Source organism: Macaca mulatta, chromosome 1 (assembly GCF_049350105.2).
Source record: "Macaca mulatta isolate MMU2019108-1 chromosome 1, T2T-MMU8v2.0, whole genome shotgun sequence".
Taxonomy (NCBI): Eukaryota; Metazoa; Chordata; class Mammalia; order Primates; family Cercopithecidae; genus Macaca; species Macaca mulatta.
In genome coordinates, this window is record NC_133406.1 from 19,203,517 (window position 1) to 19,347,695 (window position 144,179).

The window sequence follows — 144,179 nt, forward strand, 5'->3', positions numbered from 1 at the left end:
TGAGAACTCATGAGGTCAGCACTTTGCCAGTTTTTGCAACCTCCTAGGCCTCCTCTGCTGAGGCAGCTACCACCTCAGAGAAGGGTGCTTGGGAACCACATGGTCCACCTTGACTTTATTCCTTTGGACTATGGTGGCACCAGAGCCCACCTGTAAAGAACATAGCTCTGGAGCTTGACAAACATCAAATATGAAGTAGCTACATGACCTTGAACAAGTCTTTTAACCTCCCTAAACCTCCATTTCCTCCCCCTGTGAAATGCAGATATGAATATCTACTTTATGAGGACTCATTTGGTTCTCAGAAACAGACACTCACTTGGAGACGAATGTGGGTTACATGGGAAGTTCCTGGGGCCCAAAGCAGAGCTAGTGGGGGCCGTGGGGGAGAGAGACGGCCCCCAGACCCAGTGTCTGTAACTCTCGACACCTCCCCAAGCCCTTCTCTGTGTTCCAGCTTCCAGAGGTCTCCGTTTACCCTGCCACGATGCTCTGAGGCACACATGATAGGACCTGAGCTCTGAGTCTCTTGGGGCAAATGACCAAAGAAGAGGGTCTGGTTGGCCCCACTTGGGCGTACCCCGGTCCAATGGGCTCTGGCCACAAGCTAAGCATGACCTACACACAGGAAAAGTGGATGAGGGGCTGGCGGGGCAGTGCTCAGAGCATCTGGAACAGCACTTCAGAGGACTGTCAAATGCATTGATTGAAATAATATAAAGCACCAGGCAGGGTGCATGGCACTCAATGGGGTGGGGACGCGGGATTATCACTGGACCAGCCTTAGTACAGCTCTGGGTCTAGTCATGACAGAGGCAGTGAGTGTGTCATCAGCATGCATTATGCCATTTGGTGACATTTTTAAATTAAAAAAAATAGTCAACTTTATTTACATATAATTTATGTACAGTAAGCTGCATTCATTTTAAGCACACAATTTGGGCTGGGCACAGTGGCTCAGGCCTATAATCCCAGGACTCTGAGGCACCGTGTAGGAGGATTCTTGAGGCCATGAGTTCAAGACCAGCCTGGACAAATTGCAAGACCCTATCTCAAAAAAAAAAAAGTAAGCAAAATTGAAAAAAATAATAATAAAGTATACAGTTTGATGAGCTTTGATATCACTGTCCTGGCAAAGACACAGACTGTGCAGAATCACCCCAAAGAGTTCCCTCCTGATCCACACACTTTACCTCCCTCTCCTCTCCTAGCTCAGGCAACCACTAACCGGCTTCCTGTCACAACAATTTCATTTGAAATTTCTAGAATGTTCTACAAAGGGAACCACATCAGAGGTATTCCTGTGTCTGGCTTTCACTCAGGCTGATCATTTTGAGATTCACCCCTGTCGCTGTGTGTCAGAAGTCGGTTCCCCTTTCTTCAAAAGAGTAGCGTTGCCTGTACCGACGACCTCTCTTTGGCCCACCAATCCTGCCTGGTGAGTTCTCTTCACGTAAGGGATGAGGTCAGCACCGGGCAGATGACTGGCACAGCAGCCCTGCTTTGTCCGGCTGCCTGACACCCTCTGGGGAAGTCAGACGTGAAGCAGCTCTGCACGTGGCTCCTTGTTCCATGACAGCCACAGTAAGTGCTACCGGAGAAATGCAGGCCCAGAGGGAATGGGCGCCTGAGGGCCAGGGAGGGTAGCCTTGAGGGAGGAACATTTGTGCCAAGGTAGAAAAGAGGTGTTTCCTAGAGAAAGATGCCAGAAAAGCCCCTGGTGTGGAGAGGCACCCTGGTGAAGGCTCCGAGGCCAGGAGGGGATCCTGGGAGGGAGACAGGGGCTGGATGGTTCCGCTCGATCAGGTGTCTGGAATTATCCCAGCGACAGAAGAGTTTCAAGCAGATGAGTGGTGTGATTAGGTGAGCTGTTTACCGAGGCCCCCTGGCCTTGATCTGAAGAATGGACCTCGGAGCCAATGGTGAACGTGGGAGACGGAGGAGCTTTACCACAATCCAGGCCAGAGCCAGAGGTGGCATGAATCACCCTGACGACCTAAGGCAAAGATCGGGAGACTGCAGGCTACTGGGGACATAAAATGTACTTCAGTTTAGGGTCTTGGGGTCCCACAGCCAGGCATAGGAGAGACCTGGGTGCTGGGAGGAAGACTGTCCAGCGGTACTCCCTGAGCTCCACTTGCTGGATGCGGCCCTCCTAGCTTTCCAGTTGCTCTGTCTGGAAGCCCTGCTCAGATCCTGAACCCCCAGTTGGGTCTGGGGCGGGAGCTGGGTGTCATGCCCAGCTCTGCAACCCTCCTGAAGAGCAGCTCCTGCATCCCAGTCCCCTGGGCACCAGTGTGAGTCTTTCTGGGAATCCACAGGGCTCTGGACTCCTCTGAGGCTCTGGCCTCCCTGCGAAGGTGTCCAAAGAGGCTCAGTGTCCCTAAGGGCTTCCCCTCCACCCAGGCCCAAGGCTCCAGGCCCCTTGGAGAACCTTCAATCAGGTGGCCTCTCTCTCGGCCACAGGAGTCTCTTCCTGTCCTTAACATTTGTTAAAGCCCCTCTGTTCTCTCACTCCTGTTCTGTTGCTCCAGCCAGACCACTCCCCTCTGCTGACACTTGCCTGTGGGCCCGTCCTCCAGCTGCGCCACTGGGCACTGAGCCCCAGAACCTCTACAGCCTCATGGGGCCTGAAGGGGAGGGAAGACAGGGATCTCTCATTGCCACCTGCTTCACCCTCTGTAGGGTGGCCTGGCACCAGGCTTACCTGGACCATTGTTGATGGGTCTGCCTCACCCTGATGCCTGGCCCTGCTCTGTCCCACTGCCCTAGGACAGAGGACAAGGGCATCCTTTGTAGTCCCCGTGTCCCTCTAGCCCTTTGGTCACTGCTTCCTGCCCTCCTGCTCCTCTGCTGAGTCCTACTGTTCTTCCTTCTGGAGGATCCCAGATTCCAGTTCTAACTAAAAGCATACCCCATCAGACAACCATACCAGTGAAGATCACGAATCCTGGGTCACATAGAAATTTAACACTCTCCAGCCAGGTGCAGTGGCTCACTGCTGTGATCCCAGCACTTTGGGAGGCCAAAGCAGGAGTATCACTCGAGGCCACAAATTTGAGACCAGCCTGGGCAACATAGTGAGACCCCATCTCTACAAAAAATATTTTTAAAAATTAGCTGGTCGTGGTGGTGGGTACCTGTCATTCCAGCACTTTGGGAAGGTCACTTGAAGGCAAGAGTTTGAGACCAGCCTGGGCAGTAAAGCAAGACTCCATCTCTACAAAAAAGGTTTAAAAATGTAGCCAGGCATGCTGGCATGCACGTGTAGTCCCACCTACCGCAGAGGCTGAGCTGGGAGGATCACTTGAGCCCAAGAGCTTAATGCTGTGGTCACTATGATTGCGCCACTGCACTTCAGCCTGGGTGACAGAGCAAGACCTGTCTCAAAAAATAAAAAAGAAAGAAACTTACTCTGTATGGCAATGTTGGACGTGAATCATGTGTTAGTGAAAGACTGTATTCACACTTGGTTTCCTTTCGCCAGTAATTCTACATAATTCCCAGTTTCGTGATGTGCTTTCTATGGAATTTCACTTGAATGGCTTAAAATTATGTACTTAATTACCTACGGCTCCATTTGCCATGATTGATGATTCAGTCCTGCTAAGGTGACACCTGGCGACAGTCATTTGCGGTAAGCTGGCGGGGGCTAAGTGGGAAGGCCAATTCATCCCATTTGTTCACATCGTCTATCGAAGACGCAAAATGTTTTTTTAATGAAATATCTTAGACCAACACCTCAGGCCAAGGAAGCCACATTTCACCGGTGCTCAAGAGCTAAACAATCCCTGAGGTCCCTTGAAGCTGTCCCATACCACCATTCCACTGCAGCCATAAGTGGCTCTGTGTCCTCTAGGGGCAGTATTCCCAACAAATTGCCTTGGTTTTTTTGTTTTTTCTGCCAGCAAGATGCTTATGACTGTCTCCTTAATTATGTTTAATGCTTCTAGCTAAACTGACTTGTTTGAAGGGGAAGAGACTAATTAGCACACCAATGCAAATAGAACGAACATGAATAGATTCTGGGAGAAAGAGGGAAGTATTTTATTGTTTATCAAGACAGCAATGCAGACTCCTCATTGCACACATGAAAGTCTACTGACATTTGTACTTAATGTTTATAGAGTACCTAACCATGTACAAGAGCTTCCACACACATGACCTCATTATACCAAGAGTACTTCAATGATACGACTTTCATTCCTGTGCCAAGTCAAAGAGTTTCAAACAAAGTCAAGAGACCCTCTTGCTTCTACCTTTGACTCTAAGACAAGCTTGATTCAAACCTTGGCAAGCCTTTTCCACTTTGTGCCTGCAAAAACAAATAGTTGAATCTCCCTCCCCATTTCCCATGGGGCAAGAGGCTAGTGAAGCATGAGGAATTTACTGGATACTCCTTGGAGGAAGGGAATTAGGACCTAGCTTGTGGCCTCATTACCTTAGATCTCAAGCATGCTAGTAGGCCTGGAGTTGTATTATCAGACTTATGGTGGGGTTTCAGAACCTGAGACTTTTAAAATAGGAAAAGAATATCACTTTTCCCTGTTACCGTTCAGAAGTAACTAAAGCTGTTTTCCAGTGACTTCACTAAAAGTGCCACTACTGGGCTAAAAACAAGCAGAAAGTGTTTGACTCTGATGAAAAACCCTTTCCAAATTAATAAAATGCAACCAGGGGGTGTACCTAGAGTGGCGCATTCCAGGATGATCAAGCTGGAAAGAATCAAGAAGATCACCTTGCCCAATGCTCCCATTTTACAGATGAGCAAACTAAAGCCCAGAGACTTGAAATCACTCTCTGAGGTCCTCCGGCAAGTGTGACAGAGCCAGGGCTAGAATGTAGAACTCCTGACTCCCAGGCCTGGATTCTTTCCACCACCCGCACTTCTCAGATGGGACACCCATTCCCAGGAGGCACCTGATGGTGAACCCAGCCCACGCAGAGCCATGGGCCCCACGTGCAGCAACTTCTGGATCAACAATTCTACTTGATGTGTTTTAGGGTCATACTGTGCAAAACACACAGCAATCTCTCACTGAGGAGAATGAAAAACTCCGTACATTTTCCAGTGACACAAATTTCTACAAATGCATTTTGGCCACATGGTAGGTCACTGTATGCTGAACCCCCAGGTGCCAGGCTGGGGCAGAGATGTTTGGTTAGGACAACTTAGACGGAGAATTTGGAGAAGTGCTGCACTTTACCATTCAACATCAGAACACCACCACTGCCTCTCTAAGAAATGGAAGGCCATGGCTCATTGAACCTTCCTTTTTGTTCAAGAAGACTAGAAAGGTGGGCGAAGGAAGTCTCTCTTATCCCTTTTCTAAAGCATTCCTGCAACAGATTTGATGCTGCTTTGCACTGTCAAAGCAGCACTCAACAGGGCAAAGGGATGCTCTCAAAGGATACCCCTGCCATGAGGCTGCCGGAAAGAAACAGAGCAGTGACTCAACCCAAGCCTGCATGTCCTCATCCCATCCCTGTAGGAGGCCAAGGACGTTCCCCAACAGATTTGCCTTGGTCATTCTGCTGCTCCTGAACCCTGGGACCTGTAACAGAAACCCTTTTCTCCATCCCCACGTAGAATTCCTGAGGGGTACTGGAGGCGAAATAAGGGGAGGACCAAATAATTTAGCTTACTCTGAAAAAACTTTTAAGGGAAACTAGCATGTTCAATGCAAGGCAGTAAGGTTGTATGTTTTAAATTAAGTACCTTGGGACCGGACACGGTGGCTCATGTCTGTAATCCCAGCACTTTCGGAGGCCCAGGAGGGCAGATCGTCTGAGGTCAGGAGTTCGAGACCAGCTTGACCAACATGATGAAAACCCATCTCTACTAAAAATACAAAAATTAGCTGGGCATAGCGGTGGACACCTGTAATCTCAGCTACTCAGCAGGCTGAAGCAGGAGAATCACTTGAACCTGTGAGGCAGAGGTTGCAGTGAACCGAGATTGTGCCATTGCACTCCAGCCTGGGCGACACAGCAAGACTCTGTCTCAAAAAGAGGAAAAAAAAAAAAAAAAATTAAGCACCTTGGGAAACTGCACATTTGCCATCAGCCAGCATGAGGGTCCAAAGCTTCCTTTATGTCATATTCACGATGAGTTTGTTTATTTAAACAAACACCACAAGGCTCTGAATAACACAGTGGAAAAAAACTGTATGAGGAAAGAAAATATCCCCGTGAGCAGGAGAAAAATAACAGGGCAGAAAAAGGAGGGGTGACACCGGGCCGTTAAGCATTCACTGGCATTTGGCGACTGGCACAGAGAGAATGCACCGTGCAGGGAGCCTGGAGCCCTGGGGAAAGCTCCCGAAGCAGAGGTAGCCACAGTGCTTAGAATGTGGTCGCCTGGTATTTCTGTAGCATCTAGAACCTCTTTCCTTAGAAAAGCCTTCCTCTGTCTTCAAGTGGAGGCACATACTATGCAGTTTTAACTGTCTCTTGGAGACAAGGGGATTGTTGTGTTCCCTCTGCCTGGGGCAGCTTTCGCTGCCATAAACACACCGGGCCCCCACCCTCTCAGGTGTTTGCTCAGCAAGGCCTCCGGTCATCAATTCTTTAAAATCAATCCTCATTCCTGGCCCCTGGCATTCTTCTACCCACTCACCTGCCTTATTTTTCTCTCGAACACTAATCACTGTCTATTACTATATATTTAGTCGTTTATATTTTTAATGTCTTATCTTCCCCCATTAAGGCTTCTTGAGAGCAGAGATTGTGGTCTTTTTTGTTTACTGGATTTCCAAAGCCTGGAACAGAGCCTACCACATAGGCTGTATTTGAAAACTTTCATTTCTGATAGTGTCTTTCAGTACAAACACCTAAACCTGATGGGGGAGACATCGTAAACATTCTTTCGAACACCTGACCGAGATGACAGCAATAAGCACAATCCTGAGAGCATTAGAAATGAGGGTTTTTTCTGAGACTCTATGCTGATCCCTGGGGGCTGAGATCAGGTTCAGTAGATGATGGGGTGATGGGGGTTTAGAAGTAGCCAGGTTTCTGGTTAGGGTGGGAGATCACGTCAGAGATCCTTCGAGAAAGTCATCATTCGTGCAAGGTAACACATCCCCGTGGGTGAACTGGGGCACAGCCCCTGCAGAGGGAGACAGAGGGATTAACTGCCTGTTTTTGCCTTGGTTCTGAAATAGCAATCAATCAATCACTCACTCAATCACATACCTTCTGAAGCTTCCTAGCCACTCACCCACACTCATGCAGATGTGGAGTCTGAATTCCCACTCTATGGATGGCCTCAAAACTTCTAAAACAAATATCTACATAAAGTAATCCCAACTTGGTGCTTCCCCAGATCTTGGCAAAGGAAAGTGTCAATTCTCTTTGCAAAACACACCTCTAAGAAGTCCAAGGGACTTGAGCTCACAGTCAAAAGTCACTAAATACATGAGGAAGTAAGTCACCATGAGATATTCAGCAGAAGCTACAAACTACAAAATAAGTACTGCAAAAACAACAGGTATGGCAATCATCAGATACAGAAAAAATAAATCTATTACTGCATTTAAATAAATAACAGGAAATTTCAGAAAAATATCTAACTGAAGAACAAAAGACTATAAAATCACTAGGTAGATCCTAAAAGTACCAAACAAAACTTCTAAAAAGGAAAAATAAAATTGATATTAGGAACTCAATGAATGACTTAAATAGCATGTCAGACTCAAAGAGAAAATTGGTGAACTGGAAAGTAAATATTAAGAAACAGCACACAAAATGAGACAGACAGACAGAGAACATGAAAAAGAGGTATCAATGGAAACAAATGACCAAGAAGGAAGAACCAAAATATAGGTTTCTAGAATATCAGAGGAACATAGTAGAAACAGCAGAGAAAAGCCACACTTTGTAAAAATAATCACCAAAAAATTTCTAGAACTGATGAAAGACACCAATCCTTAGATTCAGCAACACCAAGGAAACTCAAGAACAATAAACAATAAGGAATGAACACTCAGTCTTCAAAACTATAAACCATGCCTGTGAAGCAGAATAACATGCATTGGTATCAATCCCTGTATAAGGGGAACAATGTGTACCTGTTGCTAATCCTAGGGGAACACTCAAAAGTCTTTGCATTTTCTGCTGAGATTCCTAGATATGGCAGGCTTCCAGGTCTGGCAGGAGGTTTTGCACTAGCCCGGCTATCAGAGTGAGTCTGGTAAGATGGAACTGCCACACAAGTCAAGCAAAGCAGATTGATAACTCACAGGTGAGAAGCAAAGATAAACAGAAGCCAAGGATCCATGGCAAACCAGTCCCTCGGGTGCAGGAAAGCTGCCCAGGGCAGATGGAGTCTTGTCTACACATGCCTCACTTCACATCCCAGCTGAGAGACCCTGAAAGCACCGGACTTTGGTTTTTATACCCCAGGGGCAACATGATTGGCTGAGCCCAAGCTTTGCAGGCCATCCTATTCTAGGAGTATGTCCTGGATGGATAAATCCCAGCCTGTTTCAGACGGTTCCTCCTTATCTCAGGCTGTTGCATTCTCAGTACCTTCTCTCTGAGAGTTGCAGGCAAGAGGGGAGAGAGCTGGCAGGAAACATTTGGAGACTTACCTCTGGCAATGCCTTCCCTCCACACCAAAGACACTAAAAGTCGACGGAAAGAAAAGCAGATTATCAACAAAAGGAATGACAATTTCATAAAATCAGATAAGAAAAGTTAATCATAAGGACAATTTGGGAGGCCACAGCAGGCAGATTGCTTGAGCCCAGAGGTTCAAGACCAGCCTAGACAACATGGCAAAACCCCATCTCTACAAAAATATACAAAAATTAGCCAGGCGCAGTGGCATGTGCCTATAGTCCCAGCTACTTGGGAGGCTGAGTTGGCAGAATTGCCTGAGCTTGGGAAGTTGAGGCTGCAGAGAGCCGTGACCATGCAGCTACACTGCAGCCTGGGCAACAGAGTGAGACCCTGTCTCAAAAAAAAAAAAAAAACTAATCATAAGGAAGTGAAATAATTTGCCTGAGATTAAATAACTAATGAGAGTGTGGTTTGAACCCCTCCTAGAGCCCATACATTTAGCCTTTGTATCACACCACCTCTTAACCCCAGAAAGGATGAAAATGAAATAACTGAAAGATATACCAGGTAATATTAAGCAAAAGAAAGCTGGCATCATGACATTTATATCAGACTTCAAGGAGAATAGCATTATCAGCAATGAAGAGATTAAAAATACAGATCACAAGAAGATTTAATGATTCCAAACATCTGGGCCTGGCGCGGTGGCTCAAACCCGTAATCCCAGTACTTTGGGAGGCCAAGGTGGGCAGATCACTTGACATCAGGAGTTCGAGACCAGCCTGGCTGAAATGGTGAAACCCCATCTCTACTAAAAGTTCAGAAATTAGCCAGGCAATGTGGCGGGTGCCTGTAATCCCAGCTACTGGGGAAGCTGAGGCAGGAGAATCATTTGAACCTGGGAGGCGGAAGCTACAGTGAGCCGAGATTGCACCATTGCACTCCAGCCTGGGTGACAGAGTGAGACTCTGTCTCGAAAATAATAATAATAACAATAATTCCAAACTTCTATGCCCTTTATAACATAACTTCAAAATACATAGAGTATCCCGTCTGTCCCTGGATCTAAGGGAGAGAAGAGTGCATAGAGTAAAAAATGGACAAAACTACAAAGAAAGGTTGACAAATACACTATCACAGTGAGATTCTTTAACATACCTCTCTCAGTAGACAGAAAATCAATAAGGGTATAGAACATTTGAACAAGCTTGATCTGTTGGAGACATGTGAAACATAGCACCCAACAACTCAAGAATACAAATGCTTTTCCATGTGTATATGGAACATTCATAAAAATAGATCACATACTAGAACAATAAAACACAAAGAACAAATTTCAAAGAATTATCATCCAAACCATGGTTTCTGACAACAGTGCAATTACCTTAGAAATCAATAATAATAATACATAGCTAAAAATGGTGGCTTGACCAGAGGGTGGGCAATTCAGATGAAGAATGTGCCAAGTTAAACTAAGAAAGTAGCACTAGGAATAGAAAAAAAAAAAAAAAAAAAAAAAAAAGAGGATGGATTCTATAGCTATCACTAATATTGGCAAAGAAGAAGTTGAGGATATTGCCAAGGATTATAGCTCAAACAACTGGAGATTGGCAGCAGAGCCACTAATCAAGAATTGGGGAAATCTAGGAAAGAAGAACGTGTGAGGGGAGAAGTAAAAGTGATACCAGCTTCTATAAGGAGCTGAAACAGGGTGAGGGCTAGAAAACAGGACGTTAGCCCTGCCTTCAGTGAAACTAATTTCATCAGTACATAAAGCCGTGGGTGCCAAATCCAGCTGGGACTTGTTTGAGGAGTGAACCGGAGGCAAGGAATGAGTCAGTAAGTATGGATCTCCCTTTTAAGAAAGTTAACAAGGAAATAATTTAATAAGGAATTGTATATGAATTTCTTCCTTTTCTTTTCTTTTTTTTTTTTTGAGACAGAGTCTCACTCTGTGGCCCAGACTGGAGTGCAGTGGCACAATCTCGGCTCACTGAAACCTCCGCCTCCCAGGCTCAAGTGATTCTCCTGCCTCAGCCTCCTGAGTAGCTGGGGTTACAGGCATGCGCCACCATGCCCGGCTAATTTATGTGTGTGTGTATACACACACACACACACACACACACACACACACATATAGATAGATTGATTTTTTTTTTTTTTTTTTTTTTAGTAGAGATGGGGTTTCACTGCGTTACCCAGGCTGGTCTCAAACTCCTGGGCTCAAGCAGTCTGCCCACCTTGGCCTCCCAAAGTGCCAGTATTACAAGCATAAGCCACCACACCCAGCCAGGAATTATATAAGAAATGTAATACAGAAAGAGGGATATGGAAGAGTCAGAATACTAAAGAAGGAAGGATTTATTGTGTTTTAAATTAAGTTTTAGAAAATAGATTTGGGGGTACAAGTGCAGCTTTGTTACATAGATATATTGTGTAGTGGTGAAGTCTGGGCTTTCACTCTAACCCTCATCCAACAGTGTACACTGTACTCATTAGGTCCTTTCTCATCCCTCACCCCCGCCACCCTCCCACCCTGCCAAGTCTCCCATGTATAGTATTCCATACTCTATATGCACGTGTACACATATCAATACACATTTAGCTCCCACTTACAAGTGAGAACATACAGTATTTGATTCTGTTTCTGAGTTATTTCACTTAAGATGATGGCCCCCAGTGCAATTTACTTTGCTGCAAAAGACATGATGTCATTCTTTTTTATGGCTGAATGCTATCCCATCACACACACACACACACACACTCATCCCATTTTCTTTATCCAGTCATCCATTGATGGACACTTGGGTTGATTCCATATTTTTGCTATTGTGAATAATGCTGCAATAAACATATAAGTGCAGGTATCTCTTTGATATAATGATTTCTTTTCCTTTGGGCAGATCCCCAGTAGTAGGATTCCTGGATTAAATGGTAGTTCTATTTTTAGTTCTTTGAAAAATCTCCGTACTATTTTCCATAGAGGTTGTACTGATTTACCTTCCCACCAGTAGTGCACAAGCATTCTCTTTTCTGTTTCCTCACCAGCGTCTGTTATTTTTTGACTTTGTCGTAATTGCCTCTGTTTGTGTTAAATGGGAAGACTTGAGAGAGTCAAAAGTAAAATGACTATGAACACAGCCACTAGAGGCTTCAGTGATCCCCTCCAACACCTGCCCTCCGTCATGACTGCATGCCACCTTGCTCACTGCCCTTTCATTCTTGTGGGGTTGTGGGGCTGGAGAGATGCTGCTGAGCCTGTTCCTGTCCTCTACCATCCCCAAATCCCATTTCCAGACCCCTCCCCTTCAACAGCTCCCTGCCCTTTCTAAATTCCAATGCTGGAGTCATGCCAACACCGATGACAGCAACCCCCAAGTTGAGTAAAAATTGAGAGAACTATAGTTCTCAGTTACAAGGAAAACAAAAGCCCGAGAGTAAGACGAGGTGTGGTGGGGTACCGGACAGAAGGAAGGTGGGCACATCGTATCCTTGGGAACACGCATTGCTCTTTCTGGTCCCAAATGATTGATCTTTCTAAAAACTACTGCGGGATGGAATGCGTTGCGGTGGGATGGAACAATAAAATTCTCATTTTAACATATGCAGGCAACTTGAAAATGGTATTGTATCGGAGCCAAGCATAGGCTTTCGCTAAAATTAAGGATGCATGTATTAGACTTCTTTTGTAGTAGCAGGATGTTAGGAACAAGCACAATGCCTTGGAGGATAATGAAACTACAGTGCACAGAAGAGGAACCTGAAATTGTTATAATTATCATGGTAATTGTTAGTCAACCTTCTAAAGCAGGAACACAATGGAGCCAAATTATGTTACCTTAAAGTGATGATCTGGTTCCTTTCCCATTTCTTTGTTTCCTTCACAAGTCCCCTATTCTGGTGTTCCCTCCCTCTCCCAGGCCGACTCAGACCTTCTCGGTGCCCCTCGTGGCCTTGTCTTTGTCAAGGCTTTCTCACAGACTATTTTAATATTTTTTCTTATTAAAATTTAATATACGTGCATTGTGCACATTTTATAAAATATGTTTATTGTAGAAAAGTAAAAGGAAGAAAATAACAATCATCTGTAATCCTGACCACCCAGAGATACCCACTGAGCATTAACATTTTCATGTATGTAATTCTCTTCTTTCTTATATGTGTACTCTCTCTATATGTATATGTATATGTCTATATATAAAACTTTATTAACGTAATAGCTGGCACCAGAATTGCTCTTCAGAAGATACCTGACTTTGGTTGGAAAGATGCTTAGATAAATATTTGCAGTAGATAAAAGTTGAGAGAGTCCCAAATTACCCCCACATCTGAGAGCCAATGGGGGAAGCTCCTGTAAATATCCCAGGGAAAGGAATTCATTGTTTGCAGAGGGGCGAGGGAGAGGGAAGGGAAAACAGAGAGGGGGAGGAGCGGAATGGCACAAAGCTATGCACTTCATTATGTGACTTCTTCGTGCCCTGCCCCTACACACACTCCTGCAATCCTCAGTAAAGTTTGTTGAGCTCAAGAAAGCCTGGTGTAAGTGACTTCCATGTTGTGGAAATAAAAGAAGGGGCTGAGTCCATATCATAAGCAGTGGTTGAGGCAGCCCTTGAGGAAGATGGAACCGCAGAAGCAAAGGAGATTAGAAAGATGTAAGACTCTGCACCAGCCTGCACCCTAGAAATGAGAGGAGATCTCAGAGATTAGGGCCTCATGGGAATTCCATTCAGTGTTCAGCAGAGAGAAAGGCCAGTTGCCAACTTCAAATTACACACACATGCACATGCTCGTACACACATATGCATATGCATGCAGAGATACACACATGCATGCAGAGATACGCACATGCATGCAGGGCCAGAAACCCTCTTTAAAAAAAAAAGGGGGACTATATTACTTATAAATGATATCATTTATAAATTGTGATTAGTCTTGCTTCACCTATGCACAAATACCCTGTGATCCAAGTATATACTTTGCCTGGCAGTGCTGAACTAGAAAAATAACCATGCAAGTTGCTGAAACCATGCAAAGCCATCATCTCAATAATCAATGGGAAAAATTATTACTGCCTGATGACTTTTAAAAACTCCCCTGCTGTCAGTTATAAATAGACAGGGAAATGAAAAGCTAGTAAAACGAATAGTTATTTAGTACCCTGTAATTTAAACATTAGAAACATTCAAAATTAAAGTGCTTTATTTCTTTGTAAAAAAAAAATACTAAGAGGTGTTTGAACAGTGGCTGCCTTCTTCTTATCATAAAACTTACAATACTGAATGATTCTCTTTTCTATGCCTTGGCAAAGCATCCTACTCCTTTATAAGTCTGGAACTGTTTCCGATATTTTATCCCCAGTGCTTTCAATGTCATGGAGTATCTCAGAGAGTTCCATTAACATCAAATTTTTTGTTGATGCCACTTTCTTGGTTTTTCTATTCTCTGGACTTTTAATATACAGTTTATATATGGTCGTTTCATGAGACCTTGGTCTCTCCTAACTTCGCTTTCTTGTTGTCATTTTCAAATCATCTAATCACGTTCAATTTCACTTCCAGCAGATGAAATTCACTTTGTTTGCTGTACTTTCATCTTTGATGTCCAATTCCTTCTTTTGATTATCTTTCTATTTTTTTTTTTAAGATGAAGTTTCACTCTTGTCGCCCAGGCTGGAGTGCAATGGCATGATCTCGGCTCACCGCAACCTCTGCCTCCCAGGTTCAAGTGATTCTCCCGCCTCAGCCTCCTGAGTAGCTGGGATTACAGGTGCCCGCCACCACGCCCAGCTAATTTTTGTATTTTTAGTAGAGATGGGGTTTCACCATGTTGGCCAGGCTGGTCTCGAACTCCTGACCTCAGGTGATCCACCTGCCTCAACCTCCCAAAGTGCTGGGATTACAGGCGTGAGCCACCTTGCCTGGCTGATTATCCATTTTTGTAAAATAACACATGAGTTGTCACTGGAAGACAAGGAGGTGACATGATCACACACTTTGCCATCTATGTAAAAACTGGAGTCCTGGATAACAGATGCAACAGACTTTGAAAGAAGTGGCATGGTTGTCCACTGATCATAATACGCATCTGTTATTTACTTAGGAAATAGTTGGAAAGAGCTACAATTACCCACCATTAATATATTATGGTAACTGAAAGCTGAACCATGTTTCTGAGGGACTGGTGTACACAGGAAGACAGCCGGTATATACTTGGATCACTAGTACAGTTTTAACTCAGCTGTAAAAACTGAAATTCTTGCATGCAAAACAAGGACTGTCTGCACAGTGTGTTTTCTATACTTAGGGTATAAGAAATAGAACTTAATTTGGAACTCTTTGTTCAAGTTCTCACTCAGGGTCTCTGTTTCCTGGAGTTAGTTTCTATTTTTTCCTCCGTATCCTTGCCATCTTCTCTCTTATTTGGGATCCCCTAGTCTCTTCATCCCCAATTCCCCCTTCCCTAAGTTTCTTGTCTTCTTCTTGGCCACCTGAGTATTAAAAGAAAAGCTTTGGATAAATTAAATTTAACAGAGTTTAATTGAGCAAAGAAGGTTTCACAAATCAGGTAGCCCCCTGAACCAGAGCAGATTCAGAGACTCCGGCTCTGCCACGTGGTGGGAGAGGATTTATGGACAGAAAGGAGAAAGCGACGTACAGAAAGCAAAAGTGAGGTACAGAAGCAGCCCGACTGGCTGCAGCTCAGTGTTTGCCTTATTTGAATACAGTTTGATCAGTTGGCTGCCTATGATTGGTTGAAGTGCAGCTTTTGTGATTGGCTGAGACTCGGTTACTGGTTCCAAGAGTAGGTTATGGTCTCTTTACACATCCAGTTGGGTTACCTATGTATGGAGAAACCTTTAGGCCGAACTTTAAATAGGTAAGGAGGCAGGTATCTCAAGCTAAACTGAATTTAACTTGAGAATAATATTAAGTTCTAGAGAATGTTTAGACTGTCGATGGTACTGCCGCTCACTGACAGCCTAAATGAGCTGGGTTTGTCCCCTGAAAGATAAAATAAGGGAAACCAGCTCCCTAAATTAAAGGCATAAATCATTGTCCAATCCCCAAACCAAGCCACCATGCAGTGTTGATAGATTTTTTCCAGGTATCATCACTGCGATTCTACTTGTAAAAGAACACATTGAGAAGACGCCATTCCTCACTCTGTCTGGGGGTGAGTATAGAGACGGCACCCAGAGGACCCTCAAGGAGAGAGAACTCCAGGAGAGCTCATGGAAATGGTAACACAGCAAAGGGAGAAAGAGAGGAAAGTCAAAGTCTGAGTTCCTCTCTAGGGGAAAGGAGGAGGTAAGGAGATGGATGGGATTCTTGAGGACCAGGAACTCTCTCTGTGCTGCAAACTCATTTTGTAATCACTGGAGCACCTAGTCTCTTGCATGGAGTGGCTCTTCCTCCAGTATTTGTTCCGCAGAGAAGACTCCTCATTTGGCCTTAACCAGTGATAGAAGCCTGGGTTATTCTTATTTCTTTAGAGGAGGGATGCTGCTCTGTCATTTTCTATAAAATGGAGAAAATTGCCCCCAACTGACCTAAGGTAACCAATTAACAATCTTTTTATTTATTTTATTTTATTTATTTATTTATTTATTTATTTATTTATTTATTTATTTATTTTGAGACGTTGTCTCGCTCTGTCGCCCAGGCCGGAGTGCAGCGGCGCGATCTCTGCAAGCTGCGCCTCCCGAGTTCACGCCATTCTCCTGCCTCAGTCTCCCGAGTAGCTGGACTACAGGCGCCCGCCACCACGCCCGGAATCTTAAGGGCCCTTGGGGAAAAAAATAAAAACAAGTCATTTGATTAATAGAACACAAAAGAAATAGGTGAGGAGAGGCAGCCAAATGCATCTCCCCGAAACCCAGTCAGCCTCACAAACTTTCCATATTCACTGGAACAATGGGGCTGGAGACAGAAGGTGTTTGTTTTGCTCTGATAACAGGCAACCGCAGCATTTGGTGCCTGCTTCAGGGAGCCACTGGAGCAGAGGCAGAAGCCTGAAGTAGCTGGGAGAAATTCAAGGAGACTTGAAGAGGAAAACAAAAGCTCCTCTGCATAAAATCCCAAAAGCAATCTGATTTAGGCTCGTTATAATTCTGTCTTCACCTGCTTCTAATGGTCTCCCTCTTGGGGAAAAAAGAAATCAGAGACAGCTGATGCCATGTAAATGAATTCTGTATGCAAAACAAATAGATAGGAGGCTTTGTACCGTTAACGTGAGATACCCACACCCAACGCACTCTTTGCATTTTGTTTAATAGAGCTACTCTCCAGACCCCTCATTAGCTGCCCTGAACAGGGAGGGAGAGGCCCAGCAAGGTGGTTCCAATAAAGCAATTTTTTTAGTTCCTGAGATCTGGGGCAGCTGGCAGAAAACTCAGTTTGCAACATAGACACAGCCCCTGAACTCCTCCTATTGTCTATGAGTTCACTCGTTTTTTCCTCCAATTAAAATAAAAAGAACGAACAGTCTGGTAAAGAATGTTACCAACTTATAAATTTGTTCATATGGGCTGGGCGGTGGCTCACCCCTGTAATCTCAACACTTTGGGAGACCAAGGCGGCTGGATCACCTGAGGTCAGGGGTTCGAGATCAGCCTGGACAACATGGTGGAACCCTGTCTCTACTAAAAATACAAAAAATTAAAATTAGCTGGGCATGGTGGCATGCACCTGTAGTCCCAATTACTGAAGAGGCTGAGGCAGGAGAATCTCTTCAACCTGGGAGACAGAGTGCAGTGAGCCGAGATCGCACCACTGCACTCCAGCCTGGGCGACAACAGTGAAACTCCGTCTCAAAATAAATAAATAAATAAATAAATAAATAAAAATAAATGAATTTGTTTATGTGAAAAAAATGCCAAGGAACAGAAATTAAAGCACACTTAAATGATTTTGGTTTTTGTGTTTTGTTTCTGTTTTTTGAGACAAAGTCTTGCTCTGTCACTCAGACTGGAAAGCAGTGGCATGATCACAGCTCACTACAGCCTCAACCTCCTGGGCTCAAATGATTCTCCCACCTCAGCCTCCTGAGTAGGTAGGACTACAGGCACATGCCACTATGCCCAACTAATTTTTTGTATTTTCGTAGCGATGGGGGCTTCACCATGTTTCCCAGGCTGATCTCGAACTTCTGGGTTCAAGTGATCCGCCCGCCTCAGCCTCCCAAAGTCCTGGGATTACAGAGGTGAGCCACCGTGCCTGGCTGCACACTGAAAAGTTTAATGGCTACAACTATATTTAAATTAGATGAAATACAATTGATTAGATTCTGGAAGATAATATATATGATTAATACATATACTAAGAGTATGAAAACATTTAGTGTTCCCATTTATTTAAGGCTGCAGTTCTCAAAGTGTGGTCTATAGATCACCAGCATGAATGGTGAAACTTAAAAATGCAGAATCCTTGGCTTTACCCCTGGATATACTAAAGCAGAATATGGGGGACAATCACTCAGGAATCTGCAATTTTTAACAACTCACTCACTAAATTTTGCCATGCTGGTCTAGGGATGACCTGTGAGAGCAACAGCAATTGGCCTGTCTAGGAACACTGTCAGGAAACCTACTTCTTGGCCCTGGACCTGTTCCATTACTGGACTTCTCTGCTTTTAGTAATGGCTTTCTTTACAGGGAGTTATAATGACAGCCTTGGGGCCTTGGATCTGCTTTCTAGATATTTACAGGTTAAATGTGCTTCAGTTAAGATGGTGAGCCTCACCCAATGCCTGGCGACGTCTGTGGCTTCTCATGGGGACAGAATAAACATGTGTCAGTGGGACTGGACAATTGTCCCCAAAGATCAAGACTCTGTTGCTCAACTTTGATTCTCAGGAGGGTCTTGTCCTGGTGGTAGGGTAACCAGCAGTCTCAGTCTTCCCAGGAATGAGGCACTTCTCAAGGCATAGGATTTTTGGGTTTAAAATTAGAAAAGTCTTCTTCAGCAAACCACCGACTGAGAATCCCATGTGGTGGTAATACTATACCCTCGCAAGAGAGACTAGGAACCCATTCCCTCATTCTATTTACTCTGTGCTGAGAAATATAATTCCCAAAGTGTATTGATAGTCAACTCAGTCTTTCTACCACAGAAAAGTCTGAAACCAAATTACCATGAAGTTTGATTTGTTAACAAAACTATTGAGAAAGAAGTGTTAGATTAACAGAGACTTCATTTCTGTGAGCAGTTTGCAAACCAGGGAGGTGCAGCCTCCAATACAACAGAGGTACACTCCACTGGAACAAAGAAAGGGGTTGTCCTTTATAGAAAAAGTTTTTTCCCAGGCTCCCACTCCAGTATGCTATGCAAATGAGGGATGCAAACTTGCTTAGTTCTTACTGGTTGATGTTAAGATTGACCAGAGGTTATAGATTATTAGTTGGGTCCAGGTGTTGGCAGCCACTGATTCGGGCAGCATAAACAGGAACAGACAGATACGAGAGTTCCAAAGTTATGGAGTGTGTAGTTTTTCCAAGAGTACAGGTTACATGTTTAACCTTCAGTCAGTAAATGGCTGCTTGGCTCCATTTGAATTTAGGCTCAGTTAATCATTCACGATCAATCTTGAAGAATTGGCTTTTTCAGAGTACACAGTTCCCCCTTTTGATCAAAACTTGTCAGCAGACAGCTCTGGTGATTGGTGATGGGTTATGTCCATCATGGTGCCAGAGTGGTCGGCTTCCTTCTCTGGGCCCATCTAGTCCCACACTGGGATCCTCGTGGCAGGGCAGTGGTTAATTGAGCAACTAGAGTCGTTTACCTACAAGAGGCACTCAGGTACCTGTTAAAATTGAATTAAAGTATCTTGGGTTAAGTTGGTTCATTTCTGGTGTTTCCGGATGGAGTGAGCTTAAAGTCTTAAGGTATTGGGTCAGCGTGATTCTGGTGGGAGTCTCTTGCAGACTTCTGTTAAAATAGGCAAGAATGACTTTAAAGAGGAGCCAAATGCTTAGTTCAAGTATGAGGAGGGTTATTAAGTAAGCATTGTAGGGGGGAACACAAAAGGGATTCTATACCAGAGAGAAGCTGTAGTAGATCCAGTCAAGGGCTTTCTGAAGGTGTCCCTTTCAGAGATTCGGCTAGTGTTAGGATCTTGGGTGTTTCTAATTCAACCTGACTGGCAGTATTTACCCAGGTGCAATGAGAAGTGTTGGTGACCACACAAACTGACCACGCAGACTATCTCCACCCAAGGAGATAGTGTGATGCAATGCAGTTGTCCAGGACCACATAAGCAAGGGAAAGTAGAGACATGTGTTGTGCCATGATGGCTTGAGTGGTGGGGTGGGCCATTCTCTTAACAGTGTGGGAAAGGTGTCTCAACATATATTTGTCCTAAGCATGGCTCAGTCAAAACCATTACCCCAGAATCCTTCCTAATCTAGCCCCTCTACTTGGGTTCACACCTCTGGGTAAACTGCATCCTTGGCAGTGTTCCCAACTGTCATCTTCATAGTCTGAGGGGTTGTCACCAGGGTGCTCATCGATTATTTATAGGACTCTTTTGACTCTGACCCTGGAATACAGACTTTATAGTCTCAGAGGTAGGGAGATAATGGTGATAGGAGAAAAACTCAACCCAGAAAGCAAATGCCTGCATTTTCCCAGGACCTGAGACAATGGTAGGCAAAATCTCAGCCAAGATACCTGCAGCCAAAAACACAGCCTGGAGGGAAACATAATTGTCCCAAGAGGTTCTAAAAATCAAGGAGCCGTTTACAGACAAAAAAGAGGTGTTTGACCAAACCAAGAGCTGGTCTTAGGTAGAGACAGAGAGGTACGATTTAACTGCAAGACCTGGGAAGTCATGGGGGGAACTCCATGGTTTCCTTCATGTAATCTTCAGAAGGGGAGTTCCACTAAACATTTCATTTTTACGGGATTCTGTGAGGTATGCAGAACGGAGGGGCAGTGAGTATTCATTGCAAGTGGAGGAAATGCCAGGCGGAGAAGCAAAGACTTGTATGGGATACCTCAGTGAGGAAAAAGCAGGGAGAACTTCAGGAGCACAGATGAGCATCCAATAGGTTACAGTCTGTGGGTCAAACAGGGGTGCTGAGCAGTTGGGCCGGTGAGTGAGGTTGGTAACTGAGACGATTAGAGGGTCATTGGTTCCTCCAAATGGTCTGGCTGGGGAAAGGTGGCATAACCAACATTCAGTTAGGTTGCCAGCAGAGGCAAAGGATTGGGATAGTTGTATTAAGGAATTATCTTTCCATGAGTAGGAAGAAATGGCACGGGTAGTAAAGAAAGGAGAAGGAAAAAGTACAACATTATGTAAAAGGTTTATGAGAAGTTCATGAGGCAAGAAGTCCCACAGTTTGCAGAAGCTAAAGGGCTAGGTCTGGTAACTCGGGAGAAAGTAGATTCCATCAGATGTTGTCTTCTTGTCCTGCTGGCTCTACTTTGATCAACTTAAGTTAGCTATCAGTGACAGGTTGGGAGGTTCACTTAGGAGGAGGATCAGAAGACTTTTTAAAATGATAAATAATAATCCATGACTCAATGCTTTGTAATTTAGCGGCACACGAGTCAGTTAAGAGTATCTGACAGAGGCCAGGCACGGTGGCTCACATCAGTAATCCCAGCACGCTGGGAGGCTGAGGTGGGCAGATCACTTGAGGTCAGGAGTTCCAGACCAGGCTGGCCAACATACTAAAACCTCATCTTTACTAAAAATACAATTAGCTAGGCATGATGGCAGGCACCTATAATCCTAGCTACTCGGGAGGCTGAGGCAAGAGAGTCGCTTGAACCTGGGAGATGGAGGTTGTAATGAGGTGAGATGGTGCCACTGCACTCCAGCCTGTGTGACAGAGCAAGACCCTCAAAAAAAAAAGAGTACCTGGTCCCTTCCAGAAAGGCTGGAGGGAATTCTTAAGCTGATGTCTTTTCCAATACACAAAGTCTCCAGGTCTGAAGTTACAAGGATGTTCTTCATCTCCTGGGAGCACACCGTTAAAGGAATATTTGACAAAGTTGATACTATGTTGTAGACATTAATGAGCTCCTTGCACTCATGTGGGAGGCCTCCTTTGATGAGTACTGGCTGGTGAAGTATTTTATCTAGGCACATAGGGTGGTTGCTAATAATTTCCAAAGGAGATAATTTATGTTTATCTGTAGAAGTGGAATAAAAGTTGAGGATGACTAAAGGAAGAGCGTTGGGACATGGCAGGTTAAAGACTGCACAGATTTTTCCCTATTGGATTTTTATTATTCCATTGGCTCATTCTACTGCTCGGGAGGGCTGGGGATGGTAAGCACGGAAATGTTGATAGACCACATTTTAGAAACACTGTTAATAATTTGCCCTGTAAAACAAGCTCCTCAGTCATTGTGAAGTTCTCGTGGGACTCCTCAGGTTAGTATAATTTTTTTTCTACTAGGGCCTTAGCTACTGCAGTGGCTGTGGTCTGATGACAGGGGAAAGCTTCAGGCCAATGTGAAAACATTCAAACCGTAGCCAACACATACTGGTACCCTTGTGAGGTAGGGAGTTGAACTGAATCTTGTTGCCATACCTTAAAGGGACATTTGGTAGTGAAAAGTGGTCCACAGGGGCATGTAATCATTTTCCAGGATTGTACCATGGATAGATTTTGCCCAGTTGAGTTAACTGTAATCCCAGCTACTCGAGAGGCTTTACTGGAATTTTTTTTGTATAAAGTCATCCATTATGGGTTGTCTGCCAGCCAGGGCCTCAGCATCTAGGGGATATTGTTTGACACTGGGGAGGGGTTTATTATGGTTAACCTGGATTTTAATTGGAGGTGCTGAATGGATATGACCACCATCAGTGTTGGATTGTGCCAAAGGCTCTCAGGTAGCTCTTGGAAGGCAAGGTGGGTAATGGTGAGGTTAAGTGAACAGATGAGTATTTGGGTAAGAGCTGCTTCTGTGGCAAAATCTCCTGGTGAAGATAGTTTAAGCATTATTTCCTCCTTTTGGGAGAATAAAACACGGGTCTGGCAGGCTTCTAAGAAATCCCTTCCCAGGAGGTGTATGAGAGCTGATGGGACAAGAAAAAGCAATGACTGATAGTGAGGGGTGCTAATTGAAATGGAAAATTGGTAGAGATTTAGGAGCTGCCATAGGTTGGTTGGCTACCTTGACCATTTGGATGAATTCAGAACTCTGGGGAGGGGCCATTGAAAGCATGTCAGGGTTAAGGACAAACAGAGTAGAACAGAGTAGCCCTAGTGTCAACCAGAACCCTGACTACTTTATCCTCAATTTTAATATCTACTCCTTCTTGTTGGTTACTTTTAAGTATGGGAAATATCCCCTGAATGTTCCCAAAGCAGGCCCAAGTAGCTTTATCAGCATTTACCTATAGCCATTATTTACATTTGGTGCAATCCTTCTTAAAATGTTTAGTGCGTACTAGAAAAAGAAGGGTTTTATATTTTGATTTTGAGGAATCAAAGGACATTTTGGGGGAATCCCTAATTGTTATAGCTGAAGGGCCGTTAACTTGGTAGTCTTTTCTTGACAATCTAAGGCTCAAGTGGCTGTAGAGTCTTTGTCCTTTTCTAAAGTTTTGGATACTTGATTGGCCAAACAGGCTATTTCATGGGATTGTTTTGCACCTCAATTAAAGTCATGCTGTTTTACCAGGGTATGGTAAAACATACTTCAGAAAGATTGGCCACCAAAAAAATGGAATTAAATAAATTGAGCATTTCATTATTTAAGTCTGTGATCTCTACATTTTGTTGGAAAGTTTGTTCAAATTTAACAAATAATCAAAGACAGGTTTGTCCTTTTTCTATGTACAGTGTAAGGTGCTATAAGGCTTTCCAGTATACTTAGTGGGAAAAAATTAGGAGAATGGCTTTTAGTAATTTGGCAGGCCATTTCTGTGCCTTTTAAAATCCTTGAACACAAGCCAGTTTAAAGTCCTCTAGGGGGTTATCCCATTCAGCACTAGCACCCATTCTCCAGTCAAAACATTTCCAACAAGTACATGGATGAGTTGATAAAATCCAGGTTTCCAACAGATGAGTTGGAAAATCCAGGTTAATAAGTTCTGATGATTAGACTGAAATGTTTGAATTCAAAAGAGTTGGTTTTAGCATTAGGGAGTCTCTTAGCAGGGCCAAAAATTCTGACTTAGCCCAATTGGTGTATGCATGCATTTTGTTGGTTTCCATTTCCCATTGTTGGGACCTTAAAGGAGGCTATCAAAGAAGGGCTGGAAAAGTCAGCTGTATTGGAGGAAGTGGGAATATCAAGGGAAGAGAAAAAGGGGAGTTCAGAAAGAGTACAAGAAGAAAGGAGGAGTGAAGAACAAAGTGGAGGTGGTGGAAAGTGTGGAAGGCAGGCAGGGTGGCAGGCAAGAGGATGCTAGTGGAAGAAGGGTCTTCCAGAGGTGTTTTAATGGCTTTGATTTTGATCTCATAGATACAAAGGTGAGAGGAAAAGGAACTTTACAGTGTGTTTTAGCAAGTTTAGTTTCAGTTTGGAGTACACTAGTCTCTTTTTCTAATTTGTTAATTTTATTTATTAATTTTTATTTAATTTTTGTTTATAATCTTTTTCTGGCCAGGCATGGTGGCTCAAGCCTGTAATCCCAGCACTTTGGGAGGCCAAGATGGGCGGATCACGAGGTCAGGAGATCGAGACCATCCTGGCTAACATGGTGAAACCCCATCTCTACTAAAAAAAATACAAAAACTAGCCAGGTGAGGTGGCGGGCGCCTGTAGTCCCAGCTACTCGGGAGGCTGAGGCAGGAGAATGGCGTAAACCCGGGAGGCGGAGCTTGCAGTGAGCTGAGATCTGGCCACTGCACTCCAGCCCGGGTGACAGAGCGAGACTCCGTCTCAAAAAAAATAAAAAAAAATAATCTTTTTCTAATTTATTAAATTTATTCTAACTTTTCTAATTTATTAAATGGATCTTAATTTGGAATTGTCTTATCTAAGAAAGGCAATAGTAGCCTCTCGATTTAATAGTACCAATTAAAGAAGGCCTCCCATTGTCTCTGGGAGGTTATGTGTTTTTGTTCCAATTGTGTGTGCAGATAGATACATTTTAAAATTTTGAAGGAGCCCCACTTTGGTCAGCAAAGTTTAAGACCATCTTGAGTGACTTTTGTCCAGAGGCTCAGCCAATTTGGTCCAACTTTCTGGACCATAATTTTTGCTTATGAAACCAGCTGGAGTGCCAGAGGTGGTTGATCATCAGAGGAAGACAGAACATGAGTTACTCATGGCACATACCTATTGAAGGCATCTCTTCTGGTGCAACTTAAGTGTGAGTGTCCTCACAAAACATTATGGGTTGGGTTTATAAACCAAATAAAAGGGTTCCCTCCCTAAAGTGAGATAAAGTCCCCAAGACCTCAACCAGAAGGCATGGGAGGTCTGGATTCAAGAGGACTTATCTGAGACCTCCTGGGGCCACCAGGAAGACAACTGAGTTCAAGGGGCTCTTACAGGTACCAATGCATGGATTCAGAATGGCATCGATAGGAGGATCAAGGATTGATTCAGATCCCTCTTCTGACACCAAGAAATGTTAACAAAACTACTGAGAAAGAAATATTAGGTTAAAAAAGACTTTATTTCCATGAGCAGCTTGCAAATTGGGGAGATGCAACCCTCTATACAAAACAAAGGTGCACTCTGTCAGAACAAAGACAGAGGTTGTCCTTTATTAAAAAAAAAAAAAAAAAAAAAAAAAAAAAGCTTCTTTCCAAGTTCCCACTCCAGTCTTCCAGTCTTCCATGCAAATGAAGGATGCAAGCTTGCCTAATTCTCGTTGGTTGATGTTAAAATCATCGCTAGACAGCCAGGCACACTGGCATATGCCTGTAGTTCCAGCTACTTTGGCGACTGAGGCAAGAGAATTGCTTGAGTCCAGGAGTTCAAATCCAGCCTGCATAACATAGTGAAACCCTGTCTCAATTTGTTTAAATAAATAAAAAAGATTGGCCATAGGTCACAGTCTATTGGTTAGGTCCAAGTGCTGGCAGTCATTGATTCAGGCAGCATAAACAGTAACAGACAGATATGAGAGTCTCAAAGTTATGTGAGCATGTGTTTTTTCCAGAATACAGAGTATGTGTCTGATCGCTAAACAGTAAATGGCACCTTGGCCTCCTTTTGAATTTAGGCCCAGTTAGATAGTCATGATACTTTTTGAAGGACTGACTCTTTCAGAGTTCATAGGTTGGAAAGAATAGAATCAGAGGAAAGCAGAGGAAGCAGGCTGATGGCAAGTGAGAAGCTAAGTGGCCTGATGCACCCTGTGTAGCTCCGACAACAACCAGTTCTCCAACACCAACTGGCTGCCCTACAATTCAGTTCAGTTCATTTCTGGCACTAACTCCCTGAAGTTAGTGCAGACCCCACAGATGAAGGTCTCAGTCCCACCAAGCTTTCACTTTTTATGCCTATAGAAAAACCCATGAACCACCCACACTTCTGCCCAATGGATTATAAAATTGAAAGTTCCTACAACCCCACTTCACATTTGATCATTTGTTAGAATGAAACGCTGAACTCAGGATTCTGTTTAAAAGAATACATCTCAGAAAGAGCCAAATGGAAGAGATGCACAAGGCACAAGGTGGATGACGGTAAGGGTGCAGAGTTTCCATACCCTCTCCTTGTGGAATCTGGGCATATACCACCTCCTAGCACATCTATGTGTTCACCAACACAGAGCTCTCTTAGCCTCATTGTTTCACTGTTTCTATCAAAGTTTTATTACATCAATTAAATCACAGGCCACAGGAATGAACGTAACCAATCACCTCCTCCCAAGAGGTCAGGGAGTGGAGCTGAAAGTTCCCACCCTCAAATCACATGATGAGTTCCCCTGGCCACCTGCCCTCACCCTGAAGCTGTCAAGGAGCCCACCAAGAGTCACCTTATTAGCATAAACTCATGCGTGGTCAAAGGGACTCATTATGAATAACAAAAGATACTCCTATCATTAGGGAAATTCTAAGGGTTTTAAGAGCTTTGTGTGAAGAACTATGGACAAAGACCAAACGTATTTTTTATTATACTACATACCTGCAACACTATAGGAAGAGATCTGCTAAGGTCATCCCCTGCTAACACCGCACTGAAGGAGCATTCACATTTATTGCTCTTTGACTCTTCTCTTACTCAGTTACCATATTGCACATTCTAATGTTGATGAGATTTAGTAAATCTCCACAATGGAAGCTTGGAAGCAAGGCTAATGTTGTACATCTCCAAAGAGCCTATAGCATGCTATAAACACAAAGATTGCTCCCTGTGGCACATGGAGACCCTCCAAATGGGAGACACCTTAGCCTCAGCAACAACACTCTTAGAATAGGGTAATTTTCTGCAGCTGGATGATGCCCTTCATATCCCCCTTCCCCTCAAATCCTATGAGTGTATGCTATTTAAAGCCAGCATCTCCCTAACCCCATGTTGACTTTCTGAAGACAAAAATTTTCCATATTGTAACATTTATAACAGAAAATTGGAAAACAAGCACAAGGTTAAAGAAGCAATAGTGAAATACCAAATAAAATATTTTCCAGCCACTTGATTTCATTTTTCATGACATGGGAAAGTGTTCATAATACACTAAGAGGTCATATGTGTACAAAAAAAGTTGCAAAGAAATGCATTAGGATGTTAACAGCTGTTATCTCTGGGGCAATGGAGTAAGAGTTTATTCTTGTTTTCTACTTTGTGCTCTACTTTTTTCCTACAATAATCATTCAACACTTTTTATAGCCAGAACAAAATGTAACATTATTTTCTTATGAAAAGCCAATACAAATAGAAATGTGTCTTATTTGTTCCTTGCATACGCCTGCTGACATGATTTTGTCTCTAGTGTATAAGCTTCTGGCTTCTTTCCTGAGCCCCTATCTTCGCTGTCTCAAGTGAATGCCCATTTCTGAGTCATGCTCCACCCACAGAACTGCCTCCGACCTCAGAGGGAGCATGACATTGTACTATATTCATTCCCATCCCCATCCCCAACCTCATCCATACTACCAACTGGCAAAACTTCCTCAGATTCTATTTCCACGAAATTCTGCCACACCAAGGAACACAGGAGGATATTAGACATTTAGGGAGTTAAATAGGTTGGTCAACAGAAATTCATTGCATTTTCATCATAGATTCAGAGTACTTATATGACTAGACCATCAAGTGTCATCAGAAGACAGCCCACCCACTGATAAGTAACATCTTAGTAGGATGAAAAGCAATAAAAAAAAAAAACATTTCCAAGAAGGCCTTATTTTCACAGGCAATTTTCCTTCTTAATCAATTCAAGAGCATGTTTGACAAGCACTTATCGAACATCTATCATGTGCCAGGCCCTGGGGGTGGAAAGAGATAATTCCATTCAATATAATGATATACATAGTAAGCAGCAAATAAATATGCATTGAATAAATACAAGAAATAAGAAAATACATTTACCCAAACCCATCCAACTATCCAGAGGGGGAAAAAGACTAAACTTTGCACCTCCTCATTATCTGATAACCTAAACCTTACACAAAATGTTCAAAGAATGGGATCCCATGGCTCCTGCTGCTGTGGTGTGATGACTCCACTCTGGCTCTCTGGCCAGGCCCACTTCTGTTTGGGGCATTTCTCTTTCCAGGCTTCCCTCTTCTAGCTAACTCTTACCCATGCACCAAATTTCAGAGGAAGACCCAATGCTTCTGAATCAAAGTGTCTTTTCACGGTCCTCATCAAGATCATGCATCTTGAGACAGTCTTTTAAATATTTGATGACAGTATGTTCTCCTGAGCCTTCACTGCTCTAAGTTAGTGGTTCTCAAATGAAGGTTGGGTGGGTACTTTGCCCACGCAAAGGACATTCAGTAATGTAGGAGGTACTTCAGGTTGTCACAACTATGGGAGAGCACGCTGCTGGCTTCGAGTGGTTAGAGCCCAGGAGTGTTGCTAAACATCCTAAAATGCACAGGACAGGGCTTTCATTGACAAAAAACAACACAGCCTCAAATGTCAACATGCCAGTTTCGAGACACCCTGTTCTAGGTAAAACATCCCAAGATGTTTTACAGTTGCATAGATGACATTGTTTGGTTCTCCCTTGCCATAGCCTATGAATTCACTCTACTTAATTAAAATTTTCTTAAAATTAGAAACCCAGAGCTGATATTGTCCCAGGGACAATGTAACAAGAATTGTGCATAAGGCCAATGGCTTGGGCACTAGAGTCAGGCCCAAGTTCATCCTGGGCTCTGTCTGTCAGTAGCTGTGGGACCTTGGGTAAGACACTTCATCTTTCCAAGCCTCAGTTTGCTTATCTTTAAAATAGTTATACATAGTGATAAAAGTATAAATAATACTCACATCTTTGAAGGTGTTGGGAAGATTAATGAAACAATCGATGTGATGCACTTAATCCAAGTGCATGCTCATTGCAAGAGCTCAGTACATGTTAGCCTGTAATAATAATGCTATAATTTTCTTTAAGTTTTTCAGATTTTCTTTTAAGGGTTAGTTGTTTCTAAAGCCAGCTATCTCGATGAAATTTTGAAGATCTACATTGAGATCATTTACCTAGGAAACTTAGTCCTTACCCATAAACCCAGGGGAAGAGGGGGAGCATGCATCAGAGCTAGCGAATATAGTAAGTACCAAATATGGGTATTTGTTAAAAACATACACATACACACAACACTAATGGAATTCTCTTTTTTGTTGTATTTTTAAATTTAAGCTGGAATTTCAATCAAATTTTTGTATGGAGTAACTTGCTTATAGTTAGAGTGCTTTTTGCCCAATCAGCTTGGGCCGAATGTCCACACCACAAATTGAAGTACTGCTCTGACCCCAGTGCCGCTGAGTGGAGAGCTTTGTCTGCAGCATCTTCTGCTCAGCGAGGCTTGTCTTGGAGGCATCTGCCTGGCAAGCACTGGAATGTTAAAGGTTTCAAGCCCATATCTGCGCCTCTCATGAAACACGTTTCTGTTCTTCTCTACTTATTCATTCAACAAATATTTCATTGAGTATCTATTATGCACCATGGATGGTCTATATCACACCTTCATTTCCTACCCTGCCAACTACTCAATGAGGTGAGTTACATCTGTAAAGCTTTTAGACCATCCACAGCACTACTGAATAGAAACGCATTTCTATTCAGAGAGAAGCCCAGAGAGAAGAGGTAAACAAGAAAAGATAAAGAATATCCTTTGCTACTGTCAGCCTAAATAACAAACAGAGAGAGCCTCTCTCAAAGAAAAGGATGTTTATTCAGGAACAGGGCATTGCAATGGGAACAAGTGTGCCATAGTAAACTGTGTATGTAGTCAGGGAGGTAAAGGGAGACAACGGTTTTTAAAGGAAAAAAGTGAGATTACAGAATTATTCTGAAATAATTATCCTTGGCTACAAAGATTAATAACAAGGGTGATACCATTTGAGGTTGACAAGCAGTTGCTTGGCAGATGTCCTTGCAGAAGTATTCTTTTGTGTAAGGCTGTGATGACCTTTGTACAAAGTTATGGTTTTGGCAAAATTTTTGTGACAGTTTTTGTTGTTAGTTATACAAGTGTGAGACTCCTCTCTTTATAGCCTTCCCTGGCTCTATTTGTCAGTATTTTTTTAAATATTAGTGACCCCATTTTGATTCTGACAACTTTCACACTACAATAACCCTTGAGATATATAAAGATATAGATTATATATAGATATAGTTTATATATATACACACAATAAATATATATACTGATTTACAGCTTACAAAACACTTTTACATCTATTATCTCGTTCAGTCTATTTCCTGGATTTCTCTTTTGGCCGCCTGGAGAGGGGAAGTCATTATTACTACGTTCATGATGACTCATAAGCAATAATAGTAACATCCACTCTGTTCATAAAGTCAGTAGCATTGTAGCTGAGCTAGGGAGGAAAATTTCAAGGGTGGGAATTGATGCAAACAAACTCCCAAATTGGGGCTTAGCCCGGGAGGGTTCTTGGCTTCACTCAGGAAAGAATTCAAGAGTGAGCTGACAGTGAAGAAAATGAATTTATTAGAGAAATAATATACAGCAAAATGACAGCTTCATAGAAAGAACAGGGCTATCCCACAGGCACAGTGGCCCAGAATGGCACTAATGGATTACTGGCTAGCTGTATTTATACCTACTCTTATTTGTATGCTAAATAAGGGGTGTGTTATTCACAAACTTTCTGGAAAATGGGCGGGGAGCTCTCGAAACCATGTAAGGTAACGTTCAGACCATTGTGACCGAATTGTTAACTGTCATGGTGCTGGTGGGAGTACTTCATGTAAATGTATTATAATTAGCATACAGTGAGCAATGAGGTCAGCTAGAAGTTGCTTTTGTCACCAGAAAAGGCAAGCCTGGCTGATAGAGGTGTGGTGCAATAAGAAGCATATTTGGGTTTTGTCCCTGGCTCCTGGCACAGAACTCCTAAAACCCTTGGAATTTCCTGAGGGTAGGAGCCCCTTTCACATCACATCTGAGTTTATGCTAGTGAGGGGACTTAGGAAGGGGTCCCTAGAAAGCCTCAGGATGGGGCTAGTCACCAGAAAGACCAGGTGATTAGAGAGTTGGAACTTTCAACCCTACCTTCTGACCTCTGGGAAGGCTGGTGGTAGAGTGGGGACTTGAGGGGAGGTTGAGCTCTACAAAAACTCTTGAACACCGAGGTTTGATGAACTTCCTGACTGGTGAAGCATCCATGTCAGGAGGGTGGTGCACCCCAATTCCACAACAGAAGCTCCTGTGTTTGGGACCCTTCTGAACCTCTCTTATAGACGTAATGTTGTAGAAGCCAGAGGAAAACTTCTCCTTTGCCTTCTGAAGGTTCACTGAAAAATCAACTGGGAAAAAGCAGATGAACAAGAGAAAAGGCATACATGATTTTATTTTAATGTGCATAGCACAGGACAATGATTGCCCAAGAACCTGGCGTGGTACAGAAGCTTGTATACCCTTTTTCATAGGGAGGAGGAGATAGGATAGGTAGACAATTCCTTTGCAGGGCAGTAAATCATTAGGGCTGGCAGGAGGCAAACCGCAGAGGAAGGTGGGGTGGAGCTGCACAGAGTCAAAGGTTGTCTGATTTTGCAGATAAAGTTCCCAGGTAATTTCTTCAAGTTGCACTCAGAAGAATAGATAAAAATTTGTCTGGGCATGGTGATAACTCCCAGTCTTCTCTTCTCCAGTGGTTGATAGTTCCTAGTTATTCAATGGAATACCAGGTTGACAAAATAATCTGTACAACAAACCCCCATGACACAAGTTTACCTCTATAACAAACTTGCACAGGTATCCCTGAACTTAAAAATAAAAGTTAAGTTAAAAAAGAGATTCCTAGGAAGGGAGTTTAAGACACTGTTTCTTTTAGAAAGAAGCTCTCTTGGTCAGATAAGGAAATTCGAAACAGAATCCCCTGCTTACGCCTGGAGGTGGAGATGGGAAACAAGACATGGTTAGAGGCACTTTGATTCTAGGGCAGCTTTTAAAACTGCTCAGCATGTCAAAGTGACAGTTTTGGGGGATATCGATTTCTGAGCCCCAACAATATCTTTTACAATAAATCTGTAAATGTAAGGAAAGTGTGTTAACTGAAAAATCACAGAATTGTAATTTTGGAAAGGAGACTTTATTTCCTATAAAGGGTACACCCTGCAACGTGGCCATCTGACAGGCTGGGAAGTGTAGCCTCCAGCAAAGACCAGAGACAGGCACTTCAAAGGAGGGAGAGGTAAGACAGGAATTTAAGCGAAACAGGTTGGTCAAACATATGTGTTCAGCAGGTTACAGGAGAAACCATGAATATTCATGAAGGTGGTCCTTATTTGCAGAGGAAGCTGTCAGGTAGTAGGCTTTAGAGAAAATAGGTTGTAAAATGTTTCTTATCAGATTTAAGGTCTGTGTTGATGTTAACGCTGGAGAGGTATAATGAGGCAAGTCCAATCCCCACTTCCCATCATGGCCTGAACCAGTCTTTCAGGTTAACATTTAAGAGTGCCCTGGCTGAGGAGGAAGTCCATTTAGATGGTTAGGGGGTCTTAGAATTTTATTTTTAGTGAACATGGGTTGTATGTTACATACCTGGTTGTTTAATATGCGTGTGTCAGGACACCCAGCTGGTGTTGGAGAATTGGGTCAGGGTGCAGAAAAAACCCACACATCTGGTATCAAAACTGCTCTGGGTGACAGTGTTCGGAAAGTGTGTGTTTTACCAGAGTGGGAAGAGGAGAGAAGGAACCGCTTCCAGCCACCACCTCTGCCTGTGCAACGGCTGATTATTAGGAAGCTAAGCTCCCTCTTTTAGGAGGAGTCTTGGGTGGAAGGGGGGATGGAAGGAGTGGAGAGGGATCTTCCTCACCACCTGCATCTTCTTTGTCCACTGATAGTCTTTCCATTTTGCTCCTTCCAATTCCTGCCCCACCCCTAAGAACCCACCATGCTGACAGTACACCTAACTAGGATCCTTCTCTGCAGTGGTGTTTGTTATCTCTTCCGAGACACTATTGGAATGTTCTGAAGAAATGGTATGTTAAGGAATGGGACAGCATGCTCAGAGAGTGGCCCTACAGAGGCAGAAACATAACGTGCACATGTGCAAAGCCTGGAGCATTTAGAAAGAGAAGGATCCAGAAATGGCTCAGAGGCCCCCAGCAAGGTCACCAGCAGGTGCTATCATTGCTGCTGCAAGATGCTAAGAAAATAGAGGGGTGTCAAGCGTATGGAGGGAGAGGGGGCTTTAAGGAACATTCTGGAAACACTTTGCTAATGTCTTCAGGCAGCTAACTTAATGAGGCAGAGCCCAGCCGGAACCTTGTCAGCTGAGCCTTTCAGAAGACCCCAGGACCCTGGAACCAACCCATGGGACAAGGCGGCAAATTCCAAGAGAGCTGGATTTATCATGTCATCATGCACACAAGCCATTACTCTAACTGGGACATGGCACTTTAAAAGCACTATTTCTTTGAGAATCACAAGGTGGTGGGGGAGGGCGGAACGTGAGAGTCATATGTAAGTTACGAAGGCGACCACCACTTACTGGGCTCTCACTATGTATCAGGCCTTGTGCCATCCTCACTAGAATCCTGAAACTGGTGCTATTAATGACCTTATTATACACAAGTGAAAACCGGGCTGAGAGAGAACAGGCAGGAATTCCTTGAAAGTTACGCCCTGGTGAGAGCAGATACAGAATTCAAACCTGTGAAAATAAGCAATTCAAAATCAAAGCTGTTGGAACTTTAAATTATTTTGAGTCTTAAAGGATGCAGTGATGGGACCTGAGTCACATCACAGGTAGCTATAACCCAGGCAGCTGTAGCTTTTGTTCCTCTGTCATAGATTAGTCCTTTGTCTACATTGGTTTGTAAAATATTATAATAGACCAAAAAGGTTCCAGAGAAGACCCCTTTCCTCTTCACTGTTGATTTTCATCATAGATCAATTATATGATATAATTGGGAAAGGAAAGTAAAGCAAGTTGTAACTAATTACTGTAACTCAAAAACCAACCTTCTATGGAAAATGTTTCAAGTCTGTTAAATTTATTTGTTTTCTGCCTACATAAGTGAGACCGTAGCTTTTCAGCTTCAGAGCATTGACCCATTCCTTTGGAATCTATGTTACCCAGTGGCTAGTCTATGTTTACCCAATGGCTTGCATTTGAATACTCTTTAGAACTAAATTCTGATCCTTTCAATTATTTTGGGTTTGACAAGTCCATGCTCATGGGATACTCAATCCAGTCCTGCAATCTCTTTCCACACACTGATTCCATGACTTAGCAGATTATTCTTAATGACCTGCACAGCTAGATACTGGATTCAGGCCTTTAGAAAGAAAACAAGAGCCTTTAAGGACAACCATGGGGGAAGGATCACATGGGAGAGGAACTAGCCCTGCTCTGGGGGAGGGCGAGCTTGCTGGAAGTGTCCCCCTCGCAGGCAGGTACCTTCTACTTCTTTATTTACCCGCTGTGTGTTGAATAGCCTAGACCCTAGGATGATCAGAGAATCTAGCCCAACTTTCTTCCCCGTCTTTAGATGAGGAAATAGCACAGGAATGGCTAATTTTTAGAAACCCTAGAAATAAAAGGCTGATTGGACCCTTGTTAAGTGACAAGTTTCACCTGAGGAACCTAGATACAATAGGTATCAGATGATAAAGTGAATTCTGAGTCCCAGTAGAAATTGCAAATTTGAAAAGTAAGGTAGTGAAAATCTGTTAGAGGACAGTGGTCCACACTCATAACCACATTTTGTCATTATAAAAAGGTAGAAAACGTTGTTTTTAGACATCCTCTCTCTCCTAAGGACAATGGCTTTGGCTGGTTTTTCTCAAGTTCTAAAGCATGGTAGGAAATTCAAAGGAACAACAGGGGGACTGAAATGTTGCATTTACACTTAGCGGGACAACGGGGCCTGGCGTCCACCTCCACCTGGGAGGTGCTGAGGGTGGAACCAGGTTGGCCAGTTGCAGAAAAATAAAGGGCGTTTGCTCCTCAGCTGGGAACAGCTGGCACCGTGCAAGTCTGAGGGGTGTCAAGCGCTGCAGACATGGGCCAGGACAGAGGAAGCAGTCACTGCAGGCCCAAGAGGACTGGTTGGCCCCCACAAAAGAGGTCTCCCACAGTGGAGAAGGCCAGAGAAAAACAGAGTTTGACAAGGGGAGTGCCAGACAGGAAAAACAAGCAAACAAACAAACAAAACATCTCTTACTTCCTTCATAGGAAAAAGTCAAACATTCCCCGTCAGGGCCTCTGAAGAAGCCAAGAAAACACCAAGGGAGAAAATGTCCATTGAAACACGTGCCTGCCTGAGTGTGAGGATATCCTACGACAGTCACTGTCGCTTAGACAGGTGAGACCTCTTGGCCCCCTCCCCACCCTGCCATGCAAAAAAGCCTCACAGCCCCTTTCTCACTCTAAGCTGCCAGGCTGTTGCAGGACCCAGGTGGAGGAGAGAGGGAGGAGCTACAACTTTGACTGAATTTGGAACCTTTCATTATTACAATTTCTGAATTGAGACTGTGTCTGTAGCTAAAAATGAGACAACATGACTTTTTAAAATCCAATAATTAGCAGAAAATTTATGGGACACTCCAAGTTTTTATCCAGGAGAAGACCTTCTACCATTGAATACATTTAAAAAGACAGTGGTATACAAAAGTAAAGATGTTTCCTGGCCGGGTGCGGTGGCTCATGCCTGTAATCCTGGCACTTTGGGAGGCCGAGGCGGATGGATCACCTGAGGTCAGGAGTTCGAGACCAGCCTGGCCAACATGGTGAAACTCCATCTAACACATGGGGAAACTATCTCTTATTCAGACTCTCTGGGAGGAAGGTGCTAGGTTATTCCCATACAACAGAGAGGGAAGCTGAGACCCCACAGGTGACCATCCAAAGAAGTCAGTCACATCTTCAGGAAGCAACTGTGGAGAAAGCAACCAAAACCAACTTGCTTTTCCACAAGACCCAGGTGGCAGCCATCAAATGCAGCACTAACCAGGGTAGGGAGGGATGGCTTGACCCAATACAGAGCAGTTCTGTGGGAGTTGGTGGATTCTGTGGCCACTGCGGGTCAGCCCAGTCCTCTGGTTATAGAGGAGAGCAAGCTGGGCCAACCCAACCCACCAGACTGATCCTTGAGTCCAGTCCAGCTTTCCCACAGGTCAGTAAACTAGACACTTCATGAGCCACTAAGGCCAGCCACGGTTCCTCCACACAGCCTGTGCCACTACATGGAGATCAGAGCAGACTCCAAGGTGTGGCCAGCTCACCGGACCCTGAGCCCAGGTGTCCAGCTCTTCAGCTCAGCAGAACAACGTTTTATTTTTATTTTTTAATTTAATTTTTTGTTTTGTTTGTAATTGACACATGATAATTGTACATGCTTATGAGGTACAGCGTGATGTTCCAATTCATGTCTACATTATAAAATGATCAGACCAGGGCAGTGAGTATGTCTGTCTCAACAGAGCAACTTTCCACAAAACTCTCTTCTCTCCATGGCTGTGAAAACAGAAAAACAAAGGATAGGGAGGGACAGAGGGTAGAACATTGATTTCAGACTTTCAGTCCACAGCTCTGCTCTCCAAATACAGCCAAAGTGGATGCTAGACATCCTCATTATTAGAAAGCTAAACTCCTTATTTTTAAATAAAAAAGTATGTATGTATGTATGTATGTATGTATGTATGTATGTATGTATGTATGTATTTGAGACAGGGTATCGCTATGTTGCCCAGGTTGGTCTCAAACTCCTGACCTCAAAAGATCCTTTATTAGCTGGGACTATAGGTGTGTACCCTGTGCCCAACTGGAAACTAAACTCCTTCTAAGAAAGCACCAAGGCAAGCCCAAGTCAGGCTCGATGCTACCGTTGGGTTTGCTCCTGAGGACTATGAAATCCTGAACTAGAACTGGGCTCCCTGCAGCATCTGGGGATTTGAGGGAAGGAGAGTAGAGATTTCTAGAGTTTTCTGTGGCTTGCAGAAGGGGTGGCTGGTGGAGGGGAAGTAACAGTTCTCTTGAAAACTTGATACAGAGAATTTACAAAGTTGCTCGTCAGAGGGTGCTCCAGTTCAGTCTTGTAATTTACGGAAAGAGGTGGGACCAAGAATCAATTCCTTCTTTTCTCTCTCTCTCTTCCTTCCTTCCTTTCCCTTTCCTTCCTTCCTCCCTCCCTCCCTCCCTCCCTCCCTTCCTTCCCTCTTTTACTTTCTTTCTCTTCCTTCCTTCCCTCTTTTTCTTTCTTTCTCTTCCTTCCTTCCCTCTTTTTCTTTCTTTCTCTTCCTTCCTTCCCTCTTTTTCTTTCTTTCTCTTCCTTCCTTCCCTCTTTTTCTTTTTCTTTTTCTTTCTTTCTTTCTTTCTTTCTTTCTCTTTCTTTCTTTTTTTCTTTCTTTTTCTTTCTCTCTCTCTCCTTCCCCCTTACCTCCCCTCTCCCCTCCCTTCCCCTTCCTCTTCCCCTTCCTCTTTCTCTTCTTTCTTTTCTTTCTTTCTTCTTTCTTTTTCAGACAGTCTCACTCAGTCACCCAGGTTGGAGAGCAGTGACATGATCATGCTCACTGCAGCCTTGAACTCCTGGGCTCAAGCAATCCTCCCACTTCAGCCTCCCAAGTAGCTGGTACTAGAGGCAAGCACCACCATATCTTGCTAATTTTTTGTTTTTGTAGAGACAAGCTCTCTCTATGTTCCCAGGCTGGTCTCAAACTCCTGGCTTTAAGTGATCCTCCCGACTTAGCTTCCCAAAGCGTTGGGATTACAAGTGTGAGCCATTGTGCCATGGTTTTAAAAGTCAAATAATATCAAAAAGTTAATAATAAAAACCTCCATCTCTCCCTTCCCTGCATCACTCCTGCAAGCCATTCTTGAGATCATATAACTTTTTCCCTTGTCTTTAACCTCTTTGTTTCTAAATAATAGTCTTACATTGCTAAATTCTAATTTGTCAGTTTTAGACGTTGTCTAATGACACCTACCATGAGAGCTGAGGATTTAGCAATCCTGCTCCATTCTTCTACCCGCATTCCTTACAGCTTTCCCTACATATTTATATAATAATTTTTATTCTCAATAAGCAGCGTTTACATCATTATGACTATGAAATATGATTCACTCATGAGCCAAAATGTCCATTATGATGACGTCTGTCTTCTGCAACACTTTCTTTTCTTCCTAGAGTTAATACTTGCTTTGTTTTTTTATTTACTGGATTTTCTATGTTACAATGCTTACTTACCCCCACTCCAAATAATTCAAAATCAATCACATTTTTTATGTAATCAAATACAACAGTTCCATTTTTTATTTCTGCCAGCAAATTGCCTCCTAAAGACCTCCAACCCCAGTCTGGAGGCTGAATACTAATGCCTAAGATGTCCCGCAGCCATTTCTTGTGTTGAATCATCTGTTACCTGGGTGCCATTTCATCTTCCCCTTCCTTGATTAATTTTCTTTTTTTGCTGAGGCATATCTGCCTAAGGAAAGTGCATAAGAGGTGAAAAAAAAGAGTCTTCGGTTTTCTGAAAATGTCTTTCTCTTATCCTTACTCTTGATTAATAGTTTGCCTAAGGGTAGAACTCTGGTTGAAAGTCATTGTCCCTCAGAATATTGAAGGCATTGTATCATTACCTTCTTTCAGTTTTGCTATTAAAAAATTCAACGCTATTCTGAATTCCAATCCTTTCTCTCTCTCTCTCTCCCTCTTTCTCTCTCTCTCTCTCTCTCTCCCTCTTTCTCTCTCTCTCTCTCTCTCCCTCTTTCTCTCTCTCTCTCTCTCTCCCTCTTTCTCTCTCTCTCTCTCTCTCTCTCTCACACACACACACACACACACACCTGCCACACCCAGAAACTTATCGAAATTTTCACTAGCTGGGCACTGTCACATGTTTCTGTAATCTCAGCTATTCAGGAGGCTAAGGCTGGAGATTGCTTGAGCCTAAGAGTTTGAGACCAGCCTGGCCAACATAGTGAGACCCTATCTCAAGTAAGAAAAAAAGAGAGAGAGAGTCTTTACCACTGGTGAGATAAAATAATAATGTGACACTTTTTAAAAAATTCACTATTGTGGCCACGCTGTGCCCCTTTCAATTTGAAGGCTTGTGATCCTCAACTCAACATTTCTTTCATATCATGACTTTGATCATTTCTCTCCACCAGCTTTTCTGTGCTCTGTTGCTGTAATTTTTCTTCATCAGACATTGAACTGACTCAGTGCAAGAGGACAGCTTCAGGTCCTTATGATTTCATCCCTAACCCCACCAATCAGCATTCCTTCCCCTCAACCCCCTGCCCACAAAATATGTTTTAAAAAGCCTAACCTCTGAATTTTCAGGGAGGCTGATTCGAGTAATAATGAAACTCTGGTCTCCTGTTTAACAGGTTCTATGTGCATCGAACTCTTTCTCTCTTGCAATTCCTCTGTCTTGATAAATTGGCACTATTTGGGCAGTGGGCAGGAAGAACTCGTTGAGCACTTACAAGTTGAGGAGTTTCCAGCTGCAGTCTGTCTGGGCACTGACAATGGGAACTAGTTTGACTTGTAGAAGGGTGGGTCCTGTGACATTTTTACATCTTTCTGAGAACACAGAATATGTGGCCACTCCTTCACCAGTCATGGACACCTGGTTCTGTGTTAACTTTGAGAACCTCAGTTAGTCATAGGGAGTCCATTTTGTCTGTCAGCCAGGATCATACTTTAACAAGCCAAAAAAAGATGGAAACAATTCAAATATTCCACTAATGAATGAATACATAAAATATGTTATATTCATTCAGTGGAATTTTACTTGACAATAAAAGAGAATGAAGTACTGATACATGCTACAACATACATGAACCTCAAAAACATTATGTACATAAGTGAAAGAAGTCAGTTCAAAAGGCCACATATTGTATGATTCCATTTATATGAAACGTCCAGAAGAGACAAATCTATAAATCTATAGAGACAGGAAGCAGATTAGTGGTTGCCTTTGGGGCTTAGAAAATGACACCCCAAAAGCTGATGCTTTGACATGCAGAGAGACCTTAGAGGCTGCCTCATAATCAAGCTGCCTCTAACCCTGTTTTGTTCTACCCCCACCCACCAAGTGCAGGGAGGGACTCTTTTTGGAATTTCCTTCTCTGACCAAGAAAGCTTCTTTCCAAAAGAAGCATAATTGTCTTAAACACCCTCCCTAGGGATCTCACCAAATAACTGGGAACTGTCAACCATTGGAGAAGAGAAGAGACTGGGAGTTACCCCATGCCCAGAGAAACTTTTCATCTATTCTAATCCCCGAGGACATTACCTGGGAGACCTTTTTTTTGCATAATAAGACAACTTTTGTTCCTGTGCAGCTCCACATCTCTTCTTCCTGTAATGTCCGCCTCCCACATGGTGGGTCCATTCAGTTCTCCCTAATGAAAGCATTGCCTACATTCTCCATCTCCTCCCTTCCCCATAAAGCATCTGTGCCACACCGGATTGGTGAGCAATGCCCCTGTGATCCACTACTCCCCCACCCACATCCCAGCCCCACCATACATGTTAATAATTGTGTGTACCTTTTCTCCTATTATTCTGCCTTTTGTTAGAGAACCTTCAAAGGGTGAAGGGCAAGTTTTCTATTATCCCCTAAATTTCATAGGACTAGGAATGAGAGTTGGGATGGAGAATAGGAAGTGACTGCAAATAGGCAGAATTTCTTCTTGAGGTGAAAAAATTGTTCTAAAGTTAGATTGTGGTGATGGTTGCACAACTCTGTAAATATACTCAAAACCATTAAATTGTACACTTTAAATGGGCAAATTAGCTGGGTGCAGTGGCTCATACCTATAATCTCAGTACTTTGGGAGGCTGATGAAGGAGGATCACTTGAGCCCAGCAGTTTGAGGCCAGCCTGGGCAACACAGGGAGATTCCATCTCTACAAAAATTTTAAAATTATCCAGGTATGGTGGCACATACCTGTAGTCCCAGCTTCTGGGAAGTCTGAGATGGGAGGATCGTTTGGGCTCAGGAGGTTGAAGCTGCAGTGAGCCATGATCATGCTACCATAAGCCTGGGTGACAGAGCAAAATCCCATCCCCAAAAAAAAGGAAGTGAATTGTATGGTATGAAAATTATGTCTCAATAAAGCTGTTTTTAAAAAGTAGTTTGCAAAGTCTAAAATAAAAAACACAAAAGTCAAATCTTTACTTATTAGTAGTAAAACAGAATAAAAACATTAGGAATCATTTTGGTTATTCTTAATAATTATCTATCAATAATTAATGATTAATCATTATTAACATACAATTATTAATAATTACTATTTTACAATTATTTCTCAGCTGCTCTGGGAGGTTGCTGTTTAGAGACACAATTTCACAACAAAACCAGCTGCTCATTAGGAAGCTGCTTCAAACATTTTGGAGCTACCTAAACATGTAAACACTGTGATTAGGGTCAAGCTGATACTTTAGGATCATCTGTGTATGTAGTCCCCACACAAGGTCCTCTTGTTTGAACCAAATTTGATATTTTCCATGGTCCAAGAAAACATTCTATCAAATAGAACAGAGTTGCTTCACAACTCAGAAATCAAAGGCTCAACTTCCAATAAAAATGCTGTTCACAAAGCCACTTGACATTAAACTCTCAGCTCAATTTCCTGAAGAATCATCAGAGCCACAAGATGGAGAAAGTAATCATTCTTCTAGAGTCACTGCGATAATTGGCTAGAAATGTCTGCTGTTTTTAAATTGACAAGCATGAGCCCAAAAACATTAGGCAATTGGGTACCTACTTGCTGATTAGAATTTGATTATAAGCTTGAAGTGGAGTTGGGCAGAGGAAAGGAGAGGGACCGGGTGTGGTGCCCTGAGGGGCCTCCTTCACTGTAATCTTATAGGAAATGCAGGTCAGCAAGACCAGAAAATGGCTCCTTGCCTCATCCTTCTGATAACCACAGGTAACATCTGGTGCATATGCTCCCTGCAACACTGTGCGGGGTGTGTGTGCGTGTGTAAAGTATTTATTTTACAAAAATGAAGTAAGACTATAAATACAGTTCTGTCATCTGTATTATTCAGTTGGCAATATATTATGACATCTATTAATATTTAAAATGAGTTTGGTAGTTGTTGTGTATTCCATTGTATAACGTTACCTTAGGTTTACTCATCTCTTCTGGCTGGACATTTAAGATTTAAGTTGGTTTGGGTCATTTACTGCAATAAACAAGTCTTCAATAAAGCATTCTAATCTGTTCTGCATGGCCCGTGTCCTCTTCTGGCAGTGATTTTTACACTATAGGCTGAAGGGTACACATTTTATAATTCTTAGCTGGGATAAAATTTTGTTCTGGAACCAGTTATAGAAATATGAGCAACTGATTGGTCAGGAATCTGGGCATATGGTTTGAGAAATAGGCACAGGATAGCATTCTTTGAGAGCCAAGTATGTTTCAGATATTTTCTAAAAGACCACATCCTAAATCCCCCCTTTACAGAAGAGGACACTGAGGCCAAGAGTAAATAGCAGAACTTATCTTGCTACCTGATAAGAAGAGGAAGAATGAAGTTGTGAGAGACTTGGGCAGGTGGGTATGGTTGAGGGGACTCAAGACCCAAGAACTAAGGGCCACAAATGGCTGAGAAGCATCCCCATAGAAATGCCACCACATCCCACAGAGCACAGGCAGATTTCCTGAGGAGGTGGTGAATCCTAAGTCTCAGGCCCCTTCTGAATGTGAAATAAAAATAAAATCTTGAGCCCCACCAACAGAGTGAATGAACCCTGCTTGGCCACGGACGCCCCAGAAAAAACTTGGAAAATTAAATTCCATGACAAGATGGGAGGTCAGTGACACCTCAGTACACGTCCTTCCTTGCTAACTTTTACTGGATTATTTCTTAAGAGTTAAACAGAAGCTAGCCCTGGAAAAACAAAGAACAGAAGGTTTGCTCCATCGCTGACTTTAGGCAATCACCAGATGCTCCAGCCAGACTCCCCTCCCTTCTTGCAGTCTCGACATGGCAGCTTATCAGTTTCATAACACATTCCCCTCATAAATAGCCAGCGACCATGGGCTGGCTCTGACCGGTTTACAGAGGCTGCACACGAGATGCTTCTGTGTGCTTTGCTGTCCCTTTGACATATAGAGCCTAACTTTAATGCATTTAAATGTTAAGTCTCCACCCCAAAGTGATCATGGGGTGTATGTAATATACATGTTTGCTTACCATGCAAGTGTGCAACTTCCCCTCATGAATATGGATAGCTCCTCCTAAAAGCTATTAAATACATATGTTTAGGCAACGCATTTGGCATAAATTTCTGTTCCATTCTTCCCTCCCTTAAAGTGCCTGCTTTCTGTGTCTGCCAGAGGTTCCACTTCTTAGTGTGCAGGGTGGCCAGCCTGTAGGCCACAGTTCTTTATAAGAAATAAAGTTCTCTTCTCTAAATGTATGAATCTCACTTTTTTTTTTTTTTTTTTTTTTTGACATGGAGTCTGGTTCTGTAACCCAGGCTGGAGTGCAGTGATCTTTACTCACTGCAACCTCCACCTCCTGGGTTCAAGCGATTCTCCTGCCTCAACCTCCTGAGTTGCTGGGATTACAGGCATGCACCAGCACGCCCCACTAATTTTTGTATTTTCAGTAGTGACGAGCCTTTGCCATGTTAGCCACGCTGGTCTCAAACTCCTGACCTCAAGTGATCCACCCTTTGGACCTCCCAAAGTGCTGGGATTACAGGCATGAGCCACCACGCCCAGCCAAATCTCACAATTTTTTGAGTTGACACAAGGCTTCGGGATAGGCTCCTGCAATGTGTCATATGCTTTGCTAAATTTTGCCAAAGTAAAATCACTTTTGTTCTTTTTCTTAAGGATGGTCCCATAATTGTATCTGCTTCATGCTCCAAAAACCAGAGACTTATGGTACCAGAGGCCTGAAACAGAGCAAATGCAACTTTTCCCCTTCTCCCTCCAAGCACTTAATTGGAGATATACAAAACGATTCCCAAGCTTGCTAAGTAAGGGAGTGAATGTGCAGAAAACCAGACAAGCTGAGGTGGCAGATGGCACTTCATAGAGGAACTGGAGTCATATTCTTTACCCAATAGTGAGGGACCATGAGGCCCACAGGAGCTGGCAGGGCATGGGGAGGTCCTCTCAAAGACGCAAGGTGTTAAAACCCTGCTCATCCACGTGGCAATCTTTGTCCTTTAATAAAGGGCTAAAAACACCTTTGCAAAAATTATAGCAATGAGAAAATTATGACAGTGGAGGAGATCTGATCTAACCACCTCCATCTTGCCTGTAACCTCCAAACTGCCCTGATCACTCCTGAGTGGACCAAACTAACTTAGGGAGAAACTTAGTTCATAATTTAAATGATAATAGCCCTTTCCCAAAACTAAACCACATTAGTAAAACTAATGAAAGACCACCAGGTTAGGAGAATGAGAGGAACCTGAATTCTGCTAAGATGTAGATGTAATTAAGTGATAACAAGCCATAATTTTGGAGGTCACAAGATTTGCAACCTTCCTACTTCTGTAAATAACACCACTATTACGGAACCTAAGACTGGCCTTTTGAGGTGTCTTTTCAGGTTTTTGCATTTCTGATGACCGATGGCTCCACCTGGACCCACGACTCTTGACTCAACCAGTCCTGTGGTCCCTACCCAGAAGGGGACTCAGCACATAAGAAGCAGTTTCCACACCCCTATGATTGCCTCCCCAACCAATCAGCAGCACCCATTCCCCAGCCCCCTGCAGGCCAAACTATCTTTGAAAACCCTTGCCTGCAAACATTCTGGGAGGATGATCTGAGTAATAATAAAACTCTGGTCTCCCATTTAGCCAGCTCTTTGTATATAAACTATTTCTCTATTGCAACTCCCCTGTCTTGATAAATCGGCTTTATCTGGGCAGCTGGCAAGATGAACCCATTGGATGGTTACAGGGCTTTCGCCAAACAATGCTGCTAACATTTATTTAGGTTCTGGCTTTTTATAGATTTTCCTTGTGATTCAGAACCAGATGTAAGGACAAATGACACATGCATTTAAAAAGAGCCCAAACTGCCACAACATCATATCTCCCAAAGGGACTGGGGCATTGTTCCTGCTTCTGAGTTCAATTACAAGTTATGACAGAGAAAAAGGTTGAGAGAGAGAAAAAAGTTGTGTCACCAAAAGTCCAGCCTCCTAGCTGATGGGTGCTCGCAGGTAAAGTCAATTCAGGTGACTGACTCTGGGGGAGCTATTCTCCCTAGATATACAGACATCTTGATAATATTCATTAATCAGGCATGACACAGTGGCTCTTTTAGCTTCCTGTAGCTGGAGGTTGTCACAGATTGTTTAAGAAAAGATTAACCTGTGGTTGGGAAAGATTTTTGAGCCCAAATAAAAGTAATGACAACTGACCCTTTTGCAAACTTGGAGAGTTTATTTTTTAACCAAAAGTGCTTTCACTATATTTCAAACCTGTTGGCTTCAATTGTAAAATTGCACCTACCTCTGACAATGACCCCTCTTTCACCCCCATATTCCTATTTGGCAAAGCAATATGGTTTAGTGTTCAAGAGCACTCTCCAAACAAAGTTTTTCCCCTTACGGTTTTTGCAGCTTGCAGGCAGGTCTCAGTGGTAAGCGCTTCTTGAATGTCACAGAGGCAAAGTGGCCCTGCCAAAAAAAAAAAGGGTTTGTGAAAGGAGGAAGTCTGAGTCATCAGCTGCAGGGAGCTATTACCTATTGCAGCACAAGGAGTCCAGGCAGACAAAATGAAGGCCTTATCCATCCTTGTCCTCTCATGGGACGTGGTGGCTGAACATAAGCCAGATAACTGCGCTGCATGAAGGCACAGCCTAGGAATGTCAGAGCTGAACCACAGTCTACAGTAGGTTGTGCACCTGCTGTGGCCAGCAGAGGCAAGGCCATAGGGCCAGGCAGGCTGTGCATGGTAGCGATGGTGGCCCTGAGAGGTGGAAGAGCAGGGTATCCCACCATGGGCCAAGAGAGACATCTGGGATTCCAGGGTCAGGCAGAGCTGGTTGTTCATCCAGTGTGGTCGGCTTACAGCTGTTCTTACACATGAGGAAACTGAAGGTTCCAGAACTTGCTCCAGGTGACACAGCCAAGAAGTTGGCAGCCTAAGGGCTTCTATATAATTGAGGCCACAGGTACATTTTCATGAAGTGATGAGAGAACACCGAGGTCCACAAATGATAGGGCTCGGGGAAGGGAGAGCGGGGGCTGGAGTGGCCATGGAAAGTTCCACTCACGAGGATTTGAGTGAGAAGGAGAAACAATGCCGCAGATGCACCACAGCTGCAAGGGCACTGGCAGAATATGCTTGGCTTGATGTTTGGTGGCAAGAATAATAGACAGGAAGGGGGAAGGTTGTCAGCCTCTGGGTCTGAGTCTGCTCAGGCTGCCACCACGAAGCACTGCAGACCAAGAGGCTTAAACGGAAATTTCTTTCCTCATGGTTCTGGAGGCTGGACATCTGAGATCAAAATGTTGGCAGGGTTGGTTTCTCCTGAGGCCTCTCTCCTTGGCTTGCAGGTGGCTGTCTTCTCCCTGTGTCCCCACATGGTCTTCCTTCTGTGTGTGTCTGTGCCCTCATCTCCTCTTCTTTTTTTTTTTTTTTTTTGAGACAGAGTCTCGCTCTGTCGCCCAGCCCAGGCTGGAGTGCAGTGGCGCGATCTCGGCTCACTGCAAGCTCCGCCTCCCGGGTTCACGCCATTCTCCTGCCTCAGCCTCCCGAGTAGCTGGGACTACAGGCGCCCACAACCGCGCCCGGCTAATTTTTTGTATTTTTAGTAGAGACGGGGTTTCACCGTGGTCTCGATCTCCTGACCTTGTGATCCGCCCGCCTCGGCCTCCCAAAGTGCTGGGATTACAGGCGTGAGCCACCGCGCCCGGCCATCTCCTCTTCTTATAAGGAGAGCAGTCCTTTGGATTAGGCCTCACCCTTACGACCTCATTTTAACTCAGTCACCTCTCTGAAGGCCTGTCTTCAAATACAGCCACATTCTGAGGTCCTGGGTGTTAGGACTTCAACATGTGAATTTAGGGAAGGGAGCAAGGGGGATGCACTGCAGCCCAAAACACTCTTGACGGGGGACAAGTGAACTCTGATAATGGCTGCCAAGTGCACCATTATGGCGGCCACCAATCTGGTGGATTCAAGGACTGGAGCTCATCTGCTAATTCTTTCCTGCCAGGTTAGGAGGAATGTGAAGCTGTACCTTGTGTCCTGACCTCATGAGACTGTGTTGGGCAGCTTTGCAGAACAAGCCTGGCCCTGGATGTAAACAACAGTGAGGTTTCATGTTCCAGACCGTCCACACTCAGCCCGATTCAGCCTTCACAGGCTCAGTTGGTGGCAGAGAAGTAACCTTGCCCTCAGGACATGGAGCATGGGCACTTCCAGCTCGACACGCAGCAGACAGTGTCTTCCATGGCAGTTGGGTTTTCAAGGAGGTAGGATGAAGTCCAGGCTTCCTGGGCCTCCAGCATGGTAGGTGTTTTCCTCCAGTTTTGTCATTGGACCCCAAGCACAGCCCAGAGTTAGAGAATACCACTGTTGTGTTGTTTTGTTTTTTGTTGTTGCTGTTTGTTTTTTGCTTTTGTTTTTGTTTTTTTGAGACGGAGCCTTGCTCCTGTTTTTACAGATGGGCAAGGAAAGCTCAGAGAAGAAAATTAATGTCACAGAGCTTGCACATAACACAGCTGAACAGTTCAGCTTTCTCCCTTAAAAAAAAATATATATATTTCTGTAGGTTATTGGGGGGAACAAATGGTGTTTGGTTAGCTGAGTAAGTTCTTTAGTGGTGATCTGTGAGATTTTGGTGCACCCATCACCAGAGCAGTGTACACTTTCATTAGCCCGACGACAACCCCATGTGTGCCCATTTGCCATGGAGTGAATGTTTTTGTCTACCCAAATTCCCATGCTGAATCCTAACCCCTAATGTGATGGTGTTAGGAGCTGGGGCCGTTGGGGGTGATGAGGTCATGAGGGTAGAGCCTTCATGAATGGGACTGGTGCCCTCATGAAAGAAGCCTCAGAGTGCTCCTCCCCCTTCCAGCATTGGAGACTCAGCCAGAAGGTGCCATGTATGAACCAGGAAGCAGGACCTCACCAGACACCAAATCTTCCTCTAACTTAATTTTGGACTTCCAACTTCTAGAACTGTAAACAGGTGTAATTGGCTCATGGTTCTGCAGGCTGTACAAGCATGGTGCTGGCATCTGCCGAGCTTCTGAGGAGACTTCAGGGAGCTTTTACTCATGGCAGAAGGCAAAATGGGAGCAGGTACATCACATGGTGAGAACAGCAGCAAGAGAGAGAGGGTGGGGAGGTGCTACATCGTTTTAAACAACCAGATCTCACAAGAATTCACTCACTATGGCAAGGACAGCACCAAGCCAAGTGCTAGAGGTTGTAAATGTTTGCTGTTTATAAGCTACCCGGTCTATGGTATTTTGCATACAAGCTAAAATGCCATTCTATTACAGCTACTTAGAGCAAATCCTGAAAAGGTTTTATCTAACCTGACTGTTAGAACTTCCCCCTTCTCTTCCCCAAACACCAAGATCCACTCCCGCTCCCCCTGAGCTGCTCTCACCTTGCCTGCCATCCTGCACTTGACCTCACCCCCCACCCCATGCCCACTGTCCCTCCACCTACTGTGCCCCGCGCCCCAACTCAACTCAGGTATCAGCCTCTTTGTGAGGTTTCCCACACTCTGCAGGGTTTCCCCTCTTGTCCCACGGCACCTGTTCCAGCGTCTTTGATGGCATTTATCACATTTTAATGAAACCTTTTGCTTACGACGTCCTCACTACTAGACTGTTGTTTCTTAGGCTGGTGTGGAGTTTGGCTCCCCCTGGACCATAAGAGTATCAACTCTCTAGCATCCAACACACAGTCTGTGTTCGCAGAGTTTCTGGAGTGAATGCTTGCACATAGGCTGCATGCCTTCCTGATTGTGGACCCCCTGCCTCATTTGACCCATAACTTTTCATGTCACCTGGCCTCCTATATGGTCTTAGAGAATTCCAAGCAATCCTTTCACAGCTCCATGCCCAGCCCACAGCCCCAGACCTGCCATCTACCTTCTATCCCAGATAGAAGGTAGGTGTTAGGCCATTCTTGTGTTGTTGTAAAGGAATAACTGAGACTGGATCATTTATAAAGAAAACAGGTGTAATTGGCTCATGGTTCTGCAGGCTGTAAAAGCATGGCGCTGGCATCTGCCGAGCTTTTGAGGAGACTTCAGGGAGTTTTACTCATGGCAGAAGGCAAAGTGGGAGCAGGCACATCACATCGTGAGAACAGGAGCAAGAGAGAGAGGGTGGGGAGGTGCCACACCATTTTAAACAACCAGATCTCACAAGAACTCACTCACTATGGCAAGGACAGCACCAAGCCAAGAGGGATCCACTGCCACAGCCCAAGTGCCTCCCAGCAGGTCCCACCTCCAGCAGTGGGGACTGCATTTCAACATGAGATTTGGAGGGGACACACATCCAAACCACATCATCAGGCTTGCCTTGATTTCACAGCCCCACTAACCACTTTCACCCTGTTACTGCTGCCCCTCCAACTCCACCAGTCCAGAGCTCATTGAAGGGCTGGGAGAAACTGTGATTTCAGGTTTAGAAAGACGTCATGATTTGAGGCCTCCAAAGTAAGCCTCCTTCCACAAGCTAAGCTCCAACAGCCACTCTATTAGAGAAACAATGAGGACTTTTCAAGTGGGCTTCCCCATCTGAGATGTCCAACAGAAAAACACCCCGGGTCCAATACGTGATGCTGCATAAGAATTCCATGGAAAGTGCTTATAACATAACGCTGTGATTTAAAAGTGGGTTACAATGAAGCACACGCAATATGATCCCATCTCTGTGCAGATATGCACACACGTGTGTGCACGCCAGCACACACATACATACAATCATGGGAAAGCAACTACTCCAAAGTCTAATCACCATTATTTCTCAGTGTGGGATTTCCATTCAGATTTAGCTTTCCAAAAACTTATCTGTGCTTTTGACATTTCCTACAGAAGATTGGTATTATTTTGCATTGAGTTGTAAAACAAACTTACTTTTTAAATCCCCAGATAAGATGATCTTAATGTATGCATTTTACACATACTAAAATTTACTTACATGAGAAATTTGGTGTCACATTAGAATCTAAACAATCTGTCCAAACTCAATATTCCTATGACTCAACTTTAGATCTAGAAGGAAGAGGTGAAAAAAGTTAAAAGTTGACGTGATTTGCATTGTTTTTCATCCGCTTTCTGATATTTCACTGGTTGCATAATGGAGAAGAGTAAATAAAGGGGAGGTAAGTGTCTGGGCAGGTGCTGTGAAAGACCATCTGGGGTGGCCCCTTCAGCTGGAGCTCACACCAGCCCTGGGAGCCTCTGAATGGGCTCCAATGTCCAGCCATGTGGGCTCCTTGAAGGAACATTGGGCCTCCTCCCACAGGAAGGAGAGCCGCACTGGCCTGAGCTTTCCAACCCTTCCAAGAGCCTGCTCCTGGCCATCTATCCTCTGGTCTCTTCGGGTGAGTACCCCTGACCCAGCCAACAGCCCTCTGGCTGAGAGTATAGCAAAAGAGCCTGGGCTCTGCCATGTTTTACAGTTTCCACTCAAGCTGGGGGTGACAGATCCTGGCCACACCAGACTCTGAGCAAGGTGGCTGCCCACAGCCATGCCCTCTCTCCTTCTGCTGTCTTTCTTTTCCAACTCTCTTCTTCTTCTCCACTCAAGCCGACCAACAAACTCACTGCCTACACAAATGTCCAGCTGGCCACTCCAAGGCCTCCTGAGAGGTGGCCTTTAGCCCTGCACTTAAGGACAGGAGATGGTGCAAAGCACTGCCCTTTGGGACATGCTCATTTCTTTTACTAGGATCTCCTCAGACTGAGCTGCCCTGGGCTTGCATGCTCTTTAGGGACCACGCTATCCTCTTCTCTTCTGGCAGGAACCTCCAGCCTTGAGAAGTAACTGTTAAAGCCCCCTTATTTGGTTTCATGGGAAGAAGAGAATCGCCTTTTAAACTGAGCACTGCACTTTCCACAGGGGCACAGCCCCAGAGATCCTCTCCTATCTGCTCTCCTCTTGGTCTTTTTCTTTGAGGTGGGGGGTCCATACTCTATTTTTTTTTTAATTATTTCAACTTTTATTTTAGATTGGACGTTACATGGGTATATTGTGTGATGCTAATTTTTGGGGTACAACTGATGCGGTCACCCAGGTAGTTAGCATAGTTTCCAATAGGTAGTTTTGTAGCCCTTGCCTCCCTCCCACTCTCCCCTTTCTAGTAGTCCCTGGTGTCTATGTTCCCGTCTTTGTTTATCACTACCCAGTGTCCAGCTCCCTTATGAGTGAGAACATGCAATCTTTGGTTTTCTGTTCCTGCATTAATTTACTTGGAAAAACAGCCTCCAGCTGCATCCATGTGCTGCAAAGGACATGAGCTCATTCTTTTTCATGGCTGTATAGTATTCCATGGTGTATATGCAGCACATTTCCTTTATCCAGCCCACCTCTGATGGGTATCTAAGTCGATGCCCCACATTGGTCTCTTCTTGTAGAAAGACCTGGGGAGAAGTTGATATGAGGAAGAGCCAGTGCTACTGTCCCATTAAGCCCCGAGAGAGGTGCCCACCCAGGTCGTTGGCAGTCACTGGCAGCTCTCTTGGGAGTATGAGACACTCTAGAGATTTGGCCCCTTGTTCCAGGACAAGAGGACACGGCCCAGCCCGCAGTCTTGGGGAGATGGAGTGCTGCCTCTGGCAGGAAAGGCCAGGGAGGGACTGTGGGAAGAAAACAGGGAGCAGGAAGTCCCTGAGTTCCTGCCCAGGGCAAGTGTGGGCAGCTGTCTCCACAAGAAGGCTGGTGCCAGAGGGGAGTGGAGCATACTGCTGCGTTTGTTTGTTTGTTTGTTTTGAGATGGAGTCTCACTCTGTTGTCCAGGCTGGAGTGCAGTGGCGCAATCTTGGCTCACTGCCACCTCCACCTCCGGGGTTCAAGTGAGTCTCCTGCCCCAGCCTCCCGAGTAGCTGGGATTACAGGTGCCTGCTACCACGCCTGGCTAATTTTTGTATTTTTAGTACAGATGGGGTTGGCCAGGCTGGTCTCGAGCTCCCGACCTCAGGTGATCTGCCCGCCTAGGCTTCCCAAAGTGCTAGGATTACAGATGTGGCCCACCACACCCAGCCAAAGCCACATTTTTTGTCTAGGGTCACACTGTGGGTATCTCTCCATGTCCCTCATCTTTTCTGTGTGTCTCACCTATAGAAAGTGGCCCATCCACAGAGGCTCCATGGAATGAGGGGAAGGTTGTCCTTCACGGATCAGGACAGGGCTGCTGAGGAAGCCGATTTCTGAGCCCAGGAACCCGCCCTCAACAGGAAAGGCAAATAGATGGTTTCAAAGCAGCAGCTCAAGCCGTCTGACTTCTTGGCCCCCGCCCACCCCTCCAGCCCCGCGGATAAGGGCACCGTCCAGAATGGCTGTAAATTGCTCTGAAAGTGCGAGGTGTGTATTAATAACCCCGCGGAGCTCTCTGGTGCTATATAAATGCTAAGTAGAACAGAAATTACTTTGGAGTGTTCTTGCACCTGAATGATCTCCCAGATATAACTGCTTTTGATCAGTCATCAACACAACTTTTAAAATAAAGCCGCCTCAGCCTTTTCAGTTCTGACCACAAGACAAAACGTATCGAACCAAAGGTTAAACTCCAATTGATTAAGGTCTCTTCGGCTTTTTCCTCTTCCGGGTCCTCTTTATAGCTGTGAGTCTAAGATTAGACACCGGGTTGCTTTTGTTGCTGTGGTTGCTGGTGCTGTTAGAACAGCTATTCCCCTCCCCAGGTGAATAGACCAGAATTGGATTTTACATACATTATTTGAACTAAGGTGAATAAAATACATTTCTCACCCACTCAAGTTGCCCCTCATAATATGAGGGGCCTGAAAGGTTTCAATCAGGTTTCTGGTGATCTTATTTTGATTAAATGTAAGGGTTTCATTTTCCCAGAGTTGCCTCAGGTTTTAGCTGTGTATATATTGTAATTCTGTATTTAGAGATGGTTGTATGCATGCATTTGATGTGGAGGGATTTCTATTTTGTTAGCCATCTTGATGTCTTGCCAAGCACCCCCACACACATTTCATCTTTCTGTGGCCACAGGCAGAGCAGGACAGGTGTCTGCATAGAATCCTCTAACCCCTAATCCTCCTAACACATCTCCCCTGCCTTCATTTCCACCTTTAGGAATATACCATCCTACATCTCATTCTCTGCATCTCATTTTCTGCACCCTTCCTTATTCCTATGTGGTTGTGTTTTGTTGCTGTTGTTGTTGTTTTAGAGACAGGGTCTTGCTCTGTTGCCCAGGCTGGAGTACAGTGGCATGATCATAGCTCACTGCAGCCTTGAACTCCCGGCTCAAGCAATCCTCCCACCGCAGTATCCTGAGTAGCTGGGACTGCAGGCATGCAGGCGTGCGTGGAGTCACGCCCGACTCTACGAAGTCACATGTTTAAAGTCTAGCTCTGGGACTATGACTCCAAGGTTCGCCTTATGTCTTGCTCTTCCTGCTCCTCATAAGCAGAACTGAGCCTTTTTAGCATTTCTGCATTCTCACACTCACGTCAGACTCTGGGAAAAACAAGGTTTCCAGCTTATCTCTTTGTTTCCATCCATCTCTCTTTCTCTACTCTTCCCTACTTCCTATCCTAAATGGTAATATCATTAAATTGCATCAGCTTAAAAGAAGGATATTTGAAATCCCTTGGCTAGTCTTGCTTGTGACTTAGTGTCTCAGGAAATTGAAGATGTACTTAGAAAAATTGCTATCGGAGGCCAAAATTTGACCAACAGAAAAAAACAACGGATTGATGAAGTGGAAGTGGCAGGAATTTTTGGTCAAAATAGCGTCTTTATTGTTTTTAAAAAATGAACTTTGAATCACTACTAAAAATCCAACAATAAGGAAGAGAAGAAAATAACAAATTATTCAAAATCCTATCAGCGTTAACACTTGGTGACATCACTCCAAACATCTTTCTTTGCCTACGTATATAAAACATTTAAATGGATGGATTTAAAAATTGTTAGAAAATGCTGCTTCCAGGATGCTAGTTCTTGAAATATCCCGTCATATTTAAGAAATAAGACCACAAAGCCAGGGGTGGTGGGTCACGCCTGTAATCCCAGCATTTTGGGAGGCTGAGGTGGGCAGATCACCTGAGGTCAGGAGTTCGAGACCAGCCTGGCTAACATGGTGAAACCCTGTCTCTACTAAAACTACAAAAAATTAGCTGGGCATGGTGATGGGCACCTGTAATCCCAACTACTCGGGAGGCCGAGGCAGGAGAATCATTTGAACCTGAGAGGGAGAAATGTAGAGATTGTAGTGAGCTGAGATTGCACCACTGCACTCCAGCCTGGGTGAGAGTGAGACTCTGTCTCAGAGAAAGAGAGAGAGAGAGAGAGAGAGAGAGAGAGAAAGAGAGAGAGAGAGAGAAAGAAAGAAAGAAAGAAAGAAAGAAAGAAAGAAAGAAAGAAAGAAAGAAAGAAAGAAAGAAAGAAGGAAGGAAGGAAGGAAGGAAGGAAGGAAGGAAGGAAGGAAAAGAAAGAAGGGAAGGGAAGGGAGGGAAGGAAGGGAAGGAACTACAAAAGTCACTAAACAGTTGAAGTCATTTTTTTAACTACATGTTTCAGTTTCATTATTCTGACAATATTGATTACTGCTCTGAAAGATGAGATATCTAGTACTCCTGAGCCTTCCTTCAATACCCCCTTGTCCTGACTTCCCAGTGTTTTGTTCTGTGTATTATTATTACATTCGAAGGGTTCAAGATATTCATGTCCTATTGTGTGATTCTGACTCCCCAGTTGCTTAATCTTAGTTCTGCAGTTAAATAAAGTCAACATTCAGTATCAGGGCTGGTTTCGTAACCACAGCTCAAATTTCCCATTCCTAAATTCCTTTTTTTTTTAATTGGAATGTTATTCTTCTTTATTACAAAAATGAGAAGAAAAGCAAAGTCTAGACTGTTCATGAAAGAAAAGCAACAGGGGATGAAAGAGCATTAAAATTATAAATAAAATATATAATTTGATTGAATATAATTATATTAGTAATAAGACAAGTAAGCTAAAATCCACTACAAATCATACTTTCCTTTTAAATAATGCTGAGATATAAAGTAAAATAAAAATGACATCAAAATACATAAAAAACAATAATGAGAAAACAACTACACATTAGAACCTATGAAGGCTATCAAGCTAAACCACTCAATGTAAAACCCAAAGCTTTAAATGCTCACATTACGAAATACTAAATTACGATGAAACGATTAAGAAATAAGAGTATCTGTCATCATATTTTATCATGTTGATGGCTCAAAAATAAGATAAGTTATAAGACTATATTAATGAAATAATTTGAGGTTTTTTTTTATTATTATTATACTTTAAGTTCTAGGGTACATGTGCACAATGTGCAGGTTTGTTACATATGTATACATGTGCCATGTTGGTGTGCTGCACCCATTAACTCGTCATTTACATTCAGTATATCTCCTAATGCTATCCCTCCCCCCAGCCCCCACAACAGGACCTGGTGTGTGATGATCCCCTTCCTGTGTCCAAGTGATCTCATTGTTCAATTCCCACCTATGAGTGAGAACTTGCGGTATTTGGTTTTCTGTTCTTGTGATAGTTTGCTGAGAATGATGGTTTCCAGCTGCATCCGTGTCCCTACAAAGGACACGAACTCATCCTTTTTTATGGCTACATAGTATTCCATGGTGTATATGTGCCACATTTTCTTTTTTTTTTTTTTTTTTTTTTGAGACGGAGTCTCGCTCTGCCGCCCAGGCTGGAGTGCAGTGGCTGGATCTCAGCTCACTGCAAGCTCCGCCTCCCGGGTTCACGCCATTCTCCTGCCTCAGCCTCCTGAGTAGTTGGGACTACAGGCGCCCGCCACCGCGCCTGGCTAGTTTTTTGTATTTTTTAGTAGAGACGGGGTTTCACCGTGTTAGCCAGGATGGTCTCGATCTCCTGACCTCGTGATCCGCCCGTCTCGGCCTCCCAAAGTGCTGGGATTACAGGCTTGAGCCACCGCGCCCGGCCGCCACATTTTCTTAATCCAGTCTGTCACTGATGGACATTTGGGTTGACTCCAAGTCTTTGCTATTGTGAATAGTGCCACAATAAACATACATGTGCATGTGTCTTTATAGCAGCATGACTTATAACCCTTTGGGTATATACCTAGTAATGGGATGGCTGGGTCAAATGGTATTTCTAGTTCCAGATCCTTGAGGAATCGCCACACTGTTTTCCACAATGGTTGAACTAGTTTACAGTCCCACCAACAGTGTGAAAGTGTTCCTATTTCTCCACATCCTCTCCAGCACCTGTTGTTTCCTGATTTTTTAATGATTGCCATTCTAACTGGTGTGAGATGGTATCTCATTGTGGTTTTGATTTGCATTTCTCTGATGGCAAGTGATGATGAGCATTTTTTCATGTGTCTGTTGGCTGTATGAATGTCTTCTTTTGAGAAGTGTCTGTTCATATCCTTTGCCCACTTTTTGATGAGGTTGTTTTGTTTTGTTTTGTTTTGTTTTTTTAGACAGGGTCTCACTCTGTTGTCCAGGCTGGAGTGCAGTGCAGTGGCATGATCTCAGCTCACTGCAGCCTCTGCCTCCTGGGTTCAAGCAATTCTCCCACCTCAGCCTCCCGAATAGCTGGGATTACAGGGGCATGCCACCACGCCTGGCTGGCTAATTCGTGCATTTTTAGTAGAGACAGGGTTTTACCATGTTGGCCAGACTGGTCCTGAACTCCTGACCTCAGGTGATCCACCTGCCTTGGCCTCCCAGAGTGCTGGGATTACAGGAGTGAGCCACCTCACCCGGCCCCATTCCTAAATTCTTAATGTTTATTAACCTCTCAAGTAGTTGAATTTTATCACTGGGAAGTTTTTAATCAAGAAGCTTATGAGGCTCATGTACTTAGACTTTTTTATGTTTATGAATGGCCACTTGTTGTCTCTATACTTCCCTGAGAGCTGGGGATACTATTCTTGAGTAACTCTTTCTTTTAGAATTGAATGGGTATTGCTCCACTTCCTCTTTCTGCTCTTTTTAAAAATGAGTTTATATTCCTAAGTTTGCCTATAATGCGAAATACTCATGAGGAATATGATTCTGGTCTGAGGATCATATTTTCTTCCAGACTGGATTCTTCTTCTTTATTTTGAATGCAGTGTAATGTTCCTTTCTTTTACTCACATGCGTGTTGAGGTGGTGGGGGAGGTTTGCAGAGTTGCCAGGCCGTTTCTTTACATCTTGTTCATCCTTAACATGGACAGTTCCGTCCAAAACTTCTAATCTTTTGATACATTAAGAGTGACTTTTCCTTGATATACATCTCACCTTACCTTGAACCAGTTGGTTCCTTCTCCCTATCCCCACTTCACCCCTGAGAATTACCGTTGTGGGTATTGCTTTCTACCCACTTTTCTGAAGTCTGAGAGTATGGGAGTTGGGGAGGGGGAGAGGTTGCCACGGGGGAAACTAGACTCTGCTTTCTCTCTTCTGAGATCTCATGAAATGCCCTGTATTAAATGCCCATTTCATCCAGCTGGAGAGATGTTCCCTTCCTTCCTTTCTTTCTTCCTTCCCTCCTTTCGAGGCAGAGTCTCACTCTGTCGCCCAGGCTGGAGTGCAGTGGAACAATCACAGGTCACTGCAATCTCCACCTCCCAGGCTCAAGCTGTCCTCCCATCCCACCTCCCGAGTAGCTGGGATCACAGACATGAGCCACCACACCTGGCTGATTTTTATATTTTTGCAGAGACGGGGTGTCATCCTGTTGTCCAGGCTAGTCTCAAACTCCCAAGTTTAACGAATCTACCCATCTCAACCTCCCAAAGTGCTGGGATTACAGGCATGAGCCACCGTGCCCGGTTGAGATTTCCCATTTTTATGAGCTCCTGTTCGTTCCTCATATTCAGCCCAGATCTGTGGGAAATTTCTGAGTTCTGGCACTCTAACCATTTCACTTTACACTTTTAATAAGTGTAACATTTAAATGAGGATAATGCTAGGCATTTCCGACACAGACCCTAGACCTTTCAGTCTTATGTTTACACGTTTCATAAACATTTACTCTGTAAAAAACACTCAAGCAGGCATGATAGAGGCTCCTCTGTTTCTCCATTGCCTTCAACTCTTACCTCCTTTCCCTTTTCCCCCTTGCCTTCCCCACCCTGTGAACCTTGACTAACCAACAAGCTGCAAGGCTTGCAAAAGCCATTCGTGAAAGTACTGTTCTGTTATCAGGATGAGACAGAACCACAATCCTGATCAAGAAGCGTGAAAACCGGGACAACCTCCACTGCAAGTTTCACAGCAGTTAAAGACAAAGGCTTTTCCTGGCCCAAATCACTAGGGCACATCTGCCTGCCTCCTCCTCACCCTATACAACTACAGCCTTGCTTTGATTGGGAAATTACCTGGTCGTCAAAGGCTCCTTAATTGCATCAGCTGAATGAAGCCTTTGACCTCTATTTGAGTCGCCTCAATTATGTTCCTTGGGCTGGGGGCAGTGACTCATGCCAGTAATCCCAGCACTTTGAGAGGCCAAGGCGGGTGGATCACCTGAGGTCAGGAGTTTGAGACCAGCCTGGCCAACATGGTGAAACCCCGTCTCTACTAAAAATATAAAAATTAGCTGGGTGTGGTGGCACGTGCCTATAATCTCAGCTACTGGGGAGGCTGAGGCAGGAGAATCGCTTGAACCTGGGAGGTGGAGATTGCAGTGAGCCGAGATTGCATCATTGCACTCCAGCCTGGAGGGCAAGAGTGAAACTCCATATTGAAAAAACATATATATATATATGTGTGTGTATTTTTTTTTCTTCCCTTGGACAACTTCCTGGAAGGCATAATGTCAGGCCCTGAGCACGCAAACGTGGATAAGACATGCTCTAGGTGAGGAAGACAAACATCAGTGAATAAATACAGTGCAGAAATATGGAGATGATTGTTTCCTTTTCCCGAAACTGTTGACAGGTGAATAAAACAAATTACCAGGAAAATGTAACATTGTCACAAAAGAATTTCCACAAGCTCACAAACCTCACAGGGCAAGACATCAGAGACAAGACCTAGATTGTAGCTGGGAACTGGGCCAGATGCTAGGCCAGTTTATACACCGTCTGTAGCAACCCTGCATCCAGGCGCAGGCCTGATTTCACACAGGGTCCCCGTCAGTGCTCTTGAATTTTGTACAATGTTTCCTTATCACTGGAACAGGAAATATGGTTCCCATAGCTGTCATACACAGAATCCCCTGAGAGATTTCTTCTCTACAAAGTATCATTTCTTCCCCGAGTCCACTCACCTGTGCTGTCCTCAGAACCTGTTCCCAGCAGTGTGCTCCTCTGGCAGTCACCGCTTGCAGTTCCAATGGGGTCGGCTAGGGCAGCACATGTGGCTCTACATGCTACAGGAGTTGCGTGTTGAACAAAAGAATGAGACAAGGATAAATTCTTCTAAATCCCTTGAGGCATCCCAGCAGTTTATTTATGGGTTGGCTGATTTGTTTTGATGGATGGCTCTGCGCAGTTGTGGCTCGCTTAATCTGACACTGCTGAGATCTGAAAAGGAGTGATTGGCTCGTAAGAGAAACATGGTTCAGTTGTGTCTGTGTTGCCATTGATCTCAATAGCCAGATGCCCTGAACAGGTTTAGAGGCACGGTTGCTTTGGGCAAAGGAACAGAATTTGATTTTCCTATGGAGCAAGAAAATAGGCAAAATTTTACTCTAACCAGCTCTCAATGAGCTCATAATAGAAGGTTCTGTAATTGCTGAAAGAGGAGGTTTAGAATTCAATGGTGCAACTAATCACTACTCCTGCAGAGAAGAGATGGGAGAGCAAATGCTGCTTTTCTCTTACAGGAATAATGACTTCAGCCCAATTCCTCCGGCTTTCCTTCAAAAACATGGCAGCCACCCTAGAAGTATTCGGAAAAGCTATCCTAACTAATCTGCTAATGTTGATTGTCAGATTGACCAAAAGAAAGAAACTTAGGGACATGAGTAGAATTAGGACCGGTCAGCAGTTAGAGTTCACTTGGCTTTCTTTCAAAGCCAATCAAGAGCCCATTCTCATGCCTTTCAAATGCCACAGAACCCCATTAATGTGAAGTTCCTTCTGTGATAAAATGAGCCCCCACGCAAGGGAGTCCACTAACCGAAGATTTCTGCAAATGGCTTCCTGCTGTCATTTCCTTGGGTAATTACTTGCAAAATACTATGTATGATGCCATATGGGCAGAAGGAAAGGGCATGAATTTCTTCTCTGAAGGGACTTGTGTTTTGAGGAGCTCAGCACCGTCCCAAGGCTTTTATACAGCTTCTCAACACCCAAGAGAGTGCTTCGGGTTTCTCAAATCGCCTTCTTAGGAGTCCCCATCATTGAGCAGAAACTCGTTGACTAGTTCAAGTAAAAGGGAAGGGGTGTTCTTGTAAAGAAAAAGAACAGGCTTGCTGGAATCCACTTAATAGAAAGACTAGAGGAGTGGCTGCATTTCCTCAGCCCTATGACAACAACAGCAATCTACGAGGCACTAACAACATTTTGGAGTATGGGTCACCCACTTATTTGTTAGGTAATACTGCATTCTGTTTTATGGCACCTTAAGATCTGGTGCCTATGGTGGGAAGAAGGGGAGAGATGTGAGGAATTGGTATGTTTAGAGTAGAAGGATGAACATCAGGTCTTCAGAGGGAATTTGCTGCTCTTTTTATGTGCTTTAGGGTGAGAGAGTGGGCTTCAGTGGGCTCCAACTTGGAAATCTACGTGGTATGCTCAGACGCAGGCATCATTAAAGAATGCATTCTCCTAGGCCTCTCTTGGTTTTTCTTATTTTCTATACTTCTCTACGTCCCCATCGTCATGAGATATTTATTGAGGGCCTACTGCTTGCTCAGTTTCATGTAAGATACCAAAATTAAGAGGATAAGACAAGTTAATAGGAGAGTGAATTACCAATTTTGGGGTTCAAATTTAAGTGCTACAGAATATCAGAAAAGGCAAACAGCACCAGAAATCCAGCTAAAGAAATCTGATCACATGACAGTGTGAGGACTGGAGATGGGCATCTGCTTCTTGAGCACTTCACATGTGCCATGGAAGGGGGACTCTGCCAGGTGCCAGATCATTGTTATTTATTTAAATTCATACAACAGCATTTTTTTCTTCAACTTTGTTTTTATTTCTGAGGTACAAGTACAGGATGTGCAGGTTTGTTAGACAGGTAAACATGTGCCATGGTGGTTTGCTGCACAGATCAACTCATCACCCAGGTATTAAACCCCAAATCCATTAGCTAATCTTCCTGCTGCTCTCCCTCACCTGCCCCACAAACAGGCCCCAGTGTGTGTTATTTTCCTCCATGTGTCCATGTGTTCTCATCATTCAGCTCTCACTTTTAAGTGAGAACATGCAGTGTTTGTTTTCTGTTCCTACGTTAGTTTGCTGAGAATAACGGCTTCCAGCTCCATCCATATTCCCGCAAAGGACATGGTCTCATTCCTTTTTATGGCTGCATAATATTCCATGGTGTGTATGTACCACATTTTCTTTATCCAGTCTATCATTGATGGGCATTTGAGTTGATTCCATGTCTTTGCTATTGTGAGCAGTGCTGCAGTGAACATACACATGCATATATCTTTAAAATAGAATGGTTTACATTTCTTTGAGTAAATATCCAGTAACAGGATTGCTGGGTCAGATGATATTTCTGCCTCTAGGTATTTGAGGAATCACCACACTGTCTTCTACAATGTTTGAACTAATTTATACTCCCACCAACAGTGTAAAAGTGTTCCTTTTTCTCCACAACCTTGCCAGCATCTGTTGTCTCTTCACTTTTTAATAATCGCCATTCTGACTGGTGTGAGATGGTATCTCATGGTTTTGATTTGCATTTCTCCAATGATCAGTGATGTTGAGCTTTTTTTCATATGTTTGTTGGCCACCTGAATATCTTCTTTCAAGAAGTGTCTGTTCATGTCGTTTGTCCACTTTTTAATGGGATGGTTTGTTTTTTCCTTGTAAATTTGTTTAAGTTCCTTGTAGACTCTGGATATTAGACCTTTGTCAGATGAATAGATTGCAACAATTTTCTCCCATTCTGTAGATTATCTGTTTACTCTGATGATAGTTTCCTCTGCTGTGCAGAAGCTCTTTAGTTTAATTGGATCCCATTTGTCAATTTTTGCTTTTGTTACTATTGTTTTTGGTGTTTTCATCATGAAATCTTTGCCTATGCCTATGTCCTGAATGGTATTGCCTAGATTTTCTTCTAAGCTTTTTATAGTTTTGGGTTTTACATTTAAGTCTTTAATCCATCTTGAGTCAATTTTTATATAAGGTATAAGGAAGGGGTCCAGTTTCAATTTTCTGCATATGGCCAGCCAGTTCTCCCAGCACCATTTATTAAATAAATAATCTTTTCCCCATTGCTTGTTTTGTCAGGTTTGTCAAAGATCAGATAGTTGTAGGCATGTGGTCTTATTTCTGAGCTCTCTACTCTATTCCATACCACCACAGTTTTTTTTAGAGATGAGGCCTCGCTCTGTTGCCCAGGCTGGAGTGCAGTGGCTCGATCGTAGTTCACTGCAGCCTCTAACTCTTGGGCTCAAGTGACCCTCCCACCTCAGCCTCCTGAGTAGCTGAAACTACAGGCATGAGCCACAACACCTGGCCTCACAACAGCATTTTGAAGTGAATGGAGAAATAAATGTTGAGGCTCCTAGAGGTTAATCAACTTTCCCATAACAAATTATGGTGGGATCAGAGAGAAAAAGGTAATCATTCCTAATGGGGAAAACTGAGCACTGCAACTACACACGCATACACATGCATGCACACACACACACACATGCACACCACACACATACATATATACCCCACACATGTCACACACACATGCACACATCAACACTTACATACACACACCACACCTGCACTCAGAAATGCAGGTAACTAGCCTAGCAAACCAGTACATGATTTGGAGCTCAGTGGGACTTAGTTAGGATGTTATGTTCTGTTGTAAAGAATCAGAGAAAAGAAGCCAGAGTTAATCTCCAGAGAGTTAAGCCACCTAGGAATGCCACAGTATACAGTTGAAGGCCAGGGTCAGTTAATAAGGCCAACGTGTGAAAACAGGAAGGGGGACATGAGAGAAGAGGGGCATTGCCATCTTGGACAAGCACTGCCATTTTAAGTTCCCATTGATTAAAAACTGCCTAAATCCAGCCTAAAAGCATCAGCCTTAAGGCTAATGTTAGCATGACCATAAACACAAGTGACACCTCCAACCAGAAACATTACAACTCTGAGATAATCTCCCCTCTGACTAGAAACTTGCCAGCCACAAGATAACCGACCCTCCAACCAGAGACAGCCCAACCATACAATAAAACTCTCCTCCACACAGAACCATCCCAAGCCTGTGATAAGCTCTCTCTCTCCCTAAGCCCTTAAATACCCTTAGTCTGTAAGGGAGAATGTTTCTGACCGAAATCGGCCAGAAGCCCCTCTCAGGTTTATTCTCCAGAATAAACCTGTCTTTGACTGTTGAGCTGCTTTTTGTGTTTCTTTCTTCTTTCTGTAACTCTTATAGGACAGAAACTGTAAATAAGCCAAAGTGGGACCAGAGAAAACCAGAGGGAAACAAGAATAAAATTGTGGCAATACTCTTCAAATAAGCCTAAAAGGGACAGTTGTTTACTGTGATTGATCACTAGGGTGTAGTCTGCTTGTCTTGGACTTGAAGGTAGATAGCTGGAGTGTTCCCAACAGGAACAAAGACATGGAAGCCAAGCTGGGCCTGACAGTGGACAGAATGGCCCAACTGAGGTAAGGTGGATGGTCACAGAGCATGGGGAATATAAAGTTGAAGGCAAGGCCAGATGAGAAGGAGACTGAATGCCAAGAGTTTGGATTCAAAGCACACAACTATAGGAAACCAGCAAAGAGAAATATGTTTTTGAATTCTCAGCTTTAAATAATTCATCCTAGACCTGTAATTTTAAGACAAAACCCCTAAATGTGAATGCATTGCTAGTACTTCCAGAATTAAGTTAGCTTTGCAATTCAGTCACTGAATGTGAAAGAGACCATTTCTGGGCATCAAAATCCAGTTTCCCCATGACTTGCACCTCTGGGTATTAAATAGAGGTAGATGAGGTTTTGTATTCAGATGAGACTTCCACAGCTAATCTCCTGTCACTCTAAAAGTAATTTACTCTCAAGTGGATAAAACTACATATGTTTTTGGATAAGAATTTAAATTGTCAAATTCTCTTCTTGTGTAATCATTCAAACACTGCTCATTTCTAATTCCAGGATGTGGTCTCTACTTTAATGATTGTATTTCACAGGTTTCCTCAACATCCTGCCCCATTGTCCACATAAATATGCTCAACACAGGGTTATAGAAAATACTTAGATGATATTCTATCCAGGTCCTGGGGTACAAATTCTTGAAAAACAGGAACTACATCTCTGGTCCAATCAACTGACATTGCTAAGAACTCAAGGCTTTATTTTATATGGTGAGTCAAAACTCTATCCCAGATGTCCTTGTGGGATATTCAAGGGTATTGACAGTCATGCCTTTGATCGGGAGATTTTGGAAAGGCATGCACTCTTGTGAAAACTATCCATGTAGGTTTACTCAGAAGAGAAATACTGCTTTGCTTGTTTTTCCCCAAAAAGAGAAATATGAAAGTTTAGGCTTCATGATCAGAGCAGGCTCAGCTTGCTATAAAACAAACCAATAACAAAAGGCTTTGTGGCACTGCTTTTCTTGAGCGACTTTCTCCCTAGATCAAGTTCTCTTTTATCTTCCAAAACATTTCTTAAACAGTAGGATTTTCACAAATCCTCCATTTTCTCACCACATCCCTGTGTATTAATTATATTCGATCAACCTTTTGCCCAGGACTCAATTGCCTCTCCTATGAAACTCACTGTGACCTGTGCTTACCAAGTCCAGTGGGGTGTGCCACAGCCTCCTCCCTGACCTCTATCAGCATTGACTACTGCTCACAGCCTTCTCCTTCCTGAAGCTCTCTCCTCTCCTAGCTCCCTGCGGCTCCTGTCCTCAAGAGCTCTCCTTGATCTTCTAGAGCCCACCATCTCTGATACTTCACTGACCTCCTTTCTTCTCCTGTCCCCATAATAGAGTTGTTGCCCCAAGGTTATCTTCTTGTCCTCCTTTCCTTAGTGTCCCAATATAAGTCTTTGGGTGATTTAATGTGGGCCCCTGCCTACAGTTACTTCCTTCCATGAGGCCATCTCCCAGATCAATATCATTCAATGTCCTCATTCTCGGTAGCTACCTGTTTCTTAACTGCCTGGCACATGTCTCAACCTAGATTGTTTTTGGAACCTCAAACTTATGACATTCAGCTTAATCCTAGCTGAAAGATGTGCTTGGAGCTTGTCTTTGGAAGAAGGCAGCAAAGACCGTTCTGTAGCCACCATGGAATGAAGGCTGGGAAAACTGACCAGGCCAGCATGGACAGGTCCTCCTCCTCAGGGAAGGGCAGGTAATCCCAACCAAGTCAAAGCTGGCATAGAAAATTCAAGTCTGATCCAGACTGGGATTCGCAGTCCAGGAAGCTCTGATATAGCAGATCAATATTGGTTCATCCAGTTCACAAACCAGACAGAATCATTTGAGATGAGGCGAAGGGTGCCAGGAGCAAAGTCCAGGTCAGAAGGCAAAGGGACTGAGAGGAACTCTTCAAGAGGGCACAAAGAAGACCCAGGGCAGAAAAGCCAGGCTCTTAGGTATGCAGCAGGTGCAGTTAAAGAGGCTGAAGGTCTGCATTTGCCCAAGGGCCTGGCACACAGACCCTGGAAGGACAGCAGCTCGATCCTGGATGCTACTAGAAAGGAGTGGGCTTCAAATGGACACCAGTCCAGGTGCTATCATTTGAAGGTTCCCTCTCTCCAAAACTCATGTCAAATTTAATCCTCAATATGACAGTACTGAGAGGTGGGACCTTTAAGAAATTAGTGGGTCATGAGGTCCTCCCCAAATAAATGGATGCATCTATCCATGGATTAATAGATTAATAGGTTAATGGATTTATGAGTTATCACAGGAGTGTGACTAGTGGCTTTATCAGAAGAAGAAGAAAGATATGAGTTAGTATGCTCAGCCTCCTCAGCATGTGACACTCTATACTGTTTTGGTAGAGAGTCCTCACCAGCAAGAAAGCCCCCACCAGATGTAGTTCCTCAACTTTCTACTTCTCAACCTCCATAAATATAAGAAATAGATTCCTTTTCTTTATAAATTACCTAGCTTCATGGATTCCTCTATAAGCAACAGAAAACAGACTAAGACACCAGATCTGACTCTCATTTCTCCAAAGCCAGGGAAGAATTAAGCTTCAGAGAGCAGACATTGTTTGGGCTGCTGGGATTGGCGAGGTCTGGCAGAACTTCCCCTCCTAAAATGGAACTCATTTTCAGACTCATCCCTAGATCAGCCTGCTTCCAGGTTTTCCTTTCTCCAGTGAAGACTTGGAATCAGCTTTGTCTCCAAAGTCATACCTGCCATGCCATCAGTTGCCAAGTCCAGTTGGTTGCTAATCTGTCTACTCCACTTGCTTTCAAAGAGGACTTGAAGTAACTTGCAAAGATGCATACATTATAACAAGACTTAAAAACACTTAGGCGAGGAAAAGGGGAGAGAAAACAAGGACAAGAAAAATAAGATAGAGCCAGGGATATGATACAAACAAATCTACGTCATGATGCCCCTTGTTAAGGAGGAGCTCCAAGCTTGGTTTTGAGATGCTGAGCAGCCAATACAAGGAGGGAGGCATGCTCAGTGGCACTGGTCACAATGTCTCAAAGATACGAACGGCTGCTCAAAGAGAAGCACACTTATTCCCGTTGCCAAAACTGAAATGAATATATGCATGTGAAGTTTCAAACAGAGCTTGTGATGACATGGGGAAAATCCAAAGTATCATGTGGCTGCTTCTCACAATGCCCTCAGAGTAGGTGAGTGATCTAAGACAGAGGGGTGCCTGGTAAAAGTTCACCTGTAGATTTGTTCTTGAAGTAGCCACATGCCTTCACCACCACTTTCCATGACTGCTGCTCCTGACTTTCTTCCCTAGACTACCCCATGGCCTCCCTCACTCTGTCCCACACCAGCACCAGAGCAGTCCCTGACTCACAGCACAACGCTCATCCTCTGTCTTCAGAAAACTCGCCCCGAGAGGCATGCCCTCCACCGTAATCCCTCTAGAGGGCCCAGCACCCCCACCTGTCCCATCTCCACCCCGCTGCATGGATCTATCACGTGTCTCTTCCCCCAAAACATCACATACTCTCTGCCATGGCTAATTTCATTTTATCTTATTTTTTAAGAGACAGGGTCTCAACTCTGTCACCCAACCTGCTGCGACAGCTATGATTGCAGTGGTGCGATCATAGCTCACTGCAGCTTCAAACTCCTACGCTCAAGCAATCCTCTCACCTCAGCCTCTCAAGTAGCTAAGACAACGGGCACACATAACTGCACCTGGCTAATTTGTTTTCACCTTTTTTGAGGGGTCTCTCTATGTTGCTCAAGTTGGTCTTGAACACTGGATCAGACTTGAATTTTCTATGCCAGCTTTGACTTGGTTTGGATTACCTGCCCTCTCTGAGGAGGAGGACCTGCCCACATTGACCTAGTCAGTTTTCCCAGCCTTCATTCCATGGCTGGTGCTGAAGGATCCTTGCTGCCTTCTTCCAAAGGCAAGCTCCCAGCACATCTTTCAGCCAGGACCAAGCTGAATATCATAGGGTCTCCCTATGCTGCCAGACTGCTCTTGAACTCCTGGCCTCAAGCAATCCTCCTGCCTTAGCCTCTTGAGTCTCTGGGATGAGCCACTGCACCCGGCTGTGATGGCTAATTTCAGATGTCAACTTGACTAGGCTGTGGTGCCTAGTCGTTTAGACAAACATTATTCTAGATCTTGCTGTGAAGGTGTCTTTTAGATGAGATAAGATTTAAATCAGTGGATTTTGAGTAAAGCAGATTATCCTCCATCATGTGGGTGGGCCTCATCCAGTCAGTAGAAGGCCTTAAGAAAACCACAGACCTCTCCCAAGGCAAGGGAATTCTGCCAGCTGATGACCTTCAGACTCAAGCAAAAACTCTTCTTTTGGTCTCTAGCCTCTGGCCTGCTCTGGAAATTTGGAACTTGCCAGCCTCCATGATCCAATTCCTTAAAACAAATCTCACCCACCCACCTTGGTTTGCAAACTACCTATTGTTAGTTTCTCTAGGGAACCCCGACTGATTTACTCTCCAGGTTCCTTCTTTCTCAGATGCCCTCTTCCCGCCACTCCTGTTTGTCAAACTCTGATCCATGTCGTAAGGGACAGCCCAGTCATCTCTCTGGGGGGCACCTCCTCATTGCTCGCAGTCTGGAGTGGGATCAGCCCGCTTCCCATCTCTGAGCAGTGCTCACGCCTTGCCTGTGTGGAGTTACTGGCTCCTGACTCAGCACACGTCTTTAGAGCAGGAGTCTCTCAGGGCAGATTCTTGACCTAGAGTCAGGCACCCAATAAATATCTAAGACATTCAGGGAATCCTCACAGCAAGAGTCGCTCCAAAATGTGCCTTCCCAGAACACCTACCAACTAGGTCAGCTGCCAAGTCTCCATTTTGTAAAAGAAATTCAGAGCAAGACAGGTTCATGTGCATAGAGGGATTTAGTCATAAGAACGAATAAAGGGTCCAGAAGTTTCTGATGTCTTTTTCTTTAGCACTGAGTCATTAAATATAGGGGGCAAACTAGGATTTCTTTTTTCATGAATGAGTAAAAACCCATGTGGCAAGACAAAGAAAGCCTGGACAACAGGCAGCTAAACATTCTCAGGGGCAGCCAAGTCAAGGTCCCGGTGGAGTAACTCAACTTCCTCTGTGTGCGGCCACCTGTTGCTGTGACCACCCAGGAGGGACATTGGGAGCCACCTGGTGGCTTGTCCAGCCATGCAAACCACATGTCAGTGTGCCTGCTGGAGGAAGGGGAGCCAAGGCAACACAGCACACACAGATCCCGCCTGGCAGCAAGGCTGCGGCCCCGGGGGCTGCCAGATGGAGCCTGCCGGATTCCACGCAGCTGCAAGCTCAGTTTAAGAGCTCCTCTTGAAGCAAGGATTCTGGCACCTCACAGAGTGCATGGCCTGCCACCAAAGACATCAAATTAATAATTCATACTTAGCATTTAGGTACCACTGTCGTGCTGGCCAAGTCATTAGTACATGCATTTTCTATTTCTGCCAGGGATTGCTTCCCAGAGAGATTATTGCCGTGTTGCTGATAATAAAGCCAGCGCTGATGAGAACTGGCAAGGTGGAATTCACCTCAAGTTAGGGGCAGAATAGGACTCCAGAGTTCAGCCTCCAAAGATACACAAACATGGTGACCATCGACGAGCAGGGGAGGACGGGAAGGCCTGGCAGTCCCATTCCCAGTGCCCAGAATCCAGCGTCTGTGGGCTATTCATGTAGCCTAGCAAGGCCTCAGCTTCTCATCTGAAGATGAAAGGAGCAAACCATGTAATCTCCCGTTTCCTTTCAGGTTGAACATCTTGCATCACGAGCTCATGGAAGGTTCAGGCAGAGTCTGCCAATCTTAAGGGACTGTTTTCCATTCCTACCTCCTCTCTTGATGACAAACATCTACAGTGGGGCTGTCACTTCCTTCATGGGACATGTATACCATCTCTAGACAAGCAGGGAGAAGGGGCATGTAGAATTCTCTTACAGACAGGTGGCTCTGCATCCTTTAATGTGCTGTAAACTTACAAGTCTTCGTAATAAACAAAAGTGAAACAAAAGCCTTTGGATACTGGTCTAGTGGGTGGATTCTAGTTTTTAAATTCATTGACTTATTTTAATTATTTTTAGACCTGAGGTCTAACTGTGTTGCCAAGCCTGGAGTCCAGTGGCTTTTCACAGGTGCAAGCGTGGCACACTACAGCCTCCAATTCCTAGACTCAAGAGATCCTCTGACCTCAGCCTCCAGAGTAGCTTGGACTGCAGGCATGCACCACTGCTTCCAGCAGATTCTGTTAATCCTTCATCCAAGTCACTGCAATCTGACCCAGCCCCTGCTGCTGCTGCCGTCCACAGACAGCACATTCACTGCTGGAGGCTACTGTAAGAGGTTTGTCTGAATGGCGTTAAGTTCTTTGCAGAGGGATCATCTGCAATGCCTGTCTGCCACCCCGCGCTCTGCACTTGCAGCCTGGAGGCTTCCACCACTCCCCAGTTTTTGGATGGAAACATTGAGTGGCCCCTCTCCAGCAGGAAAAGCTTAAGCAATGTTTGCAAATACTCCCGGGAGCGCCAGCCTGTTGGGAGAAGTCTGAAGTCCACTGCTGTCTCAGTTCCCTTGGGCTGCTATAACCAAATACTGTGGGCTGGGTGGCTTGTAAACAACAGAAATTTATTTCTCACAGTTCTGGAGACTGGGAAGTCCAAGATCAAGGCACCTGCAGATTTGGCATCTGGTGAGGGCTTTCTTCCCAGTGTATTGATAGCACCTTCCTAGGTCTCTTTTATGAAGGCACTAATGCCACTCATTAGGCTCTACCTTGGTGACGTAATCACCTCCCAGAGGCCCCACCTCCTAATACCATCACTGTGGGGATAAGGATTTCAACATATGAGTTTGGGGCAGTTGCAAACATTCAGACCACAGCACCCACACACATCTTTCCCATCTGCTGATGGGGAAGTGTGTGACAGCTCCTAGTCAACGTCCATTCTCCCCTACAAAATCCTTGCATCATCAGAGCTGGCAAGGTACCTGCTGTAAAGCATGTCTTCACCAGGACTCCTTCATACCAGGTGTGGCATGGGACTAAGTTTTAGGAGATTAGACATGGAAGTTTGTTGGGAAGGACTTCTGGAGGAGGCTCCTTAGAAGGGGGGACAGACTGATAAGAAAAGCTCTTTTGCCCCATCACCTTGCCTTCTCCTTGGAATGCAGATGAAATGGCTAGAAGTCCAGCAGGCAACCTGGGCCACCATGTTACCTTAAAAAGGGATGCTCCACACTGAGTTGGTAGGGCCAAAGGTGGAAGGCACCTGATGTCCAGGTAAGACCTGCCACGCTAGCCTGGCTCTGTCTACCCCCTGAAAAAAAAACTGCCCTGTTTGTGTAAATACACTGTTCATTTAGTTTTCACTTAACTATGGCCAAATTGGGTCCTAACTGATATGCAAGCCCATGGAATAATCACCGTTTTGGAGATGTGAATGTGAGTCAATCTGCCGCTGTCACTGACCAAATGGCAGTGGGGCTCTAACACCTCCCACCTGGCATACAGCTCCGCCCCTGGGGTGTCCATCAGTGTATCTGGAGCAGAGCCTGCTCCAGACAGCTCAACTCCATCCTCTCCTCCTCATTCACAGTTGAGAAGACACTGAGCTAAATGGGTGTCTAGCTTCTGGGTTTTTTTTTGTTCTGTTTTGTTTTGTTTTTACCAGGAGGCGTGAGGGCAGCTCTGTCAGCCCCAGCAGTGGAGGCAACAAAAAAATGGCTTGGGAATTGGAGCCAGATATAAAAGCTGCAGACACTGGGGCCCAACAGTCAGAGGGGCGGTAAACAATAGATGAAATGGATCAGGGAAGAGCAGAGACCCTGGAAGGAAAACACACTTCGAACACCAAGAGGTGGGAGAGTGTTACTATGGCAATGCAGGGCTTGGGGCTGGGGCAGCAGAGGGGCTGCTGAAAGCCAGTGATGAAAACAAAACACAAAGGGAGGAGATGCCCAATCCGGAGCTCTGCTGGAGCAGAGTGAGCACCAACTCTCTCTCCTCATCCCCGGCTCGCCCGCCACTCCGGCCCCTCCGACTTCCAAAGATAGGATGCAACTCTCAAAGCCACAGCAGAGCACAGAGCAGCCCTGACCTGGCCTTCCCAGCCATTTCAGCAAGTACAGCCCTGGCTTTCATTTGTCTGGGAAGAAAAATCATGCTCTCCCATGTGCCTGCCTCTGGGACTCAGCTTCTTCTGAGCCCACCATTTGGAATCATGTTTCCCTCCTCTGCTCTAGCATTGAGAAGAGGAATTACCTTCTTCCTTCCTTCTTTTTAACTTCTTTATTTTTTTTTTTTTTTTTTTCAATTTTGAGACAAGGTCTCATTATGTTGCCCAGGCCGTCCTTGAACTCCTGGGTTCAAGCAATCCCCCGGCCTTGGCCTCCCAAGTAGCTGGGATTAACAGGCGCACACCACGCCCAGCTCTCTTTCTTCCTTGTTATCTTTCCATTTTTATTTTGTGCTGGAGCCCCAAATTACAGAAGATTATGTGACAGCAGTGAGAACGTATCACATCAAACTCAGATATGCAGGAAAAGAACTGGCACTCTTAATTTTCTCTAACTGCTTTGAATTTGGTCTGACACCCACATTCCTGTTCAGGATTGGGATTGCTGAGGGGCAAAGATAGAGAGAAGAGGACACAAATCCACCAAATAAAGGAAGCTCAGCCTGGTGTTGTTTTAAGCCGTCTTTCTTAGGGTAACCCCATTTCTTTGAGGTAAATATTCCACCTTTAGAGTTTCCTCCTCTCACTGGCCCAGTGACATCTGGGAGTCTGTTGGGGTCAGTGGATGCATCTGCAGGGTGCTGAGGACCTCTGGGCCCACAGGCCGGCCGTGAGTGTCCTGGGCCTTCCAGGCCCCCTCAGGAGCCTTCCTTGGGCTCTACCACCAGACACTCCATTGGTACCTGCTACTCAGGTCTCCCGTGGGGAGGCGGTGGTCAACCCCTCTCAGAGTCTGCACCTGGTGAGCGCTTCTCACTGAGCTAGCCCCATTTCTGCCACCTCTAAATATCAGCTGTATAGTCTAGCTAGCCCTGGCTTAGGCCGTCACCGCACAATCTAGAGCAAGAACTCACTCATTACTGCAGGGACAGCACCAAGCCATTTATCCAGGGATCTGCCCCACGACCCAAACACCTCCCTCTAGGCTCCATCCCCAACATCGAGGATCACATTTTGACATGAGATTTGGAGGAGACAAATATCCAAACTATACCATACCGCAGGCTCCCTTGGCTGCTTACCTCAATAAAAACAGTCAGGATCCTCACACTTGACTGATTACTATCCCTTCTTTCCAAACCAAAAAGACTTCCCCTTCCCTTTACTCTCTGGTGGGACTGGGGATTTACTCTCCATCATGGCTTCCTTCTTCTCCACCTTAGGGACCTCAGTGGTGCAAGTGGTACCAACCCCCTCATTCCTTAGAGAATTCCTTGTAGTTTAGTGTAGATGGTGGAATGAGTGTGGTGAAGGAAACTGTGTATACATCACAAAGCATTTTGGAAATATTGTACTCTCTACAATTATTAATAGTTTTCTTTGAAATGATATTGAATTGCAATTACAACACATAGAAATAAAAGGGTTTATTAATTAGAAATCTTGTCATCAATATTATTAATCATTTGAATACTTTTATAAATGAGACATGTCCATAAACAATTTCTCTGTAGGTGTATTTATGTACCTACACATTTTTTATAAGACACCAAAATCCTGTCTGCCTAAATGAGATGACTGGGCATATCAGTCAGGAAATCATTTTCTTATAATAGAAACAATTAAAGGGGCTTCAAAAACAGGTGTTGATTGTTCTCACATATCATGGAGTCTGTGTCTAGACAGTCCAGAGTTGGAGAGCTGCTCAACAATGCTGTTGGGAACCAAAAGTCATTCCTGCCTCACCATTTCCAGCACAATGGCGTTCAGCCTGAGCATTTGTTGCCTTCTAGTACAAAATGGCTGCTACACCTCCAGATCTCACTTCCGTGTTTCCGACAGAAAGATGAAAGAAGAAGAGAAAAAAAGGAGAGGACATCTGAGTCAGGGAAGCAAAATGTTCCCAGAAACCTCAACTTGTGTGCTATTGGATGGAACTGTACTGCATGGTTCTTCCTAACTACAAGGGATTCTGAGGAAACCAGTATTTTCAGCTAGACACATTGGTGCCCTGAACATAACTAGGGTTCTGTAGTTTCATAAAGTGGGCGGGGCAGAATGGGAATGGCTATTGGGTAGGACGCTAACATTATGTACCAATCTAGGGGATTAGGACAAGATAATCCATCTGTTTGAGCCTCAGTGTCTTCAGTTATAAAATAAGTGTGGATTAGATATAAAAATTCTAAAATTTTTCATCCAAGAGTCCTAATAGTAGACAATAAGCCAACTCCTTTCCTTATTCGGAGATAAAACCAACAGAGCCCCACAAAATTTCACTAAAGTCTCATATTTAATCTTGAAAACTCATTCATTTTCCATTCTAGGTCCATAGTATGTTTGGTTTCATATAAAAATGTGTATATTTTAATCTGCAAGTTAAAATTGCAACATTTGTCATGTAACTTTGCATGCACACCCTCCTCAGAGCACATGCACTTCAATCTGAGAAACTCTTACATTCTTAAAGCAATGCTAGGGCACGACAGGATTTTCCAGTCTCCATGCAGAAGAACTTGCCTTGAGGTCACTTGGGAGGTCAGTGCGAGATGGGAGAGGACCATTGGCTGGTCCTGCTGAGGGCTAGACTAGGGCTTCCTTTTCAAAAATAGACCAGTTGGTGTCTATGGACGTGCCAGATACACTGCAGCTGTCTCCTGCATCGTAGAACTCAGATTTCTGCCTTATAACCACTCACCATTTTGGCGATTGCTCTGTAGGCTGGGGACTTCATGATTGAATATTGCAAACACTGGTGGCCCTGTTCACAGGATGATGTAGGAGAGCCCAGGGTCACAAGTTCCTTCCCAAGCTCCACAGGCAATACCTGAGAAAGAGACTTACTTGGTGTCCTTGACCAGCGTCAGATAAGCCTGAAGCAGCAGCTCCTCCTTGGCTCACTGTCCTTAGTTCCTTCGTTTTTCTCCACGTATCTAGGAAGAAGAGTGCTGGCAAGCAAGGGCTCAGAGCCATCTCAGAACAGAGGAGTGCCCCTCCCCACTGTGTTCCTCCCTTACCTGATGGCACATCAGGCAGAGTCACAGGACATGGCTACACCAAACCATATCCCTAGGATCAGGAACCATCTCTCTTCAAGGCTAAGAATTTTTAGAATCCTCCTTTCGTGCACTAATGATGATAAGAAACTTTTGATTTGGAGAAGTGTTGATAGATGCACATGCCCCAAGCATATTGAAACGCCTTACACAGAACACTCTGCAGATGACAGAAAAGGGCAGTAGGGTGGTGGGGTGAGAGGTAGCTCACAGAGAGATATAGCATCAGTAGAACTCCCCATGCAGATTAGCGATGCATTTGTGCATGTTAAGGCTCTGAGAAGTCCTGTAGCAAGGAGATGACATTTAGCTCCATGAAGTCCAGAATTTCCTAAAAGCATGTGAATGCAGAACTCTTTTTTCCTTTTGTTCACTTTTTAATTTTTTTTGTTTGTTTGTTTGTTTTTGTTTCTTTTGTTTTGAGACAGAGTCTCACTCTGTTGCCCTGGCTGGAGTGTGGTGGCACAATCTTGGCTTACTGCAAGCTCCTCCTCCCAGATCCACTGTATTCTCCTGCCTCAGCCTCCCGAGTAGCTGGCACTATAGGCGCCCACCACCACAACCCGCTAATTTTTTGTATTTTTAGTAGAGACAGGGTTTCACTGTGTTAGCCAGGATGGTCTTGATCTCTTGACCTTGTGATCTGCCTTCCTCGGCCTCCCAAAGTGCTGGGATTACAGGCGTGAGCCATAGCACCTGGCCCACTTTTAAAATTTTTTTATAAATTTAAAAGATACAAGTGCAGATTTCTTACACGCACATATTGTGTAGCGGTGAAGTCTGGCCTTTTAGTGCACACATCACCCAAATAGTGTATGTTGTACCCAATAGGTAATTTTTCAACCCTCACCCCCTTCCACCCTCCCAACTTTCATGGTCTCATGTCTACTATTCCACTCTCTGTGCCCACACATGCTCATCGTTTAGTCCTACTCGTAAGTGAGCACATGCAATATTTGACTTTCTGAGTTCTTTCACTTAAGATAATGGCCTTCAGTTCCATCCATGTCACTGAAAAAAATACATGATTTCCTATTTTATTGACTGAGTAGTATTCCACAGTGTATATGTACCACATTTTATTATCCAGTTCTCCATTGATGGACATTTGGATTGATTCCGTATCTTTGCTATTGTGAATAGTGCTATGATAAACATACGAGTGCAGGTGTCCTTTTGATGTCATGATTTTTTTCCCTCTGGGGAGATACCCAGTAGTGAAATTTCTGGATCTAATGGTAGTTATGGTTTTCAGTCCTTTGAGAAATCTCCATACTGTTTTGCATGAAGGTCGTATTAATTTGCATTCCCACCAACAGTATTATAAGCCTTCCCTTTTCTCCACATCCTCACCAACATCTGTTGTTTTTTAGACTTTTTAATAATAGCCATTCTAACTAATGTAAGATGGTATTTCACTGTGGTTTTAATTTGCAGTTCTCTGAGGATTAGTGATGTTGAGCATTTTTTCACGTTTCTTGGCCACTTGAATGTCTTCTTTGGAAAAAGTCTCAGAACTCTTCTTTGCGTTTGCTCACCTGTTAACCACAGAAGGAATGGGTTTCACCTGGTCATTTTAGGAGAACACCACTTTGGGAGCTGGAACAGCAACCGGCTGGATGTTAGTGGACATTAAACCATAGTGTACACATTATGTGCGCTTGCACAAAGCCTAGCCTTCTCTACAATGTAAGAAATGATATTCTGCTCACTTTTTCCTTGGATGGATTAGCTATCTCTTATTTTCTCCCATCTGCAAAGTGAGGACAGCAATACTTACCTTATAAGAACATGTGAAAATTACCTGTATTTTAAGAAGAAAATGCTGGTAATTAATCAAAAGGCCATGTAGCACCTTGGTAGGGACGGGTCTTACTCCACTTAATTCTGTATTCTGGCTTGGGCTTCCATTGAAATGTAGAATGTTAAAACCTGTAAAGATTTGATCTTAAGTTATGTAAATTATGTAACTATGGAAATTAAATGTGTGATGAGAGTAAAGGGAAAGAAAAAGGAAACTAAAAGGATTGAAATTTAAAAAGAAGTGACCAAGCAGAGGATGGAAGGGAGAGCTGGAAGAATCCTGGTCAAAGGCTTCGGCCAATGTGGATGCACTGCTTCCACACTGTATAGTGTGTGTGTACCACGCTGTACGGTGGACAGCTAGATATCCACTGTATTGCTCATTTGCTCCTGCCCTACAATTCAAGTTAAATGTGCATGAGTTGTAATGCCTTTGAAAAGAGAGAGACTGAAGTTAATGCTGGATGCTACTCCTATTATCTCAGTAAACATTGCCCCCCACAAAATCCAGTTTCATCAGATTGGATGAAGGATATTGTAAAGGCACTCACAAGGGCCTGGCAGTGGGTTACTAACAAATGCATCACGCATCTGAATCTGGGGTGGGGAGAAGCAGGAAGCCATCAGGAGGTACAAGCGCATGGAGAATGCGTAGGCAGACAGAGGAGAGAAGGGTCATGCTGCTGGGGGGCACTGCTTACAGGAACCCCATTCTTCCTTTTCCTGATTTGAGGGGAAGAAAATAATAAGAAGCTCTATCTCATTGAATTTATGATAGCCATATTTACCTTTGAGCCTTTTAAAATCTTTTTTAAAAGAAAAAGGTCAGGGATAAATATTAATAAGCAAGAAAAAAAAGGAGATAGAATGAAAAGGGCACAGGCAGGGCACGGTGGCTCACACCTGTAATCCCAGCACTTTGGGAGGCCAAGGTAGGAGGATTGTTTGAGCTCAGGAGTTTGAGACCAGCCTGGACAACAGATCGAGACCCCATCTGTACAAAAAAAAAAAAAATAAGAGAGAGAGAGAGAGAAGAAATAAATAGAAAGAAAAGGGCACAGGATACCAAGTCAAATGATCTGTGTTCAAGTTCAAATCCTGATAGCTAGATCTTTCCATGCCTTGGATCACTGAGCTTCTCAGAGCTTTGATTTTCTCATCTATAAAATGAGGGTAATGACATGTCTCTCACAGCCTCATGAGTAGCCCTGGAGATCACACACACATGCAAACTTAGCATCCCCGCTCCAGGCTCTAAGTGGGGTCAGAGAGCTTTTGTCATCTTAACCACCTGTGGCTGCTCCTCGGCCGGATTGATGTGAAAAACTTAAAATGAAATTTAAAACATGATGATCTACCAGGAGGACTGTTTTAGATCATTTCGAACTACTCTCAGCAACTGCATTCTGCTGCTAAAGACTATAATCATCTCAATGCTTTTTCTGGTTTTAAACATAAATATTTTAGAATAGAAAAACATAGCAAGCAGCCAATTCTTTAAAATCGCCTATGTGAGGAATACAGCTAGAAAAGGAGGTTGATAATGAATGAACTTGTGCTGAAACATTAAAGTGCAATAAAGTTACCAACAGCCTCCTAATCTTTCAGACTATCTGGGCTTCTGATTTTAATACTCCCTTATAGATTTGTTGAATGAGAGACTTTTAAAAAACTACACAGTTTCAGAGATAACAAGGTTAGCATTTTGATGTATTTCCCTTTAACCATGAACCAAAGGAGAAGCCACCACTGTTCCATGGAACTAGGGACACCCCTCCCCAAGTCCCAAGAACAACCCTGCCCATCTAAGATCAGGGAGTGCCTGTTAAACAGGTGGGCTCAACGGCAAGCATCACTAGAGACCAGTCCTTTTCCAGTGGGTCCTGGTCCCTGCCCACAGCCTTGCCCCCAGTGGGGCCTGCCTCCCTCTGATGATATGCTCTTCCTGCTCCACTCTGCAGGCCATTTCTTCTCCTTGTCTGTATTTTACTTCATTTGTCCTGCTCCAGTGAAGTTCCCCTGCCCTCCAGCCTTCTCCTGCCTTCCACACTAAACCCCAGGTTAGTCCTTGGGCCACCTTGTCCCTCCAGATACCTGCCTGTCCGACTCAGCCTGGGACTTAGACCTGCCCCACCAGGCATATCCTGACCCCAACATGGGCCAAGCCATCCCAGGCACTCAAAACACCTATAGACCTGATCAGAGAGCAGACCTTTCTTAGGACTGTCAGAAAACATACTAAGGAGTATTGAGCATTTCGTTTGGAAGGAAGTTAGAAGATGCAGAGGCAATTTTATGCGTGACTAGAGTTAAAGAACAAGCGTGATGCAGTCCCTTCCTTAAGAGAATCAGATTCCCTTTCTTTGGTCCTCCCTCAGTCATTTTCTCCTACCTGTTCCTTCCCCTCCCTCTCTTTAACCCATCCTGCCTTTTCCCCTCCAAAGTCTAAGCAATGGCAAGAGTAATTAATTCACTGCAAACCATCTGCAAGTCTGAATGGAAGTTTTGGAGACTGTCCTGCACATGCTCACACACGCACAGACACACACACAGAGCAGAAGTGATAAGACAAAAATGGACTTTTTAAATAAAAGTACTCAGAACAGCGGGCATGGTGGCTCACACCTGTAGTTCTAACTACTAGGGAGGCTGAGGTGGAAGGATTGTTTGAGCCTAGGAGTTTGAGGCTGCAGTGAGCTGTGATCGCTCCACTGCACTTTAGCCTGGGTGACAGAGGGAGACCCTGTCTCTTAAAAAAAAAAAAAATCATCATCCAGCTGAGGCCAGTGGCTCACGCCTATAATCCGAGCACTTAGGGCAACAAAGGCAGGCAGGTCACTTAAGCTCAAGAGTTCAACAGCAGCCTAGGCAACATGGCAAAACCCGTCTCTACAAAAAATACAAAAATTAGCTGGGCATGGTGGCATGCACCTGTAATCCCAGCTACTCAGGAGGCTGAGGTAGGAGCATCACTTAAGCCCAGGAGTTCAAGTCTTCATTGAGCCGTGATTGTACCACTGCACTCCAGCCTGGGTGACAGAGTGAGATCCTGCTTAAAAAAAAAAAAAAAAAAAAAAAAAAAAAAAAAATCCACAGAATCCATATACACCATGAAATACTATGCATCCATAAAAAGAGTGAAATCGCATCCTTTGCAGCAGCATGGGTGCAGCTGGAAGCCATCATCCTAAGCCAATTAACACAAACAGAAAATCAAATACTGCAAGTTCTCACTTATAAGTGAGAGCTAAATAATGGATACACATGGTTATGTGTAACAATAGGCACTGGGGTCTCTGAAGGGGAGATGGAGGGAGGGAGGCAAGGGTTGAGAAACTACCTATTGGGTACCGTATTCATTGCTTTGGTGATAGGTTCAATAGAACCCCAAACCCCAGGATTATGCAATACATCCATGTAACAAACCTGCACATGTACCCTCGAACAAAAATTTTTAAATAAGTAAATAATTTTTTTATTTTAAAAATAAAAATAAACATAAAGGATGCACAGTCAGGAGCTAGGGCTAGAATTAGCTGAAAGCCATATCACAGCTACGGGTTTCAGTTACCACCACTGACCAGGAGTTCTATGAGTTTATCTCTCGGGTCCCTCCTCTAAGTTCACAGCTGTCTCTCCAGCTGCTGCCTGGCACCGCCATGATCTCTAAGTGAATGTGCTTTGAGTTATGATTCTGTTCTTTCACCCAAAACCCAATCCTCCTTCTCAGTGTCCATTCCCAATTCATCCTGCTGTACAGACCAGGAACCTGAAAGTACTTTTGGACTCCGCATTTTTTCTTTCTTTCTCTTTCTTTCTTTCTTTTTCTTTTTCTTTCTTTCTTTATTTTTCTTTCTTTCTTTCTTTTTCTTTCTTTCCTTCTTTCCTTCTTTCCTCCTTGCTTCCTTGCTTCCTTCCTTCCTTTTCTTTTTTCTCACTCTGTCACCCAGGCTGGAGTACATTGGCTCAGTCTTGGCTCACTGCAACCTCCGCCTCCCAGATTCAAGTGATTCTCCTGCCTCAGCATCCCAAGCAGCTGGGATTACAGGCACCCACCACCACGCCTGGCTAATTTTTGTATTTTTGATAGAGATAGGGTTTCACCACGTTGGCCAGGCTGGTCTCGAACTCCTGACCTCAAGTGATCCACCCACCTCGGCTTCCCAAAGTGCTGAGATTACAGGTGTGAGTCCAGGCCACCACACTTGGCCTGGACTCCTTCCTTTCTTTCCATGCAAAGCATGCTCAATCCATAACCAAGTCCTGTTGAGCTTGTTACATAAATAGCTCTTGACTTAATCATCTTCTCTCCACTCACACAGTCAGTAGCCTGGTCCAAGTGGCAATGGTTTCTTGCCTGGACTGTTGTAAATGAGTCCTTCACTTGCCTTTCTGCACCCAGCAGGGCTTCCCTCTTCTCTGCAGTGGATCGCATAGCCAGAGTAATCTTTTAAAAACATAAGTCTGATCATATTCCACACACACACCCTTAAGAGCCTTCTTTATTCTAATAACAATAGCTTCCTAATACTCCTAGGATAAAGAGGAAAATTCCTAACTGGGCCTGGGGATCCCAGACCTCAGGGGGAACAGCACCCCACCTCCCAGCCCTGCCACCTGTCCTCATTTCACACAATGCTCCCTCACTCTGCACTCCAAGCAAACTGGGCTTCTTTTGGTCTCTAACCAGGCCCAGCCCTTCCCACTTGCCTAGAACAGGGCTCTCCCCAACTGCCTTCCTTTGGCCTAGGTGACTCTTCTCTGAGCTCAGGTCAATCCCCACTGCCTCGGGGAAGGCAACTGTTCATCTCTTGCTCAAGGTCAACTATCCCATTGTATGCTCTCCCAGTTTCTTGAATTGCCATTGTTAACCATTCTTGGTTGTAGTTCTACATGTTTAATGAATGTCCCTCTTCCTACTAGACTGTGAACTCCTTGAAGACAGAAATCACGTCCTCTTTTTTTTCTGCCTTACATACTATTCCTAGCACTCGTGCAGTATTAACAGCAGATGTTTCCAAAGAGGTTTCATGGCCTTGGGAAGATTCCTGTAGCTGCTGTCCCCTGGGGCTGAGTTTTATTCTACAAAATGGGCACGGTTAAAGTGTTTCCCTGTGGACTGTAATTATAAGAGATACTATCTGTTGTTAGTATTTGCCTTCACTAAAGTTCAAACAATCAAACTTAACCCTGTAAATATATTGTTCTATCCCACACTGGGGCCTGTCTGGGTGGGGATGGTGAAGGGCAAAAGGAGGGAGAGCATTAGGACAAATACCTAATGCATGTAGGGCTTAAAAACTAGATGACAGGTGTTGGAACCGAACTGTCGATTCTCTCCCGGGTAGGGGTCGCCGCGAAGGATCACCGACACGAGATTCACAGCAGAGAGTTATTTATTACTAGCGCGCTAGGGTCCCAAGCTCTAAGTTGGCCCTGGGACCCCGACTGCTTGTTACAGGCTGTTTATATAGGCAAACACAAGTTCAAACACAGCTTAGGGCGCGAAATTTAAACAGAGCTTTAGGCGTGTGGTAATTGGGTCTGTCTATGGCCTGAGCAAGGTGTCTTGTTCTAATTGGTTAGAGCAGGACCTTATGAGGTTTTTTTCCTGGAGTTGTTGATTCCGGGAACTTCGAGGCAGGGTGGGACCCCCGGAATTGGCAGGGTGGGACCCCATGAGGTTGTTTCCCGGAATTGGCAGGGTGGGACCCAATCAGGGTGGGACCCTATTGAGGCAGGGTGGGACCCTATCCAGAGCCACCTGGTGTTAATTTTTTTAAGTTCTTTTTTTATGAGGCCTAGTTTCTAAGTTTTATGCGGCCTAGTTTCACAGGTTGATAGGTGCAGCAAACCACCATGGCACGTGTATACCTACGTAACAAACCCGCACGTTCTGCACATATATCCCCGAACTTAAAGTAAAATTTTTAAAAAAGAATAAAATAAAATGAATAAATAAATAAATATATTGTTCTTGATCTCTGTATACAAGGTTTTAACTGTATTTTTTTTAGCCTTATCAGTATTTCTAAGTACTAATAATACAACCAGAGTTGTCCAAGATATAAAGTTCATGGTTTGTGTCCAGGGAACTTACAATTGTGTATAACTGATACTAATCTTTTAATCCTGATGTAGTCAAATCACAATATTTAGGTCTTCTGAGGTGCATACAGCCATTTATTACTTCTCATTTTGAAGTCCTGACCTGGATGAACAGTCTCTATTATCTCCACTTTACAGATAAAGAACTGGAAGCAAATAGATATGACATGACTTGGCCAAGGTCATAGTCAGAAGCAGAGGAGGGAATGGCAATCATAATAATTTGCATTTGTAAAGTGATTTTCCTACTGAAAAATCCAAAGCTCTTAGCAAGCATAATTTAATTCATCATTACAACGATGCTGTGAAGTAAGACATAAAAGTGTTTCTTTCAATAAGGAGGAAAAGTTTTAAAATATATTTGGGTAACTTATAATCAGCCAACCAGACTGGATGAAAAAGGCATGCTTTGCATCACACCCCAAAATGGAATATTGGGAACTTCGTTAGAGTTCTGAGGAAGAGTGACTTACTCAAGTCAGGATTCTCTTGGTTGTCTCTCTTGCTTCCTGCTCCCCAAGTTAAACCAGAGCAATAGATAGAGGAGAGGCACTGAAGGGAATCCTTGGGAATTTGGAGTCAGCCAAACGAGAATCTTATCTACACTCAGCACTGTCACCTTAGGTAAGAAACTTAATTTTGAATAAGCCTGTTTTCTCATTAGTATAGTAGAAATAATAACTGAAGTACACATGTGAATATGAAAAAGAAATCAGGTGTTTAGCACAGGGTCTGGTCCAAATAGCTATTTAATAAATGGTCAATATTAATATTTATATTAGTTAATAATAATGAATGGTTTCTTCAGTTTTTTGAAATTGTAAACAAATAGCCGAGTTAATTAAGCAAGAAATTCTAGAGGTCAAACATATGCATGGAGTTTAGTTAAAGGTGGGGAAGGGGTCAGTTGAGGCTGCCTAGTAAGGTCCATCCTCCTACTGGAGTCCCAAGTTTTCATTCAAGGGGACCCCTCTCCCCAATCTCCAGCCTCAGTGAGACTCATGCATGATGAACCTGGGGCCAGAGCTGAGGAAGGCTTTCCCCTGACGGGACCTTGGGATAGGAAACAAATATGGAGAAAGATGGTCCCTGGGAGAATTTCTCCACCCAATCCCAAGACCAGATTAAAGAACAAAGCAAGAGTAAAGTGAGTTTCAGCCTTGGGGATCTGCAGGAGATACACCTGAGGAAATATTCCTGGGAACCAACTGATTAAAGAGACAAGAAGCTGAGGAAAAATAATTTTCTGAGAACACTAAAACCAAACAACCTGGCAGAGAACCAGGAAGCTTCCATGCTGCCTGCGATGTAACACACTGTCCTCACGCATGAGGAAAAGCTGTTAAAGGAACTTCTATTATACAACCAGAATGCCTCTTTACAACATGAATGCCTTTGATAGGCAAAGTTTGCTGTGTACTGTCCAGTGGGTCAGTCCCATGCTGTGGTCCTAATGTCTGGCTGAGATGGAAGTCTCAGGAGAATCACTCTGAAAGCAACAGCACTATTCGGCAGGAGCGCATGTAGCCCGTTCTTGGGCATGAAAGAGGGAGGCAGTGAAAACCCAGGAGGTTGCATCTTGGAGCCACGGACTTCCACAGTGCATGAAAGATGCTCCACATATTATATACGCTGGAAATCATTTTCTTCCAGAGCAATTAGACAAGAAAAATAAAAAGCATCTAAATTTGCAATGAAGAAGTAAAATTATCTCTGTTTGCAGATGGTATAATCTTATGTGTAGCCAACCCTAAAGATTCCAAAAGAAAAAAAAAAAACTGCTAGAACTAATAAACAAAGTAGCAAGATGCAAAATCAGCACTCAAAATTCGTTGTTTCTATACATTAATAATGAACAATTTGAGCAGGATAGCAAAAAAACCAATTCCATTTACAATAGCGTCAAAAAGAATAAAATACTTAGATAGAAATTCAACCAAGGAGGCAAAAGACTTGTACACTAGAAACTACAAAATGTTGCTACAATACATTAAAGAAAATACAAATAAATGGAAATATTCAATGTTCATGGATTGAAAGACAATAGTACTCAAAGCAATCTACAGATGAAATGCAATCCCTATCAAAATTCCAATAGCTTTTTTGGCAGAAACAGAAAAATCCATCCTAAAACTCATATGGAATCTTAAGGGACCCCAAATAGCCAAAGTAATGTTGAAAAAGAAGAGCAGAGTTGGAAGTTTCACACTTCCTAATTTCAAGACTTATAGCAAAGCTACAGTAATCAAAATAATGTGGTAATGTCATAAAGACTGACTTATAGAACAATGGAATGAAACAGAGATCTCAGAAATAAATTCTTGCATCCATAGTCAAATAATCTATGACCACTGAATGGAGAAAGGGCAGCCTTTCCAACAAGTGGTATTGGGAAAACTGAATATTCATGTCCAAATGAATGAAGTCATACTCATACTTACACTATATACAAAAATTAACATGAAATGAACCAAAGGTCTGAACTCAAGGGCTAAAACTATAAAACTCTTAGAAGAAAACATAGAGGAAAAGTTTTATGACATTGGCTTTGGCAATGGTTTTTCTTGGTTATGATACTAAAAGTCAACAAAAGAAAAAGGAGACAAATTGCACTACATCAAAATTAAAATTTTTTTGTGCTTCAAAAGACACAAAAGAGCGAAAAGGCAATCCAATAAATGAGACAAAATATTTTCAAATTATATATTTCATAAGGAGTAAATATCCAGAATATATAAAGAATTCTTGTAACTCAACAACGAAAGAACAAACAACCTGATTTTTAAAAGGGCAAAGGTCTTGAATAGACATTTCCTCAAAGACTATATGCAAATAATTGCATATGAAGCAGCACTGGGCACATGAAGATGCCCAATGCCGCTAATCATTAAGGAAATGAAAATCAAAACCACAATTAGATACTACTTCATTTCCATTAGAATTACTAATATTTAAGAAAAAAATCATAAAATAACAAGCGTTGACAAGGATCTGGAGAAACTGGAACCTTTGTGCATTGTTGATAGGAATGTAAAATGGTCCAGCCACCATGGACAACAATTTGGTGATTCTCAAAAAGTTAAACATAGAATTACCGTTTGATCCAGCAATTCCACTCTGGGTGTATACCCAAAAGCAGTAAAAGCAGGGACTCAGACAGTTATTTGCACACCTATGTTCATAATAGCATTATACAAAAGAGCCAAAGGGTGGAAGCAATCCAGGTGTTCACCAATGTATAAACAGGTAAACGAATGTGACATATACACACAATGGAATATTATTCAGGCCAGGAAGGAAAGAAATTTTGACACATACCACAACATGGATAAACTTAGAGGGCATTATGCTAAGTTAAATAAGCCAGTCACAAAAGTACAAGTATTATATGATTGCATTTATATGAGGTACCTAGAGACAGAATTCATAAAGACAGAAAGAGACAGAAAGTGCAATGGTGGTTGCCAGGGCTGGAGAGATGAGGAAATGGGGCACTCTTGTTTAATTGGCACAGATTTTCAGTTTGGGAAGATGAAAAATTTCTTGCAATTTGTAAAGATAATAGTTACACGACATTGGCCGGGCGCAGTGGCTCAAGCCTGTAATCCCAGCACTTTGGGAGGCCGAGACGGGTGGATCACGAGGTCAGGAGATCGAGACCATCCTGGCTAACACGGTGAAACCCCGTCTCTACTAAAAAATACAAAAACTAGCCGGGCGAGGTGGCGGACGCCTGTAGTCCCAGCTACTCGGGAGGCTGAGGCACGAGAATGGCGTGAACCCGGGAGGCGGAGCTTGCAGTGAGCTGAGATCCGGCCACTGCACTCCAGTCTGGGCGACACAGGGAGACTCTGTCTCAACAAAAAAAAAAAAAAAAAAAATAGTTACACGACATTGTGAATGCACTTTATGCCAATGAATTGTATACTTAAAATGGTTAAAACAATATGTTTTATGTTTTGTATATTTTATCACAATTTCCAAAAAAATTTTTAAATGAAACAGGTCTATATCTAACAAAATATTATAGGACTTATATGCTAAAAACTACAGAAGACTGAGGAAAGAAATTTTTAAAATCTAAGAAAATGGAGAGATTTGTTGTGTTCATAGATTGGAGGAATCAATGTAGTAAAGACATCGGTTCTCCTCAAATATACAGATTTGTCAAAATTCCTTTTAAGATTTCTGCAAGACTTTTTGTAAATATGGATAACAGTATTCTAAACTTTATAAGAAAGGCAAACAAACTTGGAGAGCTAACCCAATTTTGCAAAAGAAGAATAAAGGCAAAGGAATCAGCCTACCCAATTTCCACACTTATAGTTACAGTAACCAAGACTGTGTGGTATTGGCAGAAGCGTAGACTTATAGATCAACAGAGCGGAACACAGAACCCAGAAATAGACCTGTACAAATATGTCCAATGATTTTGACAAAGGTGCAAACGCAATTCAGCGAGGAAAGATAGCCTTTTCAGCAAATGGTGCTGGAGCATATGGATATCCATAATTAAAAACATGAACCTCCATCTCAATCTCATATCTTATACAAAGTTAACTCAAAATAAATCACAGACTTCAATACATAAAACTTTTAGAAAAATAGGAGAAAACCTTTAGGATCTAGGGCTAGGCAAAGTGTTCTTAAGTTTGACACCAAAAGCATGATCCATAAAAGGAAAAATTGGGCTTGATCAAAATAAAAAACTTTTGCTCTATGAAAGACCCTGTCAAGAGGATGAAAAGACAAGCCATAGGCTGGGGAAGAAAAATTTGCCAACCACACATCTGATGAATAACTAGAGTCTAGACCATATTTTTTAAAACTCTCAAACTCAATAGTGAAAAAACAAATCAATAAGAAAATGGGCAAAAAAATAAAAGCTAGAAATATTTCACCAAAGAGGACAGATAGATGGCAAATAAGCATCTATGGCAAATGCAGATTAAATCACAGTGTGCTATCACTCCATACCTGTTAGAATGGCTTTTTAAAATGGTGATAACACCAAATGCTGGTGAGGATGTGGAGAATCTGGGATCACTCATGCATTCCTAGTGGGAATGCAAAATGGGGCACCTAGGGGAAAATAGTTTGGACGCTTCTCAACGTCCCAGTGAGAAAGGATAAACTGTAATTGGATATTGTGTTAGTCAAGGTAGGCTGGGTTATGCTGCAGTAACAAACCACACAAAAATGTCAGTGGCTTAAACAACAGAATAGGTCATGTTGTTGGAAGTAACCCAGCAACAGAGGCTGACAGAGGTTCTGTGTCAACACGTGCTTTCTAGTCACTAAGGCAAGACAATGAGAATTTGGCAAACCCTGTGGTGCCCAAAAGTGGCACATGTTGCCTCTGCTCACAATTCGTTTGCTAAACAGGGATGTAGGCACCTCTTGCAGGAAGGGGCACAGAAATGTTGGCATCAGAAATACAGTTCACCATGTGTCACGGTGCACAACCACCCCAGTTGTAAAGGAGGAAGCGGGTCTCGACGCAGCCGTCATGGCAGGCACACAGAGCTGAAACCTGGACCACATCACTGAGCGCTCACCTTCATACAAGAGAGTCTCCACCATTTGGCCATTTCAGTCAAAAAGAAAGAACGCTTACATGCAAAGAGCTAAGGAACTAGTATAGCTAATATATGATTATTACTCAAACTTGTCTTGAGTAGAAAATAAAAGGAACCTTGGGAAAATTTGTTTGCCTATTGCTTCTCATATATTTCTAAATTTTGGGCTCCCTGTTTTTAAAATGACTAAGAAATTAGGGCTTGGCAAAGAGAAGGGAGTCTCTTCGATCAGCATTTTTTAGAACAGCCTGGACTCAAACACTGTGAAAGACCTCAATTCTTTGTGTAAAACAACTATCCAGCACCACTTGCAGTTGCTTGGAAAGCATTTTCTGATGAAGTCAATATCAGGAAAAAAATGCCGTGGAGGATCTTGCTATACGGCTATACACAAGAAAACTAGCAATTTCCTTCTTTTTCTCAATTTTTTTTTTTTTTTTTTTTTTGACAGAGACTCATCCCATCGCCCAGGCTGAAATGCAGTGGCGTGATCACTGCTCACTGCAGACTCCACCTCCCCGGGCCCAGGTGATCCTCCTGAGCCTCCCGAGTAGCTGGGACCACAGGCATACGCTACCACGCCTGGCTAATTTTTGCATTTTTTTGCAGAGACAGAGTTTCGCCATGTTGCCCAGGCTGGTCTTGAAGTCCTGAGCTCAAGTGATCCTCCCACCTCGGCCTCCCAAAGTACTGGGATTTATAGGCATGAGCCACTGCACCCAGCCAAACTAGCAATTTCTTAAACAATTGAATCCAAGGCAATAGGAGACTAGTTTCAGCTTGGTCGTATATAAAAAACAGTAGTCATGGGGACCATTCATCCTCTTTCAGGAGGTTTGTCCTGCCTGTCACTATGTTTTCCTCCACGGCTCCCTCTCACTCTGTGGACCATTGCTGAAAAGACCAAGTGGGCACCCCCCCAATGACAGCAGTTCTTTAGGCCAACCATCTACTCATGATCTGATTTTTAAAATAAGCTGGGGCCATGCACGAAGGCTCATGCTTGTAATCCCAGCGCTTCAGGTGGCTGAGGCAGGAAGATTGTTTGAGGCCAAGAGTTTAAGACCAGCCTGGGCAACATAGGGAGACTTCATTTCTACAAAAGAAAAGGGTTTTGTTTTGTTTTGTTTTTTCAAAGCGAGCCAGGCATGGTGGTGTGTGCCTATAGTCCCAGCTACTCAGAAGGCTGAGGTGAGAGAATCACTTGAACCCAGGAGTTCAAGGCTGCAATGGGCCATGATGACACCACTCTACTCCAGCCTGGGTAACAGAGCAAGATTCTACAAGAAAAAAAAAAAAAAAAAAAAAAAAAAGGATAAACTGATTCCATCAAATCTGAATTAAGAAATGCTTAGGATGAGAAGTAAAGGGCAGAGGGAACAGAAACCAGAAGGTCACAATCACAAAAGAGGCCTGGGTGGGCAGTCACAGTGGGCCACGAGTGAGCCAGAGTTACAGAAGAATAAAACTCAGACTGAGCAGAGGAAGCAGGCATGCAGAGAGGGGAGAGTGGAGCAGATGGCAGAGAGAGGCAGAGGCACCAAGAGGGTGCCTGGATCCCCAAGAAGAGGGGACACAGGTAAGCTCTGGAGAAGCCGGGAGCAGCCCAGTTGCTAACCCCCAGCTTCTGGCTCACCTTCCACCCTAGTGGCTTATCATCGCCTTTTCCTAAACATGGTTCTCTCCCTAAGACAGATTCTGAGGCCTGCTGCTAACATGCCTCTTTCCTACCCTATTACAAATTAAAGCACAGCCTTCCCTGTATCCCTAAGACTCTCAAAGGGAGTAGAAATCTGCTCCTTTCACTTAAAAAAAAATTAAATAAATAGTCAGGGCCAATTCAGCATGATCTCAGCTCTCCCAGCCCCCGTCAATAAAGAATGATGGCCTTCTGTGATACACAGAAAGGTCTCCATCGTGTGTGGCCATGTACTGACAGGCTGTGTCAGCAGATCATTAGAGCCTCGCTTGTCTCAGATCTCTGCCCCGTGAGCCCCATTAACTTCAACACCATACACACCGCCAAGGATGAAACAGGCCCACCTCCAGCCTCTGGCCAGATGATGCCTCCCTGGGCCTCCGTATTCTTATCAGCAAAACAAGGGAATTGGGCTAGAATCGCTCATTCAAAAGAGACACCAGAGAGTCCAAGGAGTTCTGCAGAGGTAGGTGGAAGCCTGCACAGAAGACGAGAGGGAGCAGGGCTGAGCTCCAGGCCCACCTGACCCCCATGTTTCACAGAGGCAGTTCAATGTCAACCCTTCATTGTACTGGGTTTCATGTTCAGAATGCAATTAAGGAAATGCTCCCACTGCTAAAAATGCTTGAAAACCATTGGCCTACCTCTTTGCTGCAGTCCACATCAGCAGCATCTATTTGTCTATAGCAAACAATTCGTTATTCTAAGAGCAACTGTTTCAGCCTCATATGACTTCAGTCAAAGTTGATTTCCGGGGGGATTTCATCCAGGAAGTGGAGAGCCGTGGAAGGGGTTTCCAGACCCAGGCAAGATGCAGGTCCAGGTCCATAGTAGCCTGTGCCCTAGGTGGTCCTTCTGCTGAGGGTGAGGCCCCACCTGTGCTTGTGGGAAGAGGGGTTGAATCGAATATGGGGCTGGTCTTACTCCCTAGACTAAGCACTAGTTGCCTCTCAATATCTAGTCTGTTCTTCAGTAATAGAATCCCATATGTAGCTCAGCACAGGATGGAATATCTATCATAGCCCCCTTGCAGCCAAGTGTAGCCAAGTGACCAAATTCTAGATAAAGAGATGTGAGCAGAAGTGCTGTCTGGGACTCTGGGAAACTTCTTTCATAAAGGGGACAAGGTCTAATGCTCATCGGTCATTCTTAACCATGAAGACCCAAGATAGCAGGAGACAGCAACATAGCAGGAACCAGGGGTCCCCTGAAGACCTTTGAGCCTCCCTCTCAGCTCCAGACTGCATATTTCTAGATTCTCAGTGTGAGAGAAAACTTGAGTCTTGTTTAAACCACTGTTATTCTGTGGTTCAAGGTCACAAGTTTATTGATCCAACCCAGTAAATAAATAATTTGTACCCAGAAGTGTCATGCTGCAAGACATGGAACCTATTACTGGAGGAGATCAGATGGCAGGTGATAAAGGGATAAGGGCCTCGTAATGCAGCAGCAAACTCCATTACAGATTGACAGCACTGTTGCCTGTTGTTCCTTCGAAGACAGACCATAAGCTGAGATCTGGGCATAGAAGGATTGGTGGTAAGAAGTCAGAATGTTGGCAGGTGGTGACTTTGGTGGCTTCATAATATACCAACTGGCCTACCCTGAGCTCTATCCCCAGAGTGTCCTTTCCAATAGGCTTCCATTGGGGTGGGCAACAAGAGAGATTCTCGGGAGATTTGCAAGGCAGCAAGAGCAGCAGTTGGCTTGTTGGACACACACACCCACACCATCATCATCATCATCATCATCATCATCATCATCTTCATCACCGTCACGGATCAGCTGACTCATCTCCTCAGAGTGAAGCAGCAGCTGGGTCAGAAATGGCTCCACTTGCCACTGGATCCTCCTTCTGCCAGGCATGCCACCCATGCAGTTGCATAGGAACAGAGAGCTCTGCATTTTCGCTTTGCACTGGGTCCAGCATATTACGTAGCTCGTCCTGCCCAGTGCTTCTGTGTCTCTGATTAAACTCTGATACGGTTTTCTTCTTTCCCTTTTAACCTTTTAACAAAATCCTATGAGGAAAAGAGAGAGAGAGAGAGATTGAGCTCAGCCCACAGCCATCCTGCCTGGAGCAGAGAGAGGAAGAAGACAGCAATGTTGAGGAAGGGGTGTCCGTCTGCAGCCCTGCTTCTGTGCCCCCAACGGAAGCATGATAGGTGGTAGCTGGAAAACTGCCCTTTCGAGGAGATGTGGTGGTGTATTCCACTTAAAGGTAATAAGCCTGTTGGCAAGAACATTAACCATCATGCCAAAGCCTTCTGTTTCAGGCAGCCTCAAAACAGAGACATTAAGTTGGAGGGCAGAGCAAAAAGTAAAAGGCAAGGCTGAAAACTACATAGACAAGATCTTTGGTTGCTTTCTCGCATGTGAAACTGACTGGAAGAAGATAAACTAAAAGGTTACGAGATTTTTCAGAGAAATGTCATTCTAAAAAAAAATTCCAACCTGACTGGAAACAGCCTGTGCAGTTTAAAACCCCAAAGCAGAGCCTTGGGCCACAGAAGAGAGAAGACTAGGAAGACCTCCCAAAAAGGCAAAATTCAGTGCCTAAGAACAGAAGGTGGGCTGTGGGAGAGGCCGACAAAGGAGGCCCTGGATCCTATCCAGCAGGGCCGCACAATGCCAACGAACCTCAAGTGCAAGATAGCTGCTGAGACCACTGTGTGTTTCCCACTCTCCCTGCTGCTGACTACACGTTTGATGTTTGTTTCTCCTGTTAGGAAACAGGAAACCACCAGGGAAACAGTCAAACCACTATTACTGGTTTGACAAAGGCATACACTCATCTTTTTTTGTGGGCAATATCCCGACTGAGCAGCAATTCGAGCCTCAGAGTGAGGTGCTGGATGCATCCATTGGACAGTGCTCCTCCAGGAAACCCATGCACACAGCACAGGGGAAGGAGGGTTCACAGGCAGTCAGTTCGCCAAAGGCACCAGGTGCCCTCCTATACCCAATATCCCATGCCATTTTCATAGTAAAATCCCAATGCTGGTATAGCATACTGGTCCCCGAATAAAGGAGTATGGCCCTCTGACTAAGCTTTGCCAATGACATGTAAACAGAAGTGCTGTGAGAGGCTTCAAGAAAATCTCCAGAAAAGGTACAGGGGATGTGCCCTTCAGATTCCTCTTTTTCTTCTTCCAGCTACTGGAATAGGAGGGTGGCATCTGATGTTCAAGCAGCCACTTTGGCTCATGAGGACAGATGCTAGATTGATGAAAAGACAGTAGAGGACACATACAGTACGGGTCTGGGTCCCTGGAGGCTGTGGAGTCACTTTACCAGACCTGGACTGCTGAAATCCAGACCTCTTTTATATGAAAGAAAAGTGAAGCTCCAGCTTACTCAAGTTACTATTAGCTGGGTTCTTCTTCCACAAGAAGCCTGGCCTAATCCTAGCTTATACAGTCCCAGTTGCCTGGAATTCTAGCTGTTCACCAGAATCCAAGCTTTTCCTGTTTATCTGAACACATAGCCAGCCTACATTTCCTACCTCCCTTGCAGTTGAGATGGCCGTGGGTGACAAAATTCTAGCCATGGAATGTGAGTGGCTTTTAGGGTGTGACAATGACTCCTCCTTTCTCCTTGTCTCCTTCTTCCAGCTGGATAAAGAAACCAATGAAGGCCTAGGTGACAGTGGAACCACAAGCTAAAAGGAGCCAGAATCCCTGAATCACTGCATGGAGCAGAATTCCCTATCAACCAGAGACAGCCACTGGTCTATACTTACATGAAGGAGAAGTAAACTTCTAATGTGCTTGAACAATTACACATTTTGAGTCTATTTATTAAAAAATCTAGTCTACCCTGACATCATAGACCTAAAGGGAAAAAAACTAAGAAGCACAAGATAGGGTATGTTGGGTCTCAGTCATGGTAACTTCAGTTCTGAGTTCTATCCCAGCAGGGGAAGCACTCATCAGGAAATTCGACCCAAAAACCTGTCCCGCAGACATGACATTCACCCAGGCTGGGGGATTACAGTCCAATGAGTCACTCCATGTTCACTGAACAGCAAAATTAACTCCAGACCACATTTGCTGATGCGTCTGAGCCCTCTGATGCAGGTGCTGCTTGGTCAGCAGTGACCAAGAGACTTGGCAGAGCTCAGTATTGAAAGCTGAGAGAGCCTCAGGGAGCTGAGACCCAGAAATTCAACTTTATTTGGGGGTTAAGCTAGAATTAACCTATACCTACAGGCAGGGCCCTCAACTAGGATAAGCTAATCACATGAGTACCAACATGGTTAATAAGCCAAATAAATACAGAAACTCTACCTACAACTTCAATTTAGAAACTTTATACCTCCGATCAAAGCATAACGTAGTGGTTGTGTCTCCAAACACTGACGTAAAGGTGCCTCCATTCAAATTCTGACCCTGCAACTTACCAGCACTGAGGTAACCTAGGGCCCATCACTTAACTTTTCTGACCTTCAGTTTCCTCATCTATAAAATGAAAGTTATATTAGTATCTTACTCAGCAGGTTGTTGCTTTAAGGACTTTATACACTTTAAGGACAGCAGAAGACACATCACCCCCACTGCCACTGTTAGATGGCATTAACATTGTTTATACAATCTCCTTTTGGACAAGTGTCCTGCAAATAGCTTTTCTGAACCCAACCTTTTGTAAATAGAGTAGTCTCTGTAATCTATTTAGCACATATATGTAATAATATTTCATATAAATATGTATGCTATTGTAATATACTACAATGCAAGTCCTTTAAAAATTTTAAGTGAATTTATGATCACTTGGCATCATATTATTTCCTCAACCAATATTCATTCACTAATTCAACAGATATTTGCTGGGGACTCATTCTATGCCAGTGTTATGGATTGAATATCTATGTTCCTCCCAAATTCACATGTAAAATCTAATCCCCAACGTGATAGTATTAGGAGGTGGGGACTTCGGGAGGTGGTTAGGTCATGAGGGTAGAGCTATCATGAATCGGATGAGTGCCCTTATAACTGGCTCTGTTTCTGCCGTTCAACGATAGAATGAGAAGTTGCCAGTCTGCTCCTGGAAGAGGACTCTCCCAAGAACGTGACTCTGCCGGCACCTTGACCTTGAACTTCCAGCCTCCAGAATTGTGAAGAATAAATTTCTGTTGTTGATAAGCCACTCCACCCATGGTATTTTGTTATAGCAGCCTCATCTAAGACAGCCAGGCACTGAGATAGGCACCGGGCCTGGCTCTGGAAATACAATGGAGAGCAAATCAGACTGGGGTCTTACCTACCCAGAATTTGCATCAGCAGGAGCATGACAAGGGCCATTCCTACCGTCCTGAGCAGTCAGCAACACTTCTACATAATGTGTAGCAGCCCTGATGTTCAGAAATGTCAGGATCCCGGGGTTGCACAGCTGCTAAATTTTTTCCCAGCCCCATGACTCTATTTTCCTATCACTCACTAACTAGTAATGACTTTTTGGCTCCTAAGACCACCTTTAATATCACTTTCTTTGCTTGAATCTAAATATGGACACTTCCTCCAAGGTCTTCTCTAGTGCTGGTATGAAGGAAACTTACCTCTCAGGCCCCTGAGAGTTCGCCTTTCCCTACTGATGTTTGCTCACTGGGAAATACCTCATCTTCCAAAAAATGAGAAATTAGAATTATTTAGACGCCTGTCTACATCCTGTTGGTTTCTATAACTGTTGATATTTCACATTCCCCTCCTTTCAGATGACAGTCTTCTGGGGGTACATACACATTCTGAGGTTGTGTCAGTCACAGGGCCAAATACTCACTGGACTGGATGAAACCACAGGAAGCAGACATACAATGTGGAAAATGGCTTTTCATCTGTCAAAGCCAAGCAAAGCTGGAGCCAGCTACAGTGGCTGACAATCAAAGCCTTGTCATTGTGCCCTGAGTGACCAGAACAATTTCGCCAAGAAGTGACAATGAGGATGCCAGTATTAGAAGTAGATGAACCTAATGACCCCCTAACCCTGAGATTCTGGCCTTAGAACTCCAGCCTAACAGGTGGGGTGCAGGTCTCCACAAAGCCAGTCTAGATCATGCAATTAATAGAAGCCAAAGGGTCACTGATGATTCGCTTTGGCAAAATCCAGAGTGCTGCCTCCCGGTCACAAGGTCACTGTCCCTCTTCAAGGTAGATCTTTGCTGTTTGTTGGCCCATGGCAGAATTGGTGAGGTAAGAGCAGTCTCTGTGGAACCTACTGTTCCTGAAACTCTTGGCATCTCCCCATTCCAACCTCGAGGGTCAGTGCTACTATTATATATCTTCTACTGTGATGATTGATTGGGGTGTGTGTGTGTGTGTGTGTGTGTGTGTGTATCTGTGTGTGTGTGTGACATGAACAAACATCCACCTAATCTCTCAACTGACCTAAACCATGGGATGATAAGAATCTTCAGGGAGCTGTCTCATTCCTTTCTGAATTCACATGTTGACTGCAGTGCTTGGCACCATGTTGCCATTCAATAAATGCCCAGCTTTATGGTGGCTCTCTTTCTCTATCATATCTGCTCCTCTTCCCCTTTGTGCTGAAGACACAATGAGCATCTCAGTCAGGACAAAGACAAAAATTTCTGTGTTCTGAAAGTGAAACTAAGAGTGAGTTATTTTCCTCTCGTTGAGAGAGTCCTTGTAGACAGAACATGGACCCACCAGTAAATAAAAGCAAATTTAGTGTCCTTTGCTGCCATCTTAGACACAGTGGGGAGGAAAGAGTCGATTTCTAGCCAGAGGTGATGAAAGGTTACAGATTGGGCCACTCCAGGTAGGGCACAGCCCCTGCAGGTGGCAACCCGCACCAGGGGTTGGTGGGGATCTGGCACTTGGCAGGGTCTCCCCATCTTGTCAGGAGAGGGTCAGCATCTCCAATAGCGGATCCAGCTTCTGTCAGCACAGTGGCGTGGTCTATATCTTCTCTGGAGAGAGGCCTCCTCTCCCTGCTATCTGGGTATGGCTGGCTCTTATCAACGGCAGCCAGGCAGCCTCAAGCTAGGCCACTCCCATCCGCTGGGAAACTGCAGCGCCTGCTATAAAGCAATCGTACTTTTTGTAATTCAAACATCACAGTTGTGCCGACATTTAAATTACCGTGCTGTAACTTACTTGCATCGTCTTGCAATGACTTAAAGCCTATAACTTCAACTAATTAAAAAGACAATCTGGTGAGCTGAGGAGTCTTGCCACGCAGTTAACTTTTGTGCAGGGGTCCCAAATTCATGCTTTCTCAGCAATGCCTGTGGACAACCAAGAGTCTGCCTTGCCAGGGTCCATATTAGTAGTTTCCAGACATTTTAGGTCAATACTGAGTGTTGCATTTGAGGAAAATAAGGGTCTTTTCCCTAATCACCAAATGTCTCCTCACCTACTATGTATGTATCCAGCACAGCACAGAATAGGGAGTCCTAACATGTGGGCCTTTCTCTAAAAGATCATGTAGACTACCTCAAGAAACAAATACACACGCAACAATACGTAATAATGACAATAAATGTAGTCAAAGATGAGACAGATGAAAAATGGTGCTTCATGGAAAGATATGGAAGGCAAGCCCCCATTTCCCCGTTCTTAGTGGGAAAGATACAATTCCAACCAGCATCTCTTTGGCAAATGGAAAAACTGAAGTTCAGTACTGAACAAAAGATCATACGGTCAGGATTCAAATTCAGGTCTGCCAGCTCTAAGATCTCTGGGCTTTCTACTACACTTTATGATTTATGAATTTAAACCATTGCTCCTCATTCTGTTTGGGGGGAAAAAAAAGTTTCAGCATTTCTTAACAGGATAGTTTACAGAATCCACACTTATTGACCACAACGAGTGGGCAAAACTGGATTTGTCACCTCCCGTGAGCCAAGGTCTTTGTCCACGGTGGAAACTGCACAGTCCCTGAAGCGTCATTTCACTCACCTTCAGCCTTGGGATCTGTCCTGAAGAGGAAGCCCCTCTGCCATTTTAGCCTCTTCTGAAATTCTCTTCTCCTCAGAGGAAATTTCCATGAGTCAAGCAGTCCGGCCTCCATCTTGTGTGCCCCACTAGCAGTCCGGCCTCCATCTTGTGTGTCCCACTGAGCCAGTGACCATATTTCTGGTCTCTCTCTCAGTTCTGATTGGTGTTTTGTTCTCATCTACCAAAAGATGTTTAGATTACAAATGGCAAGTGTCACACGCTCAGCGGTGGAATGGGAATAGGTGGGGAGGCTGGCTGATTCATTTGGGTCTGGCTGAAAATAGTGTGAACCCACTTTCCAAACCTGTGATGGAGGATGCCCTGTTTTATCCCAGTATGTTTTACCTTATGACAGCTAAAACCTTTCTTTGCACTTGAGGTTTAAACAGGGGCTCTAATCAAAACTGTTCCTGCCATACTGTCAATCTTCCAACGGATTAACTTTTACAAAAGCTTGGATCCAAGGGGCAATTCAAGATGCTGTGTTGGCATCGACTCAGTGTCTGAGGCTGTCTTCTTACCCACATGTGTGCAATAAAAACTTTCACACTGCACGTTCAGAAGGGGAAAAAATCAGTTATTCATAATAGGAAATTATGCTATGGAGTTGCCATCATAAATTAGATAGGCCATCAGGAAAATATGATGGAACCGGCTGCTATAGAAAAGCTTATTTCTCTGAGCACATTTATTTTTCATGAGTTTTTATTATTCAGTAGCTTTAGATTCAATCGATAGGCCTCCATCTGTCATAGGTGGCCAGGGTCTTTCCCAGGAAAGAGGAGGGGGAGGTCTCACACACATACTTTTCCTGAGACCATGAAGGGATTTGAAGAGGAATGTTTTAAGAAATCCACAAAGCGTTGACCTCCAAAAAACTGGTGCAAAGGCATTCTACTGAACTTCCCAGTGGGCCAAGATGAAATTTTAAAACTTACAGAACTAAAGCATGAAGTAAGCCTGTCAAAACCATAACTTTTGTTAGACTTTTCACCCAAGATGTTCCAGGTACTTCACATCTCTAGATTATTTAAAATACTCTTTTCTAGGTTGTTCTAGAATATTTTTCTGGAGTATTCCAGGTACTTTGGAATTTAAACAATACCATCATCATAATGTTAAACCAGGATCTTAAAAAGACCTGCCATGCTAGATAAATTTTCCTGAGTGAGCCATGTTACTCTCAGTAACCACAGCCTGTGCCGCAAAGCCTGGAGAAGGCAGGGGGCAAGGTCTTCTTTCCCTGGCTTGGGCTAGATTCAGCTCATTTCTTCCTGTCTCTGAAAAAGTCTGTGCTGCCTTGGGAGACGCAGTCCCCACTGCTGTTCTTGTTACGATTCTGCCTCTCCTGGAGTGGATGTCCAAGACACTAAGTGGCTTCTCTGTTTCGTAGAACATCTACGGTGAATGCCAGGTCAGAAGAATAAAAGCAAGACGCTAAAGAGAAACATGGGCTCTAGATGTCAACACTTCCTCCTTCTATGGAAGTTGTCAGACTTACAGAGCTTGGGGGAAACATTCTTCTCAGGTTTCCTAACACTGATTTTCAGAGAAATTGTTTTAGGCGTTGTACTTGGTGTTATTGGGTCAAAAATGACAATGTTGTCACTGCCTTTTGTACAGAAAAAAAATTGGTTTTTTGCACTGAAGCATGTCTTTATTTTTTAATTTATTGATACATCATAGATGTACATATTTTCAGACTACTTGTGATAATTTAACACATTCACATAATTTGTAAAGATCAAATCAGTATAATTAGGATATCTATCACCTTAAATATTTGTCTTTGCTTTGTACCACACTCAAATTATTCTCTTCTATTTATATTTCTAAATATAAACAAAATATACATATAAAACATATACATATAAATGCAATATATACTATAAATACAATAGATTATTATAAACTGTAATCACCTTACTGATCTATCAAACAGTGTCTTAGTTCTTCCATCAAAGTGTATATTTGTAACCATTAATCAACCTCTCAGAAAAAAATTTTAGAGAAAATTCTACTGTTTAATAAGCTGGGAAATAAGCACAAAAATACTCAGTTTTGCAATTCACTGACACCCCTCACTTCTCACTCCTCTTCATCTGGCTCCTGGCCCTGGGGCTAAAGCCTGGAAGAATTATTTGATGACACTACACAGAGTAAATGGATGGAAAGAGACTGGGTTTAAGAAGCTGGAGGCTGGGGACCTACTTCCAATTGCACTCCTGACCGGCTTCCAGGTCCTGGCCAAGTCATCCAACAACCCTGATCTAGTGGTAGAAATTTTTCAATCTGCAACTCAGGGATAAGTTCTGTGAGGATGTATCTTCCTCATACATAATTGTCAAACCCACTGTTGTCTTGGGCCCTGTCTCAGAGGCCTACCCATTCCACTTTCAGTATATATGCTGCTGAGGTGAACACAAACTCATTCATTCATTCATTCATCTATTCTTTCATTCAACAAGTGTTTTTAAAGCACACATTATAATATTTTCAACTGGAATAAAAGGGAAAGGAAGGCAGCAGCTATTATCACCATTCGAAGATCATCTGCCACCATATGTCAGAATTTGTAGCTGCAATATTCACCGAGTCTTAATGAAAACAAAGGGATGTATCAACAGATGTAAGGGGTTTACAGGCAGTCTGCAGCCAGGAGTGGGCCTGACCACCTGGAAGGGCTGCTCCAGCAGAACCTCCCCGCTTTCCTCTGGAAGCTCTTACCCCTCAATCGGCTCCAATGCCACAGCCTGGGCTGCTGGAGCTTGGTCCTGGTGCCAGCAGCTACCCAGAAAGGCACTCTCCTCTTTCCTGGCACTCCTGTCTCTGCCTGTCATGGGCCCCAGGCCTGCTCACCGCTGCAAAGGAGGCCAGGATGTTAAGTCCTGACTTGGTCTTTGGAGAACTGGGACTCATAATGTGGGATTTTCCCTAAAATAGAAAAGATATTCAAGAGATGCTGACCAGTAACCTTAAAAACAAAACAAATAAATAAATAAATCAGACAAATGTGTGTGGAATTGTCTTGGAAAATCTTTTATTAAGAGTTGCTCACCAATTTATTTGAAAGTCAACTTCTGTTAGAAATTTGTGATACAGTCACAATTTTTAAATTATCATTCATTATTTTTAATTGACAATTTAAAATTATATATTTATTATGTGCAACATGTTTTGAAATATGTATAAATTGTGGAATGGCTAAATACAGCTAAAAATAAGAACTATCTCACATACTTATCATTTTTATGGTGAAAACACTTAAAATATACTCTCTTAGCAATTTTCAAGAATACATTAGCTATAGTCATATTATACAGTACATATCTTGAACTTATTTCTCCTACCTAAATAAAATTTTGTATCTTTTTTTTTCTTTTTTGAGATGGAGTCTTGCTCTGTCACCAGGCTGGAGTGCAGTGGGGCAATCTCGGCTCACTGCAACCTCCTCCTCCCAGGTTCAGGTAATTCTCCTGCCTCAGCCTCCCAAGTAGCTGGGACTACAGATGCCCACCACCATGGTCGGCTAATTTTTGGGTTTTTTTTTTTTTTGAGATGGAGTGTCGCTGTGTTGCCCAGGCTGGAGTGCAATGGCATAATCTCAGCTCACTGCAAGCTCCGCCTCCCGGGCTCACTCCATTCTCCTGCCTCAGCCTCCCAAGTAGCTGGGACTACAGGCGTCCGCCACTGTGCCCGGCTAATTTTTTGTATTTTTAGTAGAGATGGGATTTCACCATGTTAGCCAGGATGGTCTTGATCTCCTGACCTCGTGATCCACCCACCTCAGCCTCCCAAAGTGTTGGAATTACAGGTGTGAGCCACTGTGCCCAGTCCAAAATGTTGTATCTTTTGACCGTCATCTCCCCAAGCCTCCCATCTCCAGTTCCTGGTAACCACCATTCTACTCTCTACTTCTGTGAGTTTGACTTTTTTAAATTCCACATATAAGCGCAGCATTTGTCTTTCTGTGCCTGGCTTATTACATTTAGCATAACATTTCCAGGTTCATCCATGTTGTTGCAAATAGCAGAATTTCCTTCTTTTTCGGGTTTAATAGTATTCCATTGTGTATATATATCACATTTCCTTTATCCATTCATTCATTAATGGACACTGAGGTTGATTCCATATCTTGGCTATCATGGATAATGCTGCAATGAACATAGGCGTGCAGACATCTCTTTGACATACTGATTCATTTCCTTGGATATATACCAAGTAGTGAGATTGCTGGATCATATGGTACTCCCATTTTTAAGTTTTTTTGTTGTTGTTGTTTGTTTGTTTGTTTGTTTGTTTTTTGAGACAGAGTCACACTCTTGTCGCCCAGGCTGGAGTGCAATGGCACGGTCTTGGTTTACTGCAACCTTCGCCTCCTGGGTTCAAGCGATTCTCTTGCCTTAGCCTCCCGAGTAGCTAGGATTACAGGTGCCCACCACTACACCAGATAATTTTTGTATTTTTAGTAGAAACAGGGTTTCGCCGTGTTGGCCAGGCTGGTCTCAAACTCCTGACCTCAGGTCCGCCTCAGCCTCCCAAAGTGCTGGGAATACAGGTGTAAGCCACTGCGCCCGGCTCATTTTTAAGTTTTTGAGGTGTCTCCATACTGTTTTCCATAATGGCTATATTAATTCCCAGGAACAGAGTGAAAGGATTTCCTTTTCTCCACATCCTCACCAATTCTGGCTGTCTTTCATCTTTTTGATAATAGCCATTCTAACAGGTGCAAAATGATACCTCACTGTGATTTTAATTTGCATTTCTCTAAAGATTATCAACATTGAGCATTTTTTCATATGTTTCTAGTGGTCATTAGTATGCCTTCTTTTGAGAAATGTTTGTTCTGATCCTTTGCTTCTTTTTCCCTAAGATTATGTGTTTTCTTACTATTGAGCTGCATGAATTTCTTACATATTTTGGATATTAACCCCTTACCAGATGGACAGTTTGAAAATTTATTTCATTGTGTAGGTTGTTTCTTCACTCTGTTGGTTGTTTCTTTGGCTGGGCAAAAGCTTTTTAGTTTTATGTAGTCTCATTTGTCTATTTTGGGGGGTTTATATCCAAAAAAAAATCATTGCTCAGACCAGTGTTGTAAAGTTTTTCCCTTACGTTTTCTTCTAGTGGTTTTATATTTTCAAGTCTTAATTTAAGCCTTTAATTTTGAGTTGATTTTTATATAAGGTGTGAGATAAAGGTGTAATTTCAAACTTTAACTTTTTAAAAAAGTAATTACTATAAAAAGAAAACAGGCCACTGCCTCCACACAAGCACATGAAGGAACACCACCGCCCTGCTCCAGCCAGTGCCCCTCCCCAGCCAACAGGCATGCACCCCACCTCACTGCTGGAGCTGCTGGAATGTGCAAGCAAGCATGGATCCTGCTGCTACCACCCCAAGGAAGTGCTTTGGCAGACACCCTCTATTAGAGGGTTATGGCCAGTGGACTGAGAACACCTCTGTCCTCCAGTGCAGCAGGTTCCTTATGTCAACGGGCCAGAGAACAAAGCCAGGGTCCCAGCACTAGCCCCCAAGAGTTAGATCATACAGCCCACGAGTGCTGAACTGAGCCTTGGCCCCCTGAAATCTTTCAGAAATGAAGCCAGTCCACTGAATCCACAGTCAAATCCCCAAGAGAATCATAGAAAATAAAAGAAAACAAAACAAAACAAAACAAAAACAAAAAACCAGTAACCTCAAAGATTGAAGGAATATCAACCCACACAGATGAGAAAGAATCAGTGCAAGAATGCTGGCAACTCACAAAGCCAGACTGTCTTCTTACCTTCAAATGATTTCACTAGTTCCTCAGCAATGGTTCTTAACCATGCAGAAATGGGAAATGGCTGAAATAACGGACACAGAATTCAAAATATGGATAAAAACAAAGATCATCAAGATTCAAGAGAAAGTCAAAACCCAGTACAAGGAATCTACGGAATACCATAAAATGATTCAAGAGTTAAAAGATGAAATGGCCATTTTAAGAAAGAACCAAACTGATCTGATAGAGTTCAAAAACTCACTTTAAGAATTTTGTAATACTATCACAAGTATTTACAGCAGAATAGACCAAGCTGAGCAAAGAATCTCAGAGCTCAAAGACCAGTTCTCCAAAATAACTCAGTCAGACGAAAGTAAAGAAAAAAGAACAAAAAAGAATGAACAAAACCTCTAATAAATATAGATTTATGTAAAGAGACCAAATTTATGATACATTGGTGTCTTTGAAATAGAGAGAGAGAAATCAAGCAACTTGGAAAACATGTTTAAGGATATCATCCATGAAAATTTCTCCAAATTTTAGAAAGGCCAACATTCACATTCAAGCAAGAAATGCAGAGAATCCCTGTGAGATACTACACAAGATGACCATCCCCAAGACACATATTTATCAGATTCTCCAAGGTCAAGATGGAAGGGAAAAAAAATGTTAAAGGCAGCTAAGGAGAAGGAGTAGGTCACCTACAAAGGGAACCCCATCAGGCTAACAGTGAACTTTTGGAAAAAATCATGCAAGCCAGAAAAGATTGAGGGCCTATATTCAACATTCTTAAAGAAAAGAAATTCCAACCAAGAATTTCATATCCAGCTAAACTAATCTTCATAAACAAAGGAGACATCAGATCCTTTTCAGAAAAGTCAATGCTAAGGGAATTTGTTGCCACCAGACTTGCCTTACAAAAGGTCCTTAAAGGCATGCTAAATATGGAAAGAAAAGACCATTACTAGCCACCACAAAAACGCACTTACGTACAATGACCATTGAAACTATAAAGCAGCACTATCAAGTCTGCATAATAACCAGCTAACATCACAATGGCAGGGTCAAGTCTGCACATGTCAATATTAACCTTGAATGCTAATAGGCTAAATGCCCTAATTAAAAGGCACAGAGTGGCAAGTTGGGTAAAGAAGCAAGACACAATTGTGTGCTGTCTTCAAGAGACCCATCTCACATGCATTGACACCCATAGGCTCAAAGTAAATAGATGGAAAAAAATCTACTAAACAAATAAAAAAACAGAAAATAGCAAGGGTTACTATTCTAATTTGAGGAAAAAAAAACAGACCTTAAGCCAACAATGATTTTAAAAAGACAAAGAAGGGCATTATATAATAGTAAAGTGTTTAGTTCAACAAGAAAACCTAATTATTTTTTAAATATATACACACCCAACACAGGAGCACTCAGATTCATAAAATTATTCTTAGAGACCTACAAAGAGACTTAGATAGCCCCACAATAATAGTGGGAGGATTCAGCACCCCTCTGGCACTAGTAGACAGATAACTGAGGCAGAACACTAACAAAGGTAGTCAGGACCTGAACTGAACGCTTGAGCAAATGGACCTAACAGACATCTGCAGAACTCTCCACCTCAAAACAACAGAATATACATTCTTTTTACCTGCACATGGCACATCACATACTCTAAAACTGACCACACAGTTAGCCATAAGACAATTCTCAGCAAATTCAAAAAAACCAAAATCATACCAACCACACTCTTGGACCACAGCACATGGCAATTAAACAACCTCCTCCTAAATGGCTTTTGAGTAAATGATGAAATTAAGGCAGAAAGCAAGAAATTATTTGAAACTAGTAAGAACAAAGATAAAACATACCAGAATCTCTGGGACATAGCTAAAGCAGTGTTAAGAGAAAAGTTTATAGTGCTAAAGCCCACATCAAAAATTTAGAAAGATCTCAAATTAACAACCTAACATTATACCTCCAGGAACTAGAAAATGAAAAACCCCAAAGCTAGCAAAAGACAAGAAATAACCAAAATCAGAGCTGAACTGAATGAAGTTGAGACATGAAAAACCATATCAACAAATGCAGGAATTGGCTCTTTGGAAAAGTAAATAAGATTGATAGGCTGCTAGCTAATGAAAAAAAAGGAAAAGATTCAAATAAACACAATCATAAATTACAAATGAAACACAGCAACACAAAAACCTTCAGAGACTATTATGAACACCTCTATGCACACAAACTAGAAAAACTAAAGGAAATGGATAAATTCCTAGAAATATACAATCTTCTCAGATTGAACCAGGAAGAAATTAAAACTCTAAACAGACCAATAACAAGTTCTGAAATTGAATCAGTAATAAAAAACCTACTAGCCATGAAAAGCCCAGGACCAGATGGATTCACAACAAAATTCTTCCAGGTATATAAAGAAGAGCTGGTACAATTTCCATAGAAACTATTTCAAAAAATTGAGGAGAACAGACTCCCCCGTAACTTATTCTATGAAGCCATCATCATTCTGATACCAAAACCTGGTAGGGACACAACAAAAAAAAAAGAAAAGAAAACTTCAGGCCAATATCCTTGATAAGCATAGATGCAAAAATCTCCAGCAAAATACTAGCAAATCAAATCTAGCAGCACATGAAAAAGCTAATCAACCATGATTAAGTAGGCTTTACTCCTGGGATACAAGGTTGGTTCAACATATACAAATCAATACATGTGATTCATCCCATTAACAGAACCAAAAAACAAAAACCATAAGATCATCTCAATAGATGCAGAAAAAATTTCAATAAAATTCAACATCCCTTCATGTAAAAAAGGGAGAACTAGGCATTGAAAAAAACATACCTCAAAATAATAAGAGCCATCTATGACAAACCCATAGCCAACACCTTACTAAGTGGGCAAAAGCTGGAAACATTCCCCTTGAGAACTGAAATAAGACAAGGATGCCCACTCTCACCATTCCTATTCAACATAGTGCTGGAAATCCTAGCCAGAGTGATGAGGCACGAGAAAGAAATAAAATGCAGCCAACTAGGAATAGAGGAAGTCTAACTATCTCTGTTTGTAGATGATATGATTCTATAGCTAGAAAACCCCATAGTCTCTGCCCAAAAGCTCCTAGATCAGATAAACAAATTCAGCAATGTTTCAGGATACAAAATCAATGTAGAAAAATCAGTAGTATTCCTGTACATCAACAACATCCAAGCTGAGAGCTAAATAAAGAATGCAATCCCATTCACAAGAGCCACAAAAACAATAAAATACCTAGGAATACAGCTAACCAGGGAGGTAAAAGAGCTCTACAATGAAAATGACAAAACACTGCTCAAAGAAACTACAGATGACACAAGCAAATGGAAAAATATTCTATGCTCATGGATACCAAGAATCAATATTGTTAAAATGGCCATACTGACCAAAGCAATTCACAGATTCAAGCTATTCCTATCAAACTACCAATGACATTCTCCAAAGAATTAGAAAAAGTATTTAACATTCCTACGGAACCATAAAAGAGCCGAAATAGACAAAGCAATCCTAAGCAAAAAGAACAAAGCTGGGGCATCACATTACCTGACTTCAAACTATACTACAAAGGCTACAGTAACAAAAACAGATGATATTGGTACAAAAACAGACACAGACCAACAGAACAGAATGGAGAGCCCAGAAATAAACTGCACACCTACAACCACCAGATCTTTATTAAGTCAATGAAAACAAGCAATGGGGAAAGGATTTCCTATTCAATAAATGGTGCTGGAATAACTGACTAGCCATATGCAGAAGATTGAAACTGGACACCTTATTTACACCATATACAAAAATCAACTCAAGATAGATTAAAGATTTAAATGTAAAACCTAAAACTATAGAAACCCTGGAAGATAACCTAGGAAATGCCATCTGGCCATAGGCCCTGGGAAAGATTTCAGGACGAAGACACCAAAAACAATTGCAACGAAAATAAAAATTGACAGATGGGACCTAATTAAACTAAAGAGCTTCTGCACAGCAAAAGAAACTATCAAGAGAGTAAACAGAAAACCTACAGAATGGGAGAAAATATTTGCAAACTATGCATCCGACAAAGGTCTAATATCCAGAATCTACAAGGAACTTAAACTAACAAGTAAAAAACAAACAATCCCATTAAAAAGTGAGCAAAAGACATGAACAGGCACTTTTCAAAAGAAACATGCACACAGCCAACAAGCATATGAAAAATGTTCAACATCACTAATCATTAGGGAAATGTAAATCAAAGCCAGAACAAGATACCATTGCACACCAGTCAGACGAGCTATTATTAAGAAGTCAAAAAATAAAAGATGCTGGCAAGATTTCAGGAAAAAAGAGAATGCTTTTCCACTGTTGGTGGGAAAGGAAATTAGGTCAGCCATTTTGGAACGCAGTTTGGTGATTTCTCAAAGAACTTAAAACAGAAAATACCATTTGACCCAGCAATCTCATTTTGGGGTATATACCCAAAAGAATGTAAATCATTCTACCATAAAGACACATGCACATCTGGCCGGGCGCGGTGGCTCAAGCCTGTAATCCCAGCACTTTGGGAGGCCGAGGCGGGTGGATCACGAGGTCAGGAGATCGAGACTATCCTGGCTAACATGGTGAAACCCCGTCTCTACTAAAAATACAAAAAACTAGCCGGGCGTGGTGGCGGGCGCCTGTAGTCTCAGCTACTTGGGAGGCTGAGGCGGGAGAATGGCGTGAACCCGGGAGGTGGAGCTTGCAGTGAGCCGAGATCACGCCACTGCACTCCAGCCTGGGAGACACAGCGAGACTCCGTCTCAAAAAAAAAAAAAAAAAAAAAAAAAGACACATGCACATCTATGTTCATCACAGCACTATTCACAATAGCAGAGACATGGAATCAACCTGAATGCTTGTCAATGGTAGACTGGATAAAGAAAGGTGGCACATATACAACATGGAATACTATGCAGACATAAGAAAGAATGAGATTATGTCCTTTGTAGCAACATGGATAGAGCTGGAGGTCCTAAGTGAACTAATGCAGGAACAGAAAATCAAATACAGCAGGTTCACACTTATAGCTGGGAGCTGAACATTGACTATACACAGACACAAAAAAGGGAACAACAGGTACCGTGGCCTGCTTGAAAGTGGAGGGTGGGAGGAGGGTGAGAATCTAAAAACTACCTATCAGGTTCTATGCTTATTACCTGAGCAACAAAATAATCTGTACACCAAACCCCTATGACGTGCAATTTACCTATATAACAGACTTGCACATGGAACCATGAAACTAAGATCAAAGTTAAAAAGAAGGACCACTTTCGCTTTCTGGAAAAAGAAAAGAAAGAAAACATTAATTTTCAAGAAAAATATCAACAGAACAGAATTGTACAAAGAAAAAAGAAAAAAACAGTCACCATTTCCATCCCATCCATTGCCACTTTTACTCGTCACAGTTTTGTCTGTGTTATTTCACACACTTCATGCATGCACATAAATAATATACTTCTTACTCAAATGGGATTGAGCCATATTGCTTTACAACTTGCTTTATTCTTTTATCAATAATTATATTATGAAAATATTTTATGTTAGTAAATGCACATTTACCCTATTTATACATATTGTATCATGAAATTTTACAAAAATACATGGAAGGAGAGGAATTATAGTATAATGAACCAAAACTGTGAACTCAAATTTGGTAACTATGAATACATACATAGTCAATCCTGGTTCATCTGTATTGTCACTCATTCTTCCTCCTCTGGAATATTTGGAAGCAAACCCAGGCATCACCTCATTTCATCTGCAAACTTATCAGTAGGTATCTCTAAAAAAGGGGGTGGCAAAGAGTCAGATAGGATCTCTGTTGCAACTACTCAAATCTACCGTTGTAGTGCAAAAGCAGCTATAGACAACACGTCAACAAATGGGGAGGGCTGTTCCAGTCGAACTTCATATAACAGGCCGTGGGCTGGATTTGGCTCACAGACCATAGTTTGCCAACCTCTGCTCTAAAAGATGAGAATTTTTTAAAAATACGCAATCACAATATGATCACATCTAAAAATGCTAATAATTCCCTAATATTATCAAATCTAGTTAGTGTTTACTTTTCCCTGGTTGTATTATAATTTTGTTTATAGCTTATTTAAATCAGAATCAAAGTAAGATCCACATATTTCCATTATTTATTATACCTCCTAAATCGCTTTTAACTTACAGTTTATGCTCCATCTCTCTTTTTTCCTTTAAATTTCTTGTTGCTGTTGTTAAAGAAACAGTCTCATTTGTTTGAAACTGTAAAGTCTGGAACTTTAAAACTGTGAAGTTTGAAACTTTGAAACTGTGAAGTTTGAAACATTTGTGGAAACTGAAGCCTTCCACAGTCTGGGTTTTGTTGATTATATCTCTGTGGTATTATTTAAAATGTTACTCTGTCCCTTGTATATCTTGTAAGTCAACAGTAATGTCTAGAGATCTGATCAAATTTGGATTCATTGTTTTCTTTTTTGGCAGGATGACTTTATCAAGTGGTACATGATGTCTTATGGTCTCTCTCCCTGTGATATTCTCAGTCATTGAGGGTCATTGCTTAATGATATCCTAAGTTTGCTATTTTGTCTTCATTTATCAGTTGAATTTACTTAAAGAGAAATGTTCTTTTTTCTACTATTTGGTTACTCTGAATTACAGATCATATGGAAAAACCAAAATACCAAAATAGATTTCCGACTTTTTCTTTTACTTGTTTTCAAAATAATGAGATGGGGTTCTCTGAAACTCTCCAAGATTACTAAACAAGGTGGTGGGGGCGTTTGTATCATTATGAACCTACAGATTTAAATGTTATTATCTTTATTGATGCTAAAATTGTCTCACCTTTGGTCAATGAGAATTTACTCAGATTAGCTCTTCCATTCTTTTTACGTAATTCTAGTAATATTTAATAGCTTCTTTCCTTTTTGGTTTGACAAAATTTCCACGCTCATTTGTGCCCCAAACCTGGAACCGACAATTTCCCTAAAGAGCTCTGATCCCTTTTAGTGATAAGTAGTATTTAGAGAACAAAATCTAGAAGGTAGAGGATTGTTCACTGCTATTGGGTTGGTCATTGTTTCTGGGCATTTTTGGTGGACAAAGCTAAGACATATGTTTTGTTGAAGAAAAAATGTATCATGAGCTCATGTCGATATATCTTATTTAAATTTAGGAATACAGAGTTTTTATAGAACCTCACTAAATTTTTTCCTTCCTTTCAAGGATACAAAAAATCTCATTTCTCATCAACACCATATAATTACTTTTCTTACTATAACACAACAGTTTCCAAATAACAATATCAATGCTACCATCAGCAGTATGATTACTAAGAGAATTTCACATTTTAGAATTGGGTGAGAGTTTTTTGTATTTGTTTTTGTTTTTGTTTTGTTTGTGTCTTCTGCATATATCCCCATGAGGGATATACAGTCAAATTATTGTTTTAAAGTCATTTGGAATACTTGCTTTTGGAAACTATGTCCCATCTAAAAACCGGTTCATTTGTTTCACTTTCTTTGCCATTTCTATAATTGCTTTTTTCATTTATTTAAAACTTCACTTTAGAATTTTTCATAATATTTACATGATAACAAAATTAAATATACAAAATAACATATATTCAAAATAGACAAATTTCTGTTTCCTCTACACCATGGTCCCCCTCTTTTATAGATAACCATTCTTCCATCTTTTTTTTTTTTTTTTTTTTTTTTTTTTTTTGAGACGATGTCTCGCTCTGCCGCCCAGGCTGGAGTGCAGTGGCCGGATCTCAGCTCACTGCAAGCTCCGCCTCCCGGGTTTACGCCATTCTCCTGCCTCAGCCTCCCGAGTAGCTGGGACTACAGGCGCCTGCCACCTCGCCCGGCTAGTTTTTTGTATTTTTTAGTAGAGACGGGGTTTCACCTTGTTAGCCAGGATGGTCTCGATCTCCTGACCTCGTGATCCGCCCGTCTCGGCCTCCCAAAGTGCTGGGATTACAGGCTTGAGCCACCGCACCCGGCCCCATCTTTTTTTAAATATAAGAAAATGTGTATTTTCTTATTCTCCTTTTCTTGGTTGAATAACCTTCTGCATGTGTCTACTTGTATTTTTGTCACTGTATATTTGAAACCAATTCCCAAAATAGTGATTAATGAATTAAAGGGAAAATGTCTATGTAATGTTTACTAAGTGTTGCCAACTTCTCTTATAAGGATTGTGCTTTTTTGCATTCCTGCCAGTAACACATGAGAGAGCCTACTTCCAAACATACAATGTTTTCAAGCTTTTAGGATTTTTTTTTGAATCTGATAGGTGAGAAATGGTATCTTAGTAGGGTTTTCAAATTCGCTTGTCTAGCAAATGCTTTCAAGGTGAAAGCTGGCCTCAGCACCTCATCTACCTCCTTAACTCTCACTTTCTTTATTAGACATCCCTCACCCTTGCCTTCTCCCCATATTGATTGCACATTTTAAAAGCTGTGTTTTATTCATCACTGAAGATATTTTACAATGTAACATAAAAGTAATCTTTTAGAGTTGAAGTCAAGGTAGATAGTCTGCCATATTTTAAAAACAAAAGATTTCTCTATCTACAGATTCGTGGATTACTATAGTATTTTTAAATATATGGTTCTCTACTATCTCTTTCAGTATGCCTAGGAATGATTATTTAAAGTACAGGGCTTTTGAGAGGCTGAAGTGAGAGGATGTCTTGAGGACAGGAGTTCTAGACTAGCCTAAAGGCAACATAGCAAGATCTTACCTCTAAAGAAAAAAAAATTTTTTTTAATTAGCTGGGCGTGGTGGCACATACATGTAGTCCCAGCAACTTGTAGGATAGCTTGAGTCCAGGAATTCAAGGCTGCAGTGAACTATGATCACACCATTATACTCCAGCTTGGGTGACAGAATGACACCTTGTTTCTAAAGATAAAAATAAATAAGTACAGGGTTTTAAGTCTCATTTATACCTATTGAATCAAAGCTTCCTGGAGGATGGAGCCTAAGAATCTTCCCTTTTAACAAGTAACCTAGACTATTTTGATGCCAACTCATGTATGAGAATTGCATAAAAATGGAATTTTTATGCCTTCCATAAAAATGGGATTAATTCTCATCTAACCTCATTGGACTATTGTGAAAATTAACTGATTAAAGTTTATAAAGTTGTTTAAAGAATGCTAACAAGTACTATTCTAGGCGGGTATCAGTAAAATGTCATTAAAGTACACTAGAAACTTACTAAACCTCTTAAATGGACTTGATCGAAGAAATTAGTCAATAAATAACAAGGTAGCAGAAACTCAGTTTTAATGTACGCAGCAATGCATTCCCCATGGAGTGTTGAACATAAATCAATCCCTCTTCGCTTGCCCAGTGACACAGCAAAATGTTTGGCAATCTTTTGGAGGAGAAAAAACATTAGACTTTCCTCAGGTAATTATGTATGGAAAAAATATAGACCTCTTCAATGAGGCAGAAATTCCTTAGTGATTTTCCTTCTATTGATATTTGATTAAATTTGGTATACTCTCCCTTTTTCACATTTGTTTGAACATATATATCATATCAAGAGCTCTGATATGTTTTGGCTGTGTCCCCACCCAAATCTCATCCTGAATTGTAGCTCCCATAAGTCTCATGCATAGTAGGAGGGACCTGGTGGGAGGTAACTAAATCAGGGAGGCAGCTTTTTCCTGTGCTATTCTCATGATAATGAGTAAGTCTCATGAGATCTGATGGTTTTATAAAGGGGGGTTCCCCTGCACACACTTTTTGCCTGCTGCCATGTAAGATGTGACTTTGCTCCTCCTTCGCCTTCTGCCATAATTGTGAGGCCTCCCGAGCCATGTGGAACTTGAGTCAATTAAACCTCCTTCCTTTATAAATTACCTAGTCTTGGGTGTGTCTTTATTAGCAGTGTGAGAACGGACTAATACAAGCTCTAAACTAGAAGTGGCCAGATAACCACTTCCTGATATTTCCTGCCTCCTCAGGTGAACAACTTATCCTGCCATGACATTTTCAGGAATGCTAGAAGGCTGATGTCACTCCCTTGTGCCTCCATTTCTCCCAAAGAACAGGCAATCAATCTTGCTTAGAAAGGTCGGGACAGGAATACACTTTAATTTCTAAGGGAAGGTCAGAGACTCCACTTCTACCTAATTTCACCTCTTCTCCTAACCAGAAGTGCTGATATGGAGCAAGGGCCAGCAACAGGGTAAATTGCTGAGGGTGGACAGACTTTCTCAGGAGAAACAAAAGGGTAAATATTTTGCTTCTTTAAAAAAGGGCACTCTTTTGAGAATACCATTTTTTTGATGATCCTAGAAGGCTTTTCTGCTTTAGGTGACTTCTTTCTCTTCCCATTCATGGGACATAGGTCATAAAGTAGGCCCAGAAGGTCTTCCTGCCAGGGAAGAAGTATCTCCTCACTTTCTTTTTCTTTGTTGATCTTCTGCCTGGTTGTTCTATCCATTATTGAAAGTAGGATATTGAAGTCTCCAACTATTATTGTCAAATTGTCTATTTCTCCTTTCATTTTGATCAATTTTTCTTCATGTATTTAAAGGCTCTCTTATTAGGTGCATACATGACTATAATGGCCATAACTTCCTTATGGATTGATCCTCTTATCATTATGAAATGTCCTTCTTTGCCTTTAGTAACAATTTTTGACCTAGTCTATTTTCTCTGATATTAGTATGGCTACTCCACCTCTCTTTTGGATATTATCTCTATGTTATGTCTTTTTTCATCCTTTTACTTTCAATCTATTATTTGTATCATTGACTCTAAAATGTATCTCTAATAGACAGCTTATAGTAGGATCACTTTTTAAATTTTTATTTATTAAGACAGGATCTCACTCTGTCACTCAAGCTGGAGTGCAGTGGCACAATTGTGGCTCACTGTAGCTTTGACCTCCTAAGCTAAAGCACCATGCTCAGCTAATTTTTTTGTAGAGATGGAGTCTCACTATATTGCTCAGGTTGGTCTCAAACTCCTGGGCTCAAGTAATCATCCCATCTTGGCCTCCCGAAATGCTGAGATTACAGCCATGAACCACCATGCCTGGTCACTTTTGGTTTTTTAATCCATGCTGGCAATCTCTGTCTTTTGTTTGGAATATTTCGTCCATTTACATTTAATGTAGTTACAGGTTGAGCATCCCAAATACAAAAGCCCAAGTCTGAAATGCTCCAAAATCCAAAACATTTTGACTGCGAACATGAGGCTCTTCAATGAAAATGCTCATTGAAGCATTTCAGCTTCCAGATTTTCAGATTTGGGATGCTTGACCAGTAAGTATAATGCAAATATTCTTCCAAAATCTAAAAAAACCCCAAATCCAAAACATTTCTGGTCCCAAGCATTTTAGATAAGAAATACTCAATTTGTGCTAATAAGGCAGAACTTACATCCACAATTTTGCTATTTGTTTACACCATATTTTACGTCTTTTTTGTTCTTCTATTTATCCATTACTACCTTATTTTGAGTTAGATATTTTGTAACATATCATTCTAATTCCCTGGTGTGTCTTTAACCATATTTTAAGTTATTTTCTTAGTATTTTTCCTGGGAATTACAATTAACATTTTAACTCAAAACAATAGAATTCAGAGTTAAAGCAGATTAATTTTAATATAAATTTAAAATTAATTTAATTATATAAGAATTTTCCTCCAATATAGCTTTGTGCCCTGTGCTTAGTACTATTATTGTAATACAAATTATACCCTTATAATTATAAGCCCATCAACACAGTTTTATAATTATTATATTATGCTGTTGTCTTTTAAATCAGATAGGAGAAAAGAGTTACAAATAAAAGATATTCAAATTATCTTATTTACCTGTGTAGCTACTATTATTTCTTTATTTCTTCATGTATATTCAAGTTATTGTCAAGTGTACTTTCATTTCAGCCTAAAGGACTCCCTTTAGTGTTTCTTAAATGTCTTACTTAAATGTCTTAATTTCTCCTTTGTTTTTTGAAGGATTGTTTTGTTGGAAATAGAATTCTTGGTAGATAGTTTGGTGGGAGATAGTCTTTTAGAATTCTTGGTAGATAGTTTGGTGGGAGATAGTCTTTTTCTTTAGGCACTTTGAATATATCATACTACCACCTTCTGGCCTCATGTTTTCTAATAAGAATTCATATGTTAATCTTATTAGGGATGGCTTGTATGAATGAATTTCTTCTGTTTTACTCCTTTCAAAATTCTTTCTTTGTTTTGTCTTTCAACATTTCGATGATGATATGTCTAAATGTGACTCTCTTAAGTTTCTCTACTTGGAGTTCATTGAACTTCTTAGATGTACAGATCAATTAAATTTTGTCATCAAATTTGAGATGGCTTTGGCCATTATTTCTTCAAATATTCTTTTTCCTCTTTCTCTCATTATGTGTATGTTAGTATGTTTGATGGTGTCTCATAGGTACTTATTCATTTTTTTCCATCCTTGATTCTTTATGTTCCTTAGACAGAATGATTTCAATTGGTCTGTCTTCAACTTTGCTAGTTCTTCTTCCAATTAAGATCTTCTATTGAGCCCCTTTAGTGAGTTTTTCATTTCAACCTTTTTTTTGTTGTTTTATTTTATTTATTTATTTATTTATTTATTTATTTATTTATTTTTGAGACAGTCTCTCTCTGTTGCCCAGGCTGGAGTGCAGTGGTGCAACCTTGGCTCACGGCAACCTCCACCTCCTGGGTTCAAGCGATTCTCTGTCTCAGCCTCCTGAGTAGCAAGGATTATAGGCACGCACCACCGTACCTGGCTAATTTTTATATTTTTTAGTAGAAATGGGGTTGTGTCATGTTTGCCAGGCTGGTCTTGAACTCCTGACCTCAGGTGATCTGCCCACCTCAGCCTCCCAAAGTGCTAGGATTACAGGCACGAGTCACCATGCCCGGCCTCAACCTTTTTACTTTTCAACTCAAGAATTTCTATTTGATTCTTTTAAAAAACAATTCTAGGTTTTTACAGATATTCTGTATCTGGTGAAACATCATTCTCATTATTTCCTTTAAATTTTAGATATAATTTTCTTTAGTTCTTTGAATATATTTATTCATAATAACTCATTTAAGATCTTTATTCTAGTAAATCAAATATTTGGACTTCCCCAGGGATAGTTTATATTGACTGCTTATTTTTCTTATGTATGGCTATACTTTCCTGTATCTTTGCATGTCTTGTAATTTTTTATTGAAAACTAGCATTTAAAATAATATAATATGGCAACTCTTTTTGGCAGAATCTGTGGAAATCAGATTCCCCCAACTCCCTAGGGTTTGTTGTTTTATCTTTGCTGTTGTTGTTCCTGCTGTTTGTTTAGTGATCTGCCTGGACTCAACCCGTAAGATCCATGTTCTTTGTTATATGTAGTCATTGAAGTCTCTGCTTGATTAACGTTGTGGTCAGCTAATGACTGGACAGAGATTTATTTAAATGTCTTGAACCAATACATCTCCTAATCTTTGTCAAGTGACTCTGTGTGAGTGTTGAGGCAGGCCATCAATGGTACTGGCAGGCAGTTTACGACCTCCCTTTGTCTTCAGTTACTTCTTGGGTAAAGCCTGAAGGCCAGCAAGATGGGAGAAATTAGGGCCTTCTCTGGTCTTTTCTAGGAATGCATGTCATCCTGCACATATGTGTGGACTTCTAGATTCCCAGGATTGTGTTAGAGATGTTCAAATCCCCTTATAGATATCTCATTCCCAGGTTTTTCCTTTTAAGTTTTCTGATCAGCCTCTTGTTATCCCCAACTGGAAATGCTACTTCAGGCAGCTGGAATGTTAAACAATTGCTGCTCATAGTTTTTGGCAAATGTCTTGGGGATAGGGCTGCTTGCACAGAGTGAGTTCTGAATCCGATTAAATAAAGACAAATCCTGAGAATGGAGCTTCTTAATAAGCTTCCGGACTACTTAAACAGTGGCAATTATCTTGGGATAAGGCTTTTGGGGAGCTTCAAACTCATTCTTCCCCCTCTAGTGGCTGTTGGGCTGCTGTTGTAGTTGCAGGCTACTTATTTTTAAGATTATTGTGGAGCTGGGGGGAGGGGAATAAAATTAGGACAAGTTAAAATGCCATAACACGTATTGTTCTTACTGATATTCAGCTGTTTTTCTTGAATAAATATTTCTTGGATTTCTGAAAGCTTTTAATGTCCAGAGTTCTGAAACACCAATTTCGGTAAATTTTGTCAGTATTCTAGTTACTTTTATGGAGAAGCAGAATTTGGGAGGTCTCTTTAAGAAGTTCTTCCTCTCTTCTCATCATCTTTAGAAAGCCATGTGAAAATAAAAGAAAAAAACTCAAAGCCAGAAATTTAGTTCTTAATCTAGAGGGGTTGAAGGAGTTTTCATAACTCAGTTCTCTAAGTCAGGAAACAAAATAGAGATTTGGGACTAAAAGGTAGATCTGATCTGAACTGTTCTCTCTTTTTTTTTTTTTTTTTTTTGAGACGGAGTCTTGCTCTGTCGCCCAGGCTGGAGTGCAGTGGCCGGATCTCAGCTCACCGCAAGCTCCGCCTCCCGGGTTTATGCCATTCTCCTGCCTCAGCCTCCCGAGTAGCTGGGACTACAGGCACCCGCCACCTCGCCCAGCTGGTTTTTTGTATTTTCTAGTAGAGACGGGGTTTCACCTTGTTAGCCAGGATGGTCTCGATCTCCTGACCTCGTGATCCGCCCGTCTCGGCCTCCCAAAGTGCTGGGATTACAGGCTTGAGCCACTGCGCCCGGCCTGAACTGTTCTCTAAAGAAAGCCTTAGGAATCTATTGAGATAGTAGGTAGCATTCTGGAGTTTGGGACCCTGGCTTTTCTAATCACAACTAGCAGTTTGGATACCTTTGCCATACACCAAGGATTTTGTCACTCATGGAACATTCTGTCTTTCAAATTCCTTGTACATGTAAGTAAATCTTGGCTTATTTTCCCAACAACAAATTCACTGATCTGTTCATTCATCTTTCCTCCACCCATTCTGTCTTGTTGTTAACTATGCCATCCCTTTCTGTGTCTTAGGTCCTCAACGCAAGTCTTAATAGTACTTTCGAATCCTAAAGGCTACCATATGAGTCTCCGTGTTACAGTGAAGGGAAAGAATGTGAGTATAGCAAGTGCATAGAGAACCACCACATAAGTGCATCCCTACAATCAGAGATCAAGGACAGATAATGTCACCATTCAAAGTCAGCTATTATCAGATAAGTAGTAATCTTGGTAATTGCAACATTTTTATGGAAACTGCCAACTGTTGCATGGAACCTGGAAAAAGGAGAGTTCAGAAGCAAATAGTTTGCCCAGTTTATCTAGCACTTTCCAAAGTGGAGGGAAAAAGACTCTGAATTCAAAAGTGTTAAGAAATTATAGTTACTTTAATAGCAAAATCTATACTGGCACTGAGAGAGCTTTCCATGGTCTTCCCTAGACTGGATGAAATTACCCAAAAAAACCTCCCTTGGCTTTGATTCTCTGCTCAATCGCTCAATTACTCTTTCAGATAACTTGCTAGGAAGTTTTGCACAGTGCATCAGAATGTTTTTGTCCATATAAATGCCTAGCTCTCTGTCTCCCATCTCATCCCCTCACTTCCTACTGTAAATCAGTGGTCTGGGTTCTACTCCAGTCTCCAGGGCCTTGGTTGGTGTGATTTACTCTCTCTAGAGGCTGGTCTTGGAACATCCTGCATCATCCCTAAGATGCCTCAGCTGAACTAGCCTACCAACTTATTTCTTTGCTCTCAGTTGTAACATTAGAGAAATCCAAGATTGCAACCACAAAGATTAAGAAAAAAAAAATGCACTATGAGAAAGTAGTGCAGCTATTTTGGAAACAGTGCAAATAAAAATGTCAGCAACCTTATTTGCAAATAACCAGGTCAATCAAAAGGGCTGTTGATGTGGGTAATTACAAGCCTTGACCATCCATCACCTGGATCTGAGATACACATGCACTCCTGCAAGGGGAGGCGTCTCATTTCACCTACAATGCTGCAGGTTATCTCATTTAAACATGCATCCCCTCACCCTGCCAAATGTAAACCACACTCATTTATATTAGTGAGGATTTTCCGTGCCTCTGGGTTTCTTGCTGGCGTCTCTCAAGACTGCTCCTCACATTAGCTAGGCTGCGATATGCTTCCAAGCAAAAGGACCATCTCTGCAGAAACAGATGTTAGCCTCCCCAGGCACAGTGTGCCCTCTCCCTGTGATATGCTCTCTAAATTTGCATTTGTGCTGTCAGTCAGGGAATTGCACAGAATGACAATTGATGCCACCAATAAAGGAAGTTAGGATGGGAGTAAAGGATGGGGAAAAGGATAGAATAATTAATGAATGGCTCCAGAGTGGGGAATGGGCTCTCAGCTCACATAAGCTTTTGAACTCTAGTAGGGTTAATTGGTTCTATGCCAGCCCCACAATAGCTTTCATCTCAGGAGATAGAAGGGAATGAGTCTTAATTAGCCAACCTGACCTAATCTCATAGTCAGCTACATATAGGACATCACCTAGTTTGTTCTCAGTTCTTCCAGAATGAATTAAAACACACACACACACACACAAACACACAGAACTCAGGAAAGTGGATAGTCATCCCCTCATGGAAGGGTGTGGGAGGAAGTGCCGATGTTGTCGCTGTGATGCATCTGAACGGAGCCTTGCTTAAGGCAGGCCTGTATGTGGGTGCTGGTGGGTAGCCCCTTAGGTTTTTTGCTGAGAGGCAGCCTCTGCAATGGAGGTTGTCTGCAGGAGGTTGCCCTGAAGAACAGCACCTAGAAGGAAGAAAGGGAGGGAACAGAAGGGGAAACTGAGCTGTGATGCAGTTGCAACAAATGCCTCATTCGACCTCACAGTGGCTCTGCAACTGGGATAGCCCACAAAGCTGTCCTAGAATTAGGCCGGGGCTGGGCCTTTGTACCAAGCACAGGCCAGTCATTGAATGAGGCTGTCCCCAAAGAAGGGGCACTTCCTTGTACCTAGGCACTTCCTTCAACCAAATTCTCAGAGAGGGATTCAGGTGGAGACTCTCAGCAGCCTGCTGGCCTTGACCTAAAGGCAGAACTGGAGGGCGCTGTGGCTTCTGCCCTACAGCTACTGGCCCTTTAAGTAGTCCAGAGTGCAGTGGATAATTACCTCACCACCTTACCACCTGTCAGCTTTCTGACCAGAGCAGAGTTTAGAGTGGGTTCCTGTAACCAGCAAAAGGGCCTGGCTGCTTGCCACTTGTGGAAAGAAGTCAAAAGAATAATGCGTTATGATCAAAGAGAGCTCACTCTCTTTTTCTATTATCCATGCTAGGAAGGGGAAGGGTAGAAAGCAATTTCATTCATCCATTTGTGGAGGGAACATAGGGGTTGTTAAAGAGGGGTTTAGAATGTAGAAGAGAGAAGAGTGGTACGAGGAGGTGCCAGGTGGCGTGACTTGCTCCAGTGGCTCATCTTGAGTCACTGTTCCATTTGGTGAAGGAGCTGGTGCCACTGTAGATCCTGCCAGGTTATAAATTAATCACACTCAATCTTGTAGTCAGTCTTCAGCCAGGAGCGGGTTCCGGCCTTGAAGTAATCTTTTGTTGGAGAGAGAAGTCTGGAGGTGTCAGGTCCCTATTAGGATCCGACTCCTGAGGCTTCTAAGGAAATAAACGACCAGATAAGAGAGCATAGTGTGTGTTTGCAAGCATCTGGGTGGCATACGTCTGTAATTCCAGCTACTTGGGAGGCTGAGACACGAGAATCCCTTGAACCCAGTAGGTGGAGGTTGCAGTGAGCCAAGATTGCACCACTGCACTCCACCCTGGGTGAAGAGCGAGACTCCATCTCAAAAAACAAACGAAAAACGTTATATGGCCAGGCACAGTGGCTCACGCCTATAATCTCAGCACTTTGGGAGGCCAAGGTGGAAGAATTGCTTGAGGTCAGGAGTTTGAGACCAGCAACATAGTGAGACCCTATCTCTACAAAATAATAATACTTTTAAAATTAGCCAAGAGTGGTGGTGCGCACCTGTGGTCTTAGCTGCTCAAGAAGATCACTTGAGCCCAGGCTCAGTGCCCAAGGCTGCAGCGAGTCGTGATAGTGCCACTGCACTCCAGCCTGAGAGACAGAGTAAAACTATGTATCCAAAAAAAAAAAGTTATTTTGTAAAGAATGAGGAAGGACTCATTTGCAAATGTGAGTTTTCCTGTGCTGTGGCTTACTTTAAATCCATCTCAAGCTACCAGTAGAGAAGGCCCACCTGAGGGTTTTCTAGGTCCAAGTTTGGCCTAGAAAGTCCAAGTTAATTGAAAACAAAGCAGTTGAAGTTCATTCCCAATTTGCTGCCCTGCTAGGAGCAGAAGGAGGGGTTTTATGATGTTCCTGCTGGTTTTGGATGACGCAGATCCCTGCTGTCCTTGTGGGGCAAGGCAGGCTGCCCTGGGTGGGCCCCTGTGGTTTAGGGAGGGAAGCGGGAAGCAAGGAGGAGGAAGAAGTGCCGCAGGAGTTTGGGTAAAGTTCCTGCTGCAGCACGCAGTGAATTATCCACTTACAGTGTCCATGGAATCAGGCAGCAGCAGCAACTTTGCGGGACAGAGTCTGCGTGTCACCTTCAGTCTCCTCGTTCGTTTACACAGTTCTATCCCATTGATGCCTCTATTCCCACCCCCTTTCCCCTCCTCCCTCTGGTCACCTGGAGTTTCATCCTGAGCACCATCGCCCAGACCACTCCAAGGGCACTGAGTACACAGTAGCCGCCTGATAGACATTGGTAGATGGCATTTTGGCCCCACAGGCTCTCCAGGTTGGCCCCAGAAGAGACCACAGGATCTCATCATCTTCCCTGTTGATATTGTCTGTGGTCAACCTGTATTTGTTCCTCAGATGGAGCTGATGTTTACATAACTTTTCCTCCAAAACACAAAACAACAACCCCATACGTGCAAATGACTTACACGCCACAGTCATGATTTATAACCAAGCTAAGTTGTGGCCACATCTCAGGAACATGGGAAAGGATGGATGGGAAGGAAGCAAATGGAAGAGATTCCTCAGGGCCAAGGAATCCTATTTTTCTAACATGATGGGATGTGCCAAATATGGGTAGGACGCCTGTCCCATATCCAAGACTTGCTGAGGGCAAGAATAGCAGCGTCTTCTGAAGAGTTCGTCTCTAGGCCTCAATCCTTCGACTAGATCAGGCTTTCTCTAGGATTTTCCCATTGCTGGGGTTGGCAGGGAAGGTGTATGCAGGTGGCCTTGGCACTGGCTTTTTTCTCAGCAAAACAAGTTATCAGTCAATGCAACAAAGCTGGGGATGGCCGATTTGGGGTTTTTTTTTTTTTTTTTTTAGATGGAGTTCCACTCTTGTCACCCAGGCTGGAGTGCAATGGTGCGATCTCAGCTCACTGCAACCTCCACCTCCTGGGTTCAAGCGATTCTCCTGTGGGCTGAGTTCTTTATTTTAACCAATTGAGGGACTGGAGAAATGAAGTGTGATGAATCATTACCCACAATATTTCTTTTCCAGGTTTTCTCATGAAGGAGGAAAGATACACATGCCCATGCATATACATATACACACATACACACATTCACATATGCACACATGCACACTTTATGTAAAAGTATTGTGATCAGAAAACACACACGAGTTCCTGGGGAAAAAGCTAGACCAAAAGACCTGAGAGCAGGGCACACAGCTGGCAATGCCTGCAGCCCTGGAGTCTCACTCTATCATTTCTATGAAGTTGTAGTGCTGCCTTCAACAAGTCAATTAACCTTCTTTCCTTCCACTCCCTAATCTTCTAAGCAGAAAAGAACAACATGGACCCAGCTCAGAGGAGTGTCAGGAGATTAACCTACATCTTCAAAGGGCTCATGATCATTAGAGGGCTATGTAAAGGGTGGATGTTGTTATTTTTATTAAAAAGCTGGATGACTACTCCTGAGCTCTGTCTGCCACCTTCCCCAGGCCTCTCTGGATTCTGCTGAGTGAGGGGGTGAAGCTGTTTCTGGAATGTGTAAAATGGAAATGTCCTAGGCCTCCGTGCTCTGAGGTTAAGTGAATGTTCTCTGCAAATAGCACTGGTTTGCTGCAACGTGGAGGCACTTCAACAGCGTGTATTTACAGATAAAATGTTAAAGAACAGGAATGGCATTTGGGTGTGAAATCGAACTTTCAAGGTGGTGGTAGGTTGGTGATGGGAGAAGGAGATAACATTTAGCCAGTGCCAAGTACTGTGAAAACTCCTTATCCAGTGTGAATAGAACTGGCATTTTGGTCTGCTGAAAAGTCAGTGGAAGCGGGGAACCGCACAAAGTAATATACCCATACCTTAAGCATTTTACTTTAACTTAAGACATGGATCTGTACATTTCTTTGCCAATCTGTTGATTAAAGCTCAAAACCCTGCCTTTAAGTATAAGTCCGTGACCAGTGTCCCAAATCATTATTCTTCCATAAACCACATCTGCAATCCATCATCTAAGATCTCCAGTTTAAGACTCTTTAAAGTGGAGCAGGAACTTACAGATACGTGTGAGCAACGGACAGTCTTTCTCGATGTTTGCTGTTTCCCCCACTCTTTTACAGTTGTCTCACATGCACGTAATCTGATAGTAATTTATTTTAACTGCTTGCCTTTATGGAGACTCTCCAAAGCATTTAAGTTACTGTGTCATAGAAACAACAATGCTCTTTCTTTTGCGCTCCTATTTCATGGATTTAAGTAATGTTTAATTAAATCACATATTACATATTGTAGTTACAATTAGCAAAACAGGTTTGATAACAGATGCACCTAATTTTGGAATGCCTCTGTCTCAGCAGGTGAAGGAGGGCATGTAGGAAGGGCACGGGGGCCATGGGCCCCTACCTGGCCTCACTCAGGGAGACACAGATGGTTAAAATGGCAAGTGGGTTAGGTAGAAATTGGGTAAAGAGAGCTTCTCTTTGTTACTTACTCTACTGCATTTAATCCTTATGATGAGTTTGCTACTATCATCTCTATTTTACAGATACAGTATTTGAAGTCCAAAGAAGCTGGATATCGCACCCAAAGTCAAACAGCTAGAGAGCAGTGAACTTGGAATGTCAATCCAGATCTGTTTGGGCCCATATGCAGGCTCACTGAGGACTAAGGTTCTTTTAGGGAGTGATCTCTTCACCTGCAGCCTCGGATTTTTGAAAGAATATACAAGTTTACATATTGACTTGGAAATGTGAGCAGGAACCTGGTCCTTCAGCTGTGACGATTGTTCCTTCTTCTAAATCAGTGGTTCTCAACGTGTATCCCCTGACCAGCAGCAGCAGCAGCATCTGGGAGCTTGTTGGAAATGCGAATTCTCAGGCCCCATCCCTGATCTATTGAATCAGAGCTCTGAGTCCAGCAAGCTGTGTTTTGAAAGCTCTCCAGAGATTCCAATATGTGCAGATACATTCTGATATTATATATTATGATACGTATTGAGACCCACTGCTCTGTATGTTTTATTCATTCATTCATTCATTGGAAAAAATGCCTATTGACCGTTGTGTGACAGAGGCCGGTTAACAAACGATTAATGCAGAAAGGGCACCTGACTTCCCGGAGCTTACATTCTACGATGTAGCTGATTCTCTACCACTGCCCAGGTCCTGATGCTCCAGGCTGGCCCAGCCAGCAGCCTGCTCCACAGACTCCTGAAGATCTTCTCCCACTGCCAAGCAGGGAACTGCATCTGCTGCTCACGGAGTCATCCAAACAAACTGTATTCTTTACAGTCCTGGTAAGAAGCATCAGCTTCCATTTCTTTGCTTGGATTGTTCCCTTTATTTTTATTTATATTGTGATAAAGTATGCCTAATAAAATTTACCATTTTAACCATTTTTTAAGTGAACTCTTCAGTGGCATTAACACATTCACAATGTTATGTAATTATCACCACGATCCAGAAATTTTCATCATAACAAATAGAAACTCCATACTCATTAAATAACTCCAGGGTTAGGTGTGGTGGCTCACGCCTGTAATGCCAGCACTTTGGGAAGCTGAGGCGGGCAGATCGCTTGAGGTCAGGAGATCGAGACCAGCCTGGCCAACATGTTGAAACCCATCTCTACTAAAACTACAAAAATTAGCTGGATGTGGTGGCATATACCTAGAGTCCCAGCTACTCAGGAGGCTGAGACAGGAGGATCACTTGAACCTTGGAGGTGGAGGTTGCAGTAAGCTGAGATAACACCACTGCACTCCAGCCTGGGCAACATTTTATTTTTCAATCTGAAAAAATAAAATTAAATTTTTTAAAAATAAATAAATAATAAACAATAGCTCCCACTCCCTCCTCCCGTGACACCGTGGCAATGACCGTTCTACTTTCTGTCTCTATGAATTTGCCTATTGTAGGTACCTCAATAAGTGGAATCATACAATATTTGTTCTTTTGTTACTGGCTTATTTCACTTAGCATAATGTTTTTGAGGTTTATCCATGTTGTCATATCTATCAGAATTTTCTTTCTTTCTATGGCTGAATAATATTCCATTGTATATATATATTAAACTTGTTTATCTGTTAGTGAACACTTGGGTTATTACCATATTTGGCTACTGTGAATAACAGCTATAATATTTGTGAATAATAGCTATATTATTGTGATTAATAGCTATTATTGTGAATAATAGCTATAACTATTGATGTCCATTTTAAACTGAGTTGTTTTATTTTTGGGTTGTTGTTGAGTTTCATTTGTTCTTTATATATTCTAAATATTATTCCCTTATCAGATATAGGACTTGCAAATATTTTATCCCATTCTGTAGGTTGTCTTGTCACTCTCTTGATAGTATTATCTGATGTACAGAACTTTTAAATTTTGATGAATACAACTTATCTATTTTTTATTTTGTTGCCTGTGTTTTTGGTGTTATATCCAAGAAATCATTGTCAAACACAAAGTCATGAGATTTTTCCCTTACGTTTTCTTCTAAGAATTTTATAGTTTTAGCTGTCAAGTTTAGACTTTTGATCAATTTTGAGTTAATTTTCTTATACGGTATAAGATGTGAGTCCAATTCATCCTTTTGCATGTGGGTATCTGGTTTTACCAGCCTCATTTGTTGAAAAGACTGTCCTTTTGCCATTGAATGATCTTGAAAACCCTGTCAAAAACAACTAACTGTAAACATAAGAGTTTATTTCTGGTATCTCTATTCTATTCTATTTATCTATATATCTGTCCTTAAGCTGGTACCACACTGTTTTGATTACTGTAGCTTTGTAGCAAGTTTTAAAACTGGAAAGTGTGAGACCTGAAACTTTGTTCTTCTTTTTCAATATTGTTTTGGTTATTGGAAGTCCTTTGAGATTCTTATACATTTTAGGATAGCTTTTTCTATTTCTCCAAAGAATGCCACTGGAACTTTGGTAGGGATTACATTGAATCTCTAGATTCTTCTGGTTTGTATTGTCATATTGACAATATTAAGTTTTCTAATCCATGAACATAGGATGTTGTCTTATTTCTTTTTGCTATAACAAGATACCATACACTGGGTAGCTTATAAACAACAGAAATTTATTTCTCACACTTCTGGAGGCTGCCAAGATCTTATTTAGTGTCTAGTGAGGCCCTGCTTCCTCATAGATGATATTTGCTCCCTGTGTCCTCATATGGTGGAAAGGCAAATGAGCTCCCTTTAACTTTCTTGGTAAGGACACTAATCCCAGTTATGAGGGCTCCACTCACATGACCTCATCACCTCTCAAAGGCCCACCTCCTAATACCATCCCATTGTGGGTTAAGATTCAATGTAGGAATTTGGGGGGCACATAAACATTCAGATCATAAGAGATGTCTTTTCATTAATTTAAATCTTTTAGAATTTCTTTCAGTAATGTTCTGTAGCTATCTTTCAACTGCCTGGCTACTTGTATTCTTAAGTTTTTATTCTTTTGATGTTATCATAAATTGAATTGTTTTTTAAATTTCCTTTTCAGGTTGATAACTGCTGTTTATAGGAGTGAAAGTGATTTTTCAGTGTTGATTTTGTATCCTGCAATTTTGCTGAACTGATTCATTAGTTCCAATGGGTTTTGGTTTTTTCCTTTTTTGGTTTTTTTCTTTTTGAGGACTCTTTAAGGTTTTCTATATATGAAGTCAAGTTATCTGCAAACAACGATGATTTTACTTTTTTATTTGCAATTTGGAGGCCTCTGATTTCTTTTTCCTGCCTTCTTCCTCTGGCTAAAACTTCTGTATCATATTCAATAGAAGTGGTGACTCTAGCCTGGGCAACAGAGTGAGACTCCATCTCAAAAAAAAAAAAAAAACAGAAAAACAAAAAAAAGAAGTGGTGAAAGTATTCCTGATCTTAGGGGAAAAGCTTTCAGTCTTTCACCATTGGGTACAATGTTAGCTGTGGTTTTTTTCATATATGGCCTTTATTATATTCAGAAAGTTTCTTTCTGTTCCTAGTTTGTTGAGTGTTTTTAGCACAAAAAGGTTTTGAACTTTGTCAAATGCTTTTTCTGCATCAAGAGGATCGTATGTTCTTTTCTTTTACTTTGTTAATGTGGTATATTACACTGATTGATTTTTATGTGTTAAACCATACTTGCATTCCAGGAATAAATCCCAGTTGGTCACGGTGAATAATTCTCTTAATATTTGCTGCTGAATTCAGTTTGCTGGTATTTTGTCAAGAATATTTGCATCAATATTCACAAAATATATTGGTCTGTAGCTGTCTTTTCTTATAGTATCTTTGGCCACAGAATGAGTTAGAAAGTGTTCCATTCTTCAAACTGTTAGTCCAGAAGGATGTCTTTTTCTCAGTGCAGTGAGCTATAGATGCTCTAGTTTTCTCCCTAGGGATGGGAAGAGGGCATTGAGGCAAGCCTGAAGAGGAGCCTGGGCAGCAGGGTCATGAACTTTTTTCTTTCATGAAGGAGGAATACAAGCAAGAGTTTTGTATTCAGAACGTTGTGCAGTATTTTGGAATGGGATACTGGAGTGTTTAGAGATCTTAGTTTAAAAACAAAACAAAAAGATTGATCAAATCTGTAGTTTCTATTGTTCCAGATTTTTTAAAGCTTGTATTAAAAGGATGATATGTAATTTAAAAAAGAAAGTATTCCATTCTTCAATTTATTAGAAGAATTTGAGAAGGGTTTATTGTAGTCTTCCTTGTTTTAAAATTATTTTGTATGCTTCTTTTTCCACCACCAGATTTTAAGTAAGTATCCTTATTTTCCCTTTTCCTCGTACAGTCCACCCCATCCCAAGAACCAAACTTTGTGCTTTTCACACAGTAGGTTCTCAATAAAAGTAATGAAATTAGTATTAAAGTGTCTGATCTTTGGAAACCCACTTTTGGAAATCTTTGGCTTTCATGTATCTGACTTCCAAATAGTTTGCACTTTCTTAAAGTATACAACTTGAAACTACTTTTGGTAAGTTCAGATGATCATACTCCACTAATAGGTGAGCATTTTGATCTACAGTTTCAAGTGGCCTTGCCTAGCCAACAGCAATGTTTGGGCAGTGGCATCATTTTCATCTGTACAATAATGTAGGCATTTAAACATTTTATTGCATTTGTCCCTTATTGTCTTATAAAAATAGAAAGAAAAATGAAAGTATCAATAATTGTGATTAAAAAAAAAAGAATAGGTCTCATAAACTTAACATGGTTGAAATCATGATGCAAAACATTAGGTATGCTGAAAGTGGAAAATTTTAACCTTGGTTGGGTGTTCTTTGGAATTAAGTTGGTTGAGACTGGGTTCAACTGTGAAAAAAAGAACACAATTAAAGAATTCGAAAAGCATGTCATCAAATTTCAAGTCAAAAGGCATAAAGAGCAATTTTACAATTTTTTCTAGCTCCTTGAGACTATAACTCTCCCCTCTTATAATGCATAAATGCATTTTAAGTTTTCACATATTCGGCCAGGTGCAGTGGCTCACACCTGGAATCCCATCACTTTGGGAGGCCAAGACAGTGAATCATCTGGTGTCAGGAGTTCAAGACCAGCCTGGACAACATGGTGAAACCCTGTCTCTACTAAAAATACAAAAATTAGCCAGGTGTGGTGCCACATACTTGTAGTTCCAGCTACTCGGGAGGCTGAGGTAGGAAAGTCACTTGAACCCAGGAGGCAGAGGTTGCAGTGAGCCAAGATTGTGCTGTTATACCTCAGCCTGGGTGACAGAGTGAGACCCCATCTCAAAAGAAGAAGAAGAGGAAGAGGAAGAAGAAGAAGAAGGAGAAGGAGAAGGAGAAGGAGAAGAAGAAGGAAGAGGAGGAGGAGGAGGAGGAGAAGGAGAAGGAGAAGGAGAAGCAGAAGCAGCAGCAGCAGCAACAGCAGCAACAGCAGCACTGGCCAAGATATGGAGAAGTTGGAACACTTGTCCACTATTGCTGGGAATGTAAAATTATAGTTGCTGTGGAAAATAGGGCCTTGAACAGGTATTTGAAACCTACGTTCATAGCAGCACTAGTCGCAATAACCCAAAGGAGGAAACAACTCAAATGTCCATTAACAGATGAATGGAAAATCAAAATGTGGTATATCTATACAATGGAATATTATTTAGCCTTACAAAGGAAGGAAATTCTGACACATGCTTCAACCTGGTTGAACCTTGAGAACATTATACTAAGTCACAATAAGCCAATCATAAAAGGACAAATACTTTATGATTCCACTTATATGAGGTACCTAGATTATTCAAACAATAGACAAAAAGTAGAATAATGGTTGACAGGGGATAGGAGGAGGAGAGAGAAGTTAGGAGTTATTGTTTAATGGCAATACAATTTCAGTTTGGCAAGATGAAAGTGTTCTGGAGATTGGTTGCACAACAATGTGAATGTACTTAACACTACTGAACTGCACAGTTAAAATAGTTAAGATGCTATGTTTTATGTTACATGTATTTTATCAGTTTTTAAAATCCTCAGAAACACTGTGCAACATAGTGAGACCCCATCTCTACAAAAAACTTTTTAAAAATTAGGCCAGCATGGTGGTTCATGCCTGTAGTTCCAGCTACTCATGAAGGCTGAAGTGGGAGGATCACTTGAATCCAGGAAGTCAAGACTGCACTGAGCCATGATTGTGCCACTGCACTCCAGCCTAGCTGACAGAGTGAGATCCTGTCTCAACAAAGGGGAAAAAAAAAAAAAAAAGTCCTCAGAGACCAATCACCATGGAAATGTACTGGAAGATGTAATTTAGAGAAAAAAATTCATAAAATACTATTGAGTGTCTTTAAAATATATATATAGGCAGGGTGGGCATGGTGGCTCACTCCTGTAGTCCCAGAACTTTGGGAGACCGAGGCAGGAGGATCACTTGAGCCCAGGAATTCAAGATCAACCTCAGCAATATAATGAGGTCCAGTCTCTACAAGAAACTAAAAAAGTAGGCCAGGTGCAGTGGCTCGCACTTGTAATCCCAGCACTTTGGGAGGCCAAGGTGGGAGGATCACTTGAGCCTGGGAGTTCAAAACCAGCCCAGGCAACATAGTGAGACCCCATCTCAATTTGTTTTTTAAAAAATTAGCTGAGCATACAGGTGCACACCTGTAGTCCCAGCTACTCAGGAGGCTGAGGAAGGAGGATATCTTGAGCCAAGATCTCACCACCACACTCCAGCCTGGATGGCAAAGTGAGATCCTGTCTCAAAAAAAAATTAAAAATAAAAACATACAGGCAAATTTTATAATTAATATTAGTACTGGGCAGATGATCGATTTTGTTAATGGAAAAATGCATATAGAAGATAGCAGCTTTAGAAATCTGCTAAGGGCAGACACAGTGGCTCACACCTGTATCATGCTACTTTGGGAGGCTTGAGCCCAGGAGTTGGAGACCAGCCTGGGCAACATAGTAAGATTCCATCTTTACAAAAATAAATAAATAAAATTAAAATTAGAATCTACTTTAAAAACATATTGTATTACCAAAAATTAATTAAAACAATAAAATTCCTTGTTGGCAATATTTTGTATAAATAGCTATCCTAGCACACACTACTATTATAGTTTTTTTTAAAACCACAATTCCACTATAAATTGGTACTTTTTTCCTAGAGAACAATTTGGCAACGTGTAATAAGGTCTTAAAAAATGTTTAGCTCTTCCATCCTGGTTATTCCACTTTGGTGTATTTATTCATTCAATGAATAGTCACTAAGCATTTTCCTTTTATGCATTAGGCACTGTTTTGAGGACTGTGAATACAGTGGTGAAGTCCATATAATCCCCGCCCTGAGAGTTTACAATCCTACAGAGGGAAAGAAACACATTTATTGATGGAGTGAATATATATTTTCCATGCTCACAATCCAGGTGAGGCAGGAGAATAGGATCTGGAGGCAGGGAACCTAAGGCTATTTCAAGCCACCTTCCTAGAACTAAACTGAAAGGAAAACGCTAACTTTCCAGCCTAAGTGACAAAAAGACCAGAGTCTACTCCCTTTGCAAACCCACCACCTTTTCTGCACAGCTGAAGGGAAATTGGCTTTCCGCAACCAATCAGACTGGTTGCAGGCCAAGTCTTTGTTTGCATAGAAGCATAACTTTGTAACTTCATCCTAGCCTCTCATTGGTTACCTTTTGCAACCAAGCAGATGTTTGCACAGAAGCGTGACCTTTGTAACTTCACTCCAGCCTCTGGTTGGCTGCTTTCTGCAACCAATCAGACTGATTGCAGGCTACCACTTCATTTACATGAGGTGAGCATGAAGGGGCCAATGGGAAACTTCTAGGGGCATTTGGACCCAAGAAGATTCTGTATCTGGGCCCTTGAGCCGCTGCTCGGGTCTGCCGCACTGTGGATTATACTTTCGTTTTCGATAAATCCCTGCTTTCGTTCTTTTGTTGCTTTGTTCTTTCTTTGCTTTGAAGAACATTTTGTCCAATTCTTTGTTCAAAACGCTAAGAACCTGGACAACTTGCAGTCGCGACCCTCTACCGGTGATACTTGCTTCCTCTTTGTGTTAAATGTACTCCAAATCTTCTTTAACAAACACCCCGCCTGTATCCCAGCACTTTGGGAGGCCGAGGCGGGCGTATCACGAGGTCAGGAGACGGAGACCATCCTGGCTAACACGGTGAAACCCCGTCTCTACTAAAAATTTAAAAAAAAATTAAAAATTTTTAAAAAACATTAGCTGGGCGAGGTGGCGGGCACCTGTAGTCCCAGCTACTCGGGAGGCTGAGGCAGGAGAATGGCGTGAACCCAGGAGGCGGAGCTTGCAGTGAGCCGAGATTGTGCCACTGTACTCCAGCCTGGGCGACAGAGCAAGACTCCGTCTCAAAAAAAAGAAAAAAAAAGAAAGATAAAAAAAGAAACACCCCTTCCTCATTTTCCACCCTGTGAATGGATGGTCCACTCATCCAGCTACACCTATTTTAAGTCAATATTTGTATTTCACCGCCTGGTCACTCGGATTGGTTCAGAGATGACACAGAACTCATTTGGAGCTAATGAGATGAATAAAGATGTTTGCTTGGGCTTGTGGCAAATATACATTTTCTTCTGCCGTATTGTATAAAGGTATGAGGCTTAGGGCTGCTGTAAGCATCTCCATTTCCTAGGCTGTGTCAGCCTAAAAATGAAATAACTCCTGGAGAAAGGCAGCGCAAAAGCATTAGAGAAATGGCCAGATGGTGTCCTCTGAGTCTCAGGACTGAAAGGCCTGTAGTCAGCTGTGCTACACTTGGACTTCCAGTTGTGTGAGCCAATATGGCCCCTTTTGTGTATAAACCAGTATGAACAGCACACTGTCACCTACAAAGAAGGAAAACCAACTTATACACATTTGGTGTCCGGATGGGATATCACAATAGAGTGACACGCATTGAAGTGGTGAGCCCAAGGATGGTATAGGAGAGAAGTCTAACCCAGACTCTAGTAGGGGAGCAAAGGCTTTCCATTAGTAAATGCCATTTTAGTTGAGAGCTGAGGCATATAACTAAGGAAATAGCTAAGAAGAAAAATAGAGCAATTTATACCAATTATAGCAAGCTTATTTCTAAAAAAAGAATATATTGGAAATAACCCAAGTGCTCAACAATGGGTGCATTATTAAGCACACTATTTCATATAAATATAATGTAATACATACCAATATGGTGACAGCCATGACAAATATGTGCACAATTTGGATACGTGGTAATAGTCTGGTTTTGTTAAGCACTCTCAGCTCAGTGGGATATTAGCTCGAAATAGTTTAATGTTTTTCCAATCACTGTGCTTTCCCCGCTTTCTTTACCTCAGCAACATTTTTGGCAGAGCCGTGGGTTTCCAGTCACTTTGAATTATTCAAATTCCAGGCTCAGGTCGGATTTCAACCTGAGCTCATCCATCCCCCACAGCTCAGCAGAGCTCAGGGCCCTGTTAGGAGGGAGGATGTGGGCTGCTCTCACCGGCCCCTCAGTGCAGCATTGTAGAAGGAAGGTGTAGAGGGGGGGCAGGGGTCTGATTTGAGGATTATTATTCTCTTGAATCTCACTTATTCTCAAGGCCTAATTCCTGTGGTGTTCAAGACCAGAAGAGGAAGAGAGGCAGAGTTCAGGACCCTGTGTTGAGAGTGGCCTCTCTTGCCCCCAGGCCTCACTGTGGCCTCTGTCTCCTGTCTCCTCCATCTTCTGGCTCCTTGTACGTGGGGTCACAGGAACTATGCTATCCCCTTCCAACTCTGTGAGTTGCCTCCAACGCTGGGAAGGGGTACTAATAACCATTACCCAAGGCCTTGCTTCCCCCTCCACCTTTACCTGCTCCTATAAGCTTTTTACTTCCAGAAATTTCCAGAAAATAAAGTGCCTTTTTATAAATTCACAAGTGCTGCACAACTCCAAGAACTACAGACCAATCTTTTCCAACAATTCCCCAATTGCTGTTTCTCCTGCTGACAGTATCATTACGGGACTGCTGGTTTATAGTAATTCAGCAAGGATCCCACCTGGAGAGAGGTAGTAGTCTTTGCTTTAGGCAGGTGCCCTCAAGCTTTACAATGAATTTTCTTATGGGCCCCTTCCAAAGTTTACGTTTTAGGAAACTGACACAGGACAGGCAAGCCTCCAAATTGGGGCTTGGCCCAGAAGGGTTCTTGGTTTCACCTAGGGAAGAAGTCAAGGGTGAGCCAGTGGTGTTAGACAGCAATCCTTTACTGAATGGTACTGCTCCTTGTAGAGCAGCACTACCCCATAGGCAGCATGCCCAGAGTCAGCAACGCATGGGCTCTTGGCAACTGTGTTTATACTCAATTTCAATTATATGCAAATTAAGGGGCAGGTTATGCAAATTGAGGGGTGGGTTATTTAAAACTTTCTAGGAAAGGATTGTTAACTTCCAGGTCGTTGCCATGGCATTTGTAAACTACCATGGTGCTGGTGGGAGTGTCTCATGCTAATGAGCAATGAGGGCACCTAGGGATCACTTTTTTCACTATCTGCTGGTTCCTGACGGTTTTTTTACTTCATCCTATCTGAACCAGATCCTGTTTGGATCAGCAGGGTTGTGACCAGAAAGCAAGTCTAGCTGGTCTCCAACCTCAAAGGCTTGTTGCTATGAACTTTAGACACTTCCCAAGTCCCAAAGACTTCCAACTTTCGTTCTCCCAATTGTTTACTCATATGGGTGGGCAGTAAGGCAGGTAGTTGTTGGAGGAGTTGTTGGAGTTGTTGGAGTTGTAGGGAGGAGTAGGGCTAATTTGATGGTCTTCTACTAGGGAGGTGCTGGCCCCAAGTTTTGGCAGCTTTCTCCAGAATATAGGGTACTTAAAGCCTGTTATTTTTATCTGTAGCCCCCAGGGCTAATTCCAGGACAACAGTCCTACTAAACATCCAATATCATGTATTGTTTAAGTCTCATATATCTCCATGACTGATTTTCTGTCTATCTGTTCTATCAAGGACTGGAAGAAAAGTAACAGAATCTTCAACTGTAATTCTGCATTTGTCTATTTCTCCTTTCAGTTCCTTCAGTTTTGATTTTTTTGAGGCTTTGTTTTTAGGTGCTTTCATATTTAGAATTATGATGTCTTCCTGACCCCTTTATCAATATAAAATATTCTTCTTTATTTCTGGTAATATTTCCTGTTCTGGGATGTAGTTTTCTGATATTAATATAGCCACATCAGCTTTTTTTTTTAAATGGGTAGTGTTTTCATGGTATATTTTTTCTCATTCTTTCACTTTTAATCCACCTGTGTTTTCATATTTAATGAGCATATCTGTAGACTTCATATAATTGGGTTTCAATTTTTATATCTAGTCTGGCAATATCTGACTTTTGATAGTAGTGTTTAGATTCTTTATTATAATTACAAATATGGTTGGAATTGAGTCTACCATATTGCTATTTGTATTTTATTTATCCTCATATTTTCTTTGTAGCAATTTCACTTTACCTGCCTTATTTGGATAACTGATAATATTTTTAGGATTCCATTTTATCTCTAATATTGACTTATTAGCTATTTCTCTGTTTTCTTTATTTTTAAGTGTTGTTCTAAGACTTAACATACGAATTTTTAGCCAGGCAGGCTGTAGTTCCAGCTACTTCAGAGGCTGAGGTGGGAAGACCTCTTGAGCCCAGGAGTTCAAGCCATTAGTATGCAATGATCACTCCTGTCAGTAGCCACTGCACTCCAACCCTGGGAAACATAGCTGAGAACGTCTCTCTAAAAACAACAAAAACAATATTATATTTCTTCAAGTATAATTAAGAAACCTGTAGGCCAGGTGCAGTGGCTCACACCTGTAATCCCAGCACTTTGGGAGGCTGTGGCAGGTGGATCACCTGAGGTCAGGAGTTCGAGACCAGCCTGACCAACATGGTGAAACCCCATCTCTACTACAAATACAAAAATTAGCCAACACGGTGGCATGTGCCTATAATCCCAGCTACTTGGGAGGCTGAGGCACAAGAATCACTTGAACCTGGGAGGCGGAGGTTGCAGTGAGCCAAGATCGCGCCACTGCACTACAGCCTGGGTGACAGAGCGAGACTCTGTCTAAAAAAGAAAAAAGAAAAGAAGCCTGTAACACTATACTTCCAGAGTATACTTTCTGTCTTTTCGCTATTGCTTTAATAGATTTTTACTTTTACATATGTTATAAACCCCGTAATAGATGGTTACTACAGTCATAGTAGTACACTGCACTACAGCCTGGGTGACAGAGCAAGACTCTGTCTAAAAAAGAAAAAAGAAAAGAAACCTGTAACACTATACTTCCAGAGTATACTTTCTGTCTTTTCGCTATTGCTTTAATAGATTTTTACTTTTACATATGTTATAAACCCCATAATAGATGGTTACTACAGTCATACACTACATAACAATGTTTTGGTCAATGATGGATCCCATACAAAACAGTGATCCCATAAGATTGTAATTGAGCTGAAAAATTCCTATCACTTGGTAACGTTGTAGTACAATACATGATTTACATGTTTTGGTGATACTGGCATAAACAAATGAACTGTGTTGTAGGTTATATAAAAGTATAGCACATATAATTACATACAATATGTAATACTTGATAGTGATAATAAATGACTATGTTGCTGGCTTACGTATTTACTATACTATACTTTTTATTGTTATTTTAGAGTTTATTCCTTCTACTTACATTATAAAAAGAGTTAATGGTAAGATAGCCTTGACCAGGTCCTTTGGAAGGTATCCAGAAGAAGGCATTGTTATCATAGGAGATGATGGTTCCATGCGTGTTTTTGCCTTGAAGACTTTCCAGTGAGACAAGGTATGGAGGTGGAAGACAGTGATGATCCTGACCTGTTGTAGGCCTGGGCTAATGTGTGTGTTTGTATCTCAGTTTTTAACAAAAACATTTAAAATGTATTTTAAAATCTTTAAAAATAGAAAAATGCTTATAAAATAAGGATATAAAGAAAGAATATTTTTGTACAGCTATATGATTGTGTTTTAAGCTAAACACTATTAAAAAAGAGTCAAAAAGCTTAAAAATTTTTTTAATTTATAAAGTAAAAAGATTACAGTAAGCTAGGGTTAATTTATTATTGAAGAAAAAATATTTATATAAACTTAATGTACCCTAAGTATATAGTGTCTACAAAGTCTACAGTCATGTACAGTAACGTCCTCAGCCTTCACATTCATTCACCACTTACTCGTTGTCTCACCCAGAGCAACTTCCAGCCCTACAAGCTCCATACAGGGTTAGTGCCCTACACACATGTACCATTTCTTATCTTTTATACTTTATTTTTACTGCGTCTGTTCTATGCTTAGCTATGTTTAGATACACAAATACTTACCATCATATTATAATTACCTACAGTATTGAGTACAGTATCACTCTGTAGAAGTTCGTAGCCTAGGAACATAGGCTATACCATACAGCCTATGTATGTGGTAGGCTATACCACTGAGGTTTGTGTAAGTATACACTGTGATGTTCACACAATGATGAATTTGCCTAATGATGCATTTCTCAGAACATATCCACATTGCAAAGCAATGCATGACTACAGTTTGCTTTAAATAGTCAATTTATCTTTTAAGAACATTAAAAATAAGAAAAAATGTCTCATTTACCTACATACTAATTATATATGGCATTTTGCATTTCTTTGTGTAGATCCAAGTTATATCTGGCTTCCTTCTGTCTGAAAAACTTCATGAAGAATTGTAATTCTTATAGTGAAGGCCTATTGTTGAGAAATTCTTTCAGCTTTTACTTGTCTGAAAGTCTTTATTTCACCTTTATTTTTGCACTGGGTATAGAATTCTAGATTGATAATTTTCTCTTTTTTTCTTTCAGTACTTAAAAGATATTGCTTCATTGTCTTAAGGTTTACATAATTTCTGACAAGAAGTTTGTAATAATTCTAATCTTTATTTATCTCTGATATAATGTGCCTCTTTTTTCTCCAGCTATCTAATACTTTTAGGATTTTTCCCTTTATCACAGGTTTTCAGCAATTTGATTATAATGTGCCTTGGTGTTGTTTTAATTGTGTTTATTCTGCTAATTGGAGTTTGTTCCTAGAACTGTGGGTTTATAGTTTTTATCAATTTTTGGAAAATTTTCAGGGACTATTTCTTCTAGTGTTATATTTTGTTTGTTTGTTTGTTTTTGTTTTTGTTTGTCATCTCTCTCTCTCTCTTTCTCTCTCTGTGTCTCTGGATTCAAGTTCATTGCTCTTTTCTTCTGGAGTGTCTGATCTGTAAATTCCACTCAGTAAAATTTTATTTTCAGATGTTATTCTTTTCATTGGCTTCTCTTTTATAGCTTCCATTTCTCTTATAATTATATTTATGTTTTCCTTTAAATATTTTAGCATCTCAATCCCATTCATAATACCTGTTTTAATGTTTTCATCTGATAATTTCATCTTCTTTATTATTTCAAAGTTTTTTATTGACTGATTTTTTTACTGGTTATGTGGCACTTTTTTATTTCTTATAAATCTAGTAATTTTTTATTGATGTAGGCATTTCTTTCATTGTTGAGTGCTGGATGTTATTTTATTCCTTTACAAGTTGGAGTTTGTTCTGGCAGGCAGTTAAATTACTTGTGGATCAGTCTGGCCCACTCAAAGCTTGTTTTTAAGCTCTTATAAAGCAGAACTAGACTAGCCTTTACTCTAGGACTAATTTAGTCACATTCCTAAGACATGATCCTTCTGGGGTCTCTGCTGAGTGTGATCTCTGTAACTCAAGGAAGTCTCCCTACCCTATGGCTGGTGGACATTCAGATGATTCCCACTTCTGTGTAAGCTCTGGAAACTTTTTGGCTTACAGCTCTCTGGTAATTGTTCTTTTCCTGGAAATTGTTCTTTGCCCCACCTTGTGGAGTTTTATCCTAACCATATACTGACTGGTTTTTCAGACTCAAGGGACCCCTGTTCAGATTTCTGGAATTCTTTCTCTGTAGAGTCCTCTCCTGCCTGTTCTCTGCCCCACATTCTAGCTGTTTGACCTCCCTGAACTCTGATTTATTTTGTCTCAATTTGGTGAGATTTCCACAATCTGGAACCTGGACTGTCCGTAGTTCAGTGTCTGAACACTGTTGTTTCACATGTTTTGTTCAGTTTTCTAGTGTTCTAGGTAATTTTGTACTATTTTATTTTTCTCATGCCTATAAGTGTAAGTCCCTTTCAATGAGAACTAGAAAAACAAACAGAGATATAATAAGTTGATGGGACTTTATTTGGGGATACGAGTGTGGTAAAGAAAATTACAGCAAGCTGTTTATTAGTATGAGTTTGTAGGCTTGAGACAGATGGGGCTAATCTGCAAATATATAAAAGACTTTCTTATAAAGAGAAGCAGAAATGAGCTGAGGTGATGCCCAGCAGGCAGATCTATAGGTGGGAAGGGCTGGGCTAACTGTTCTAAAAGTCGAATGCAAAGAGAAACATTTGGGTATTTGTTAAAAGGCAGATTCTATGCTTCCTGCAAGTGATCCCATGGGCCCCCCCAGTTTGTATTTTTAACAGGCGCCCTAAGGTGGTACTGATGCAGTTGGTCTGTTGGCCATTCTTGAAGAAATACCAGCTGAGGATCCTAGGTAGGGAATCCTCATATGAACCCAGACAACTCCATCTCAGGCACACAGGTAGGGCCCCCTATATGCATGAAAGGCTAGAAGAGGAATCATTATGGAGTGAGAAAAGAGATGTCAGAGAGGAAGCAGTTGGCCTTCAGGACCAGGTAGAAGTGCAAGGGATAAGGAGAGTCAGAGCAAGAGGTGACAGGGTCTTGGGTACAAGAATTGCTTTCCCTTGGCCAGGTGCATAGACCGTCTATGGAAGGTGCACCTTGGGATGAGGTAGCAGAAGGCCTCCAACAGGGAAAGCCTCAGACACATGAGCAAGAGCAGCCCTGAAGGAAAACAGCTGGAGTCAAAACAGAATGAAAACCTCACTTTGCTGGCTGCATAACAGCAACTACAAACACTGATTTAGATGAACCTTTTGCAGTGATCTAGTCTTTCTCATGAAATACTCATGTCCATTTCAGTGAGCTCTATAGGGACACAATTTCAGCTTTGTAGTGATTCACGGTGGGTTGTTACATTGGCCAAATTGCCTTAGTGCTGTATTGACGAGCTCAGTTGAAACAGAGAGAGCTGAGTTTATCTCTTCATCAGGGTTCCTAAAAGCCCAATCTCAGCAAGAATTCTAGATTCAGGTCGACTGAGCACTGTTCAGAATCCTTTATTAATTTCCTCTTGATGTATCACCAGCAAGAGTAAAATCTTTCTACCCCGACCAAGCCTGCTAACCGCCACTAGGGCTTAAAGCCCAAAGAGAAGATGTTGAACTCCAGATAAAGGAAATACACCAGAGGCGTCCTTGGAGAAAGGGAATGTGTACTCTGACAAGCAGGCTCACTGCACTGTCCCTCAGGGCAGGACATGCACTTGGACCGGTGGGGAAGGAGAAAACATGGAACTTTCAAGTTAATTAATGACAGTAAAGAGGACGAGAACAGAGGTAAAACAATGGGGCAAAGTCTTCCTGGCTTAGTTTATGGTCTTTGGTGATTGAGAACAGCTCACAATGCCAAAACATGGCTCTGTTTAGAGGGACAGGTGTGGGAGAAAGAAAATATCATTTCAATGAAGGACCAGCCTTCTGTGCAGGAAGTCAAGAAATCTCAATGTCTTGGGTCTTTTTAAGTTAATCACAGTTCTGTGGTGGGATATCTCAGAAGAGTCACAGAAACCGTATTCTTAAGAGGATCAATAAATTAAGAAGGAGACCTTCTTAAATGAAAAAATTCACTTTGTAGAGAAGAAAAGCTGTTTTCAGTTAATACATGGTTACTGAGTATCCACAGATTATTTTTCTTCTCTCTGTGAATGACAGCAGCATTTCCCAAATGAGTTTTGCCCAATATTCAACCTTTGGGATGCTCCATAAGCCAAAGAGTTCCATCTTCAAATTTCAAGGGAACACTGCCTACTGTCTCTTCCTGTGGACAGTCATTATGCACATAGGTATATTAAAGATACTGGGTAGTCTCGTAGCATGGAAACTTACTTAATTAAAAAAAAACTTATTGCGTCCTAAACTTAATTGATAATGGAATCCCTTTTTTAGATGATCCCTGATAACATCCTGAAGCTTTACTGAGCTCTGAAGCACCCTCAGAAGTGTTCGTAAATACCACTAACAGAATTGGACTCTTCCATGCTTGGTCAAAATATCATCAAAGGTTGACTTACACACCTATTAAGATGGCCAAAATAAAAAAAAAAATTACTGATAATGCCAAGTGTTGGAATACATGCAGAGCAATACAAACTCTCACCAATTGCTGATGAGAATGCAAAATGGTCGGCCACTCTGGAAGACAGTTTGGTGGTTACTTAAAACATTATATGTATATATGCTGTATCAACCAACAAATCTACTTCAAAATGTTTTTTTAATTTTTTTATTTTTGATACATAGCAGTGTGTATATATGTATAATAGTACCTATTTTGGGGTACATTTATGGGGTACTATTACAAACATGTAATAGTACATATTTATGGGCTACATGTGATTTATGACATACTTATTTACAGGGTACATGCATAGAATGTGTAATGATCAAATCAGGGTACTTAAAATACCATTTTTGGTACAACAATGAAAACTTACATTCACACAAAAACTCATCTATGAAAGTTCGTAGCAGTTTTACTTATAATCGCCAAGAGCTTCAAAAAATCCAAATGTTATTCAATGGGTGTATGAGTAAACACACTGTTGTATATGTGTACAATGGAATGCTACTAATAAATAAAAGAGAGCAAATTATTCATACACACAATATGGATGAATCTCAAATATATTGTGCTAGGTGAAAAAATCCAATCCAAAAAGTTGCATATGGTATGATTCTACTCATGTGACATTATTGGGGGAACCAGCCCCAATATTTCAATGTAGGTTCTTTTCTATTTTCCCTAAGTGTCAGCCGGTCTGAGAAATAAAGGGAAGGAGCACAAAAGAGAGAAATTTTTAAGTTGGGTGTCTGGGGGAGACATCACATGTCGGCAGGTTCCGTGATGCCCTTGAGCCACAAAACCAGCAAGTTTTTATTAGTGATTTTCAAAGGGGAGGGAGTGTGGGTCGCAGAGATCACATGCTTCAAGGGCAACAAAATATCACAAGGCAAATGGGCAAGGAAAAGTCACAAGGCCAGGGCAAAACTAGAATTGCTGAGGAAGTTTCATGTCCCACTGTGCACACATTGTCATTAATAAACATCTTAACAGGAAACAGGGTTCAAGAGCAGAGAACCGGTCTGATTAGAATTTGCCAGGCTGGAATTTCCTAATCCTAGCAAGCCTGGGAGCACTGCAGGAGACAAGGGCATGTTTCATCCCTATCTACAACTGCATAAGGCAGACACTCCCAGAGCAGCCATTTTAGAGCCCCCCACCACTGCTGCCCCGGGAATGCATTCTTTTCCCAGGGCTGTTAATTATTAATATTCCTTACTGGGGAAGGAATTCAGCGATATTTCTCTTACCTGTTTTTGGTAATAAGAGAAATATGACTCTGTCCTGCCCAGCTCTCAGGCAGTCAGACCTAATGGTTATCTTCCTTGTTCCCTGAACATTGCTGTTATCCTGTTCTTTTTTCAAAGTGCCCAGATTCCATATTGTTCAAACACACATGCTTTACGAACAATTTATGCAGTTAACGCAATCATCACAGGGTCCTGAGGCGACATACATCCTCAGTTTATGAAGATAATGGGATTAAGAGATTAAAGACAGGCATAGGAAATTATAAGAGTATTGATTGGGGAAGTGATAAATGTCCATGAAATCTTCACAATTTATGTTCAGAGATTGCAGTAAAGACAGGCATAAGAAGTTATAAAAGTATTAATTTGGGGAACTAATAAATGTCCATGAAATCTTCACAATTTATGTTCCTCTGCCATGGCTGCAGCCGGTCCC